The sequence below is a fragment of the Peromyscus californicus genome, unplaced genomic scaffold (assembly GCF_007827085.1).
Source record: "Peromyscus californicus insignis strain IS unplaced genomic scaffold, ASM782708v3 Scaffold_7__1_contigs__length_154581171, whole genome shotgun sequence".
Classification (NCBI taxonomy): Eukaryota; Metazoa; Chordata; class Mammalia; order Rodentia; family Cricetidae; genus Peromyscus; species Peromyscus californicus.
In genome coordinates this window covers 14,104,381-14,229,784 of record NW_026294595.1, presented here as the reverse complement: position 1 = coordinate 14,229,784, position 125,404 = coordinate 14,104,381, and the positions used below count along the sequence as shown (strand labels likewise).

Below are 125,404 nucleotides of genomic sequence, written 5' to 3'. Positions count from 1 at the left end.
GCACTGGGAGGGACAACTTTCCATCCTTAAGTGACCACATATGCCTCCTATACCCTGAGTGCCCTTAGAGAGCTCATGGGGCCACTGAAGCAAGTGTGTGGGCACTGCCAGTGCAGCCCAGCACTCAGTGGCCACAGCAGGCACCCGCCTGGTCCCTGGGAGACAGTCTCTAGCCTGGGCAGCAGAAGTGTGGCTGTCCAGTAAAACCGCGGTCTCACCTGTGAAATAAGAAACCGAGGCAAAGAAAGGGTAGGATTGTTTGCCGGGGTAGTCCCAGGGATTCATTCCTCCACCAACCCAGCCACCTTATCCTTCCAGCAAAACCAGAAATTTTGGTCAGCTGGTCCTGCCGAGTTGGCACTCCTGGCCTCAGATAGGATGGCCTAAGCCTAGTGGCCAAGCTGGCATCACCAGCCTCTGCTCCTTGGGGCAGGCCAGGACACATGAGCTGCATTCATGCTCCCTGCTGAGGAGGTGGCAAGGACTCAGTGTTCTCCTGGTGCCCAGCCAGACAGCATCCCTGTCCCTTCCCAACTCGGGTGTTGAGTCTCGGGAGCTGCTCATCTCCCAGAAACACACAGCTCACAGCCCAAGCCCCAGGGACACCCTTGACTTGGAAGAAGTTCATGTAGGTAGGGCACCTATAGGCTTGAAGGAGGAGATTGGGAGCCCCCAGTCTTAGCCCCCTGGCCTAAGCAATGAAAAATAGGAACATGAGCACCCTCCACCCCCACGGGTTGTCATAGAGACACTCAGCCCTGAGTTCTTGGCACTGAGCACAGCTGTGGGACTGTAACCAAGGGTTCTCTGGACGTGTCCCTTGGATGCCCTTTACTTCAAGTTCTGAGCCCCACAGAGCTGAGCCCCACCTTCCTTCTGAGGGGTCACCCTGGGAGGTACTGCCAAGTCGGTCCTCTTCCAGTCTCTTCCATCTGCCTCTCCCACTGCACCATCCTCTCCCGTTCTCCTACCTTACCCTGCCCTGGCCAGTCCTCCCCTGGTCCGTCTCTTGTGGTCCCTTTAATGGTCACTCCACTTAATGGGACCTTCCACAGAGACCCAGCCTCCACCATCACCTGGGGGAAACATGCCTAGAGTGTCCTTCAGGTCCAGGTCCACAGACTGAGGAAATGGGGCTAGAAGATGTGTGTGGACATTCCGCTCTTGAGGTGGAAGCTATGTTTTAGCTATGGGGCAGGGCTTGTCTGGGTCACCAGGCCCAGGACGGCAGGGTCAGAGCGGACACGTCTTGACAGCTGTCCACTGTGGAGTCAGCGGCCTTGCCTTCTCTTCGAGGACAGAGAACACACCCCAAAGTGGGCAGACTTTGTCATTCGAGAGGCAGACTAGGACTGGACAGAGGTCAAGGCCATGGGACCTCATGACTAACGGGATTCCAGAGGTCACAAAGCCTTGGCACCAGCACACACACACACACACACACACACACACATCATTTTGTCTTTGATGATGAGTTGACTCCATATCATGCCCCATTGAAGCCAGGAGATCCTTGAAACTTTTTTTAACTCCAGGCCCAGCCATGTGCCTGGGTACTGAGGACAGCCTGCCTCCCATTAGTCAGATACCCCACCCAAGAGCAGATACATCCAGACTCCCCAGGCAGCAATGACCCCAACAGCCAGGAGGAGGTAACCCCAGAGAGGTCTTCTCCTCAGAGCTGAGTGGTACCAACCAGCTTCCCTGGGGAGAGGGGGAGATGCTGCTGAAAGAGCCCCCGTGAGCCCCCGTGCCTAGAGCTGTGACCAGCTCTGAAATGGGTCTGTGGCCGAGGCTGGAAAGAGAAACTGTGCCCTCTAAGGATCCTAGCCCATTTCCTTCACTGCATGTCCCCACCAAGGGACAGGAAAACAAATGGGCAGGGTGAGGAGCCAGTCAGTTGGGACTACACCATATCCCTGCCCATCCTCAGCTGTCACTGACCCTCCCCTGACAAGACCAGAGCCACTGCTACAGTATGACCCTGGGCACAGCCCCCCAATACACCTAGGCCCTGCCCGGTGGCTGCTTCTCCCTGGGGTCCTGGGGGACCCCTTCTTCTCTAGCCTTGCTGGGGCAGGGCATTTCCCAAGCTGGCACCGAGTGGAACCAAGAGTAATTTCTAATTAAATAGAGAACAAGCCAGGGGACTGTGGAGTGATTTCCCAAACCAGTTGGATCTTGAAGAACAAACACCCCGTTACTGTCACTCCTGCCAAGGGTACACGTCTACGAAGCAGGGCAGACGGGGGCCAGTGATGAAGCTGGGCCTTTCCGGGCACTGTGCTTTGCCGAAGCCACTTTATGGAGCTCCTACCGGCAGGGGGAAATGACTGCTGCCAGCCTGATTTATTTGCCCCGACACTTTGCAGCACTTCAGATTAATAAAAATATTTAATAAAGAATCAAGATGGTTTATCTGTAATGCAAAGAGAATCACATTGCCTATATTTTTATTACTGAAAAATTGGAAGCAGGAAGAAATAATGATATAAGCTACTGTGTAAATGACAAAAATACCCATTCTAGCGGCGTGCATTGCGCAGCAGCCTCACTCTGCCCTGTAAACATAATGTATGGGTCGTCTCTTCCCATGGATTCCGCTGCCGGCTCGCTGTGGAGTTAATATCACCCCGCTCTCTGCGGCGCAGGGAAGTGATTAAATAAGAAATAAATTTGGCTGTCATTGCATTTAAAATCAAATCAAGGATCATTTGTTACCCCAAATGAAGCTGTTCTCCTTCCCTGCCCGTGAGTAGGCTGCTGTTTGCCGAACCATTTAGAAATGTGTGTACAGTAAACTGGCGCGTAATGGCTTGTACTATAACATGATCTTTATGGGGCTGCCACACCAGGCTGCAGCTGGAGCCCAGAACAGCACATGGCTTTTTTAATTTAAAGTTATAGGTGTGAGACCCGGCAGGCTCGTTTGGGATCCATCTGAGTCTTGTTGGCAGAGGTCCCAGGCAAGACGGCAAGAAGGCTACTGTCCCAGTACCCCTGCCCCTCCCCCTTTATCATCTAGCACTAATTGAGGTTCTAACTGGCCCTACAAGGTGGGAGGAAGGCTCACCTCCTGGGGCAAGAGCCAGGCCAATGGCAGGGGTAGCAAAGGGGTCTCGGGACTCAAGTGTCTACCTGGTGCCTGGTGGGGACTAGGCGGCACATCACTCCAGAGTTCGGGGTCCTAAGCAGGCTCCTCGGGAGCCAGGCCCCTCTAGGCTCTCACACAGTGGGCAGGGTAGTTCCCATCCTGCTTTCCTCAGTTTCCAGTGAGAATAGTTGGACTAGCTTTAGCATGAATACAAAAGGGTCAAGCCTGAGGAAATGTGCTGAGCCTGTACCTTGGGCTTGCCTGTCTCCAACTGATGGTGCTGGGTGAGGGCCAGAAGAAGCAGACTCTAAGACAGGTCCAAGTACCCAGAAAGTGCTTTATCTGGGTTGGGTTGTTGGGAATATAATTAGTTAGTTGAAATCCAGCCTCACTGAGTATAGAGGACCTTGACTCTGCTATGATCTCAGGGCACGGCCACACAGGGAAGCACTTCTCAGCAACAGAAGCACAGACAGAGGCCAAGAACACAGGGGTCCCCAGTACCACGGGGAGCTGGATGAGGAGGAATGGTCTCCTCTAGTGCCTTCTGTAGCTAGGGCTGCTCACAAAGGGACTTGAGACACCTGGATTTAAGGGAGGAGCTCTCAGCACTGGAGTTTGACCCAAGCCTCTGGAGACTAGATATCTCATGCCAAGACTGGCTCGGGCCTTGAGAAACACCACCCCTGAGGGAACAAGCGAGTGATGGATGTGTGAGCGAATGAGTGAGTGAATCTTCTTTTGCTAGCCCTCTGCCCTCATCTCTTGCATGAAGCCACCTCTTCCTGGCCAGCCATGTGGTATGTAGATAGATACAGTTTCCTGCCCAGGTCAGGCAACAGGGACAAGGGACAGGACTTAGCTGAGCTTGAAGCCAGCTCTGACACTCGGGGTCTGCTGGGTAGTACCTGGTAGGTGCCCTTGCTGTGGCCTCTGCTGCTTTCTTTAGAAGTAGGGCACCCCCTTCATGCCCAGGGAAACCTTAGGGTGAGCCCACCTTTGCTGAGCTCTGCCCCCATACGTCCAGCCACACAGTTTTCATCGCCACCCCAGAGTCACACAAATTGGAGGGGGGATGCTTTGCTAGGGTAGCCAGGCTAGAAAAGCTTCTTGGAGGTGACGGCCAGCCCATTCCCTAGCTGACAGCAGAAAGGATGCCACCACTGGCCCCTAGTCTGAGCCAGCCTCCCAGCCCCTCCCCTCTTTGCATCTCCCAGATCTCATGTCCTTACCTTTTCCAAAGTTGTCACCTTTGCTCAGCTGTGGGACACAGGCGTGGTCCGTCTCCACATCTCCATGCTCCACGTTCCTCCCTCTGCTTGAGGCCTGGCTGATGTCTGAGCTGGGACCTGAGGGGAGAAAGCCTCATACCAAGGAAAAGATACAGTCCTCATCTGGTTTCCTGGCTTGTTGCTCCCAAGGCAAGCCTTCCCCTGCCTGCTCCTGTACACCTTCCTGCCCGGCCTCTGCCACTTACTCCAGGGCCCAACCACAGTCCACACCTCCTTGCCAGCCACTCCCAGCTGCAATCTTGGTCAAGAGAACTGGCTAAAAGCCTATGAAGTCCAGATGGAGCAGAAGCAGGCTTGTCTCCTGCCCTGGCCAAGTCCCCAGCTAGCCTTACTGTTGTGTTCCCTGGGCTGGTGTGGATCCTCCAAGTAACCTGAATGGCCTGTGTGGTCTTGGCTACTCAAGCCAGTTCCCTGTTCAAGAGTCTGAGCTAATGTTTGTGCATCTTGTGCCCTGTCCAAAGATTCTCCCCACCCACACCCACCTTCCCCACTTCTCACCACCTGCCTTGTTGAGGAGATGACCCTAGGGCCTCCCACTCAAATCGAATAGTAGGCAAGTGCTCCACCCTGGAGCCACAGTCCCGCCTGGGATGCTTCTTTTAAAGATGAGCAGAACAGATTTCCTGTAGCCCTTCTCCCAGTTGTCCAGATCCCCAAGGAGGGTCTCTATTGTTGAAGAGCCTGCAGAGGGTACACTGTAGGTGAGGAGCAGCCAGTGGCAAGAGCAGGGGTGTGTGAGGAGGGCCTGGAGGAAGGGTGGGCTCACTGGCTCTGGAGTCACAGCAGGCAGGAATGCCAGCCCTACCTAGTACAGTGTTGATTAAAAAACGGATCCTGCCGGGCGGTGGTGGCGCACGCCTTTAATCCCAGCACTCGGGAGGCAGAGCCAGGCGGATCTCTGTGAGTTCAAGGCCAGCCTGGGCTACCAAGTGAGTTCCAGGAAAAGGCGCAAAGCTACACAAAGAAACCCTGTCTCGAAAAACCAAAAAAAAAAAAGGGGGGGGGGATCCTGCCTGAACTGGAACCTTTTCTGGAAGGTGGGAGCACCATGGTGTCCACTCTGAGGGGTTTGTGGGAGGAAATTCTCAAGCCATGAGGAGACATGTCTCTGCCCTTTGACCCTAGCTCCGGACTGAGCTCTGATCTCTGGTCCCATCCCACACAGAGTCTTGCGTCTCCCTGGACCCTCAGCATCCATCAAGGTATTTACCTTGTGGGAGAGCCCAAGCAGCCGCTTTCTCCCGAGGCCTGTCCCAGGACACTTTTGCCTTTTCCCTTGGGGTGGGCAGCGTCCACCACCATCAGTCTGGTGAACTTGGATAGTGGCCTTTCCACTGGCTGGGGAAGTGGGGTGAAGTCCCTCAGCCCTGGCTGGTTGGATGTCCTGGGTCTGTGCAGCTCAAGAGCCTGTCCAGCCAATGTCCACAGCTGTCTTTGCCAAGTACATTAAGGTTAATGTTGCCATCTTGTTAATGGCCTGCTGTGTTATAATGTGTAACATAAACTTAAAAATTAATTGCCTCACCTTCTGAAGTGACTCTAACTGCTCCTGAAAGGAAATATGGCTAATAACCGTAATTTTAACATCGATTCTTATTGGGAGGTTATGTTTGACCAAATATCCTTTGTTAATTCATGATTTTACATTTTCTCTTCCCTCAAGGTGGGGGTGGAGGTGAAATCTTTACTATGTACGTTTTAGCCCTAACTTGAAAAAAGCCCCAAGTAAAACAAATCAGTCTGTGTGTACTCATTGTGAATTATAGCTATGGGTGCCATGCATGGTTACAGCGTGCCTGAATCACCCTGAGAAGTGGGTGTCTCTAGTGTCCAACCAAATACTGACACTGGCCCCACAAGCGTAGGTAACAATAAGTTCCAGATGGGCAGGCATTGTCCTTAATCACAGGGAGAGCATGGGGTGCAGAAGGTGAACCCCTCTTTCCACTGTTGGTACCTGTCAGCTAGAGTAGAGTCTGTGGAGATGGGAAAGAGTGACCACCAGGTGACCTCCGTGGCCAGCAGCCCCATCTCAGCTTGTGGATCAGAGGCAGCTGCTAGTCTCTTCCCACCTTCCAGATCCGGGTGGAGCACAGGGTCATGAGTCGGGTGAGGTTCCTGGTGCAGGGCCTCAGCCACTGGGGTTGCTGCCAGTGATGTGTCTGACAAACCAGCATCCAAGATGGCAATGATACCTGCTTGCCATGACAGAACAGGGTCCAGACAGCTGGGGAGGGTTCGCTGGCCCACGTGCCTCAGGGCCCACTCAACAGAGGATGGGGAGGTACCAGAGACAGGCTGGGCATTGTAATTCCACCACCTCTCACTACAGCCCCACTTCTCAGAAGTGGGGAAGGATATGGATCTGTCCTGCTTTATGATGGCGGAGTCAGTGAAAAAGGAGAGAGAAGAGCTGAGAGAAGAATCCAAAGACTCAGTCCTGGAGAGAGACGAGAGAGACGTGTGTGTGCGTGTGTGTGTGTGTGCGTGTGTGTGTGTGTGTGTGTGTGTGTGTGTGTGTGTGTGTGTGTGTGGTGTGTGAATGTGTGTACAAGTGACACAACACCTCTGGGGTCATCCACATTGCTTTGTAGCATCTCTGATCCCTGACATTGTCCAGTGGGGTCTGCTAGACCATAAGCCCAGGGCCAGGCCATCTGCTGCCCTAGCTTCAGGCAGCTCCTAAGATCAGTAAGGAAGTCCCAGGGTTAACTTTAAGCCACAGGATGTTTGGAAAGCTAAAACAAAGGAGCAATGGTCCAAGAGGTGGGCACCCCATCCCTTGTCTCTAGCAGTCACCTGCAGACAGGGGTGCCAGCCTCCCTCAGTAATTCTAGCAGAGCTGCCTGCAGGCCCCTGCCTCAGCAGGTGGACTTTTATTGCCCAGAGAACAACAAATCATTCTGATGATAATGGGGATGAACAAGCACTTAATTATGAGGCCACGAGACAGCGCGATTATTAATCTTAAACGATGCAGCCCAGTCCTAAGGCCAGGCTTGGTGTTTCCTGGCCTCGGGGAACCCTGGACCGGTGGTATTGGCCTCGGTGAACCAGGCAAAATAGAGCTGGCTGAGCTCAGAGGTGAAATAGGGCGCATGATCATTGCAACTGGGGGGCTCTGAGAGTGCCAGACCTGGGAGGATGCTGGGGGCGCTAACATCTTTACCCCCCAGCAGGAGGCCTGGCAATATAGGTCTAGGCTGACAGGAAGCCAGTAGGGGCAGAGTTCTGGGATCTCAGGAGGCAGCATGCAACAGGGTTGACTGGGGTGTGACCCTAGCAACTCCTCATGTCCACAAGGTTGAACTTGGGTCAATGATTGGAGCTAATAGGAGCCCATCAACTGCCAATACTTCTCCCAATGATGATGGTCCACCAGCCCATTCATGCCTAAGACCAGGAAGTTCAGGCTGAGGAGAGTTAAGGTCTATGGCCACTCTTCTAGCCGGAATGAGTGTTGGTGTCCAGGGTCTGCAGGGTTAGGAAGGAGATATCTCAGGGCTGCTGAATGTACTTATAACTGATTGACCACCATCAGCTAATAAGGAGACTCAAAGCCAGCCCCAGGTGACCCACAGAGTCAATTCAGATGCCAGCTCTTGCCTAGACATAAGGTACAGCACAGGTGGCCCACGCCCAAGTCTCAGTGGCACTGTATATCCCTTACAGGGTCCTGAGGAATTCCAGGGTTACCATCTCCCCAGAGTTCCTTAGTCACTCCTGAGGTGTCACTGAACCCATGGAACCCCCCATTTCCTCCTGGGTCTAAGGGTGCTAGAGACGGCAGCAAAGGTGCCTGGAGACAAGCAGCTCTTGGCAGATGAGGACACTAAGGGATGACACCCTGGGGATGCTGCCAGCTCCTGGGGGTGGCCGGCTAGCAGCCTGGTGCCAGGCCGGGCAGCTTGTGTGAACCGCCTGCGAAGCAAGCTGGCGGCTGGCGGCGCTTGGCAGGCAGCATCGGGGGCTGTTTGCAGACTGCCTCTGACAGCTTCGCAGCTGAAATCGCCCTGAGTAAACACAGGAGTGGATCGTGCCCACAGAAACTAGGGGGCAGGGAACAGGAGATGAAGAGGGCTGTTCGAGGGTGGCTGGAGCCTTCTGGAGCCTCCTTAGCATCTGCTGGCCCTACCTGGACCTGGTTTGGGCTCTGAGTCCTGGGTCTAAGACTGACACCCAGAAACCCAGCTTCCCATCTCAAAGCTGAGGGCCCAGGAAGTCTGCTGGAGCTAAGGTGGCCTATCACCCTTCCCTTCCTCTGCATGTTAGGGCAATTGCTCTCCTGTCCATCACACAAAAGTCTAGGGTCTCTTGGAGGAGCTTCTGGCCTTATCACACTGACCAGTGGGAATCCACCACCCTGTCCCCCTCAAGGAAGGGACCTGAGTGCTTTGGTCTCATGTGTTTGAACTGATATGTTTGGACTCTTCTGGGGAACACACATTGAGTCGCGGTTTTGACATCCCATGTTCCACCCCCTAGGGCCCAGGTAGCCCATTTTAGGAGCTCTGCAAGAGAGGAGGTCAGGAGAAGGACAGAGGAAGCACAAAAGGAAAACCTGATGCAGACAGCAGGGAGAAGAAGGAATGGAGATGCCCTGGGCTTCGTCCAAGCCTTGGGGCCTCCTCGGCAGCCTACCTGTGATGCAGTCCACACTCCCATAGGGGCTGCCTGCAAGGTCTCAGCTCCAAAGATTGGGGTCCCCTGACCTGGCCCAACCCCTCAGGTTATGTAAGCAGAAGCAGGGTATGTTCCTGAAATGATAAAGTCATTATCATGGCAGTTATGATTTTCCTGCAGTGTTGGGAATCGAACCCAGGACCTCACACATGCCAGGCAACTGTTCTACCGCTGAGTATATTCCTCTGCCTAAATGCAGGAAAAGTGCAGTGAAGGATGTAAGGACCACACCTTGCACATATGAGCCTTGGCCTTCATAGCCTCTCCAAGTGGCAGTCCCCAGCCTTGGGGTCAGGCCGTCCATCCCATCACATCCTGCCCATCTGATCCCAGCAACCCAGGATGCTGCATTCAAATAGAGGCCTCACCTTAGCTTGTGAGGATGCCATCCAGGCCAGGGATGCATGTGGCTGCTTTGCTGGCCATGCACAGAGAGGCCACTAACTCTCGGGGCCACCAAGTACCACAGACCTATAGGGCCCAGCCACCTGCCAACCCCTGTGGAGGCCACTAAGTTCCCCAAAAAGAGGTGTTAAATGTCGGCCAGGTTGATTATTAATAGCACAAATGCCCATTACAGGAAGTGTGGTGGGAACACAACTGCCCTGTGGGGAGAGCTGATGTTTGTCCAATCTAATGACTGAGGCTCCTCCTTTTCCTGGAGGGACAGAATGATTAGATTTATTGCGGGCATAAGATCGCCCAAGCACTTAGCGGCCTCTTGGCCTGATGTGAGGGGAAGTGGAGGAGAGGCTGAGGTGGGCTGGCCAGTGGGGTAGTGGGGGCAGCTCCAGGAATCATCCCTCCCCCCACAGAGTGGACGCTTGTGGGAAGGAAGCGCACAGGAGGACAACACCAGAACACAGGAGGGGTGGAGACCCAGAAGCACTCCTGCACCCGGCTCAGGGAAGACTTTTAACCATCCTTAAGACCTGGTATCCAGGGAGACCTCAAGCTCCTCATCTGAGGCCAGATGCTCCCTGTCAGTAGGTCTTCCTCCCTTAGTGTGAGCTACTCAGACAGGCCCCACCCTGAGCCCTACCACTCTGGCCAAATGTTTTTTCTCTCAGCCTCCGTTTCCCTTCCTGCTAAGTAGACAAGGGAGAAAAGAGCAACTTCAGGAGGAGGCCATGATGTGTGCCAGACCAGCAGGACCCAACTGCGTGGGGCTACTGTGACTGGCCTCTGCCCCTGAGTGCAGGAGGGAGGGGAGAAGAAGAGAGAGGAGGGGAAAGGAGAAGGAGGAGGAGGCTTGGAAGACTGAAGGGCAGAGCAAGCTGGCCCCAGGGGCTGGGAGGAGGCTCTCTACCCATTTGGTATGTGCAGCACCTCTGGGTGGGTGGGTGTTGGGTGCTTGGTACAGCAAGCATCAGTTTGGAACTGTCCGACACCAATATTCACAAATAATGGATGAGTCTTTAATTTCCATACAATGGCTATCATATTAAATCTAAATTTAATGTTTGTCTGGAATCCTGAGTTTAAAGGGTCCCTGAATAAACTGAGTGGTGGTGGTGCACACCTTTAACCCCAGCACTTAGGAGGCCGAGACAGGTGGATCTCATGAGTTCAAGGCCAGCCTGGTCTATGGAGGGAGTTGCAGGGCAGCCAGGGCTACACAGAGAAACCCTGTCTTGGGAGGGAGGGGGAAGTGTTCCTGCATGGCTATCTGCTCAGTGGTTCTACTTTAAATACAAATGCAGTAGGCATGTCACTCAGAGTGACTCTGTCGCCTCAGCACTTGGATCTGGTACAGCTCCAGGATGGCTGGTTCTGTGGAGAGACATTGAAGGGCTTGACTGTGGAAATCACCAGGCTGGTAGGTGGAGCTAATGCCTGATATGATATCTGAGTGTCTCAGGGACCCTGGAGCTATAAGGCCATGCCCACAGCACCAAGGAGTGGGCCACCAGAGCTTCTAAAGTACAGTGGGGAAGGAGGTCACCACTCCAGAGTGCTATATGAGTCTCAGCTTGGGCCTCAACCCATTCATGCCTGCCTGGCTAGCTTGAATTGGTGCTCCTAGTGGGCTTGTTCATGAGGTGGCCACTGAGAACCTGGCCGTTTGTATAGGTACACTTGACACCACCCATTACCAGTGTGCTGTGCATTGCAGTGCCCGGTAATTACTGAAGGGGCCATGGGACTTCCAGAGTGCATCACACTCATCATGTAGCCACTGTGACTCTTCTACAAAGTCTCAGAGAGTCCCTACAACTCCAAAGGTCCCCAACCCAGATGATGGAGCTGGGGCTCCATCGCTGGCAGCTCTGGCTTCTGAGTGCAGGGCTGCAGTGCACGTGAGTGCATGTGGCTCACGGCACAAGGACACCTGGCTGAAGCAACAACAGGGGTAGTCTGTGGTCTCTATTATTATATTATCTACTATGTTATATTATATATCTGTTATTATATGAGCTAGCTAGGCTCAGAGACATCTCCTCGTGATCCCTATGGAGTGAGGAATGGGCTGGGGACACCACCGTGTGCCAGGTCAACCTCAGAGCTGTGAGGGGAGAGGACAAAGGGGAATGGAGGCCAGAGAGGGACCTGACGCCCTGACCCAGGTTTATGACAGAGAAGGCGCATAGATGGAGTGGTGTTAGCTCCCTTGGTGGACGGGGGTCCAGACTCAGTGCATTCTTGCTCTCCACAGAAGGGAAACAGACGAGGAGGCCGTGGGGACCCTACAACAGCATTGCTCCTTCCTTGACTACCCACGAGAGCTGTTATTGTTGTTTATAGAGGAAAAGATTGAGGGTCAAGGTGGTCAGAGTCATAAACCAAAGAACCTTCTCTTTCTGTTGCAGGCAGGTATTTGTGGCTGGACCCCGCTTTCCCTCGATTCTTGGTACAGAATCATCCTAAAATTCTTTTTATAATATTTATTTGTTTGTTCGTTTGCTTTATATGGATGAGAGCCTTGCCTGCTTGTGTATACTCTCTTTTTGTTTGTTGTTTTGTTTTTTTCGAGACAGGGTTTCTCTGTGTAGTTTTTTTGTCTTGGATCTCGCACTGTAGCCCAGGCTGGCCTCAAACTCACAGAGATCCACCTGGCTCTGCCTCCCGAGTGCTGGGATTAAAGGTGTGTGCCACCACTCCACGGCCCTGCTTGTGCATATATGCACTACCTGCATACCTGATATCCATGGAGGTCAGAAGAGGCCATCACATCTCTCTGGAACTGGAGTTACAGATGGTTGTGAGCCACCATGTGGGTGCTGAGAACCAAACCCAGGTCCTCTGCAAGATCAACAAGTATCAACAACTGCTGAGCCATCTCTCCAATTCTTTAGGGCCAGGTGGGTGGTGGGATCCTATGGAGCCCTGGTATTGGGTGGCTGACCTTTGGCCCAGTCTTCCTGCCAACACATTTACCAAGTACTTACTATTCACCAGGCACTGATGAGCACTTTGCAAAAATTGCCACTTAAGCCTCCAACACCCTCACAGTGGACATGGGTATTACCTCACCTAACTGGAAAAGCCAGAACCAAGAACTGAACCAGAGCCAAGTCCAAGTGGAAAAAAAGTGGCCGGGATACTTCCACACCTCTCAGCCTGGGCTAGGCTATGGACGCTCCCTGGGAGCCTTGGGTCTGGCACTCCTCCCCCAGGCAGGCCATTCCTTTGAAAGTTTTACACATTTTTTTTTTTTTTTTCAGAGCTGGTTCTCTGCCCGGATCACAGCCGTGGTCTCCACGGTAATTGACTGCTCTCTAATCAAATTGATTTTCATTCCAGAGAGTCCTGCTGTCCGCCTCCGTTCCAGGAATGGTATTTTGAGCAATCGGCACTCGGTACAGATGTATAATCCAACAGCAAGAAGCAGAGAGCATCATGGGCCTCTGCCAGTCGAGTGAAGCCTAAATGGCCTGAGCTTTCAGACCTAATAATTTATGTTTCCCACTCGGGAAGGGTCACTTGCCAGCCTATCTGCCGTGGGAAGAGACCGTTCTGTATTATCTATAGGGTGGCTCTGGAGCTCACTTACTTCCCAGCCTGGCTGCCAGGCATCCCTCTTCCCACCCCACCCTGAAAGGCCTCAAGGATGAGCCTTCCACACCCACAGTACCAGCTTCCCTTTGCAGTGGCCCAGCACAGATCTGAGCATGTCTTTAGGTCTGGAGCTCTCCTAGAATCCCAGCTTCATCCTGTCTTCTGATCCAGCTGACCCAAGGGCTAATGACCTCCCAGTCCTGAGGCCTGAGCACAGAGGGCACAGGTCCCCTCCACAGGACCTGGGGCCTCTTTAGTCGGGGTCAAGCCCAAGGTCTCTCAGGTACCCCAAGTTCTTCCTGTAGTGTTCTCTGTCTGGCCTACACCCAGTTCCTCGCCCCCAGGCCCACCAGAGCCACTGTCCACTACATTTCATTCTTTTCATGGCTCTAGGTAGAAACTAGAGGGACAGCCAGTCCTAGGCCCTGATACCCTGCCAACCCTCCCTGCACCCCTTGGCCCTGGATTCCTGTCCTGTGACACTTATAGACAAAGAGGCTGGACACCTGCCAACACCACACAGGGCTCCTCAGGCTTTGCTGGGAACAGAGCAAGGGCCTCCTGCTTACTCCTGTTGCCTCTTAGCTGGGTGAGAGCTGCCACTCTTTCCGGGCTTCAGTGGCAGGATCCATGTGGTGGGGCACCGGTGTGGCAACAGAAGAGACCTCATTGTAAGAGGTTGGGTCCAGGTGACTCGGGTGACCTCCTAGGACTACCCAGGTTCTCTTGGAATTGCCCTTATAAGCCGAATGATGGACTTCAGCCCTCTATTCCCTGAGCCTTCAGGGGGTCTCGGGGTTCATAAAATTTGACCCTTAAAGCTCCCACAGCCTGGGGCACCTGTCCTGCTCCCCTAGGAGCATGGGGCCTGGCACTCAGAGGAAATGAGGGGCTTGTCCAATACCTCTGGACCCACCACCAACTACACATCAGCCCCTGGTTCCATGCCCTTCTTCTCTCTAGCTCCAGAATCCTGGCTTTACCAGAGCAGAACAGCCACTGGTCTGACGAAGAAGAGATGTTGTGCCTGGGTGTAGGCCTAGTTACAGTTACCATTGCTGTGATGAAACACCATGACCAAAGAAACAAAGGGCTTGTTTGGCTTACACTTCCACATTGCTGTTCATCACCAAATGAATTCAGGACAGAAGTTCAAATGGGGCAGGAACCTGGAGACAGGAACTGATGCAGAGGCTATGTGAGGTACTGCTTTACTGGCTTCCTCAGCCTGCTTTCTTATAGAACTCAGGACTACCAGCTTGGAGATGGCACCACCCACAGTGGGCTGGCCCTCCCCCATTAATCACTAAGAAAATACCCTACAGCTGGATTTTATGGAGGCATTATCTCATTTGAGGTTCCCTCCTTTCAGACGATGTTAGCTTGTGTGTAGTTGACATAAAAATGGCCAGGACACCGGGCCCGCTGCTTTTATGTATCAGTGCACCTGGTGGCAGGCTATCTCGGGGTTACAGCTCACAGGTTAGATGAGAGCCCAGCCAGAAGCCAGGTCCTCCCAGGCCATTCTTGTTGAGCCTGGCTGTGGCTTGTCTGTGGTCAGAGCTTCAAGATCCTGATCCCAGAAACCCAGGCTAGAGGCATTGTGGTTGTAACTAGCCTGTCCTCAGAGCAGATGGTTTACCCTCCTATACTGGGGACTCACCTGCTGTGACATTAAAACAGGTTTGGAACAGCCCCCAGGACAAGCTGATCTCCCTGTTCCCCCTACTTTCTCACAGGCACTCTGAGTCTATTAGAAATTGTTTCAGGAGGCCAAGTATGGTGGTGCATACCTTTAATTCCAGCACTTCTGAGGCAGACACAGATGGATCTCTGTGAGTTTGAAGCCAGCCTGGTCTATGTAGTGGGTTCTAACCCAGCCAGGGCTACATAGTAAAACTCCGACTTGACTAATTAATTAAAATAAAAGAAAGAAAGAAGTGGTTTTTAAGGCACATAACTAAAGCATGAAAAACAGTAATGCTTCCAGCATCCTTCTCAGACTCCGGAGCAAACTGCTCTATGGTGAGAACTGGTCAGGGGAGACTCCAGGGCCCAGCATATCCTCCAGACCCAATCCCGGGCCAGGTGTGATCACATCAGAAACTTGGAGAAAAGTGCAGCCCATGTTCCCTAGATGGAAAAGGGCAACACTGGCCAGTGCCCACCCTACAGCAAAGCAAAAGTCACAAAATTGGGCTGGAGAGATGGCTCAGCGGTTAAGAGCACTGGCTGTTCTTCCAGAGGTCCTGAGTTCAATTCCCAGCAACCACATGGTGGCTCACAACCATCTGTAATGAGATCTGGTGCCCTCTTCTGGCCTGCAAGCATGCATGTAGGCAGAATACTGTATACAAAATAAATAAATAAACCTTTAAAAAAAAAAGTCACAAAACCACAGAGACCTGTGGGACAGGCCCACCCTATTAACAAGGGACTCTGTGAGTGTGTGAGAACAGAGATGAATGCCCAATTAGAAACCAGAGGTTAAAACCAGGGTGCTTACAAATGTAGAGTGGTAAATAGCCTGTGGACCTGCCGGTTGGCCAGTAAATGGAGAGCTTTTAGAAAACAAATGAGAGATAGAAGTGTAACTTAATAGAGACCTTGTCCAGCATGTATGAGGCCCTGGGACCCATCCCCAATACTATAGAAAAAGAAAGAAAAAAAAAAAAACATGTAAATCAGAGTGATTTGTGGGGGTGGGGAGAATGCTGAGGTGGAATCTATGCGATTTGGTGTTGTGTGTACGTGTGTGTGTGTGTGCGCGCGTGCGCGTGTGTGTGTGTGCGCGCGTGTGTGCGCGTGTGTGTGCGCGTGTGTGTGTGCGCGTGTGTGTGTGTGTGTGTGCGCGTACGTGTGTGTGTGTGTGTGCGCACGTGTGTGTGTGTGTGTGTGTGTGTGTGTGTGTGTGCGCGCGCGTGCGCTCACATGTGGAAGTCAGAGAACAATTTGTGGGAGTTAGTTCTCCCACTGTGTGAATCTGGAGTATCCCACTCAGGTCGGCAGTCAGCCTTAGTGGAAAGTGCCTTTACCTGCTGAACCATCTCCCGAGCCAGTGGCTGCGGATCTTTTCCCTGTCAATATAGATCAAGTGGAAGGACCCTAACCCCTCATGCTGGTGAGAGGACAGACAGGTGACCACAGAGGACTCCGGGGACAGTGAGAGCTTTCCTCCCAGGGCTCTTGTGAGTCCAGCGAAAGAGCTAAGCAGACGTGGGCTGTTTGTTCACTCCCGCTCCACGCCTGGGTTCAGTGAGCACATGATGGTACACAGTGGTGGATTCTGAAGAACGGCCGTGTGGGTTCACAAAGGTGGATGCAAGAGTGGCCGTGATCCCGGGGTTCTGCCTCCATACATGGTATCATCTATACCCTCAGCCCACCTACTCACCACACGCAGGACAAAGCCAAATCCACCAGAAAGCAGGGGCTACTCTCTCTATGCCAGGAGAATAATATGTGGTACGCAGCACGGCCCTGAACAAGCCTTTTCTGTCTCTAAGTCATCCCCTGAGTGCTGAGTCACCACCTGGCCCACACAGACCTACAGAGCCCAAACAACACTTTAACAAGCACAGGCAGAAAAAGTGACCTTGCCCACACAACCTGGGGAAACTGAGGCACAGAGGCACATAAGCTCATGAAGAGTTAGTGTGCCTCTACTGCACTCATTTCCCACCAAGAAGGGGTGGGGCTGCTTGGTAAGCAAAGCTTAGCAGAAAGAGAGGCAGAAGAAAGGCCCCACAGGGACAGGGACAGGGTCCTAAGGCCATCGGCCAAGCAGGGCAGGTGGAGGAAAATGACCAAGCAGGGTCTCCAGCATGTGGGGCTCACTGCCCTGGAGTGGAACAGGAGTTAGCTCTCCCCACTTGCCTCTAAGACATGCAAGGTTCTAGAAAGGGAAGGACCTGGAGTATCCACAGCTACTCTGTGTCTTGTCCTGTCTGTCTTCCTGACTGGTGTCTGAAGCAGGATGTCTTGGCCATCTGGACAGACACTGCCCACTCTAGTGTAGGGCTAGCTTCTCTGCTGTTCTACGGTGTCTTTGGGGCTGTCCCCAGGCCACTGGGATATGTAACTTTCTCCTGTTTGTGAAGACACCAAGTGACCTCAGCTGACACCTAGGAAAGTGTCTCCCTCTGCAGCCTAGGAGCATTGTTCACCTTGAGAGTAAGCTGAAGGGCTAGAAACTGGGGTGACCCCACCACCTGGGGTGCTGAGGTGACCAACAACTATGTGCTCAGTATGCACTGACCACCTAGTCCTCCCACCTGCAATGAGGGGGTTCCTTTCTCTCTCTTCCACTCTTGAAATACATGTGTGCAGCCATGAGTTGAGAACATCTTATCAATGATTGGCTACATCTGAGGCTCTGACTGGTGAGATCACGATGAGAGACTCTTGGCTTGTGTTCCCACCATGACACATTTTGTTCCCAATGATACATTTCTCAGAATTTACTCCATCATTAAACAATGCATATTTGATTTGTTTTTTGAAACCGGGTCTCTCCGTGTAGCCCTGGCTGTCCTGGAACTTGCTCTGTAGACCAGGCTGGTCTTGAACTCAGAGAGATCCACCTGCTTCTGCCTCCTGAGTGCTGGGATTAAAGATGTGCGCCACCACTGCCTGGCCCGCAATGCATGTTTAAATAGAATAGAATGGCATATGAATGTGGAGAGAGAGGTATGTGCCATAGTGTGTGCATGCATGCGTGTATGCATGCATGTGCAAGTGTACATGTGTAAGACAGAGGACAATCTCAGGTGTCAGTCCTTGTCTTCCACTTTTTTGAGACAGGGTCTCTTCTTTGTTGCTCAGTACACCAGGCTAGCAACCTATAAGCGTCTGAGAATTCTGTCTTTAACCTCCCGTCTTGCCATAGAAGCAGTGGGAGTAAGATGTGTGCTACTGTGTCCAGCTTGATATGGCTTCTGGAAACCCAGATTCTGGTCCACATGCTTACACTGCAAGCGCCTTACTGAGCCAGCTCCACAGCCCCATTTTCACCGCTTTTAAGTTCAGCGTATCATGCAGCCACACATCTGTGCAGCTGCCGCCACCATCCATCTAGAGAACTCTCATCTTCCCAAACAGACCCTAAGTCCCCACTCACACTGACTTCTCAGCCAACTCAGACCCTGATACCAACCTCCTGCCATCTGTCTCTATGGATCAGAGGACTCTGGGGACGTCATTTCAGTGAAGTCCCATAGGGCATGCCCTCCCATGACTGACTCACTTCCCAGCATTTTCAGGTTCCATCCCTGTGGTGGCAGGTGGCAGACTTCCTGACTAAGTGGGGTTCTATTGTATGGACTGACTCACAAGTTAGCCCTCAACATGGGTGGACACTGGGCCCTTCTTTGCTGTTGGAATGATGCCCTGAGAGTTCTCAAAAAACAGCTCTTCAGGTCCACACCCTTGCTGCTCCCTGGGAACTCCAATCCACCAAAGTTCCTTCTGCCTAGGTTTGTCTGAGGCCCAGCAAGAACTCGCATTGCCAACACCCAGCCTCCTCCTACATGGAGGCATTTCGAGGTTATCACGAGCCAGGCTACCTGACTCAGATCTGCCAATTCCAAGAAAGGGTCTTCTGAACATCTTACTCCTCTGATAGGTGTCCAAGGCTCAAAGTGATGTACTGGTTCTCATCACTGTCCACCTCCATGTCCTCTCCATCCCCAAGGAACGGGGCACATAACTTATTCTTTCTCTCCTTGGTGAAAGATTAGAGAAATTCCCTTGTGTTGGAGTTTGTGTGGCCTGTCCATGCTGGGATGGCCTGCAAGGGAATGCATAAGTGACCCTACAGAGGCAGGTGCCAGAGAAAGACACCAACCCCAGATTGGGAGCCCCAGTCCCCAAGCAAACTACATAGAAAGGCTTATATGGAAAGTCTGGATCCCCCAACACCTCCTAGTCCCCACATCAGAACCCCAGGTCCTGGAGTTCCTTTGTGAAAGTCACAGGGGAAGCCTTGGCCTTTTAAGAACTGATTGACAATCAAGGACTAGGAACCCCAACTTCAAAGAGCTGCAGATTGCTAGCCACCCAGGGGGCCAAAGTTAAGCTCTCAGCGAAGGTCCAAGTGACTGCCCTTCCCAGCTGGGGATCACAGATGCTTCCTTGGGAGAGATCTGTTCCCTATTTGCATCCCAGAGTAAGAGGCCAACAAGGCAAGGGTGAGGCCATAGCTGCCTCCTCCTCAGAGAGCACAGCCAGAAGCAGGAATGGCCTGTGTGTATGCCAGGACCCACCTAGGGCTTCTGTCAAGAGGGACAGATCCTGCCCCATCAAGAGCAGACAGATGGCCAAAGTGCTGAGGAAAAAAACCCAAAACAGTTGGATGCCCTAAACAGGACATCTATATCATCCCCTAGCCCCATACCCTGCAAGGCTCAGGAAACATCACCAAAGCAGAACCTAAAAGCTGAGTAACAGATGGAATATTGTGAAGCGCTGTCTTCTGGGTATGACATGGCTGTTGTATTCTCTGCTAACTCATAATACCTATGATTACCTGCATTAAGACCTGGATTGAGGGAAGGCCCTAAATCCCTGAAGGGTATTCCCACACACACACCTTTGTATATGTATGTGTGAGCATGCATGTGCTGTACACGTATGCACATGAGTATGAGGCCTGCCAATATTCTGTCATAGAGAATAATAGGGTTTTTTTGTATTTCTATAGTAGGTTTCTCTGCCAACACAATAAGCCAGATCAAGCCGAATTGAAAAGGTAAAATAACAGGTTTATTTTGAGCAAAGCAACTCCCAGGTGAGTTCTCCAGTCTTAGGGATTGAGGCAGAAGTCACATGTCCAAACTAAAGCAGGGAGTTTAAATACCCTGTAGGTGAGGGGTGATGACATGTCCTCCATAAGCTGGGTTTGTGCGCCAAGAATTCCGAACTGGGCTTTTGGACACTTTTTTCTTTAATGGATGCAAGGTGCGGGGGGGGTGGGGGAGTGGGAGGTGGTGGGAGGGAGGAGGGCATTCTCTTCAGTGGTGTGGCCACTCATAAGTTACCTATGCTCCTGTAAATAGGCCTTCACCCATGTCTCCATTGTTTGTTTTATTTTTTAACTTTTATTTTTATTTTGCATGTATGGATGCTTTGTTTGCATGCATGTTTGTGTACCACATGTGTGCAGTGCATGCAGAGGCCAGAAGAGGGCATTGGATCCTCTGGAAACTAAAGGGATGTGAGCTGACAATTGGGAGCTGGGAACCAAACGCAGGTCCTCTGGAAAAGCAGCCAGTGCTCTTAACTGCGGAGCCCTCTCTCCTGCCTCCTCACCTATGTCTTTGTTAGCAACCCCAGTGAAACTCAGTGGGTCACATACACACGAAAGGCATAGAGTAGAGGGCACTAGTTGTAAAGAGGAAGGGTATCTGTGGGAGTATGAAGAGAAGAGAGGGTGATGGGTGAATCAGAATACATTATGCACATGTAGGAAAAATGTCATGAAACTCATTCTTATATGTAATTCATATATGCTAATAAAAAAGACCAGAGGGTCATGGCTGGCTGCTTCTGGGGTGACTTCTACTCTTGGGGTGATACATTTTTTAATTACATTTCCTGGGAGAGAAAGAGAGAGAATGGTGTAGTGTATGGGGGGGGGGGAGAGTCAGAGGATAACCTGCAGGAGTCAGCTCTCTACTTCCACTGTGTGGGGTCCAGGAATCGAACTTATGGCATCAGGCTTGGCACCAGCACCGCTACCCACTGACTGGCCCTCCTGAGATAATTTCTGTTCCTGAGGCATCCCAGGATAGAACCAGACACCCACTGGAGTCACCCACATAGAAATCCTGCCTCCCTGCTCCTCACTCTGCTATGCCCCTACCCCACCTAGACGGCTGCCCTGGTCCCTGAGGAGGCAGGGTGCTTTGCTGGAATTCTGTCTTCCTCCTGTCCATCTATCATTTAAGGATCTGGGAAGACTGGCACCAGCTTCTTGGCTCAGGGATGCCAAGTCCAAGGGTGGGAGGGGGGTCTGGCTCAGTGACCCTGCTGGCTCTGACTGAATTCCCCAACCCCCAAGTCACCTGGTCACTTAGTCCCTCTGGGCCTGGTCTCTTTGATCCCCTCCTAGTTCTGGTCCCACCCTCACCCCCAGGAGAGGTGGTAAAGGTCCCAGGGCAATATGGCAGTTCTGTACTTCTGTAGGGCAAAGGCAGTCTCTCCATGCCTCCCTGCTGCCAGCTCTAGGTCCTTGAATCTACATCCTCCCCTTAGCCTTCCTACAAAAGCTTGCAGGGATCCAGGTGACCTTTCGGGGTTGAGAGCTAGATCCTCAGGGCAGAGTGGACAAGGCAGGCCTGCCCCTGCCGCTGCCGCGGGCTCTGCCCCAGCGCTGAAGCTCCTATGTCCTAACTGGATGAAAGGGAAAGGGGCCCTGCCCTTCAACCGCTGCACAGTCCTTTTTGCTTCCCTCTCCTTTGTGAGCGTCCCTTGACAAATGACCCATGACCCTCCACAGGCAGAGCTGGGATGGTCAAAACAGAACACTTCCACGTTGGTGGGGCCAGCTCTGTCCAAAACCACATTCAGGCCCCTCTTAAACTAGCAGGGAGGGTGCTGGTCCTCCTGTTAGCAAAGCAGGAGGAGTATGTGGCTTAAATGAGTCTACCATGTGCCCCCATGCCCACCCTCTGCAGGCCTCCCTGGGCCAGCAGCTACTTCCTGCTAGATCATAAAAGCTGGACAAAGGCAGGGGCCTGCTGATGCAGCATCTTCCTCCTCAATGCAGGACAAAGGGATGGAAGGGACTGTGCTCAAATGCAAGATGCTGACACAGATTTTCTGAGCGTAGCTAGACTTTGTCAGAGGCTTCAAGGTCACAGGGTCATGGCAGGGGCAGGTCGGAGGATGCATCCCTGGTGGCGACTTGACAGTTTTCTCAGAAAGCCAGGATGATTCTGGCACTTGGCACGCGCTGAGTGGCCAATTCCTAAGTTCCTGAGAAGACAAAACCAGGTTCACACCAATACTCCCCGACCCCCATGAGGTCATCTGGCCCTTATTTATCCTAGCTGCTAGAGAGGCCTTGGCATCGCTTCTGGGTGGGGGTCTTGGGGCCTTCTGGGTATGTAGCCAATAGCCCCTTCCAGTTCCTTGATAGCCAGGGTGAATGGCTAAGAATCCACCAGCCCTGGATGAAGGCTAGGTGGTAGTAGTGGAAACAGAGATGGGGATTTTGGAGCCAGAGGGGAAAGTGTCTCTGACAGTCCCCTCCTAGAAGGTGGGCTTGTACCCACTGACTCCAGTCCAAGCTGGGCCTGGCAGTAGGATGTGAAAGGGAGGCTCAGTGCTCATCTCTCATACCTGTGACCTTGTCCCTTAGGCATTTTGATAGGGACAGGGTGTGGTATTGTAGCTCTCACAGAAGATGGCTCTGGATGACTCTACCTCAGACCCTCTGGACCACTGTCCATCCTTTTTTTTGGGGGGGGGATGGTTTGAGACAGGGTTTCTCCGTGTTGCCCTGGCTGTCCTGGAACTCGTTCTGTAGACCAGGCTGGCCTCGAACTCACGGAGATCTGCCTGCCTCTGCCGCCTGAGTATGGGATTAAAGGTGTGTGCCACCACGCCTGGCTCTACTGTCCATCCTTAAGAAGAGAGTGATCATGCTGTATTGGACAGGGCTCGGGGACACCTTCTTCTGGGGACATACACGTGGCACAGTCCCATCAGCTCCTGATGAGACAAAAAACAGGTGAGCTAGAGAATCTACCCCAAACTCCACAGAGCAGGTGGCACTGAAGCATATGGCATGGAGCCAGAGGCTAGGATGGGCTCCTGTCAAGTGACCAGAAGTGGCCCTGGGGAAACCCTCACAGGACAGGCTGTAAAAGCGTGGAGTCTGACATGCAGGCCTGGGGTTTGGGGGTGGTCATCTTTTAGAGCGGGATGCACATAGCCAGGGTTCAAGGTAAGACCCCGGAGGGTGCTTCCAGGACCTTCTTCAGAGGTCACGTTAAAGCCAGATGCCTGCTCACCCCCTCAGAGCCCAGGCTGAGCCCAGCAAGTACTTGAAGATAAGGTAGTGAGGAATTGGGGGGGTGGGGGAACAGCAGCCAGGCCTAACCCCAGAACCCCAGCTCAGCCTGGATAAGCTCCACCCACATGTAGTTGCCCCTCTGCCCACTTGGGGGCAGGCCTGGCCAAGGGGAGGGGACAGAGGGAGCCACACATCCGAAGAGGACAGGTGGGCTAAGTGAAGAAGAAGAAGAAGAAGAAGAGACACTTTGTTGACAAAAAATTGAATAAAACCATGACTTCTCCCCAGTACCCTCACCCCAATCCCACTGGTCTAGAAAAGTCTCGGAAAGCTGGGTTTGAATTGACTTTATTATTCTGTAAATGTGAATTTTACAAAGCGCTTTACAATTAATGATGACATCCTTTTGTTTATCATGGACTTCCACCTCTGAAACAGCTCTGAGCACAGGCTCACAGCTCTCGGGTTTCCCTGGTCAGCTTGCCCACATTGCGGTGGTTTTAGTTATTGATACAATGTTGTCAGCCATGGCTACAAAGTAACAGTCTTGTCACTACGGGGTCACAGCACAGAAAGAGCGAGGAGGGTGCTGGAGAGACAAAATAAAGGCCTCCTCCTCCCCAAAACAAAAGAAAGCCAAGATGTGGCGTCTGCTCTAGCTCAGTGGTTCTGTGAAGCCCTCCTTAGAGGTAGGGAGCAACTGATTTGATTAACTTATTTTCTAACAGTCATGAGTTATGACACTACTTTAACCTCTAGACAGTGCCTTCAAAACAACCCTCTCTCTTGGGTCCTTTTCTCCAAACATCCCACCGAAGGGACGAATGTTCTCCTTGCACCCAGAGCCACCCAGAACGTTCAAGTCAAAAATATTTATACATTTTATACTTTCTCTTTTTGTCTGCTAAAAATAGTATTGCAAATTTTGGCTTCTTTTGACATAAAAAAATCACAATCGTGTGCAAAATGCTTGCAACGAGGCGACTGTTGGGACGCGAGCGGAGGCTACTCAATCAGAATGCTTTAGATCGCGCATCCTTTTCCTTTTCTAGAAAAACAAAACGAACAAAAGCAAACACCTTTGCCATTCTTGAAACACTCTGTAGCAAGCCCTTCTTCCGCAGCACAGGCGGGGCTGGCTGACATCATGCAGAACCACAGGGCAGCAGCACCATCCGAAGCAGTGGTTAAAGCTGAGATGTCACATGCTCACCCTTCCAATTCGGGATCCATAGCAAGCAGATTCTAACAGGGTCTCTCGAGTTTTCAGCTGGTTGGTGGGCCATCTGCTCTTCCCACTTCAGCTACAAATCACCACCTTTGGGGAACCCAAGCAGGGCACAATGGGGTGGGGCGGGCAGGGCAGGACAGGGGTAGCACTGGGCTTAGGAGGTTCCTGCTGTTGAATCAGGTAGCACCAGGCACCCCACAGTCCCCTGGAGGGGACAGGCCCTGCCAGCTTGCCAGTCCCTCAGAGGCCCTTCCTTCCACCTTCCTCTCGGTTCTAAACAAATGCCACAAAGCTAGCTTTCCTGGAGGCCCAGACCTGCAGTCACACCGTGCAGGACCCTCAGGGTCTCGCCTCGATTGCCTTTCACACACCGCTGCATCCACATTCAAGGGCAAAGTAAGACAGCAAATCAGACGCTAGCTGAAGCAACTGGTATAGAAAACAAGACAGAATTCAAGTACTGAGACGGCCAGGCAGGCAGGCAGGCAGCCCCTCCAAGCTCACAGTATCAGCCCTGTCTCTGGTCCCTTGCCCTGGACCTGCTGTACTCGTCCGTCCGTCCGTCCGGCTGCCTCAGGGACGGTCGTTTGCTCTAGGAGGGCCGAAGAGCAGTGGCTGGATCCAGCCCTGCCCCAGCAGCTCCAACACAATCCAGTCCCAACTGTCCTCATGGCAAAGATGCTGATGTACAAGAGTTTCTACAATAGACTCTACATAGTATATGTATATTGCTAGTAGTCGAGCTAGGAACAGGGGTGCAGACATCCAACGAATACTGAGAGGATCTCATCTATAGGGTCTGGACAAGTCAGGGTCACGTGGCAGGACGAGACAGCCCCGGTTCTGGAATTAGTCATCTTGTAAACAAAGGAGGGGGAGTCTGGTTTTTTAAATTGGTTTTCCTCGGAAAAAAAATAATCAAAAGATGCTAAGGCACTCTGGAAGGCCCCTCGGAGCCCAGGCCTACCACCCGCCTGCCTAGCAGTACATTCAGATGCAGAGGGAGTGCCCCCCACAGCAGGTACAGTCATTGGCCATGCATGTCTGCAAACGCTCCCCACCACGTCCACCATGGGACACATTAGTGCAAAACGCTCTGCCTGGCCCACCTGGGGCGCAGGGAGAGCTCAGAATCCATTCACATTTAATTAATATTATTGAAGTTTTACCTACAGCTCTTGCCTTCCTTACCCAGAACAAAACAGATGGCAATTATACACATTAAGGGACAGAGGTTGAGGACATTGTGCTAGCCCGAGCAGTGGTCAGGCATTCTGGGCGGCCACCGTCTCCTCCAGCGGCCAGCGGCACCCTCCCTATGCTGGCCCGGGGGGGGGGGGGGACCATGCCCATCTTGGAGTGGAGGCATGAGAGAGAGAGCCCTTTTGCCACCAGCCAAAACAGGTGGGTCTGTCTCCCAAAGGTCCCCAGGGATGGTCAAACTAAAGTGCAAATTGGGGTTGGGAAAGCAGATGAAGGAATATTCCGGAGGGGAAGGGTGCAGAGTCCCGCCCCCCAGTCCTGCTGTACCCTCCACAGTTCTATGGTCTTCTCCCAGCACCAGGAGGGTTTGGTCCAAGTCACTCAACGGCTGGCTGGGGCTGCCACCTACCTAAGATGGGAACGGGAGAGGTGAGAGATCCATCTCTGGGCGGCTAGTTCCAGAGCTGGACATCAGCTAGCCTCTGTACTTGCCCCAGGAATGCAGGCCTTGGGTCACCAAGGAGCAGGGAGAGGGGCTCGGGTCCGTTCCCACAGTGCCTGCCATGATGCCCCTTTCCCAAACCACAGGTCTTTCAGAAGAGGGGGAAGACACGTACTTAGCGTCACACAGTGTGAGGGCTACCTGTGAGGCCACTCCAAGGCAAGGAAGTGCCAGCAAAAAAAAAAAAAAAGTGGGGGGGGGGGTAGGGGACAACACAGAAGGAGTCTAAATTGCACCTCAGGCTCTCCCTCCTCCCATGGCCCTCCAGATGGGGAGAGACTACCCAGCCTGTGGGTACACGGGGGTGGGGGTGGAAGCATAGGGCAGCAAATTCAGGATGTATAGAGGGATAGGGAACATTAGACCTTTCAAGTTTGGAGTCATGGGTGTCCTTGGGCACTTCAGGAGCTGCTAGGCTTTGCAGGTGAGCAGGCAGTCCCTGGCTGGACAAGAGTCCAAGAAGAGACACTCGGGTAAGTGGCCTCAGGAGCATGTCCCACACTTAAAAATGATTAAACACCAGCTTAAAGCTGGCCAGCTGTCCTCAAAGGCCCTCCTTCAGGCCCCCCCTTCGTGATTCTCTAACTTTCTGGTCCCCAGTGAGACCTACACCTGCCTATTGCCCCAGCCCGGGCCTGTGCTTGCAGCCAACTACATGGGTATTCAGAGTGAGCGGTAAGCCCACGGTGCTGAGTCTCACTGTACACGGCTAGCTGTTCTTTCCTGGGCCCCCTCTGCCTCCAGTGGGAGGCCCACAGGGGGTCCATGGGCATGTATTCACCCAAATCTGTAGTAGGCTAGGGGCAGGGACATTCGTCCCTCACTGACTTTTTTGCCCTGTTGGGTCTGAAAGTTTCCAAACCACAAACGAAAACAGATCTGAACTAAACAAAAATCGCAAAAAAGCAAAATCCCAGAGTGGCTGGGGAGGCAGAGGGTAGTGAGGCCAGCCATGGCCAGGGGCGTGGAGACCCTGGGGGGGCGGTCAGCAGGCCAGCCGCTGGGGGTCTGGGTGGAGCAGAGTGAGGACATGGGTATGGGGGGAGAACACCTCATCCTTCCCCTACCCCGGGTGACCAGCCACAGCCACTGCTGAGGGTCATCACTGGTCTCTGTGCACACACATGCATATGCACACACACACTCTCGTTCTCTCTCCACACACACACACACACACACACACACACACACACACACACACACACACGGGTGGCTTCTTGGGAGGAAGGAATACAAGAGAAATCTGGCCTCCGGAGGCCCAGCACTGCCCCACTGGGGTCCTTATGGGTAAGAAATGGAGTGTGTCATATCTGCCCTTCCACCCACAGGCCACTACTACCCCAGCTTCCGCTTTCAGAGCAGGAGGAATAGGAAGGGTAGATGAGTCAGGGTCAGGGCCAGACACCAGGGACCTGGTGGCCTCTTCTACCTCCCCAAGAAGGGGGAGGGGAACACTACCATGGGAGACTGAGCTGAGGAATATCAAAAAGTTGCCCTGGGACCTTCCTCCCAGAGCGTGGCCAGTGGCCTAAATGTTTACAGTATAATGAATGCGTTTGTTTCCTTCATCCATTTTAAATACAGGCAGAATAAAAATCACATTTCTGTCAGGCAGCAGTAGCGGTTCAGTAGGTAAGTGGCTTGATCACATTTGTTTGTATTAGTAACGCATGCAAGCAGCTTTAGTACTTGGTCCCTTGTGAGGCGGCCTTGCTGGCCCCTTACAAGGTCCCTGCATAGGTGCCCTCTGGCCTTCTTGCTGCTGTGGCCACTGGTGTCTGAGGCCTGCTGGAGCTGGTGTTGCCCTGCTCAAAGGCCTGAGGGGGGCTCTGGCCATCAGCAGGCAGCGGCTCAGGGGCAGCCACCTCCTGGATAACCGAGCCTGCCCCATCCACCTCCTCACTAGCCTCAAAGGCAGGGTTGGCCGAGGTGCTCAGATCGACATTCACAGCATCAGTTCTCAGAGCCACGATGGTGGCCGCGTCACTTCGCCGCTCGGCGTAGATGCGCTGCTCGAACACCTGTGAGGCAGCAGGTGGGAACTCGGGGTCCAGGGGCAGGCTGGCGGCTGAGGCGCCCATGACGGTACGGTACATCTCCACACCCTCTGGCAGCATGGACTTGATCTTGGGTAGCCAGCGCTTGCGGACACGGCGAGCATTGGTACACATGTCTGCGGCGATCACGTTCATCTCACTCTCCTTGAAGCTGGGGGCGAAGTTCTGACAGTACACTGCAGTGAGAGGTAGAAGGAGGAGGTGTGAGAATAGCCTCTCCCACACTGCTTGGTCCACCGCTGCCCAAGTGTGCACAGAAGCAAGGTGCCCAGGGCTGCACTGTCTGCAATCTTGGTTCCCACCGAGATCCCTTGATTTGAGCTATCAGTCCAGAAGTCGATTTCTCTTTCCTCGGCCCAGGTCACCCATGGGACTCTTTCGGATGGTGTCTATGACAGTACGGTCAGTCAGCTTGGGTACCCACCAGGTTTGGACCTGTGTCTAACTTCTCTGGCCTTCCCACCTCCACCTGCAAATTGGGACAGGTCCTCCCCACATGAGGAGTTGGCTTGCCAACACCCTCCCTGGTTTCAGACACAGCAAACCAAAAGGAGGGTGGGTGTCCTCATCAACGAAACAAAACAAAAACCTTCTTCTCTTCCTGCCAGGAGCTGGAGACCAAGGTCAGGCCCAGGTCCCCACAGAGCAAAAACAGGTAGGTCCCTCAGAGCCCAGCTTCACTACCTTCCAGCATCTCTGGGTTCTACTGCCGCTCCACTCCGGAGGACTGTAATTACCTACTGCTAAGACCCTCTTCTATAAAACAGAATTAGTATCACAAAGGGAATTTCTAAGCAAGACAATAAGATGTTTCTTCCACAGGCGTCTGCTCTGGGCCAGTCTGTGTGTGTGTTGGGTGGTATAGCTTCTTCTGCATCTGAGGGTACAGGGCTGGGTGGTGGCTTGCCACAGAGATGGACTGGGCTCCGCCCCACCACGCAGGAGCGGGAGGCAGAAGCCGGCCGAACAGATGGCAAAGGCTCAAAATAACCTCAACATGTAAATAAGGGGTTTTGTTCAAAAAGGAAAATTAGATCTATTTCACATATTAAAATAGTTTCGCAGCTGAATTCATCACACTTGGAAACCTACCAAGGACGTTAACACCTCGAGACGAGTTTTGCTTGCTGCTCTTTTTTCCCTCCTGGTCCCAGCGCTGCAGGCCAAAGCAAGCACTCAGGACAGGAGCCCATGGCCCAGAATAACCCTGGGGCCCAACTTAGCCTGCCTCAGGTTGGGATCTCAATTCCAGATGGGATTCCTACAGTTTCCCAGACCAGGTGACCCTGCACCACCCACTCACATTTCACAGCGTTCAGGACTCGGCTGTCCAGTGGCTTTCGGCTTGGGTCACTGGTAGACGAGCGTATGCCAGTGCCACAGCTATTGGCCAGTGTGTTCCTGGAAGAGGGATGAGGAAAGGAGGCAGGGTTGGTCCAGAGGTGACCTAAGGAACGGGACTCCCCACCCCCACACAGGTGAAAGAGCCCAAACCACCACACCCACCCTGTGTCTCCCCTGAACAAGGATGCACATCTTCTGAGTCATGTCCAAGGCAGGGAGAAGGCCCAGTCTTTCTCCGAGATAGCACTCCTGGTTGAGAGGGCAACCTGAGTGACTAGCCCAGGCACTGTCCATGGGAAACCCTGAGCCGCCTGGCGGGGGGGGGGGGGGAGGGTTGCTTTTCCTTGGGGAAGGGGCTCTGTTGACCCATGCACATGGTAGTACACATGTGGCTTTTCACTTCCTTTGGGGAGGGGGACAGAGCCAGTCTTTCTCTAGACTGAGCCCTGGCATAAGAGGATGTGCCATCTTTCTGGAGCCTTTTCAGGGCATCTGCAGGCCAAATGCCCACATTAGTGTTAGGAAAAAGTGGAGGGCTGTAAACATTCAAACCTCTGATGAGCGGACAGCTTACAGCTAGAGGAAACTCTAGCGTCTTCTGCCACCCCCTACCCACCTACCTGTCAAAGAAGGTGGCCAGGAGCCTCCGCAGCAGGACCTTGTGCTTCACCCCTGCACACAGGTGGCAGTTCATGAGCTGGCCACGTGTGATGTAGACCCCGGAGCCTAAAGCCAGCAAATAGCAATGTATGAGGTCTTTGGCCTTATAAACCAAACCTGGGCTCGTGCCCTCTAAGGGGGTGCCAGGGTCACAAGAGACTGCAGGGGAGCCTGGAGAGGGGTGGAAGGTGAAGAGGGACCTCTAGGACTGAAGGATGCTTTCATACTCCATCCCCAACGGAAACCCAGTCAGGCTGGGGGATGCCATGACAAACCCCATACCTTCAATGTCTCCTAAACTCCAGCTTCCTCTCTTTCCTCTTCCCCCTCCCCCCGCCCAGGGTTTCTCTGTGTAACAGCTCTGGCTGTCCTGGATCTCACTCTGTAGACCAGGCTGGCCTGGAACTCACAGAGATCTGCCTGGCTCTGCCTCCCGAGTGCTGGGACTAAGGGTGTGCGCCACCATGTGTGGCTGCTTATCTTATTTCTGATGAAGCATGAGTTAAACCTTTTTATTTCAAGACAAGCTCTTACTTTATAGTCTAGACTTGTCTACAATTCTCAATGCCCCTGCCTCAGCCTCCCAAGCACTTGGCTACAGGTGTGCACACTACACCTAGTTCCTAGATCTTCCCATCAGCCTTATCTATTAGGTCTTAGCAGAAAGAAGGGCCTAGACGAGGTCAGAAACTTGCTCTTGCTTAAGGAAGAATTCTACCCTCTTAAAGGGCATCACGGCCGTCTGAGAGACTATCTCTAGCTCCCAGAGATTCTATCCTGTCCCAGGACTTGGCTGGAGCAGCCCCACCCATACCACCCTGGAAGCTATACCTCTGCTGCCTACCAGAGAACCAGTAATGAAGTCTCTGAGGCAGCGGCTTCCAGGAGAGGGGGATGATTGGACAGAATCTGGAGTTCCTGCTCTGTTGAGAGAGTAGACCTCCCGATGCTGCCAGGAATATGGCAGGAGGGGGTGGCTCCGGGAGGCAGGGCTTAGATGTGGGCTGAGGAACCAATCCACCTTGCGTGGGGCTTCCCAAACAAACAAAAAGAGCAATCAAAGACCAGACATGGTGGCTCACACCTTTAATCCCATCGCTCAGGAGACAGAGGCAAGGATCTCTATGGGTTGAAGCCAGCCTGGTCTTCATAGAGAGACTTGTTGTCTCAAACAAACAAACAAAAAGGCAATTAAAGCAAACAGTGTGGGGGCCCATGGGGTGCCACCCACTTGGATCTTGTTGAATATTGCCTTACAGCATGCAAGGACCCCAACACTAAAGGGATGATGTTTCTGAAAAAGCTGGCCTTGAGGGCTTCTGGATTCCTCTCTGGACTGTGAGCTATCATTCAGACACTACAACTGGACGGTGCGGCAGGGGGGACACTGGTAAACTATGTGACTTGGTTCTATCTGTGACCTAAATTAAAATGCATCATGGATATAGCCCCTGACAATCAGGAGCCTGGCCAGCTCAGGGGACTCAATTAAAATGCTAAATTAATTCAATTGAATAACTCCTCTTAATGACACATTCTTCTAAAAGGAAATTTAAGATGTTCTTTTTTTCTTTCTTTTTGACTGATTGGTGATGAATGCATTGTTCATAGCTCTGAAAAATAATGGATAGGGCATTTGCATACAGTGATGATGATGGGTGGGGCCGCCTCACCTGCTACAAGCTCCAGTTTCTCTCCAGGATCGCCCTCCGAGTAGAGCTTTGGGTGGCAGCGGTACCCAATCTGGCTGATGAGGCTGGCAGGCAGTGCCACCAGGTCTCGACGGATGAGGACACAGGAGCGGCTCTCCAGGGGCACCGGCTCTGGCTTCTCTTGCACTAAGGCAAAGAACTAACCCAATTAGGTAGGAATCTGTGGGTGAACCTGGGCTGCTCTGCGCCTGCCTACCACATTCCCCAAGGCCCAGGTTAGAAACATTCCACATCAGTCTGGGGCTAACCTGAACCCCTGGCAGGCAGCCCTCCACACTGTACAGGCAGTGTGTCCACCTCCACATCCAGCCCTGTCCTGCAAAGATGCCTGATAGCATGGGAAGACAGCCAGCAAGGAACGCCTACCCAGGCCTGGCAACAGGCTGCCCAGGGTGAGAGGTGGTTCCCAGAAGTGTCCACCCAATGGGTTGTGGGTTAGGTGGGAAGGAGGGCTGATGGGCAGGCCGGGGGGCATGTGCTGGAAGCAGCCTGGCCTGAGGCCTGAGAGGTGCAGACGGAGTTTGAACTCAGCAGCCTGCACCTTCCAGAGTGTGAAAGCTGCCAGCTCTGCTGTCAGGAAAACTCACGGAAGACAGGCAGGGCAACAAAACAGGGAGGGGCCCAGGCTCTCCTCCAAGTGGCTTCCTGTAAGAGGTATCCAGATACGACTAGTCCTACTCGGCAGGCGAGGGGATGGGTATCTCAGCACATTCAGGGATACGGCCCCTTGGACTGTTTTGGCCTGGCACAAGGAAGTGCCAGCAGCAAAGTCAGGCAGTCCGGCATCCCTGTTGTCTGGGAATGTTCTGGCAAACCACTTCTGGAACAGGCAGTTGGGCCCAAGAGCTCCTCTGTACCTGCAGCTCTGAGGCTGCACCCATGACGCCAGTCCATGGAGGCGGCCCACGGATATGAGTGTGCTCCACAGAGTGCAGGACACCAGTTAGCCAACATCAGCATCCAAAGGATGGAAGAACAGTCTCTTACGAGGCACAGAGTGCTTGGCCCAAGGCTTCTTCCCCCGAACCCAAGACAGAGTTTCTCTGTGTAGCTTTGCGCCTTTCCTGGAACTCACTCTGTAGCCCAGGCTGGCCTCGAACTCAACAGAGATCCGCCTGCCTCTGCCTCCCGAGTGCTGGGAGGACCGCCCGGCTGGCCCAAGGCTTCTTAATAAGGACTACCTGCTGAGCACTCTATGCACACTACAAGACATCGGAGGACCTGTGGTCCTAACCCCAATCCTGCACAGTCTTGTCTCAGTCCCTCCGTTCCCCCACTGCCCCTCCAGCCCCTTTTCCCAGGAGGCCTTGCACTTGGGCTAGCCTTTTAGCTAATCCTTGGTGCATGCTCCCATAGGCCTCAGAGACTGGCAGTAACACACACAGCCACCCTGCTCGGACAGAGGCCACAGCCTCCGTGTTTCCAGCACACAGGTAGGTCCTGAGAAGGCCACCTGTTCCCAGCCAGCTGTCCCCTGCTGTGTGTGTGTCTGTGTGCGTTTATGCATGTGTACTTGTGTATCTGTTTGAGTGTCGGTATGTGTTCATGTCTGTCTGTATCTGTGTCTGTGTGGGGCAGGTAGGACTTGGCCCTAAGACAGCTAGAGCCAGCCCTTGGCCCCACAGGCTTAGAGCCTGGCAGGCTCAACGCAGGTGGTGCAGACTTAGATCTTGCCCTGAGGCAGCTCCAAGATCAGACACAGGTGCACTTGCTGCTCCAGATGGGCTAGCTTCCTGTCCCTCCTCACAATAGGGATCACACAGTAGGGATTCTCAGCAGGGGCTACTGTGTGTGTGTGTGTGTGTGTGTGTGTGTGTGTGTGTGTGTGTGTGTGTGTGTGTGTGGAGTGGGGGGCGCGTGAGGGCAAATGGCAAGGGAGGGTCCTGCACAGGAAGGATGTGCAAGTCATTTGAGGCCCTGCTCCTGAGGGAGATGTAGGGCCACCCATCCCCAAGGGCCAACATCTGGGTTCTGAAGTGACCACCCACATCCTAAGGAACAGTGAGTGAATCACTACAAGAGAATGCAGGAGGGGTTCTAGCCCAGCAGACAGGATGGGAAGCCTATCCGTAGCTCAGCCCTGTCCCCAGTGCCTGGAGTTGCAGAGCAGGGTCTCCAGGCTGCTTCAGGCCCACTACTTTTTGCTGCAGCTCAGGACAGCACAACCCCACCTGCGTCTGAGGAAGTCTCAGAGTCGGCAGACAGTCCACGAGGACAGGAGACAGAAACAAATGGAAGCGGCTGAGATGCAGACCCCTGCCTGGTACCAACTGGTGGTCAGGCAGGCTGGCCAGGTGGCGTTTCCCAACCAAGGGAGAATCGATCGTTACAGCCCGGAATTACCCAGAGACTGAGGGAACACATCAAACAATCCGGATGGTATTTTAAAACATAATTATCCGCCCCCCCGCCCCCCTGGCCCCGCCTGCTGTGATTACACATGCAAACGAGCAGCGCCAACGCTGTGCGCTGTGCGTGGCATTTACATAAAGAGTGTTCACCAACAGAAATAATTCTCCATCCGCAGCCAGCGCTCTCTTGAGATGTTTTTCTCAACAGCAGAAGTTGTTTGCGCTCCACATGCACACCCCTCCCCAGCCTGGCTCCCCAAGAGCCAGAGACTGTCAGCCCAGAGCCCCAAAAAACCTCTTCTATTTCTGCCCTGCCAAGTGCTGGATGCTGCCATCTCTAAAAATACCCTAAACTGAGCCTTAGCTCATCAGCAAAGGTACTCTGAACTCCTTTGGGTGCCTCCACCCCTTCCCCAGGTCCCCGTGGGGTGGCTTCGGTCACCACTCTGATTACAGTCTTAAGATGCAGCTAGGTGTTAAGGGAAACTCCAGAGACTCACTACCAGAGGAGATTGGACATTCATTCCCAGTAGACCTCAATGGGCCCTGAGTCAGGGCTGGTACTTGTTCCAGGTGTGCTGGGAGTCCATTGTCCCTGTGCCCCCTTCCTGCCACCCCCACCCCCAGAGAGGACTGTGAGCTGAGGACAGATCCTGTGATCACATGAAGTTCCCCGCATACTGGTCTCAGGTACCAGGAGACTCTCCTATCATCCAGGACTGGTCCCAGTGGTATCAATGTCACTTTCACATTCCCCAGACCAGGTGACAAGGCTCTGGTTTCTAGGGCTGAGCATCCAAGGAGAGAATGTGCGGTGTAGTGAGCTACCTTGATGAAGAGCTGTAACCACCCGTCGACGTGCGTGACTTCCTGGTCATAGCAGAAAGATCTGTTATAGTGGTGCCCTGGACACTCGGGCACTGCTCCTCTCCAGGGTCAGGAACCCATCCCCTTTAGGTGACACCATGGAAGCAAACTGGATACCGGGAGTCACATGATACGTGGGTTACATTCCAGGGTTCTTAACATGATCACCTAGGAAGTCAGTTAAGCCTCTGAGCCCCAGTAGATGCACAGCGACCCAATTCTCTAAGAAGGGCTCAGGCTGAGTGGGATGAGCCAAGCACAGAAGGTCAAACCTGTAGGATTTCACTTACGTGAGGTTCCCAGGTGTCAAGCCATATGGAACCAAGAGGCAAAATGTGAATATTTTGAGTGGGGAATCTGTGTCAGTTTGGGAAGATCTCGGGGAGTTCTATGGACAGGATGTTAGTGATGGCTGAACAATGCGAATACGCCTAATGTCACCGAAAAGCACACTGAAGATGACTGCAGATCATTACCTTATCCTATAGGTACAAGCACATCTAAAAGAAGGAAGGGGAGGAGGAGGAGGAGGCTGGGCATGGTAGCTCATACCTGTCATCCTAGCACTTGGTAAAGACAGGAAGATCAAGGGTTCAAGGCTATCCTCAGCTACATAGCAAATTTGAGGTCAGCCTCATGAGACCCTGTCTTAAAAACAAAACAAACAAACAAAATACCAACAAAAACAAAGAAAATAAGCATTTTGGGTGTAGCTTAGTGGTAGAGCATGTTTAGCTGGGATGAGGCCTGCGAAAGAAGGCAGGGGGGAGCAGGAAAGAGGGAGTGGCAGATCCCACAGCCTGTTTCTCTCCCATGGGATCTGCCCCCAGGAGACTGCCCAGTAGGAGCTCCCCTCTCTCTCCCCAGCCTCTCCTACCCTGTTCCCCACTGCTGGGAATCCCCTCAAGAAATCCCAAGCAGATACAAACAGCTGCCTGTGGATGAGTGGCCACTCAGGTCAGACCAGAGGCCTGGGGAAGGGGATTCCCATCTACTTCACAGACTAGATGTACACAACACCCCCTCAAAACACACAATCAGAAAATGAACCCTAGTTCTTAACTGTGTGTGAGTAGAAAAAAATGAGCCCATGATGAGAGAAAAATGCCAACTCACACCGGAAGAGTCCCTGTAATGCTGCAGTCATCAAGACCACATGGTACAGACAGACAGACAAGCTCGTCCCAGAGCTGCCACAGATGATCTGCGCAAGCGCACACTCGGCTGACTTACACTGGTGTGAGCCAGTCAGCAGAGCTGCCACAGATGATCTGCGCAAGCGCACACTCGGCTGACTTACACTGGTGTGAGCCAGTCAGCAGAGCTGCCACAGATGATCTGCGCAAGCGCACACTCGGCTGACTTACACTGGTGTGAGCCAGTCAGCAGAGCTGCCACAGATGATCTGCGCAAGCGCACACTCCGCTGACTTACACTGGTGTGAGCCAGTCAGCAGAGCTGGCTGGCTTTCAGGCCCTTTTCCTGTCGCCCCAAACCAAGGCCAGGGCCACTCTCATTGGGGCCCTCGTCCCTCATGCAGAAGTGACTCAGGAGACTTCGGGAAGCAAACAGTAGGAAAGACCTGTTCTGGGGTTTGGATAAGAGTTCTGACATGATCCCCACAGCACAAATCCTTAAAACAACCAGAACTGTCAGTTCTTCAAAATGAAAAACAAAACAAAAAACAAACAAACAAACAAAAACTTCTGTGAAGGAGTAACAAAACAGGGTGGCTACAGATGGGAAGGAAAAAGAAAATGCCGTCAAAGCTCAACTTTTAAAAACGACAACAAAACGATGGAGAGATGGCTCAGCGTTAAGAGCACCGGCTGCTCTTCTAGAGGTCCCGAGTTCAATTCCCAGCACCCACATGGAGGATCACAACTGGCTGTAACTGCAGTCCCGTGAATTCCAATGCCCCCTTCTGGTGTGCAGATGTACACGCAGACGAAAGTATCCATCTGCATAAACAGAAAACCTTTAAGAACAAAACAAAACAACTGAGCCTCACTTTCAGAACTGGGCAGACATGTAGAAGGATTTACAGATGAGAATCTGCACTGGTAATGTGCTTGCTCAACATTTAGTCAAGAAATGAAACCGAAACCACAATAGACTACCAGCCCGTTCTCTGAAGTCAGGACCTAGAACCAGACTCGAGGCCGCGGCTAGTGAAGTGGAACATGGCGGCCTTGCGTTGTCAGTGAGAGTGTGAAATGAGGGCTACCAGAGACGACATAGGCAGTGAGGGTGCACACTCAACAGCACCCACAAGGAGCCCAAGTCAGACCCAGCGACCAGGCTCCTGGGCTCTGTTTTCAGGACCCTTGTGGCTCCCATGAGTGACCTGCTCACCACCCCCATGTTTCTTGGCTGGGCAGCCTAACATGGCTAGTGTAGCCTTCATACCCACGGTCCCGGCCAGTGTTCCTCCCAAAAGCCAAGCTTCCAGTCCTAATGGGTGAGGTGTTTTATCCCCAAGAGTCTCTGGCACCTGAGTCCGGCTGGATGCTTCCCCCCACCCCCACCCTCTCTCTGGCTACCCGGGTAGATGTCCTCACTGCGACTCTGGCCAAGCCTCCTTCTTTCTCTCTCTCCTTCCATGAATGTTTCCACTTTGTCCAATGACATCCCAGAGACACACAATGCCACCCTCACACAAGACAGGATGTGGCTTCCTTGACAAGTGGCACAGAGAGAAGAACAGGTCATGGTCACAAAAAGGGCACAGACCAAAGATTTCTGTGTGTGCGGAGGTAACCCCAGGACACTCAATGAGTCAAAGCCAGGGACAGGGCTTAGCTAATATCTCACACTTACGCACATATACACACATACACCTTGGGCTTGGAAAAACACCTAGAATGTGGTACCTATGGGTGCCCCAGGGAACAGAGCAGCAAGCAAGAAATCCACCCCAGAGACCTTGCTTCAGCTACAGTCACCAAGGTAAGAAGAACGTCTATGTGGAGAACAACAGCAAGAATTGTGTTTTTAAAAAAAGGGGGAGGGGGTCTTCAGTGGCCAGGATCAGCAGGATTAGGGACTGAGACCCCAAAGAGAGGAAGGACAGAGAATGGTGGGGGCACTTGGGACGGGGCAGGGAGACATGGGGAGGCACAGGACTCAGGGATGGCATTCTGAGCACCGTTCTACACTATCCCTGGGTGTCTCTGTAGAATACTAAATAGCAAGTATGCAGAACAAGGCTCCAAAAAACAACAGCCAAGACACAGCGTGGTGGTTTCTTTCCTGGGAGGCAGACTAGGTCTCAGAGCCTTGCCAGGGCAGTCCTGGCTTCCAGCTGCAACCCAGAACAGCCCTGGCTGAGCCTGGGGCTCAGAACACAGCCTGTGCTGGCCCACCCGGGCCTCACCGCAGCCTGGGAGGACCAGTGCCCAGGCCCTCCTTGGAATAACTGTTCAGACTTCTACAATGTTTTGAAGTAACGCCCAGCTATTGAGAAAACAATACCAGGAAGAACAGAAAACAGAAGCAAAAGTATTAGACACAGACCAAATGATTAAAAAAACCAAATCAATTTACAAAAAGACATTAGATCTGACAATTTAGCAGAGGTAGACTTTAAGATATCTGCTGTGGCCGGGCGGTGGTGGCGCATGCCTTTAATCCCAGCACTTGGGAGGCAGAGGCAGGAGGATCTCTGTGAGTTCGAGGCCAGCCTGGTCTACAAAGTGAGTTCCAGGAAAGGCGCAAAGCTACACAGAGAAACCCTGTCTCGAAAAAACAAAAAACAAACAAACAAAAAAAAAATCTGCTGTGAACGTGAACGTGGAAGGGAGCGAGGAATAGAACTGGGAACCTCAAAGAAAACCAGAATCGCTAAGGAATTAAAGAGGGCAGTAACTAAAATCACAAATCCAGAAGGATGATTTGGGGAAGAATTTTACAGAGCAGTTAAGATTTGTGGACTAGAAAATAATTCAATACAAAATACCCAGATGTAGGACGGAAAAGAAGAAACAAAAGTGTGACAGAGAATGGGGGCTGGAGAGATGGATGGCTCAGTGGTCAAGAGCACTGGCTGCTCACCCAGAGGACAATTCAATTCTACACCCACATAGCAGCCCACAACCCTCTGCAACTCCAGTTCCAGGGGATCCCTCTTCTGGCCCCCATGGGCACTGCATACACACGGTACATAGACACACATGCAGGCAAAACACTCATACACATACAATAAACAACTTTTAATCCTTAAAAGAAAAAGACAGAAAACAGACTAGGAGACATATGGAGGACCTGGAGTGCGGCAGCAGCCTGGCACTGGTGGCAATGATGCTCCGGCGGAAGAAGGAAACAAGGCTGCTGTGCTCAAGACCAGTGCCAGGGAGCCAACAGTGGTTGGAACACAGCCCCCTGGGAGGAAAGTGGCCCCGGGCGGGTCTGAGAGGCAGTGCAGGGGAATGGAGAGTACTATAAAGATAAATGCACAGGGAGACACAAGAAAGCAACTTTTAAAACAAGCTGACTGGAGTTTAAAATGCTCACAGAATTGAAACAAGCCATGGCAGCAACAGAGCAACAGGTGTGGGAGGCTCCTGGGCAGAAACGCTTTGTGATGCAAGGTGGGTGGTAAATGCCCCAAGTCTGTAAACTCCTAATGCAAGGCTGCTGAGATCATCTGCTCTTAGAAGGACAGCATAAAAACTTACAGGCCTTATTCACAGAAAACAGGAAACTTGATTAATGCAAAAGAGGAGGAGAGGAAAAAAAAAAAAAAAGGAAGGCCCAGGAGGGGTCAGGGTCAGTATGAATTAAACTCTAACAAGAAGGTTGTTACAGGAAATCAGTGAGCCATGTACTCCAATGACTCAAACCTAGGAGCTGGGGTACTGACTGGCATTCTGGGTTCCAGCGACCCAGGAGAGGGAGGGGAAAGGATGGCATTGTGCAACACAGTGAGACCCTGTCACAAGATAAAGGCAGGTTGAAAGCAAGAGGCAGAAAAGACAGTTCGGGGACAGAGTACATAGAAGACAGGCAGGTACTAAGCAAACGTCAGACCAGGAGGCACTAATGTAAAGAAACACTGCCCGTCTTAACAGGTCTATTTCACAGCAGGAAAAGAAGCCTGGGACTAACATGAACCCAGGACAGCCAGCAAGGCAGCAGCAGGAACTCAAGAGTCACACACTGCCTCGGTGCCTGCCCAAGACCAGGCCAACCTGGAAGAACTCCCAGCTCTGCCTTGAGCCTGGGTGCAGCTTATAAGGCAGCCCATGCAACCTCCTCTCAGCACATTTGGGACTAAGTAGGGCAGCAAGCAAGTCCCCACAAACTCCAGAAAGAGGAGGAGGTCTGAGTGCACTCCAGGACCACACAGGATTCAGTTCACTAAGATGAGCCTAATTCTGAACTTGCTTGGAAATCAAGCAATGCCATAAACCCAAGGGCCCTGGAAGGGGGGTGAGGTGGGGTCATACATCAGAAAAGATATTTATGGGGATTATAATAAAGACCATAGGGCACAGCAAAACATGTTGTGGTAAGGACCTGGCACCATGTGGAGCCCCATCTGGCATACAGGGTAGTGTGGGAGCACCAGGCTCCATCCCAAAGCAACATGGCTCACAGGCCTAACAGTATGGAGCTAGTTTTATTTTATTATTTATTTTGGGGTTTAAAATCTTTTAATTGTTTTATGTGTATGGGTATTTTGCCTACATCTATGACAGTGCACCATGTGTATGCCTGTACCCTTGGAATTACGGATGACTGTGAGCCATCATGTGGGTTCTGGGAATTGAACCTGGTTCCTCTAGAAGAGCAGACATGTGCTTAGCCATTGAGCCATCTCTCTAGGCCCTAATTTTTGGTTTTGTAAACTGATATTAAAACACATGTAATATATAGCAAGCAAGGCATAGAAGTGCATGCCTTTAATCTCAACAGGCAAATGGGTCTTTGTGAGTTTCAGGCCAGCCTGATTAACATAGTGAACTTCAGATAAGTTAAAGCTATACAGTGAGATCCATCCTATCTTAAACACAAATAAACAAACAAACCCATGTAGGGCCCATGAGATGGCTCAGTGGGTAAAGGTGCCTGTTGCTAAGCTGGATGCCCAAGTTTGATCCCCAGGAGAGAACCAACTTCTACAAACTGTTTTCTCATCCCTATACATGAGCCATGTCACATGCACAACCCCCACACACATACACTCTAAAATATATATATATGTATTTAGAAGGGACACTAATACAAAAAACTTAGGCTAAAAGCAGATGCTGTGCAGGAGAGAGATAGAAGAGCTGAATAGCATAAAATCTGAGCTAATGGCCACCCATGGTCTTTGCACAGTATGTCAACAGGCTATGGGACAGACACAGTAACGGGCCTGCCAGACATTAAGCTCTTGAGAGCATGTGGAACTTCATTCCAGTAAAAGTAACCATAGATGTAGCTGGAAAATCTATTAAAAGATGTAACTTATGATGGGCGGTAGTGGTCTGCGGCTTTAAACCCAACACTTGGGAGGCAGAAGCAGGCAGATCTCTGTGAGTTCAAGGCCAGCATGGTCTATATAGACAGCTAGTTCTAGGACAGCCAGCACTACACAAAGAAACCTGGTCTCGAAGAAACAAAAAAAGAAAAAGAAAAAGCAACTTACCAAAACTGACACAAGAGGTAGAAATTGAGCTGTCCTTTTGCAAAGAAAATGAATCTTTGCAAACCATGCAGGTGACTTTCCACAAGCTCGTCTGGATTTTTAATCAAAAACATTAAAGAAAAAATGATTTCCTGGGCTGGAGAGATGACTCAGTGGTTAAGAGCATCTGGCTGCTCTTCCAGAGGTCCTGAGTTCAATTCCCAGCAACCACATGGTGGCTCACAACCATCTGTAACAAGATCTGGCGCCCTCTTCTGGTCTGCAGGCGTACATGCAGACAGAACACTGTATACATGATAAATAAATTAAATTGTAAAAAAAAAGAAAAGAAAAAACGATTTCCTTTATGAGTTCAGATACCAAACCTTGATACCAACACAGAGTGGAGCCTTACAGGAAAGCAAGAGAGGGGCAGTCTCGCTCCCGTAAAACAGTCACAAAGGTCTCGGAAAGTGTTAGCAGCTGGGTGATGACTCACAGAGTCTCAGCACCTGGCAGGCTGAGGCCGGAGGTCTGCCTCAAACTCAAGGCCAACCTGAGCTACAGAGTGATGCTTGCTCACAAAAACAAGGGACTAGAAAGACGGCTCTGCAATTAAGGACACTCACCGCCCTTCCAGAGGACCCAGGTTTGGTTTCAAGTACACACACAGTAGGGTTCACAATCATCTGTGACTCCAGTTCCAGGGGACCCAACACCCTCTGCCATCAGGTGTGTACACAGTGCACATACATACATACATACATACATACATACATACATACATACATACAGGCAAGCACTCATACACATAATTTTTTTAATCTAAAAACAAAAAAAACCCTAAATAAATTATTTTTTAAAAGCCAATAAACTAGGTGTGGTGGTGCACACCTTTAATCCTATCACCTGGAATGAAGAAGCAGGTGGATCTCTGTGACTTCAAGGCCAGCCTGGTCTACATAGTAAACTCAGGCCAACTAGGGCTAAACAGTGAGACCCTGTCTCAGAGAAATAAAAACCGTAACGACGATGACGACGGAGTATTAACAAACAGAAAGGTGGCACTTTGCCCACACAGATCACTCTGTGTTAGTTACATTTAGGTTGTGATAAAACAACTTATGTGACTTTTAAGGGAGGAATCAGGATCAGTCCATCATGGAGGGAAGGGGCATTTCACATCATGGCAGACAGGACACAGAAAGGAGGGACTGGGGATTCTTTTTAAAAATTAATTTATGTGTACCAGTGTTTTGCCTGCATGTGTATCTATATACCATGCTGTGCAGTATCCATAAAGGACAGAAGGGAGCAATGGGTCCTTCTGAACTAGAGTTACAGACACCTGTGAACCACTATGTGGTTAATAAGAATGGAACCCAGGCCTCTGGAAGGATAGCCAGTGCTTTTAAATGCTAAGTCATCTCTCCAGCTCCATGAGACTTACTTTCCCTAGCCAGGCCCTCCTTGATCACATTTCTACAACTTCTCTTCAATAGCTGGGGGGAAAAAACATTGAAAACATGGCCTGGGGAACATTTCTCATTCAAACCATGACCCCAGGCTCCAGGCCTTGCTTTTGGATCTCTACTTTCTGGGATCCCGAGGAGCCATGGGCTATGGGCGTGTCTCATTCAGGTCCACAGCTGGACACAGCTGAAGGCAGGGACATCTTTAACACATCTTTGGGGCTGTGGGCTCAGATCTGACTATGGCTTCCTTGCTCCAGCAGCTGCTGGCCATTAGCATCCCACTGAGCTCTCATGCCTGAGGCCCTGTTACTGAATATTTGTTTACACTGTAAAGATGTGTTTCTGCCTAAGGCGCCTTCTGATTGGTGTAATAGAGAGTGAAACGGCCAATAAGTAGGCAGAAGAGAATAGGCGGGATTTCCAGGGAGAGAAAGGAAAAGGAAGAGGAATCTAGGAACATAGGGGATGCCAGGAAATGCAGAACAAGCAGGACGTGCAGGAAGAGAGGTAACAGGCGCGAGCCACATGGAAGAACATAGATTAATAGAAATGGGTTAATTTAAGTTATAAGAGCTAGTCGGAAACAAGCCTAAACTAAGGTCAAGCTCTCATAATTAATAACAAGTCTCCATGTCATAATGTGGGAACTGGCTGGTGGGACAGAGAAAGACCCGTTAAAAGGTCCTTTCTGAAAGATGAAACTTGCAAGTCAGATCCTGAAGAGGTGGAAGGATGCTACCCCACAGCTAGGGTGACTTCATCCCAGGAATATAAAGTTCTTCTAAAATTAACAGCACAAGGCAAGGTATAGTATTACATGTCTTTAATCCCAGCACTTGGGGGCAGAAGCAGGGAGACCCCTGTGAGTTCGAGGCCAGCCTGGTCTACACAGCAAGTTCCAGGACACCCAGGATCTATATAATAAAACCTTGTCTCAAAAACAACAACAACAACAAGAAGTAAAAAAAAAATTAACAAAACACAAGCTGAGGAGATGGATCAGTAGTTAAGAGCTCTGGCTGCTCTTCTAGAGGACCCAGGTCCAATTCCCAGCACCCACATGACAGCCCACAACTGTCTGTAACTCCAGTTCCAGAGATCTGACACCCATACACAGACACACATGCAGGCAAAACACCAATGCACATAAAATAAAAATAAAGTATATATTTTAAAAAAATTAACAAAGCACAAGAGGAAACTCATACATAGGTGTGTTCTGTGTAAAGATGCCTCGTCCATGGAAGCGGCACACAGGACAGCGGTCCCTTAAGATCACACTACTCAGAGACATAGTCCCAACCTTCAGTTCGCTGCGTGCCCTCTAGGGCGTTCACACATGGTGAGGATGCCCACTGCACCCCAGCATTAAGCAGTGTGATGGTCTGAATGAGAATGTTCCCCGTGACTCAAGTGTTCCGACACTGCAGTCTTCAGTTGGTGGTACTGTTTGGTGAATGTTACAAAGGCGGTCTGCCTGGAGGGAGCACATCACGGGGCAGGCTTCAAGGGTTTACGGGCTTGCCACACTTCCAGTTTGCTCTTTTGGCTTCTTCATGCTTGTGGTTGAGGATGCGAACGCTCCATTTCCTGTCCCAGGGCCACCTGCTGCCATCCCTCACCCCCAACCCCTGCTATAATGGAGTCTCCCTCTGGAACTCTAAGTCCAATCAAACCCTCCCATCTATAAGCTACCTTGGTCTTGGTGTCTTATCACAGCAACAGAAAAGTGACTAGAACAAGTGGCATGTGGCTATGGTTAGGGAAAAAAACAAAAAGTCTTTGTCAAATTTCAACTTATTTGTGGGGAAAAAAAAAATCTCAGTCAAGGGGAAAAAAGAGAAATATCCTTAATTTGATAAAAACAAAACCACATCACAGCAAGCCTAGAGTGGCCTGCACAGTAAGTCTGAGGTAGCCAGAGCTTTTCCTGAATTAGGGAACAAGAATACAACAAATCCCAGATAATGCCACGAGGCAAGAAAAGGAACACAGAGGTTAACATCAGACATAAACTCATGGGCTGGAGCTGGGGCTCAGTTGGTAGAGAGCTTGCTCAGCGTGCAAAGAGCCCTGAGATGAATCTCTATCACCACATCAATCAGGTGTGATGGTGCATGCCTGAAATGCAGGCACTTAGGTGGAGGAGAAGCAGAAGTTCAAGGTCAACCTCAGCTCCATTGTGAGTTCAAGGTTATACTGTTAAAAAGAAAGAAAAAGGCCAAGAGCAAGCTAAATGTGGTACCATATACCTGTAATTACCATATTTGGGAGGCTGAGGCAGAAGGATCACAAGTTCAAGGCTAGCCAGGGACACATACTGAGTACTTGTCTAAATATATAAACAAATAAATTTGTGAGTGGCTCACTGACAGAGACCTCCCTGACATTCCTGATGGGTTAGAAGGAGAGGAAGGAAGAGGGAGGGGAAGAGGGAGGGAAAGGGGGAGGGAAAAGGGGGAGGGAAAGAGTCAGGGTTAGTGGAGGACATGATTATACACAGACAACCCAAAAGAAATGGCAGGTAATCCAGTCGGGCAAATCAGAAAATGTGTCATCCAATTTGTTTCGATATATTATCAAGAGCGACACACAACTACAGAGAAACTTCAACATCACGTAATTAAGACAAGAAATGGATTTCCAGGAATCAATGCAATGGAGGATCGCAGAGCATTATGAGAAAACCCGGGACATCAGATGGCCATAGCTGGACAGAAGGTATCCATGAAACCTCAGCATCCAGGATGCTCTTGTGAGAGGCAGTTGGCATCCGGATACTCAACAGTACCTGAAAATGAGGCCAAGGTCATGCCAAGGTCAAGGGTGAAGGGAACAAAAAGCCTGAACAATTTAGCAGGCAGAGAAATGAAGCCACACACAGGCCTCGGGATAAACAAATCAATGGGGCAGTAAAGCTTGAACTAAGTTCTTACAGTTTACAGATACCTCACTAGGTACTAACAAAGGGGCCACTCGTATGAGGTGGTGTGTAAAATGTCCCTCTCAATAACAAGTGACCAAGTGTCAGGGAAAGTATGAACCCAGAACCCAGGGCCAGGCCACACTCAGACAGGAGTGTACCTTTAAGAGGTAACTTGGAGCTGAGCAGTGGTGGTGTACGCCTTTGATCCCAGCACTTGGGGACAGAGACAGGCGGATCTCTGTGAGTTCCAGGCCAGCCTGGTCTACAGAGCGAGATCCAGGACAGGCACTAAAACTACACAGAGAAACCCTGTCTCGAGAAAAAAAAAAAAAAAAAGGTAACTTGGAGACCAAGCTTAGTGGCCTTTAAATCCCAGCACTCAGGAGGCAGAGGCAGATGGATTTCTGTACATTTGAGGTCAGCCTGGTCTACACAGTGAGTTCCAGGAAAGAGAGTAAATCCTATCATTAGAGGAAGATGTGACAGACAGACAACCAGACAGAGAGACAGAAGGCTTTAGAGACAACAGCTCCAATTCCTGAGTTCTCTGTTCATCTCTCACCCCTCCCCCAGGGTCCCTATATTCCCAGGCTGGTCTGATTGCTAAAAAGAGAGACAGACAGACAGACAGACAGACAGACGACAGGCAGACAAAGAGAACACTGTTGAGCAAGCTCAAACAGAAATGAATAAACCCAGCCCCAAGATCATCATTCCTACACACCCCTGGAACATGGCTCAGTGGCACACCATTTAAGAGTTACAAGAAGAGCCAGGAGGTGGTGATGCACGCCTTTAATCCCATCACTCAGCAGGCAGAGCCAGGCGGATCTCTGTGAGTTCGAGGCCAGCCTGGTCTACAGAGCGAGATCCCGAACAGGCACCAAAACTACACAGAGAAACCCTGTAAAAGAGTTACAAGAAAAGAAGGGAGGAAGGGAAGGGGAGAGGAGACAGGAAGAGAGTAGGGGAAGAAAGGAAAAGGGAAGAAGGGAGAGAGGAAGAGAGAGAGGAAGAGAGAAAGGGAAAGAGGGAGGAAGGGAAGCGGGGAAGAAAGGGAACTCAGTCTCCACTGAAAGTTACAAACAACTAATTCTGGAGTTGCCATCAGGAGGGGTCACAGGAACCTGGAATGTTCTTGCTGAATAAGGCAGTAAGAAAATGCTTTTTTAAAAAAAAATATGGTAAATAGCCTGGCGTGGCGGTGCGCACCTTTAGTCCCAGCACTCACTCAGAAGGCAGAGACAGGCTGATCTCCAGGCCAGCCTGGTCTATAGAGCTTCCAGGACAGCCAGGGCTACACAGAGAAACCCTGTCTCAAAAAAACCTCCCCCCCCAAAAAAAAATTAGGTATGCATATGTTAAATAAATCACAGCCACAGTGAAGGAAGAGAATAAACCAGCAGAGGCAATGTCAGTGAGAAACTACGATACAGGCTGCTAGCTGTAAGCGTAGGAGCTGTGGTGCTGGCGGTCACTCCTGCAACAAGGAAAAGCAACCCGTCCCCACCACCACAAGGGAGGCCGCCTATACACGGGGCAGCCGCTGTGCCCTCAAGGGGGGACAGTGGCTTCACATGGACAGATGTGAAGGCACAGAGTGCAGGGCTCTGTGGAACAGCAGAGAGGCCCTGGCCCCGTCCCGGAGGATGGCTTCCAAAGGAACTGAGCTCCTCTCCAAGGCTAACAGTGCCTGGTAGACAGACTGTGAAGCCAGCCTGGACTGAAGTGAGTGAATGACTCGGTGATGCTCATGCCTGGGGGCTGCAAATACCTCGACCAGATCACAGAGAGGAGGACAGAAGACCCGATGAACAGGGAGACTGTGTAAGAATGTCCTGCCAAGGCAATGGTGTCTGCAGCGAGAAGAACGAAGGGACCCACGGGGCAAACGGTGGCTGCAGCTGTTCAAAGGGCAGAAGGACGCAGCTTTGAGCTTGTCTTACAACTTTTAGGTGAGTTTGAAACAACTTCAAATTAAAGTGCTTTTATTCTTTACAAACATGACAGGACATCATATTAACCTTAAGATGGGAAACAGTTCTTCAAATAGTACATAAAAGCACGAAATTCTAACTAACTTTCTATCAAAATTACATTTTGTGGGTGCAGCTCAATTGCAACGTGCTTGCTTAGCATGTGTGAGACCCTGGGTTCCTAATACTGGAAACAAAGAAGAAAAGAGAGGGAGAAAGGGGAGCGGAGGGAAGGGAAGGACAGAGGGACAGAGGGAGGGAGGGGAGAAGTCGAAGACAGAGGTTTATAACATAACATACATGTCTGAAGAGCTGGGCATGGTGGCCTATGCCTGAAATCCCAAGAACTTAGGAGGTGAAGGGGTGGGGGGAACAGGAGCTCAAGGGCATCCTTGCCTGTATAGGAAGTTTGAGGCCAGCCTGAGCTACAAGAGACCCCCATCAAAAAACAACCAACCAATCAACAAACAAGAAACAAGAAACGTCTGATAAAAGACACTAGGTTAGCAAAGCATGGTGGTGCATGCCTTCCGTCCCAGTAAAGGCAGGCAGATCTCTGTGAGTTAGAGGCTAGCCTGGTCTACAAAGCAAGTTCCAGGCCAGTCAAGGCTACATGGTGAACAAGCTGGGCACAGTGGCTCATGCCTACTACATAGCACTTGAAAGGCTGGAAGGCCTAAGCTATATAAGTGAGTTCTAGGACAACCTGGAGTAAAACTCTATCTCAACAACAAAAACAAAAAAATGGGGCAAAATATTTAAATATTCAGACAGAATATTTAAAGGGAGGTCTGAAACTGTGTTTGACTATTAAAAATGCAACACCACTAAAGAGACTCAGCATATTGCAGATGTTCAACCTCTACAATGTCTAGCATCTACTTAAAAATTAAAAGATGTAGCCAGCAGCAGTGGTGCATGCCTCTATTAATCCCAGCACTTGGGAGGCAGAGGTAGGTGGATCTATGTGAGTTCGAGGCCAGCCTGGTCTACAGAGTGAGTTCCAGGACAGTCAGGGCTACACAGAGAAACCCTGTCTCAAACAAACAAACAGACAAACAAATTAAAAGATGTGGAGAAGGGTTGGGGATTTAGCTCAGTGGTAGAGCGCTTGCCTAGCAGGCGCAAGGCCCTGGGTTCGGTCTTCAGCTCTGGAAAAAAAAGATGTGGAGAATCACAGAAAGGAGAAAAATCAACCAATGAGAGCTGAGCCAGGAGTGGCAAGATGCTGACATTCGCAGACACAGGTTTAACTGCTTAGGTTAAGCATGACCGGAGCGCTATAAACAAAAGAGCTATTCCAGAGGACAAGACGGAGCTGCAGAAAGGAAGATCCATGGGTAGGAGTAACTTATCTTACCCACAGTCTAGAGAAGGGAAAAGAGCTAAATAGTTAATAAACAAACAGGGCCTGTGATATAGCACCACAGCTGTCACTGGAGTGCAGGGGAGATGCAGAAAGTACCCTAGAAAGCCAGGCAAGCAGAATGGATACAAACTACCACATTTCCGTACAAGACACAGCCATGTTTGACCAACCTAGGATATCACCTCCAGCAAAAGCAGCCTTTGAAACAAGGGCTACAACAAACTGCACAGAAAACACATGTAAAGATTGTGTAAATTCACACCTCAGTGAGGTACGGTTTTCATTTTATTTGAGACAGGGTCTCTCTACATACCCTGGCTATTCTGGAACTCGCTATGTAGATAGATCAGGCTGGCCTCAAACGCACAGAGATCCTCCTACCAAGGATTACAAGTGGGGGTCACCATGCAAGGTAATCTAGAGATAATTTCTAATTTCTTATAATTCATCACTGGCTGAAGGCTGAGAGCCATTGAGAGCAATCCTCCAGTAGAAAGAAAGGAATGCCAGATGGAAACTCTAATCTTTCTCAAGGATGAGGACGAGAAGGAGAACCTAGGCAAAAACAAAGCTATGTCCACTCACCTCTCCCAGACTGACTCGTAATCACTAAAATCCTAACGTCACTTAAGGGGCAGTGTACACACGAACTGAGGACTCACTGCAATGTGAGGAGACTTGCTTAGCCGTAGAAAGAACAAACCTTTAACATACACCATGTGACAAACCTCAAAGAGACAGGACTCTAAGGGCACAAGCTGAATCACTAATACACCCCACTTGACTGAACCTCAGCCATGTAACGCTCTAAAGGTACAGGATGCTTAGGGTTCCCACTTATGTGACACAAAACAGGCTGTGGTTGCCAAGAGACGAAAGGAAAGAGATGCCTTTGAGGGGCCAAGAGAGCTGGATGAGAAGGGATATTGGCCTGCATCTCCACCGTGAGACTCCGCTGTGGAGCAGCTCCCAGGACTCCTGGTATCAATCTGCTGAGCCTCAGAGAACTCTATTCCAGAGAGTAGCTTTTACTCATATAAATGCCGTAAGTTACCAAAGAGAGGAAGGATAAATCATAACCAGCCATTTAAAGTGAAAATAATAACCTATTTCGAGACTTGCTGCGCAGGGAAAGGCTGTGAGACCACAGTGGCCAACAGGAGGATGCAGGGAGGAGGTGAGCTGGGCAGGAGGGCAGAGTGTGCGGCAAGACACAGGTGCCAGTTCAGAGCTGCAGCAACAGCCAACAGCGGACAGGAAAGGAATGCCAGGGGATGTCCAGCGGGGAGACAGGCGGGGAGCACTGGAAGAAACAAGAGCAGGCAGCCACAGCATGATGGTGGGCTGAACCCAACACCTTCCACGACACAAGGCACGGTGTCAGACGGAACTAACTAAAAATGTACACCCGGCCCATCCACCATCTACAAGAAGTGTGCTTCGACCGGGGGAGTTAAAAGTGGGAGACGAACCAACAGTGTGCTAGTAACTAAGACAGCCGGAGCTACAGGTGTGTCGTCCAGGGGTGGAGTGCGCGCTTAGGATGAGTGAGGCCTTGGGTTCCGTTCCTAGGGGAAGAGGGAGGAGGGAGGAGAGATGAGAGCGGGAAGGAGGCTGGAGTGGATGTGTTAACACCAAATTAGACTTTGGAGATGGATAAATTCCATGAAATACACAAATTAGCATGACAGGAACAAGATGAAAGGGGAAAAATTTGAATGGTTCTATATCCAAAGTAATATTGGTAATTAAAGGAAATTGTAATTGGTAATACACTGGCAATTAAAATAAATTGGGAATTTAAAGCCTTCCCACAATTAAGAGCAACAAACGCCAGGCTCGAGTGGGCTCACCAGTGACACAATCCTACCCACACGGTAAGCAGGAAGAAGGGCCATCAAACTTACATGAGCTCTCTCAAAAAAATAAAGGAGGGGGCTGGAGAGATGGCTCAGAGGACCTGGGTTCAAGTCCCAGCAACCACATGGCAGCTCACAACTGTCTGTAACTCAAGATCTGACATCCACACACAGTCTATATACATGCAGCAAAACACCAATGCAAACAAAATAAAAATAAATAAATTATATTTTTTAAAAAAAAAGAGTGCTTATTTCTCTTTTAGAATACCTGAGTCTAGTTCCCAGCACCCACATCACTTACAGGATCACAGCTACCTCTAACTCCAACTCCAGGGGATATAACACCTCCACCCACCAAAGTACATTCAAGTACACACAATCACACATACAACTTGAAAATAAAGTAAATTGCCGGGCAGTGGTGGTGCAGACCTTTAATCCCAGCATTTGGGAGGCAGAGGCAGATGGATCTCTGTGAGTTTGAGGCCAGCCTGGTTGGTCTACAATGAGAGTTCCAGGACAGCCAGGGCTGTTACACAGAGAAACCCTGTCTCAAAAAAGAAATAAATATAAATAAATGAATAAATAAATAAGTAAATCTTAGAAAAAAAGTCTTGGGAAGCAGAGGCAGGGGAGCTCTGTGAGTTCAAGGTCAACCTGGTCTATATAGGGAGTTCCAGGACAGCCAGAGCTACAATGTGAGATCCTGTCTCAAAGAATAAAAAATAAGTAAAGAAACGAAATTAAAAAACAACGGAGAAAAGAAGTGTAAGGCCAGCATCTCCCAGCTTCTGAGTGAGGCCAGGCGACAGATGACTTAAGTCCCAGCTCTTTGTGAGTACGAGGCCAGCGTGGTCTACACAGTGAGTTGCAGGTCAGGTAGAGAGCTAAGAGACCTTGTCTCAGACAATCAAACAGACAAACAGACAAAAACACAAAAGAGGGATTGGGGATTTAGCTCGGTGGTAGAGCACTTGCCTAGCAAGCACAAGGCCCTGGGTTCGGTCCACAGCTCCGACAAAACTACACACACACACACACACACACACACACACACACACACACACACAAAAGAAACAGATCAGCAGCTTTCGTGAACACATGTGAACTTTCTCCAGAAAAGCTAGCAAACCGAACCTTAGGACTGTGTAGTCACTGTATCATGTTACAATAAGGCAGTTAATGCCAAAAACTCAAGGATGGGTCAACATGGGAACAGCCACTAACAGAAATCATCACCGGAGGAAACTCCATCAGGGAAGGAGGCAAGGCCGCCTTACGTACCCTCGGCTAACCCTGCTGGGGGCAAAGGTGAAGGTTTTGTCCTCAGGACCTATGTATACTCTCACCACCCCATCTAGCCTGGAGACCCAGAATGAAAAGATCCTTAAGGCTGGAAAAGAGGCAGCGAAATGCTGTCCCAACACAGCTGGCAGGGGTATGTGACATTCCGGAGAACCTCTGGACGGCCTGGGACTTGGAGCACAGGGTGGTAGGTGCAAGGCCAACATACAAGACTGGCTTTGTTTCTAGAAAGACTGGAAGGGTACTCACAAAAGCCGCGAATTAAACCACACTTCAGGTCTGTAGCCCAACACAGGAGAACACAGCCTCCTGGGGCTGCTGCATACACTTCCTGCTCACAGCTTCTGTGAACTAACAGTAAACATCCATGAACTCATTCTCAACCTTCAGGAAAAGCACGGTACATCCTTAGAGTGGAATCTGAATCCTCGAGAAAAAAAATGAAGTATCTCTCTGTCCTTTAGTACTAACGACTCTTGATGTCAAAGGTAGGAAGCTGGCGTCACTAAAGTCTTGACACTAGAAGGCTTTGGGTCTGAAATAAAATAAGGTGACTGTTAGATGGTATAGAGTTTTCTAAGGAGAACCATCTTCTAAAATTGTTTGCGGTGATGGCTGCACGATTGGGAATGACCCAAAACCACTGAGCTGCAATCATTTCAGGAGTGATGGCCACGACCCACAGGCTCTACCTCAGCAAAACTGCTATGTGTCTGAACTGACTGGGAACCAGAAGCCACAGTGGGGAGGAGCCACAGGGTGCAGGAGGCAATGGGATCAGAAGCTCCCTGTCACAGAGTGGGGTCCTGCCCATTCTGCCCTACAGCTGAGCCCTGCAGACACCAGTAAAGGCTAGGATAGCAAAACAGTTTTGAAACTATTTTGGAAAAATAGGAAAACACAAAGGGCTTTACACCCGACGTGGGGACTTACTTAAAATTACGGTTACTCTCCAGCGGGGAATTTGGCAGAAACAGAACTCCAGGACGAGCCCTCTCAAAGGTGTGAATTCAGTACAATTCCAAACATCCATATGGAAAAAAACAAACTCTCTGCTTACCTTACATCTCACACAAAAGGGAACCAGGGATCTGAATGTGCAGAGTAAATACATACCAAGCTCTGGGCTAGGCAGACAAAATCTTAACAAGCCAGACTCAGGCTTAAAATCCTAGCGTGTGAGAAGCTGAACCAAGACCGCAGCAAACCCAAGGCCAGCCTTGGATACACTTAGAGACCATCTCAAAAAATCACATCAAATCAAACAAAATAAAATCTGAGGGGCCTGATGGTGCACATCGTTAGTCCCAGGACCCAGGAAGCAGAGGCAGGCAGATCTCTGTGGGTTCAAGGCCAACCTCATCTTCATGGTGAGTGAGTTCCAAGCCAGTCAGGGATGTATATTGTAAGACCTTGTCTCAAAACACTAAATAAAATCTTCAGTTGGCCATAAAAATATGAATAAACTGATCTTATTGGACATAATAGCTTACACTTTTAATCCAAGCACTCAGAGAGCAGAGGCAGGCAGAACTCTGTGAGTTTGAAGAGATCCTGTCTCAAAAATAAATAAATAAACACTAGTCTCCAAAAAAACTTTACACCTCTGGTCTCTCTAATATACATCATAATAAAGACACACTGGGCTACACAAAACCTTTTTATACATATATTTGACAAAGAATTCATTTGCAAATTAGAGCAGAAACTCTAAAACACCCTTTAAAAAAAAGGGAAAAAAAAGGCCCTGATAAAGGGCTGGAGAAATGGTTCCTTGGTTAAGAGCACTGGCTGCTCTTGCAGAAGACCCAGGTTCAACACCCAGCACCCACATGGTGGCTCACAACCATCCTTAACTCTACTTCTAGGGCATCCAATACCCTCTTCTGATTTCTGTGGGGACCAGGCATGCACTGGTATGCATACATACACACAAGCAAAACACTCATACACACAAAATAAATCTAAACATCAAAAAGAAGGCGGAAAGAGCAACAGGGACACAAGGCAAACACTGGCACCACACTGATGAGAGCCCAGCCCAGCCCAGACCACCCACATGGAGAATAACAACTTATCAGGACAGCCAAGAGTACACCCAGGGACACAGGCAGAGGGACGAGATTCCAGGGGACAGAGCTGTGCTCCAGGGAAGCAGTGTGCCACCACTGAATTCAAATGCATGTGTGAAAGCCGCACACAAAACTGGCTCAACTGCCTGGAGAGACGCTCAGAGGCTAAGAGTGTGTAATTCCCAACACCCACTTCAGGCCATTCACAACTGCCTGTAACTCCAGCTCCATGGTGACTGGATGCCTCTGGCTTCTTCGTGCTAATGTGCACATACCCACACAGAGAGACACATAATTTTAAAAAATAAAAATAGAGCCAGGCGGTGGTGACACACGCCTTTAATCCCAGCACTTGGGAGGCAGAGGCAGGCAGATCTCTGAGAGTTCAAGGCCAGCCTGGCCTACAGAGCGAGGTCCAGGAAAGGCGCAAAGCTACACAGAGAAACCCTGTCTCGGAAAACCTAAAAAAAAAATAAAATAAAATAAAAATAGAGGCTAAGCCGGGCGGTGGTGGCACACACCTTTAATCCCAGCACTCGGGAGGCAGAGGCAGGTGGATCTCTGTGAGTTCGAGGACAGCCTGGTCTACAAAGCAAGATCCAGGAAAGGCATCAAAGCTACACAGAGAAACTCTGTCTCAGAAAAAAAAAATGCCTCAGTGGTTAAGAGGACTGACTGATCATCCAGAGAACCTAGGTTCAATTCCCAGCACCTACATGGCAGTTCACAACTTTCTGCAACTCCAGTTCCAGGGGATCCAACACCCTCACACAGACATACATGCAGGCAAAACACCAATGTACATAAAATAAATAAATAAATAAGTTATTAAGAAAAAAATAAAGATAAATCTTGAAAAAAAAAAGCTGACTTAAGGTGGTGGACATGATAGTTTATATCTACAATCCCAATACTTGGGAGGCTGAAGCCGGAGGCACAGGCCAGCCAGGGCTACATAGTGAGACCTTGTCTCAACAAAACCAGACAACTGCCTAAAGCAGAAAGCTCAGTGTTCAAGGATTCAATCAAGGAAGCTGTTGGGAAGAGCCTGCCAGAGCCAGGGCTAGGACAACCGAGGAGGCCACCAAGGTGGGTGTCCGAGGAACCTCAGGGCAGCCATCTTGCTGGGCCAGCACTGCCTTCACTTAGCCCCAGCTGTAAGGTATTGATTGCCCTTTAAAGGGGAAGGAGAGCCTCCTGCAGCAACCAGCAGCGCCCCTACCTACACTGATTTTTCTTCTTTGTCTCCACCCTGCCCAAACCAAGGATAAAAGCATCCCTGTTGGGTCCCTCAATGGACCAAGCTGGGCTCGGACTACATGTCCCTGTCCAGGCCAAGAGTGATCAGTGGGGCGTCTGCAGTCTTAATACCCTAATCCAGCCCCTCTCCCTTCTCTTGGGGAGCTGTGGCCAGGACACTCTCTAAGAGGAACTATGCCAGCTAGTCGTACAGGAGAGTCTTTCCGTAAACTGTATCATGCTAGGAAAACTGGGAGACAGTAAGCAAGACTACCCAGACAGGAGTCCTCCTCACCACACTGGCTCTGTGCAGGCCCAGGCAGCCTCAGGTACGGGATGGTTGAAGCCCCAAATGACCACATGGGTCTCACTGTGTTCCACACAGGTCTATGGTAGCAATCTGCCACTGCTCCCCTTTCAAACACCAAGCACCACCTTGTGGGTCTCTTTCAGTGGGCAGAGTCAGGATAATCATGCCACTGTGTGCTGAGACAACTCCCAATTTTGTCCACCCATGTCAAGGAGTGGGCACAGTGGAGATGGTGGGTGAGGGCTCTGTGAGCAGCCCCAACTTCCCCTCAACTTAGGCGCCCTCACATGGCGGCCCTCAGAGATGGATACCAATTCGCCTGTCTCAAAGAACAGAGTCAGGAGAATGGGCAGAACCCAGGAGTGGGTGCCCTCTGAAGGGAGATGGCATAAACACACCAGGCGGGGCTTTGTCTCAGACTTCTAGAGAGCAGCGGCTGGCAGCAACAACTAAGCATTTTCCAGGGCAGAGAGGAGCTGGCCTTGCCACCAACGCCTACTGAAGGGTTAGGCGAAGGCAGAGCATGGGCAGCTCGGTGGCCTGGGTCAGGAATTCCCATGAGACAGGACAAGGAGGCCTGCTGGTCCTAGTCACTGCCATGCTCTCTCGTCTAGCTACCCTAACCCTCATCCTGCCCTATCACTCTCCTTAGGTCTGCATGACCTTGACCCCACCACAGCTCAGTAACTACTTGTGGTCCCCAGAAAGTGAAGCAGCAGCATGCCTACCTCTAAAGGAGTCGGGGGAGTCAGATCTGCCCCCTGGAAGCCCTGAACAGAAGGCCTTGGGAGTAGAACCTGATCCCACACTGCCCCACTGGGCCTGCTGCTGTGACTAAGGCAGCCCCTCGCTCTGGGGCTCACTGTCTGTGTGTAGACAATACGACCCAGCCTGGAGCCCTGAGAGCTCGGATAAGCTTCCTGTGCCAGCGAAGGATAGGGTCGGGGGAGGGAGGAGGAGGGAAGCGGCTTGGGCTGTGGCTCTGTCTGTATCCTTGGCTATGTGGGATCCAGGACTGGTGCATCAGTCTCCTGCTCTTGAAGCGCTGGCCACTGACACACTGAGGCAGACAGCTGACAATCTCTCTAGCATGGGGAGCTCCAGAGTGTACACGTGTGTGTGCTTTACTTCTGGAGAGGGCTTACCAGCAGCCCCAGAGGAGTGACATTGGACATCTTCTGCCTGTCCTCTCTTGTTCTCCCTCTGTGACAGCACGAATGTCCCAAGTGCCCACTGCCAGCACAGCAGGGCCGGGAGCAGGTTCCTGTACCCGCTGTCCTGCTACAGAAGTCTTGGGCGCTAGAAGGGCCGCCCTGTGTAGGTTGAGATAAGTGGGGTGGGCAGGAAGCAGAGATGGGTATCCTGCTGTGTGAACTGAGACAGTAAGCCTCAGAGGGTGGAGCTGTCCTGCCACAGAGCTTCTCAGTGGCCTCACTTCTTACAGCAATGGCCGACAACTAAGATCAGAGCAGGAGTCAGAGGGAGGGGACAAAAATGGCTCAAGGCACAGCAGGGCTGGGTTACGAGGGTGCCGCATTATTTAGGGAGGAAGTTAAGACAGGGTTCTAATGTGTCCCAGGCTGGCCTCAAACTCCCTACGCAGCCAATAACCTTGAAGTTCTGAACCTCCTGCCTCCACCTCCTAGCACTAGAATTACAGGGTGGATCATCATGCCTGGTTTTAGAGAGGGTACTGTTTTGAGCAGTACAGCAAGGCACACTGGGAACAGGTCCTAAAGAACAGGGCGGCAAGGGGGTCCCAGCAGCCATTTTACACACAGGGCACACAGTGGACAGCACCATTACAGTATAGGGCACACAGTGGACAGCAGACTGCGGGTCCCGGAGTAGCACTGGCCAGCCCCTCTCTTGGGAAACTGAAGTCATAAAGACTCTTTGTAGGAGCACCTGAGAACAGTCTAGAGTCCAGCAGCTCAGATTCAGGCATCTTACCTAAACAAGGAGCAATGGGCAACCAGCCCCAGGTGTGGACATGAGGCTATCCCCAGACAAAGCCAGACCCAGGGAGCCTGCAGCTCCATGATCAGGGTCAGGCCTTCCCTACCTGCTCATCCCATGGCTCCCTTCCCAAGCACGTCCAGGGTAGCAACGTCACCACCAATAACCTAGATTTTAACCAAGAAATTACACACCCCCTTCTCTGCCCCACTTACGGGCCTGCTAAAGAGAAAAAGACACAAGGAAACCTAGACCGTGCACAGGGGCCGACGGAGCAGGGCCAACTCCACAGCCTGTCTGTCTTCCAGTACACCCCATTACCACAAAATGGGTCATGCGTGATTCCCTCCTGACACCCAAGGCCCCACAAAACAGCCTGGGTGAGGTCCCTGCCCCACAGCCCTTAAAACTGGGAACTCTCTGTGAACTAAGAGAGCTGAAGAGTTCGAGTGGGCTGACGAAGGGTGGCTGAGAGCTGCCCAGCCTCCTTTCCCACCCTACACTTGCCAGCTCTGCAAAACCTTCCAAGGCCACTGTCCAACTGGCTCCTCAGAAAACCTGTTGAAGCACCTGGGCTGTGCCTGTGCAAGGTTAAGGAGTCTGTCTGGCCAAGCGTCAAACAGCAGGTTCAACACATAGGATACCGGATACACTGTGCTCTGTTCCACTCTCCCAACAATCCATAGCCAAGGTCACCCTAGAGAGGCAGGGGCTGTGCAAGGATGATCCTGAGGGATAAGTAGAGATTGGATCCTTACTGGCTCCATGGAATCCCAGTGAGCATCCCCTGCCCTCAGCCCACACAGATTCTGCCTAGACCCCACTGCAGAGTTGTGTCCAGCCATCAATACAGCATCTAAAGGAGTAACAGCCCCTGCACTACAGAAACCTCCAAGCCTTGGGGTCCGGGGAACAAAGGGTCTTTGGTCCTTCCCTGGCCTCCTAACCGACGGTCAGAGAGGTGGAAGACCCCACAGATTGGTGGATTTCCTGCACATTGGTGGGTTCCCTGCAGTGGGCCTGCCTACCCTGACCAATTCAGTGGCTAGCATGTATCTTGCTATCAGGAGAAAACCAGCTACCAGTCCTCCCCATGAAAAGGAAACAGAAGCTATCTACACAGACCCAGGAGGGCCAGAGCCCCATTCTGAAGTGCTTATACAAGAGTGTAGGACTCATTAAACCTAAGGGGACTCCTGGGCCAGAGGCCTTCAGCTCTTTCATAACTCTGCACACTACGCTACAACTGGCAGACCAGTGTCTATCATCTAATGCAAAGGGTCCGAGCCGCTGCCTAACTTTTCCGGCCTACACACTCTGCCTGCAGCATAGTGACCTTCTACACCAGGCTGCAATCGTCATACAGGCCCTCTATACAACATGCCCTCTGTAGGCTGTTTGCAGGGATGGCATAGTGCCAGGCCCTGCCACGTGTTACCTGCATAGTTTCCTGTGGCCTTAATGTACATCTGGCCATACTGCTCCTCCACCATGGTATCATAGGCCTCGTCATCTTCCTCATCCTCCTCGTTGTGGTAGGAGGTGGGGCTGTCAGTGGTGGGCAGGCTGCTGGCCCCAGGACTGGTCCGCTCCCCCTGGGGATAGGGTACCTGCTGGATGCTGGGGATGAGAGTGGCCAGGCTCGGCACTCCGTAGTAGGAGACTCGAGGCAGCTTCAGAGGGGCTGTGCCAGGTGTCCCTGCAGTACCTGTAGCTACTGCCACACCATCTCGAGGGCCCGTCTCCAGGGGGCGCTTAGAAGCCAGGCCCGGGCCAGTGGCAGGTGGCATCTCCATAGCTTCATGCTTTACCCGGGTCAGAAGTGGGATGGGCACAGAAGGGGATGCGACATAGGCAGCAGTGGCCGGTTGCAGCTGGTTGCACGGACTCTGGGGCTCTGAGCTGGCATCCTCGATCATGGCGGTCTGCGAGTCACAGTGGGGTGAGCTCACCTTGAACATGAGGTCTGTGCCCCGCTCAACGATGTGCTGGATCTGCAGGAAGCCTGCTGTGTACATGACCACGAGCTGCTCGCTGGCCGCCATGGTGAGCTTGCCTGTGTAGCAGAAGGACAGAATCTGCTGGAAGCAGGCAGGCGGCACAGTGCCCGGCAGCTCGAATGCACTCTTGCTATTACCGCTGAAGAGGTCTCGGAAATAGAGGCTGCTGGCGGCCAGGACTGCACGGTGGGCCTTGAAGGCCTGGCCCTTGACCACAATGGACACATCACAGTAGAGGCCCAGCAGGCGCTGCTCATTCAGACAGCCAAGCACTGTGTTCCCGAAGTTGGGGATCTCGATGTGCAGCATCTGAGACATGGCGGGTGCCGTGGTGGGTGGGCTTCAGACTTAGCGTGGGACAGACTGGATGAGGCACATCTGTTGGGGGGAACACACTGTGGTTAATTAACTGCCAGATGTCCCCACCCCATCTAGTAACCCCAGCTCCCAATTTGCTCTCTGACAAGGCAAAGGATAGAGCCCTGCTCAGGCACTCTCCCTAGCTAGAACACCCACCCCCCAAGAAGGTATTTGGGGGTGGGGTGCTCAGAATCCAGATCCTGGCTTGGAAGCAGAACACAATGATCCTGAGCCCCTACACAGGCAAGAAGACCTCTGTCACCTACCCCATCCACAGCACCCATGAACTGCTCCCAACAGTCCCCTGAGGGCAGGGCTTCATTCCCCCATCTCTGCAGAGGACACTGGACAGAGGCCTGAAGCCTCCAGAGAACAAGACAGGAGTCAACTGGACAGACAAGTCACCCACTGGGTGGGATGTGAGAGGGATAAGGACGGAGCCCACGAGCGATCTCAGGGACTCCTCTCTAGAGGGAAAAAGTTCCCTGAGCCAAGAAGCCCCTCACTCTGCAGCCTTCCCTGGGAAGGACGTCCCAGGGCAGGGAGGGCTTTAGTTCAGGTTTGTTTTCTCTCGTTGCGGGCAGAGCAGCCTGCGGAGGGCACTCCGAGAACTGCAGAGCAGCTCTCCCCCTCCCATACCCCTTGCTCAGCTTCAAGCTTCCTCTGACGGACAAGACAAGGAGGGACGAGGAGCATTAGGAAGGTGGACTAAGGCCGGGAGAACTCTCTGGGCTCCTTCTTCCACTCTTCCCTTGGGGACAGACCTCTTTCTGCCGGGTGGAAGGGCTATGGGTGCACTCTGTGCTTCCTGGCAGCTCCCAAACCCGGACCCGGGTCCTGAGCGCCCTCAGAGATGCAAAAGGAGTTGGCGCTTGTCGCAGGGCTGCCTCGCGCCTGTGCGCCCTCCCTCCGCCCCACTTCCAAAACTGGCCAATCCCTGCTGGCTTGGTCCCAGCCCAGGTAACTAGAAGGGTCTCAGGACTAAACCCGCCAGGGGGCAGGGGTGGGGGCAGGCTGCCACTGTTTATCAGCACAGGACTCTGCCGGTGGCGGGTGGGGGTGGCCGGAGAAGGCGCAGGCCCTGGCCCAACTCTGCAGAGCCGCACAAAGGGCCGCTGTGTCCCGCTGGAGGAAAGTGCGGGCGGCCGCAGAGGCGCCGGGTGGCTGGAGAGGAGGGCGGAGCCACCCTGCGCCAGGAGTTGGGCAGGTGGGCGCAGCGCCGGGGCGTCCCGCAGTGCCCCCGCTGCAGAGAAGTTGCTGGGCTGGCCCGCAGGCACTAACCGGAAAGGAAAGACCTACCTTTAGCGGCTGTGGCCGGCGGCAGACACTGCCCGCTCAGCCTGGCAGCAGGCTCCCGCACGCCGGCCCGCCAGCTGCTCGGGGAATGCAGCAAGGAACCCTGAGGTGGGGAGGGTGTGAGGAGCCCTGCAGGAGGGGTGGGGGTGGCAGAGAGCTGGGCGCTGGGCTCGGCGGCCGCAGCTCAGCTGCACCCAGGCCGGCTCTCCCGGGCAGCGCGCAGCATCTCAATGAAGCAGCCGGATGCAGACGAACATCCAGGCAGCTCTCGGGAATGAATAGCCGCCTTTGATTTGGGAGCTGAAGTAAATGCCAGCTCCCAGCCCCAGCTTTAAAAACAGTGGCGCGTTGGTGCCAGAGGAATGCACGGCTCCGGGTGTTGGTGCAAGACAGACTTTTGATGACTCACTGCAATGCAAACAAAGATGGCAGAAATACTGTACTGTACGTGGAGAAATGCTTCGTGGTGCCACGGCAACTGAGACAGCTTGGAAATTTATAGTGCAGTTTTGCATATGAATTACCCAGTAAACTGCCTCTCTGCCATCCTGTACAGACCCAGTGTCAAAGCATTTAAACTATTCCAAACAGTCTGCAGAGCTGGCAGAGCGTCTAGCTTAACTCTTCCTGGGTAGCAGAGGCTGGGCAGGAGGCAGGGCAAGGCGGCTAGGGAGAGGAAGGATGGCAGCACCAGGGTGGGGAAGGGGTTCAAGCACAGCCAGGAGAGCGGGGAGCAGGAAAGAGGACGCCAGAGGGTCCTAAAGAGGCAGAGACCGGGAAGGGGCAGAACCCCAGAGCTATCTCCCCTACTTCTCCTCAGGGCCTCAGAGCCAAGTACCTGGGTACCCTGATGGGCCACAGGCTCCACAACAGCAGGCCCTGTAGGTCCAGAACCCTGCCCCCAGCCCACCCCCATCTTATCCCTGACTGATTCTTTAAGAAAGGCGCAACTCTGTGGCCAGGCAGACCCCTGCAGAGGTGAAGGGTGCCTGCTCTTTTGGTCCCCCTGAAACACTTCTTGGAAATGAGGACTAGCTATGGGGGCCTGTCTGAGGTGTCTCCCACGCTCTTTATGAGGTCTTTTTCTAGGAAGGAGCAGCCATGCTCTGCTTGTGCAAAGGATAGGCATCTCCTTCCAGACTTACACCATTTGCTTAATTGCAAGGGCCTTAGGGAGAGCTATTAGACAGCCTACATCAGTTTCCCTCGCCTGTCACTAACTGTGCTTCCAAATATATATATATATATATATATATATATATATATATATATATATACACACACACACATACACACATATATTCTACCTGCAAGGCTGGACAGGGTCAAGGCTGGCAATGGTGATGTCTACTGAGCAGCAGTACTATCAAGGTGACACAGGCTGGAAGGAGGTGGTAACATTAATGGTCCCTCATTCCCGGTGTACCCTCCGAGGCACCAAGAGAACAAAAAAAGAGCCATCTGGCGCCTCCCTATTTACACACTGTGGGCTCCAGACAAAAAGCCGCTGAACAGGGACGGGAGGAAATCCAGGTGTGGAGGCTGCCAGCAAGCCTAGCCTGCAAAGCCCTCCAAGCCTTTGTCCTAATCTTCTTTGCCTCCTAAAGGAGGTAATGAGGACCCGCGGGATGGCCATGAGGCTCACTGGGACTTGGGGGCTATAAACTAGTGCTCAGGGCTGCTGAAGGGCTATTCTCCAAGGCCAGGAGACCCAGGGCTTTGCAGGATCACCTCTGGGCTGTACCTTATCCAGAACAAACCCTCCACTTTCCTACTTAGCGGCTGCTTTCTTGCAGAAATCTAACAGGTAGGCCTCACTAGCCCATCTTGGGCAGGACTAGGTAGGTTCTAGGCTGAACAGGCCACTGGCTGACTGTTGGGCCTGGCTAGAGAGGGACTGTGCTACTCAGAGACACACAGCACATAAGAGACCAAAATGCCCCATTTCCAGATCTACAGCACCCACCATAGAGAAGCTTTCCTCTCAGAAAGCCACAGCTTCTGCCACAGGCAACCCCAACCAACCAGAGGCTCTCCTGAAGCCTGGCCAGGGGGAACGAAGCCAGCAAAGCTGCAGTATGACCCAGCTCCGGTAGGGTCCCAATACCCAGGGCTAAGCTGATCAGTAACCAGGTACAAAGAATCAGAGGGCCAAGTAAAGCTCCTGGGACCAGCCCCTTCCAGCAGAGTGGGCCCCAGCTTGTGGGCCAAGTTGAAATTCTATGTCCTGCCAGCATCAGCCATTTCCTATGACCTGCAGTCTCGGGTGTCAGTTGTGTGCCGGGGGTCAGGGTGGACTCTGGGGATGTTACAGAGCACAGAATGAGACAGAATCTGTCGTGCCTGCAGTTTGGGCCTGCTACTGCGTAGACTGATGATGTCTATGATTTGCTCTGACCTGAGCAGGTGAGGCATTTGTGTCCATCCCTCAGGGGCTGGTGCCCAGGACCTGGGCCAGTCCAGTTCAGACAGAAAGGGGGCCATTATTCTCCCAGAAGGTGACGAGGCCGGCTTGGTCCCCTGGGACTGAGGACAACTGGTTCATTTGCTCCCTTGTCCTCAGGCCACCTGTGCTGGCAAGGCTGATGCCGCACCCAGCCTGCAAGAACTGGACCGGAGCTGGTTTTAGGTTGCTTTCTTAGAAGCCTTGGCTGGGGCAAAAACAAAGCTGAACTTTAGGAGAAAGGAATCAAGTAAAGGCTTGGCTTACTCTCCAGGACCGTGAAAGTAAGACTGGCCAGGGCTGACCCTGGAGCTGCAGCCAGGTGAGGGAGCCGCCCCTAAGTGGGCCAAAGGCGGACCGGTGGGTAGGACAGAGTCTGACAGAGCACCAAGGCCTCCTCACAGCTCTCTACACTAACCCTATGGAGTGGTGTCCAGCTGTGCTCTGCAACCTCTGTAACTCGATTTCCCTGTTTCCCTCCTTGCCCAGCAGGGCTCCTCTCCAAGGTGAGCTCTGCTATATTCGTTTGCTTATGGAAATTTCTAGAGTCAAGTAGTAAATTGGCAGTATCGGCCTTTGCTTACCCCTGTCCATCCTCACAGCGTCTGCACTGAGAAAACGGTCTCTTGATAACCACCTTCAGGATGGACCCTACTTTGGGAAACCCATGAAAACATCCCAAAGCCAAGTACAATTCCTACTGCTATTCTCACCTTTGGTTCCCTTGCCCCACACAGCAGAGGCTCCTGGGAGTTCCCAGACATCTCCAGAATAGGAGATGGGTGAGGTCTTTGTAGACAGTTCCCCAAGGGAGGCTAGGGTCCTAACAGTCCCTTGAAAGCACCACAGCCAACAGACAGATGTGGAATGCAAAATGATGAGGGGGGATATTGGGGACAGAGGTGACGGTTCTAGAGCCACATCCAGATACACTTGCACATAGGGGCCAGGCAGTGTCTCACCAGAGTTCAGTTTCCAAGCAGAAGGGATTCACTTCCCAGGAAGGGTTCAAATGAGAACATAGATCTCAGCCACACAGCACTCTAGGTCTACCCAGGTCTTAGAACCACACCTCTGGGAAGCAAAGGCACAAGACATCTGGCAGGCACAAAACCACTCCAAGGGTATCTCCAAGGACAGGACAAGCTCACCCATAAGCAGAGGCCAACCTTCCCAACACCCCCAAACCTGTGGGTCCTGTCTGGAATCTGGCAGAAACTCTTCATCCCACCAAGGACTCTAGGAACTTGCTAGACAGTGGCACAGCACTGGAAAGATGGTGCTTGGTGTCTGCACGATGACTACCAGCAAGCAAAGGAAGGAGAGAGAAATTCAATTATTTTGCAGATTTAGTTCTGTCAATTTAATAAGACGCTCTGGCCCTCCACAAACACACAGGTACCACCACACAGTTGCCAAGGAAGAAGGCAAGGGAGCCCCTCCCCAAGCAGCCTCACCATCCCGTCAGGCCAGAAGAACCGGGAGGTTTGTACAAGGCATCATCAACCCCAGGAGGGACTGCAGACGGAGGCTGCCGGAGGACAGGGGCAGGAGCGTGTGGGGTTCCAGGAACACAGCCCGGCAGGAGCTCGGGGAAGACGGCAAAGGAACCCCTTCCTGTCACAGTGCAGGCTAGGGATCCGCTTCCTTCCCAACAGCTGACTAGGCATGCCATCACCAGAAAACAGCGGGGGACGGGGTGGTGCCCCAGAGCCCCGCGTTAACCCTCCCAGGGTCCTGGCTGCTGGCTCAGGAGTGCTCAGGTCTCCAAGAGCTGGGTGAGGCACCAGGTTGGCCCTGAGGTTTGCATTAAACTTTTAAAATGCCATCAGGCAGAGCTGGGCCGCCCCAGGCCTTGCTGCTAATGGAATCTTCGGCATCTCACGGAAGGCAAGCAGAAGCAGGAGCTGCCAACGCCCCTTCCCACCGTGCTCCCCTTCCCACGGTGCTCATGGTAACTGCAATGCTGCTTGTTTGCCCATCTGAACCGCTCTAGATGGTACAAATGAGAAGGCCGGGATCACAGACCCGGGAGCTGCAGACCCAGGGTCTGAGTCCTGCGAACCTAAGTATCAAATCCCCTGGCTTCCTACTTTTGCCATCCAGGGTCAGAGCAATCTTTGGTCATCAAATGACAAGAGTAAGAAGGTGAGGTCTGGACCTGCTTAACTGACTCCTCTTGGGTACCAGAACTAGCACTGCATAAGGTTTCCTAGGGTTCTGCTACAAGAAGAGAATATATCGCAGCCTCCATACTTGGAGAAAGAGAGGAGGCACAGGGACCTCCCCAGCTCTAGTCTAGGTCACAGAAGAAGAGGCAGTTCCCCAATATGATAGGTTCCCTTGGAGAAGCAGGGAGGAACCACATTAGCCCCTTTAGATGAGGCTCTTCCCTTCCACAAGCCATGAGCAGCCTCCACCCCAGACCACAAGCCTGGGCCAGCATCAGTCATAAAAGCCTGTTTTAACTGCACACCCCAATGTTTGCCTGGAAGCTTTTTTCTTTTCACTTCTTTTTTTTTCCCCAGAAGGATAAGGGAGGCTAGCCAATTCAAAAATTGGCTTGTCAATCTTTTCCCCCTTGCTGCTCTTTAACCGTCCTTAGAGAGAGGACAAAACCAGTGTGAGTGTGTGTGTGAGTGTGTGTGTGTGTGTGTGTGAGTGTGTGTGTGTGTGTGTGTGTGTGTGTGTGTGTGTGAGTGTGTGTGTGTGTGTGTGTGTGTGTGTGTGTGTGTGTGTGTGTGTGTGTGGTCCATGCAGCATAAGCACCCACGCCCAGGGATCACAATGACAGGTTGTGCTTCTCCTCCTCCTGACGGCCAGTCTTGCATCTGACAGCACTGGCCCTTGAGGGTTAGTGTGGCCCAATAGAACCTTATGTCCACAGGAACAGCACAATCATGCAACACCTTTTCCCATCTACAGCTCACCTACGGTATAACCACCTGCCCCAATCAGTCTGTGTCCTTCTAAGCCAGTGGTTCTCAACCTGTGGGTCGCAACCCCTTTGGGGCCGCCTAGCAGATATCCTGTGTATCAGATATTTACATTATGATTCATAACAACAGCAGAATTACAGACATGAAGTAGCAACGAGAAAACTCTATGGTTGGGGGTCAGCACAGCATGAGGAACTGTATTAAGGGGTCGTGCATGGCATTAAGAAGGTTGAGAACCACTCTGCTAAGCACCAGGGCTTTTATATGAGAGCGGCTGGGGCAAACAAAACACTGCATATCTTGCAGAACAGGTAAGTCACTCAGAGATGGGGGTGCAGTGCACCAGGAATGCCCCCCCACAAGCCCAACACCCTCCCTGTTGCACCTGACCCCTGGCTTCCCAGCCCTGCAGACCAACTGCAAAACTCTCGTGAGCCACAGGCTGGTTCCAGAAGGTTTCCAAAGACTTAAGCAGTGTTTTGAGAAGAGCCGACAATCTTCCCTACTTGTAATTTAAATAACGTAAGCTCGAGGAGTGTCTCCCTCGGGCATAGTTTAATAACTTAAAAAGCCAGTGCCAGCTCCGCCTGCCCCTGCCCCCTCGGCCCTCCCTGAAAAGCAGACTCCCTGCCCCTGCCCTCCAGGGGTACGCCACAGCCCACAGCAGAGGCAGCTGTCTCTGCTGCCCTTTTCACTTGTGGGCCTGCCAGAGGTCCCCCGTAGCAGCCTGTGACCTTGACTCTCCCCCACCAGGGCACCAGGGGAGGGTCACCTGGATCTCAGGAACTGTGAGGGAGCTGGGCAGGGGGTGGCATAGATGCATGCTGGGCTGTGGGTCACCCAATCAGTACAGACAGCCACTTCCCAGCACACCCCATTTTTAATATTCATAGATCTCCTCATCTGCATATCATGCCATAAATAGTCAGAGGCGAGGTAAGACACAAAGATCCCCTGCATTTCTAATTATGCTTAAAAAGCTAATGTAAATCAGAGACACACAGAAGCACTAAATCAGTTGGGAGGACACAGCCTAGGAGCCCCCCATCTCCATGTAGCTGCTAGTGACAGAGGCCCAAAGGACTCAAGTATAACCCTGGGGGAGTCAACCTCACCTGGGTGTGTCCCCAAAATAGGACCACAGGCATCTTTCCACTTCCTCCCTTATCAGGTCCAACACAGTTCCTACCCACAACAGATGCCCAGCCCCCACTTCTCGTTGAGAGCAGCAGGCAACAGGCAGAAGAAAGGCTCCTGGGGGATGCCATTGGCCTTGAACACCACATTTAAGTGGCTGGACACACCCGTCAGAGCTTCCTACAGTCCTGTCTGGGAGTTGATCTCTGGGGACAATCAGATGCACCCTTCCTGACTGAAGGACCAGGAAAGGTAACAGATGTGCTAGGCAGAGTACTAAGCCAATGAAGAGTCCCAGGGCTTGTACCCATCCCCACCCCAAATGACAGCACTGTCCCTTGAAAGTTCCAGCCTTGCACAGGTAGATGAGGTACAACTCCCCTACCTTTAGGGAAAAAGAGTATGGAGACCTACAGGAAAAAAAGTTCTGGGCCAGAGACCAGTGAACATGGGCCAACCTGGGAATCCATACTACTGCATGTGGCACTAACCTGAGTGACACTGAAACAGATCCCAGATCTCTAAGGGCAGTGGTACTGCTGGGACCCTGTCAAGGGTACCCCAGTGGGCCCTGGACCAAGACAGTTTGCAGTGCTTAGCCATTCCAGGATGATCAGGATGGACCAAGGCCCCAGACAAGGGCCAGCTCCCTGTGCTTAGGGCACTTCTGGCCACCAGGCTCCAGCCACACAGGGGCCAGAAGTGCTGAGTGAGAGGCCAGGGGCTAGATGAGGGGTAACAGCCACCCTCAGTCCTAGACACCAGTCCAGGCAGGCCTGTCTCGAGCAGCACATGCCAAGTCCGTGCCACAGAAGACTGGGGAACACGGGCCTGGACAAAAGCCTTGTATCTCGACAAAACTAAGAGTAGAGAGGAGTGTCCTGCAGATATCAGGCTTGGGAGCTAGGCTCGAGCACACAGCTCAGGTGCCCCCTGACCTCACTTGTCATTTGGGTGTAGCTCAGAGATACTAGTGCAGAGGTTTGCTGGAACCATGTCTTTCAGCAAAGCACCAGGCGTCAGCAGTCCCAGCCACCAACCCAATCAGACAGAACCGGTTCTCAGCCAGCAGAATGAGCCTCTGTGCAGGGGGTCCAGAGTATGCAGAGGGTCCAGGGTGTGTGTGTGTGTGTGTGTGTGTGTGTGTGTGTGTGTGTGTGTGTGTGTGTATTTCACACTTCCCCAGTCAGACTTAGGGCCCTTAGTTGAGACTCAACCTGACTTCCTACCCAGGAATGGGATGCTGCACCCTTCCCTTCTACAAGTGCCCTGGGAAGGCCAACTTGGAGGGCCTGCTGGAGGCACAGGCCCAAAAGACACAAGGGTTACCCCGCTCACTGTTGGTGAAATGACTGCCGCCCGCATCTGCCCTGGCAGTAGGCCCAGAACTATTTTTAAGCCCATTTACTAGAAATCCCACAAATTAAAGGAAATATGGATAATGCAGCAAGAATCCTGGGGGGCAAATTAAGGATGCACAGAGCCGTGCTCATGTTCCACAACGGAGTCCTAACCAGGAAAGCCGTCTGCCGAACTCATGCATAGCACCCATTGAGTCCCATAAGGAGGGCTGGGGACTTGCACTGGGCTCGGGGACAACAGAAGACATCCAAGTGCCCAGGCTGCTATATACCAGGCCATAAAAGGTAATTGCTGATATGAAAAACCTAAATGCACAGCTCACAGAAGTTCCCAGACAGGGAATTCCAACAGCAAACAGCAGCAGCAGCCACTCTTTCTAGAAAGTGAGGTATCTCTCTCCACTCCACGAGGCTCAAGGTCCCAAGACCTGTCCAGCCCTGCTAATGAGATTCAGGGACCCCCCCACCCCCCACCCAACCCCGCCGCCCCAGTCACATCCTACTCCAGTAAACAACAAAAGCCCTTTGGGAAGGCGGTGGATGATGCCCTTATTGGCCACTCCATGTGGCTCTCATGAGGCAGAGGATCACCCTCCAGGCTCTACAGAAACTGGGGTACAGAAAGTTGACTGCCTAACCTGAGTGGGTGGGACCTGACACCAGGAACGGCCTAGTCTACCAGGACAAACATCTGCTGGGTTGTGAAAAGCCCTGGGTTATGTGGTCCCAAGGTGGGTGTGGTGGTGCACATCTTTAATCAAAGCACTCGGGAGGCAGAAGCAGGTGGATCTTTGTGAGTTCCAGGCCAGCCAGGGCTATGTACCAAACAAACAAAACAAGAACTAGGCCCAAGTCTGAGATGGGGGACTGGGTCACCAAAGCTGGATACCTGCCAGGGACCCCGTTCTGCCACCAAATGCTCAGCCCTACCAGGTCTAACAGGTGCAAATTAGGGCACAGAAAGGACAACATGGGCGTTATACTCTTACCCACACAAGAGGTAAGGCTAGCCAGCCCTTCTCACTCACTGCAGCCAGAGGGGTACTTCCTGGCTTGAGGCAGAGAGGCAAGCACACATTCTCCTAGACAGGAGAAGGGGAGGGAGAGACAGGTCTGGGCTGGTGGGTGGTGATCACAGGAAGCCACACCACACCTGCATCCTGGGTCCAGGCAGTCTCCTCTGATGAGAAGACGGGTCTGCGGGGCTTAGGACAAGCAAGAATGCAACAATGGAACCTGGACCATGCAGCATCAATCCCAGGTGTTAACGCTACGAAAAACTACCGAAAACATTGGGGCTGGCCAGGCCCCATGCACCAATAACCTCGGATCACCAGGAGGGAAAAGGGAGATTACAAATTCAAAGCAAACCTGGCTACTTAATGAGACTCTGTCACAAAACAAAAACCCTAGGGACCATCCAGGGAAGAGCCTTGTCCAGGGAAAGTCTCTCTGGCTTGCTGTTTACCTGCACAGCTATTTCCAGAATTTCTTCCTTGGGGAGACATTAACCACCTACCCCCCACCATAGAGCCCCAAACTCCATTGCTGAACCTGCAGCTCTCTCAGACCCTAACTTAAAAAGCATGACTTTCTCCTCTCTCTCACTTCTTCAGGCAGCTGCTAAGAACACAGCTTGCCTGCCGCATTGTTTGTCTCTCAAAAGTGTCCTCCAGCTTCCTTCTTAGTCCATTTTAATTTGTTTGTTTGTTTGCTTGTTTTTGGAGACAGGGTTTCTCTGTATAGCCCTGGCTGTCCTGGAACTCACTCTGTAGCCCAGGCTGGCCTCGAATTCACAGATCCACCTGCCTCTGCCTCCCGAGTGCTGGGATTAAAGGCGTGTGCCACCGCCACTGCCCGGCTTTTAAACTTCTTTTATTACCAAGACTAAGAACTTCAAAAAGTCAGGCATGATGTGTACACACTTTTAAACCTAGCACTTGGGAGGCAGAGGCAGGTGAGTCAGAGTTCAAAGTCATCCTCAGCCACAAGAGGCCAGTATGGACTGCAGGAGACTGCCTCAAAACAAAACAGACGGGCAGGCCCTCACTGGCTGACAGACTGAACTAACTGTTTTTGATATCTCCTATCTAATGTCTGGGCATGGTAGCGCACGCCTTTAGTCCCAGCACTTGGGAAGCAGAGGGAGGTGGGTTGGAGATCAGCCTGGTCTACACAGTGAGTTCCAGGACAGCCAGAGATGTACAGTGAGACCCTGTCTAACACAAACAACACATACTCCTACTCTACACTACAGTAGTTAGACTGTGTGGTACCGACAAAAGACAGGTGGGGATCAATGGAAGACAAGAGTCTTTAAATGACTTCATATGTGGAAAGCCAATGATTTCATAAAGATGCCAAGACCTTTCAATGGAGAAAGAACTTTCTCTTCAAAATACGGCTCTGGAACACGGGGTAACACACATTCGAGGATGACCGTTACCTCACCCCACAGACCAACATTAACTCAGTGCGTCAAAGATCTAAGCAAGGGCTGGGGAGACAGCTCTGGGGCTGAAGTGCTGGCTGCATTAGCATGAGGATCTATGTGGATCATAAAAACCAGGCCACTGTGGCATGTGCCTGTAACCTAGCACTTGGAGGCATGGAGACAAGTGGATCCCAGGGGCTTTCCGGCCAGCCAGTCTAGCCAAAACAGAGCCCTAGGTTCAGCGAGAGACAGTCTCAAAAAATGTATGCTAGTGACTGAAGAAGACACTAGATATAGACCTCTAGCCTTCACAGACACACACCTGTACACACAGGTGAACGCACTACCCACCCACCCACCCACCCCCAAACACATAGTAGGGAGAAATCTATTCAGGAATATCTGCTACTCACATCTTTAATGTGGCTCATACCTAGAATATATAAAATATGCAAACCATCTAAAGAGATTTTCCACCAAAGAATAGGCACAAATGTTCAATATGCACATAAAACTCAGTATCATTAGCTAGCCAGGCAATCGAAGTGAAAACCACAGTGAGGAGCTGCAGAGGTAGCTGGGGTGGAATGTGTGTTTAACTTCTTTTTTTTTTTGGTTTTTCGAGACAGGGTTTCTCTGTGTAGCTTTGCGCCTTTCCTGGAACTCACTTGGTAGCCCAGGCTGGCCTCGAACTCACAGAGATCCGCCTGGCTCTGCCTCCCGAGTGCTGGGATTAAAGGCGTGCGCCACCACTGCCCAGCGTGTGTTTAACTTCTAACCAGGCCCCCGGCTTCCATCCCCAACACCAAAAACAAAAGAGAAAGATGCAGGGGACAGCCGGTGGTGGGAATATGGTGGGATGTGAAATCTGCAACCACTTTGGAAAACAAACTGCAAACTCTCCCAAAAGTTAAACTGTATTTCTGCATGACCTAGAAATTCCACTTCTATGAGTGTAGGCAAGAGAAAACACACTATCTACACAAAAGTTTGCAAAGCACAGACTCTTAGAAACATTGGTTACAACAGCCAAGAGGTGGAAACAGCCCAAGTATCTATCAACCAATGAAAGGTAAATGACCTTTGGAAAATCAGATGGTAGAATATGATTTACAATACAGGGTAAGGAGTCAGTACCATGTCATAGATGACTCTTAAATATCAGTAAGAGAGAAAAAGCCAGTCACTCCAGGCCACACTGTCTGTCTGTGCAAAATGTCTAGAACAGGTAACTGATAGACAAGGGCTGGGGCTGGGGAGTGCCGCTAAAGAGTTTGGTTGTTTTTGGTTTTTCCGTGTAACAGCTCTGGCTGTCCTGGAACTTGCTTTGTAGACCAGGCTGGTCTTGAACTCACATCACAGAGATCCGCCTGCTTCTGACTCCTAAGCAGTGTTCAGCACCACGCCCCACCTGGTTGTCTGTTTTTGAGTGATAAAAATGTTCTGAATCAATTTCCATGAAGGTTACACAACTCTGATCGTACCATTACCTGGTTCATAAAGGATGACCATACGGGCAAACTTGGCAGTACACGAACAGAAAGGTTTCAAACGGGAAAAACGCTGAGTGTGGTGGGCTTCATGGTGAAACCCTGTGTGTGGGGGTGGGGGTGGGGAGGAAGTAAAGAAAAGAGAAGAGATACTGAGAGGTGGAGGTGTGAAGATCATGAGTTCAAGGTAAGCCTGAGTTCCGAGGTGAGTTCAACGCCAATTTGGGCTACTGAAGAAGATCCTGGGCTGACAGAATTGTTAAGTGGGTAAAGGTGTTTCCCACCAAGCCTGATGACCTGTGTTTCATCCTTGAGACCCAAATGGTAAAAGGAGAAACCGACTCCTACAAGCTGTCCTCTAACCTCCATAAGAGTACCGTGGCTTGTGCGCCCTCAATCCCCACAAACGCACAAATAAATAAATGTAACTAATTCATTTTAAAAAGGTATGGCCCAGATCCACATCATGCATAAGAACTCCTCACACATAAAGAGATGGCTCAGCAGTTAAGAGCATGCACTGCTCTTGCAGAGGACCTGAGTTGGGTTCCCGGCACCATGTGGAGCAGCCCACAATTGTTCGTAACTTCAGCTCAATGGGATCTGATGCCCCTGGCCTCCACGGCACCTCACTCACAGGCACATACCCACCTCACAGACACTCATATACAAATTAAAAATTGTTTAAATCTTCAAATATAATATAGGCAGTATAAAAAGAAATGGATAGGAAAAGATAAATCATCCGAACACAATCAAAAGAAGGCAGGGGCCACTTCATAATTAAAACAAAAAAAGCAAATGATAAGACACATTGGAGAAGGACCGAGGGTCTGCCTATGAAGAATACTCAGCTATGCTCCATGTGGATACTAGACAGTAGCATCTCTAAGCACGAAGCAGAAAGTGGCAGAGTCAGAGGCCTTCAGGAATCCTCTCCAGCCCTCTGACAACTGGTATAAAAACTGAACAGAAAATCAGCAACAAGACAGAGAACTAAACACCACCAACTATCGGGATCTCATCCACACTTTCAGACCACGCCACCCCGCTGCAGCTTCACTGCCCCAGAGCCTTTGGAGCACACCACAGGAGAGAAAGCATCTCAACCCAAAACACCAAGAAACTGAAGACTTGAAATTGAGCTGAGGCTGTAGCCTAGTGGCAGAGCCTTACAGTGTTGCAAGACCCTGGGATCGATGGAAGCATGGTGGTTTACCCCTGGAATTCCCGCGCTTGGGAGGCAGAAGCAGGAAGGACAGGAGTTCAAGGTCAAATCAAGATGTGTAACAAGTTTGAGACCAGCCTGGCAACATAAAACTCTGCCTCAAAATAGCTGTAGTAGTAGTGAGATGTGCCCGGAGGCAGCAGTGCAGACAGAAACAAAGGAAGGAGTGCAGAGCTGGCACCAAGCTGGGATGCGGCCGGGTACCCTAGGTGAGCGCAGGCATGGAGCTGGGGGCCTGATCCCAGCTGGCTGCTCCCACGTGTCTCCACCCCAGCCTTTGGCATGGGCCCCCAGCTCTGCTCTTACAGTTTGCCACTTCACCATTCATTGGTGAGGAAAGGACCACAGCATTCTCCCTGGCCCACTACTGAGAACCATAGCCTGCCCAGTCTTGGCAAGCTAGAGCCAGCCAATCAGAAAAGGGCAGATCCTGCAAACTGCCCCCTTTTCTTTTCTGATACATCTCTGGGTGTGCTCTGACACGTCCAAAGACGCCACAGCCAATCAAGTTTAAGCTAATGTAACCGTTGTTTGCTTAGCCAATCATGTTTGCTGGAGATGACCTAACTGTCCCTGGAATTCTCCTAGCTGGGCTTAAAAGGAGCCTGAGAGCTTCTCTTGAGGTCATTGCCATTTTGTTGAGTGGCTGATCCTTGCATGCAGGAATTTTCTCGTCAGAAATAAATGCTCTTGCTTTTGCATACGTGAGTGGTGGGTGGTTTTTTTGTGGGGTGATTTGTGGACCCTAACATTTGGGGGCTCATCAAGGATCCTCCTCCTACCCCCAACACCTTGAGTGTTTAAGGAACCTGGCCGGTAAGTGAGTGCTCTCTGTCTGTGTTAGTCTCTGTTATACGTGACTCTAAGGCTCGAGCCAATCCTGGAGGCCCGAGTGAGCCAGGCAGATAGCTATTGGCACCCATGCCAGGTGGGTCCAGAGATGTCTCGGACCCACCAAAGGGGGACTGAGTCCCATCGAAAATTGAAGTGGGACACAGCAAGTCACTCCTGCCAGATGGAGCTCACTTATATCGGGGCTCACTTATATTGAGAGAGGCCATCATCCTGATTTTGGTTACAGCAAGAGAGGCCGCTATCCCAATTTTGGTTTCTTTTTCTTGCACTGTACTGGTATATTTTATGGTGTGTTGTCTTTCTGTGTCTTTGTTTTGTAATCACTCTTTTTCTTCTAGAAGAGATGGTGCAGACAACCTTGACGTTGTCGCCCCCCCCCTTCCCCCGGCCTCCCCATCAAGTCTTTTGCTGAACCATTTTAAGGACTTCCAGACCCAAGCAACTGACCTGGGACTTGTCCAGAAAAGAAAGCTTTCTACCTTCTGCAGGAATGAATGGCCCGAGCTGGATGTGGGATGGCCTGAGGAGGGAACCTTCAACCTCCTAACTATTTATCAGGTTAAAGACATAGTCAGTGAGTCATCAGAACACCCCAATCAGGTGTCCTACATCACCACTTGGCAGATGATGGTAGAAAAACCCCCTAAACGATTAAAACCCTTCCTTTCACCCTCCCAGGCGACTGCTGAGGTGGCAACAGAAAAGAATCTGCCGCCAAAGAAGAAAGGGGAACTGACACCTTCAGCACCCCCCCTTACTCCATCCTTCCCCCTTTGAGGGACCCGGAGGAAGAGTTCTTCTCAGCCTTGCCACTCTATCCACAGGCGGCACAGGGGTGAGGGAAACAGAGGATGCAGAGGGAGGGGAGTGGTGTGGAGAAAAAACTGAGGAGCCCTACACACACACACACACACACACACACACACACACACACTTGTGCCCACTCACAGAGAGAGGAGCTGCAGCTATAGCCGACTCCATGGTCCTTCCTCTGCATGCTGTGGGCCCTCCTGATGCTGGAAGTAGACAGCAGCTGGCCCATTGGCCTTTCACCACTAGCAACCTCTATAATTGGAAACTGCAAAATCCTAAGTTTTCTGAGAAACCCACTAAGCTCATCGACCTGTTAGATTCTGTCCTCTTTACTCATCAGCCAACCTGGGATGAATGTTATCAGCTGCTCCAGGTCCTCTTCACCATGGAAGCGGGAGCAAATTCTGGCAGAGGCTCGGAAATTGGTTCCTGGCGCAGACAGGAGGCCCACCACAAATCTAGGCCTCATCAATGCAGCGGGGAGGGGGTTCCCCTGACCAGACCCAACTGCGACTTCAACATGGAGGAAGGTAAGGAGGCTGAAGGTCTACTGTCGGACTCTAATGGGGGTCTGCTGACCAAAATGGGGGCCCACATTCACTCTGACCAGGCTGGGATCATAGTGACTGACCAAAAAAGGGAATCCCTATATGTCCTCACTATGGCCCTCTTAGATGAATACAAGCTGTTTACAGATCTCCCCAAGTGGGAAGGAGATGGGGAGGCAGGGAGCCTGCTACAATGGCTCCAGGAAATTCCCCAAGTCTGGGCAAAGATTGGAGGGTCAACACTAGCCAAACACTGGCCCCCTGTGGTGGTACAACTGAAGGCCCATGCTACTACACCAACCCGCATCAGACAGTACCCAATGCCCAGAGAAGCTAAACAAAGGATTCAAAGGACAACTAAACTGGACACAGCTACCCTAGGGATTCAAGAACTCCCCCACCATCTTAGATGAAGCCTTCCATGAAGATTTGGGTGAGTACAGACAAACCCACCCAAACACCAGTCTGTTAGAGTACGTAGATGACCTCCTGATTGTGGCCAGCACTCCGGAAGTATACAGGATGGCTACCAAGGATTTGCTTTGAACTTTGGGGAACTTAGGGTACCGTGTGTCTGCAAAGAGGGCTCTGCCAATACCGAGGTAACCTATTAGGGTACATACTCAAGGGGGGAAGAAGATGGCTGTCAGAGGCAAGGAAAGAGACTATTCTAAGGATCCCCCGGCCCAGGCCCAACAGTCGCGAGGGGTGGGGGTTGTAAGAGATGGGGGGAACTTCACTAGAATCGACTGAACAAATGGAAGGGGCCTCCTGATGGCAGAAGGAAGGACTATTAAGAATAAGCAGTAGATCCTGAATCTCCTGCAAGCCATATGGCTGCCCCGAAAAGTGGCTATTATACACTGCCTGGGACATCAAAAAGGAGAGGACGCTATCTCTAAGTGAAACAAAGGGTAAATGCAGCAGCTCAAGAAGCGGCCCTCCAGGTGGCAGCCACCCTGAGAGTCAACCTGCCTAGACTTGCAGCCCCAACCTTGCCCGAAAACCCCGCCTATTCCAAGAAGGAATTTCGGAGGATTTGAACTTACACCAATGCCTACAAAGAGGTCTCCTGATGGGCAGATTATCCTCCCTTCAGACTTTGCCAGCCAAGTAGTCTGGCAGATACGTCAAAGTACCCATTTGGGGGAAAGAAAAATACAAGACTTACTAAGAGCACACCTCAAAGTGTTCTACCTGAAACCAAAAATGGAGGAACATGTAGCCCAACGTGTTGCCTGGTGAATGCCAAATTGGGCACAGGACCATCAACAGGAGGGACCATCAAGAGGAACACAGCCTGGAGCCAATTAGGAAATTGACTTTACAGCGGTAAAACCAGGCCTGTATGGCTATAAATATGTTAGTCTTTATAAATACTTTTCAGAATGGACTAAAGCTTTCCCAACTAAACACAAGACGGCTGTGATAATGGTCAAGAAACTACTAGAAGAAATCATCCCAAGGTATGGCCTCCCAGTGTTCTTGGGCTCAGATAACAGGCCTGCGTATTCATCTCTCAGGTAATACAGAAACTAATTAAGGCTATGGGGACTAATTGGAAACCTCATTGTGCATATCATCCCCAAAGTTCAGGCCAGACAGGAAGAATGAATCTGACCCTAAAGGAGACCTTAACCAAATTAACCCTCGAGACTGGTGGAGACTGAGTATCTCGCCATCCCTTTGCTCTTTTTTCGGGTTTGCAATTCTCCTTACACCCTGAGCTTAACCCCCTTTGAGATTATGTAAGCCAGATCCCCACCCTTATCGCCCAACCTTAGGGCAGAACTGTTAGTTGAATTTGATGAACAAAGGTTCCTTTCCTCTTTGCAAGTCTTGTTCCAGGTGCAGAAACAGCTTTGGCCTCAGATGCATGCAGTCTATGAAAAGGTGCCACCTCCCATGCCTCACAGATTCTGGCCAGGGGACTTGGTGATCACCAAAAGACACCAAAAAGAAACCTTGGAACCTGGTTGGAAGGGACCCTACACTGTCATCCTGATGACACCCACAACTATCAAAGTTGACAGGGTCTCCAGCTGGATATACCACTCCCATGTATGGGTCCCTGTGGACCGACATCCTGACCCTGAGGACCACACTGCAGAGGAAGTCAACCTTGGACTTTGGAGGGCCATTACACATCCACAAGACCCTCTCAAATTGAGACGCCAGAAAGCCACTGACCCAGCTAAGTAATGGGCTTGCTCCTATGCTTCCTCAGTTTCCTTAGTTCATGTCTGCTGGGGTTTTCCAACCAGGCCACCACAGGGCGCCAAAACCTCCATCAGCCCTTTAACCTCACTTGGAAGGTCATCAACACAGACTCGGGGGAGGTCCTAAACCAGACCTCCCATTCTGCCCCTTAGGGACCTGGTTTCCTGACCTGTACTTTGACTTGGGGGCACTTTTCACCGAAACAGCTTACCAGGCGCATCTATACTGATTCTTTTATTCAAGAACATTACATCCATTTTTATGTTTGTTTATGTTTTTATGGTAGAACTAAGGCCCAGAAAAAGACCTGTCGGGGAGCAAGTGACTATTTCTGTGCCTCACAGAGTTGTGTCTCCACAGGTCACACCTGGTGGAAAACCCCAAAGACCAGGGACTTCATCAGAGTAAAAAGGGCATATGAACCGGCCTGTCGCCCTGGGTATGGTGGAAAGGGGGCATGCAACCCAGCATTGATTCGATTCACTGATGCTGGCAAAAGGGCCTCTAGTTGGATGTCAGGAAAAACCTGGGGTTTAAGGCTATACAAGGACAGAATGGCACCCGCAGATCTGCAAGCATCATTCACCCTACAATTAGACGTTCAGCTCCTACAACCATGGAAGCCCCTGGGCCCCAATAAGGTAATGAGTCCAACCAGACCCATGACTGCCCCCACCCAGAGGCCCACGGAAACTAAAACATTTTGACACATAAAACTGCCCCCATGGACCTACTCCCCAATCTAGGACCTTTAAACCTTTTAAAACCTACCTATTTGGTCTTAAATGCCTCAAAGCCCAGTCTCACTAAAACTTTCTGGCTTTGCCTAGATGCAAACCCCCCTATTCTGAAGAGACTGCAATAATGGGAAACTGTACCAACTCCTCTGACACCCAGTCACACCCATGACAACAGTCAGGCAGAGGGAGGCTCGCCCTGCAGCCTGTGACAGGGAAGGGCCTCTGCATCGGCCAGCCCCCGCCAAATTATGTCAGTCTGCAGTGAGGCTCAGAGTCCACCAGGGACATGATACTTAATTCCCCCAGACGGCGCCTGGTGGGCTTGCACTACAGGTTTAACCCCTTGCGTACATGCTCAAGTTTTAATTAACACTCAGGGGTTCTGTGTTTTAGTACAACTGGTCCCTAAAATAGCCTATTACCCTGAAAAAGAAATTCTCCGCCGGCTGGAACCACTATGGTGAGGCAAACGGGATGTTTTACAGCCGTCCTCCCCTCTCCTAGGCCTAGGTTTAGCCGGGGACATAGGTACCAAGACTTCAGCCCTTGTTCTCCAAGAGCAGAATGATAGGACTCTGCGCATGGCCACAGATGCAGCCATAGCCACCCTAGAAAAACCTCTCATCTATTTAGAAGAATCCCTCTCCTCCTTAGCTGAAGTGGTCCTCCAGAACGAAAGAGGGCTGGACTTACTATTCTTTCAACAAGGAGGTCTACGCTTGGCCTTAGGGGAACAGTGTCGTTATTATGCCAACCACTCGGGAGTCATTAGAGATTCCAGGACCCTGCTCAGAAAGGGGTTGCATGACAGGAAACTGGAGAGGCCACAAAACGAGGGATGCTATGAGTCCCTGGTTAACTGGTCTCCCGGGTTGACCACTCTCTTGTCTGCTCTGGCTGGCCCCTAGTCCTCCTATTGTTGGCCTTAACGTGTGGGCCTTGCACAGTCAATGCTTTAGTCAGGCTTGTCAGGGAGAGGATCTCCACCGTTCAACTGATGGTTCTCACACAGCAATACAAGCCTGCAGACCTGGAAGAGTCATCTCCAAGACCTGAGAGGACCCATTATTCAAGGAGGGAATGAGACGGCGACCCATGACATTGAGAACGACAGCAAGGAAGCTACACGGAGCTGGGGCCAAGCCGTGGTGAGGCAGGGACCCTGGGTGACTGCAGGCACGGAGCTGGGGCCAAGCCGTGGTGAGGCAGGGACCCTGGGTGACTGCAGGCACGGAGCTGGGGCCAAGCTGTGGTGAGGCAGGGACCCTGGGTGACTGCAGGCACGGAGCTGGGGCCAAGTCGTGGTGAGGCAGGGACCCTGGGTGACTGCAGGCACGGAGCTGGGGTCCCTACCCCGGCTGGCTCTTCCCATTGCCTTGGCCTCAGCCTTTGGCACAGCCCCCAGGTCCACACTTACAGTTTGCTACTTTGGCATTCACCAGTGAGGCCAGGACTGCAGCCCCCACCCCCTAGAGCCAGCCAATCAGAAAAGGGCAGATCCTGCAACACCTACCCCCTTCTCTTCTTTTTTGATACATCTCTGGGTGTGCTCTGACACGTCCAAAGATGCCACAGCCAATCAAGTTTAAACTGAGGGAACTGTTGCTTGCTCAGCCAATCATGTTTGCTGGAGATGACCTAACTGTCCCTGGAATTCCCCTAGCTGGGCTTAAAAGGAGCCTGAGAGCTTCTCTCCAGGTGTCACCATTTTGTTGTGTGGCTAACCCCTGCGTGCAGGAATTTTCTCGTCAGAAATGAATGCTCTTGCTTTTGCATATGTGAGTGGTGGTCTTTTGTGGGGTGATCTCAGCACTCAAGAAGCAGCAGAAGCAGGCAGATCTCTGTGCGTTCCAGGCCACCCTGGTCTATGAGTCAAATCCCAGGACAGCCAGGATCGTTACACAGAGAAACTCTGTCAAAAAACAAACAAACAAACAAAAAACCCATAAGTAAATAAGTAATAGAACACTGATACACACAAAAATCATCAATTCGATGGGCGTGGTGGGTCACACTTATAACCTCAACACTCAGGAGGCTGAAGCAGAGGATGTAATCAGGAGTTCGATGCCAGCCCAGGCAACACAGTGATCTAGGCTCAGTCTAGGCCACAGAGTAAGGTCATATCTCGAATGAATGCATGAATAAACACCCTGGGATCCATCCTTAGCACAGGAGCAGCAGAAGGAGAGGGAAGAGCAGGAGAGGGAAGAAGGAAGAGGAATTATAGTCATACTTTCTGACCGCAACCACAAGGAATCCAGCTGGAACTCAACAAAGAATTCTCCCAACACTTAGAACTAAGCAGCAGACTGCTGAGAAATTGACTCACGTGTCAAACAGAAAAGGACAACACACAAAATGTGTGGGGCACCACTTCATGGGGTGGAAGACGCACAGCAGCCTTAAGACACACACTGGGCAAAAGTCTGAAATCTGAAACCTAAGCTCCTGGCCCAAGATCCTAGGAAAAGTAAGTCCATTCCAGGCCAGGAGAGCCATGAAGAAGCCAGCAGGCCTCCATGACAGGACAGCCATGAAGAAGCCAGCAGGCCTCCATGACAGGACAGCCATGAAGAAGCCAGCAGGCCTCCATGACACTAAAGGGAAAAAGAGTGAGTGTGGGGCCAGTGAAATAAAACACACTCTTTCTGTTGTTGTTGTTTTGTTTTTGTTTTTTTATTTTTTTATTTTTTATTTTTTTTTTTGGTTTTTCGAGACAGGGTTTTTCTGTGTAGCTTTGCGCCTCTCCTGAAACTCACTTGGTAGCCCAGGCTGGCCTCGAACTCACAGAGATCCACCTGGCTCTGCCTTCCGAGTGCTGGGATTAAAGGCGTGAGCCACCACCGCCCGGCGGTTTTGTTTTTTTAAATCAGTAAAACCGAAAGCCCTCTAGCAGGGTTAACAAAGAAAAAAAAAGAGACATTTTCAAAAGAGAAAGCATAAATGGACTACCAGTCTCAGCCGGGCGGTGGTGGCGCATGCCTTTAATCCCCAGCACTTGGGAGGCAGAGGCAGGTCGATCTCTGTGAGTTCGAGGCCAGCCTGGTCTACAAAGTGAGTTCCAGGACAGCCAGGACTGTTACACAGAGAAACCTTGTCTTGAAAAACAAAACAAACAAACAACAAAAAAAATGACTACCAGTCTCAAAAACAAAACAAAGGATGTTACCACAGACCTTCGAAACCAGAGCCTAATGGGAAGGTAACACACAGAACACCACCCACACTTGACAACCCATGTTAGATGAACCAGTCCTTCAACAAAAAACACCCTACTATGTATGATCCACGCAAAGTGAAAAAGCATGTTCAAACAAAAATAAGAAAACTGAAATTTTTAACTTGGAAATTCTCAGAAAGAAACCTTGAAGTTCAAAGAAAACGCTTCCCTGGAGAACCCTATGAACTGCTTAAGTGCTGACAGACAAGTCTACACATGATCCCTCACAGAACACAGGGTGTTTCCCAGTTTGCTATTTATTTTTTCATGGTATTGGGGATGTAACCCAGGGCCTGGGACACTCCAGGCATGGACTCTACCACTGAGCTACACATCAGCCCCCAACTTATTTTAATAAAATTAATATTATCCTGATGAAAGTTGGTATTAAAATGAAAATTAGTTCTAGCAAGATGGCTTAGTGGGTAAACTGAGTTCAGTCCCCAGAACCCATGTGAAGGCAGAAGGTGAGAACTAACTACACAAAGCCATCCTCTGACTTCCACATCCTGTGCACCACCCCCAAACACACAATGATAAATATTTTTAGATTATAAATAAAATTTTAAATTTTTAAATAGTGAAAAGTAGAGTTCCTCCTGAATGCAGACACCAAAAAAGCCTTTCACAAATATTAACAAATAGAAGTCAGTAACATTTGCACACTCACACACAAACAATACCCTCTCTTTCTCACACACATACACACTTTTTAATTTTTTTTCTTGAGACAGGGTCTTACCATGTAACCTGGTACTTGCTATATAGACCAGTGTGGCCCCAAACTTAGAGAAATCTGTCTTCCTCTTGAGGGCTGGGATTACAGACTTGCACCACCACACCTGGCCTCACACCTTTTCGCTCTAATACTGGGGTTGAACCCAGAATCCCATGCTGGCTCCCATCCTTGGCAACAAAAAACAGTGATGATGGGAGGCGGGTACCAGGCATCCACTGAGGCACTTGCCCGCACGGACCAGGAGCTGCCCCGTATCTTGCAATATATCCTGTGCCCAGACTGTCACCCTACATTCCTGAGACTCCAGAATTCCAAATGCCAGGCTCTCCACACCCGGTACCCAGAGCCCGTGAAGGGGACAGCACATGCAGGCAGAGCCTGAATGACGCTAGTCCATCCAGGTGACGTAAAGGCCAAAGCACCTTAACAACTTAGAAATGCACAAGAGAGATGCAGCAGCCCTATCTCTTTGAGGGGAAATTGAGGCTGGGCCATGCTCTCAGCCCCAGATAGGACCCCAGGATAAAGAGCTCCTGGACTAGAGTGAGCTGAAGTTGCCAGAGTGCAAGACATGCAAGACTCATGGGAAGGGCAGGGAGGTGGGAACTTGGTTACTTTTTAATTGCTATACTAAGACATCATGACCAAGACAACTTATAAAACTAAGTGTCTAATTGGGGGCTGACGGTTTCGGAGGGTGAGTCCATTACCATCATGGAAGGAAGCCTGGCAGCTGTCAGGCAGGCATGGCACGGGAGCAGTACTTGAGAGCTTACACGCTCCATACGGAGGAGGCAGAGAGGGCTAAGTGGGAAAGGCATGGACTTTTTGAAACCTCAAAGCCCACCCTTAGTGACACACCTCTTCCAACAAGGCCATGCCTCCTAATTCCTCCTAAACAGCTCTACCAACTGGGGACCAACCATTCACATACATGAGCCAATGGGGGCCGTTCTCATTCAAACTACCACACTGAATCGGGCCCTACTGGGGCAGACATACAAGGCAAGGCCAAGGCTTGAGCAGGCAAGCCAAGTGACCCTGGGAGGCACTAGCACAGTGGGCTGGTGGGTAGGGGGAGCAGTGTCAGCAATCACCTCCTAGCCCCAGCCAGGACCATGTGTACACAAGAGACTAGTCCTCACCTCATCCAGGAAACCCTACAAGCAGCCAGGAAGCCATGGGGAGGCTCAGGCACCGGTCCCCTGAGAGCTGACATCCATGTCACTGTCACAAGTGCGATACAGCCGCCGCACCTCTCAGATTCTCTAACGGTTCCCACGGGAGCACTGAAGGTAAATATGTTAATTTGACTTCAATCATGACTTAGAAAAAAAAGCACACACTATATTAGTTTAAGGCACGGATCCTAAAAACCACTCAGACATGTGTGTGCACTGCACGTACTCAGCGAGTGGAAGCTTGTGCTCCTGTTTCAGGGCCCAGAAGGCAGGATGTTCCCCCAGAGTGGGCAATGAGGCCTCTGGGGTGGATGAGGAGACCAGGAAGAAGCAGGGTGCCTACCCAGAGTGCCATGGTATGCCAGGATAAGGCAGGATTCTTTCTTAGCCTGGCTGGCACATAACCACTCATGCTGGTGAGAGCAGTGAGTGCTGTCCTTTGGATTCTAAGCAAGGGACACTTTCTCTAAGCACAAGGCTTCACCACTGAACCCACTGTGCCAGTTCTGGGAGCCATCCAGGCCAAGCCAATAATCCAGGGTTCCTGGAAGTCCTCTGCAGGGACTGAAGGACAGTCAGACACCTAGCTCTCAACTGGATGACAGGGACAGTATCACAGTATAGGCTAAAGGCAGGACTCATGGCCAGCCCCCCTTACTTCCAGCTGAGGGGATCCTATGGCCCAGTAGGAAGGACATGGAGGTGCAAATCCACTCAAAAGGGAGTGGAAAAGTCACCTAGCCCTCGGGGTAGGAAGGTGGGGCCAGGCCTGAAGGCGCTTGGAGCTGGGGACCCTCTATCTCCTTCTGCTGGTCTCAGGAGCCCCAAACACAGCCCATGCTAGATATTGACGTGTTCATTCAAGTCTGGAAATGACTGCACCAGCAGAGAGGAGTGGGTCTGAGGCCTCCCCCAACTGCCTAGTCTGTGCTTAAGAACAGGACATTTCTAAAATCCAGATAAAAATCCAGGGAAGTCTCTAAAACTCAGCGAAATCCCTAATATTCCCACTGTGGATTGAGCAGCCAGCTACTTACTGTAGTCAGCTGTGGAGATGGGAGCCCCGCTAGACAGCTACAAACAACCATTCCCTGCTATGGGGGCTCCCAAGCCGGGAAAACCCTCTGAGTCTGAGCTGATACCATAAGACAGGCTGCCAAGATCAGCCACACCCACCCTGGCACAGAACCACGTACCACCCCGGAAGGACCTCTGTATTCTGTTGAGACCCAATAACTGGACCATGAGCCCGTCTCCCCCTGCCCCATGCAGCCTCTCTACACCCACTCTTCTTTGAGCCTGGGCCCTCTCGCGCCCTCACCTGGGGTGCCCTCCTCTAGAGGCATCCAGAATGCAATCTAGGTTCTAAGAAACACAAAAGGAAGTGTACTGCCAAGTAGGGTCACAGGAACTTCTCTGCATCCCAGAGCACCAATGCCCAGCTCTGCACACAGAAGAATTTCGCCCAGAACACAACTGTGGAGTTCTCCGATTTGGGAGTAGTGTCATGTGGGCCAGGAAGGGACCTGAGTCTCAACAGAGACACCACAGAGGGGCAGAGGGAAGAAACAGAACCACCTCAGAGCTGGCCAGCTGGACCTGGCAAAACCACTCGTGTGCAGGAGGTGACAGGGCACAGCCCTGGGACCCATCCAGGACAGCAGCCCCTCCTGTACCCTCTAACACAAGGGCACAGGGAACTTTCCCATGAACACCTGGGCTTGTGACCAAGAAGGCAAACAGCCCTGGGGAAAAGAAACAGGGTGTTCCTATATCCCAGAACCAAAAAAGACACAGGAAACAATCTAGAGGAGAGATCCCCGGCCAAACGGGGCCCTTGAGGCCAGTCAGGACTCTCCACCCCTCAGGCTGTTGGAAACTCAAGCAACCACTGGCTCTCTAGGGCTGGGAGGCAATGGTGTTGGGGCTGCTTGCCGGCACACGGTGGCAGAGCTAATGGACCAATTGATACACTCCACTCCCCGAGTAGAGCTAAGGCAGACCCAGGGACGGGCCACAGGCTGTGTTTCTGTCCCTCTGCACATCTGGGGGCTCAGAACAATCAGTAGCACTCGGCCTCAGTCAGGACCACAAGTGAGGGGCACCTGAAGACTTAGGGAAACCCTGGACCCACAGGAGGATGAGGGCTGCCGCGGGCGGGCCACTGCTGCCCACTCCTCAAGCCAGGACACAGACCCCCTGCCCTGCCATATTTACCCTTCCTGGATCACCTGATCCAGCATCAAAGAGGAAACTAAGCTCCATCTACCCAAAAGGCACCTGACTCGGGTAACGAGCGACGGCAGAGCACGGAAGGGCAGGAGGACTCAGAGGTGGTCAGCAGCCACACTGATGATCCTGGGCTCCTGTTGTTGTCTTTATACCACCAGATCCAGATAGGGGCCCCACAGCAACTAGACTCCAAGACGTCTTCAGAACCCTAAGAAAATGCCAGGACACAGCCATTACTCCTCTGCGACAGCTCTGCTGTCTTACTTCACCTCCTACGTTCCCTTCTGTGAGACAGGGTCAGGGGCAGCAGCTCCTCCCCAAAGATACTCCGTCCTAAAGTACCAAGCGCCTCATCCCTAAAGCAGAACCACAATCACGCAGAACTCCCCACAGTGTGTGAACAGGACTCAAGTCAGTCTCTCTGCCCTGAGGGTGGAAGACCCTGGGCCCCCAAGCCCAAGTGGCATCTCTACCCATCTGCTTGGTCCCCTTGAGCCAGCGGCTTGGTCTCAGGAGGCTTGGGTTTACCTGTGTCCTCCCTGCAAGGGAGCGGGAGCGTGGGTATGCACTGGGCAGGCCGACGGGTGTGCCTAGGAGGGCTGTGGGCCATAGCACTGGGCCAGCTGAGTCCTACCCAACACAAGGGAAAAGAGCTAGGCCCACTGCTCCCCTACCAGCGTCTCTCCCCAAATCCACCTGTGGCCCCTGGATCCCTGTGGGGGCATTATTCAGATATCTGAGTACCAGGGACACCTCCCCCAAAGCAGTACGGGCACCATCACCTCACTGCACCATCAACACAGTTCCTGGGGCTCTTCTCCCCTCAGGAAAAGTCAGACACTGTCTTCTGTAAGCAACTGATTTTTTTTTTTTTTTCTCATTTCCCATCACACACAGCCTACCTCAAACCGAGATGGTCCGTCGTCCTTCTCAGGCCCATCTAATTACAGAGCTCAAGGGAACAGGTGTCTCCCAGTTGTTCCACCAGAGCAGACATGTGCTAAGGACAAGATATGATCAATTTTCTACTAGTAGGACTGTGAAGTTGGTAAAGAGCTTTGCTCACCCTGTGCTGGTCCTCAATTCCAGAAACCTCACTACCTCTGGACTGAAGGCCAAAATGTCCTCCACCGCCAACACCTCAGGTCCCAAGGAGGAACAAGTGGCCAAGCATACAGGGCTGGAGGGGCAGGGACCACTGGGAACTGGTCTTGGAGGGTCAGGACTGGGTTTCTGTTGTGACGATTTTTGTTTTTAAAGGCAGGGTCTCATTCTGTAGCCCCAGGTTGGCCTGGAACTCTTGGCAAACTTCCTGTCTTAGCCTCTCAAGTGCTAGGATTATAGACATGAGCTACCATGTCCCCATTTCATTTGTTTTATTTGTGATTTCTGAGATGAAGTCTCATTATATTACCCTGGCTGGTCTCAAACTCCTAGACCCAAGCAATGCCCTGCCTCAGTCTCCCAAGCAGTTGGTACCACAGATACACAACACTTAACCTGCTTGGTAAAGAATTCAGGGTCAACTGGGCATGGTGACACATGCCTTTAATCCCAGCACTTAAGAGACAGAGACAGGTGGGTCTCGGAGTTCAAGGCCAGCCTGGTCTACAGTGCAAGTTCTAGGACAGCCAGGGCTACACAGAGAAACCCTGTCTCAAAAAAACAAAATTTAGATCCAGGACGAATCCTAATCCAGGGGGCAGTGCGGTGAGGTGGGCCCTGGAAGGGGCTTGAATCATTGGTTAGAGCTTCAAGAATGGATTTCCCACAGCTGGAGAAATGGCTCAGCAGTTAAGAACACGTACTGTTTTTGAAAAGGACCAAATGGCAGCTCACAACTGTCTCTAACTCCAGCTGCAGGTTTCTGATGCCTTCTCTGGCATCCCTGGGCACTGTACTGATGTAGTGCACATAACATATGTGGGCACACACTCAAACACAACATAAAAATGAATTAACCTTAAAAAAAAAAAAAAAAAAAAGAGTCGCTTCCCATCCCATTGTGTGAGCTCCCAGTCTGGGTCAGGTTAGCTATGGGAGGGATCACAAAGCAACCTGAGGTACAGGGTCCACTCATCCTTCTACTTCCCATGTGAGCTGGGGGTGGTGTTAGCCCCTCGGACCCAGAAGCTATGAAGAACAGGTACCAGTGCCATGCTCTTAACTTCCCAACCTGCAAACCTGTGAACCCAAATGACCCTCTGCTCTTCATAACCACCCAGTCTCGGGTACCCTGTTATAACAACAGAACACAGACTGAGACGAAGACTGAGTGACGATGGGAGCCAAAACCAGACTGACATGAACCTGAGCCAAAGAAGACCAGGGGCTGCTGGTACTCCCGTAGGCTGGCTGGGGCAAGAGAAACTCTCCCCACAGCCTGAGCAGAAAGAGTGCAACTTTGTAAAACCTCAACTATACACCCTGACCTTGAGAAGTGTTACGTTTCTAGCTCCCAGTCCTCCACAATGGTGGTCCCGTCCTGACCACACTGTCTGCCACAGCTCTAAAGGGACCCTGCTGGTGTCAATCAAGAAGACCCAAGAGCTCTGGGATCAGGAGAGAATCAGGACTTGCAGCTGGCCACCATCAGGCGTGGGGATGCCAGGCTTGGGCACACCACCCCATCTTCCCCCCACAGTCCCACAATCTAAGGAAGAACAGGGAACACACCACCCACCCATAAGCTCCAAGTACCCTAGAGGGACATGCTACTCACAGGATTAGCCCCACCTCTTAGTAGAGCTCTGTGAGTTCAAGGCCAGCCTGTTCTACACATGGAGTTCCAGGTTTGACATAGTGAGACTGTGTCTCAAAAAGAAGGAAGGGGAGGGGGAGGAACCTGCCTCTCCAGAAACAGCTGTTGGTCGGGACATGTCTCCTCACCACTCTGTGGTTCTACAGCTCCCTGCTTCTACCAAAGACTCAAGTCCTTCACACACGCTCAAAATCATGTGTCTGACCCTTCCTCCACCGTGGCCAGCCTTAGAGACTCTGGCAACAAGCCAAGTATGGCAACTCTCGCCTATAATCCCAGAACACAGGAGGCTGAAGCAGGAGGATTGGCACGACTTCGAAGCTGGGCTACGTGGTGAGATTTAGGACATTTTGGGCTATAGTGAGAGACTGTCTCAAAACCAGAGAGAGAGAAAAGGCTCAAACAACAGACAGACAAGTCCCCCAAGTGACTAGACGCTCAGCTCTGTGAGTGCCACCACCTCCGGCTGTAGAGGTGACACCAGAGGACACAGTGGTGCATGTGTGATGTTCCTGCCCAAGACATGACAAGTATGAGCCAGGGAAACCACAGGCAGACCCAAACTGGGAGCATTCTTCCAACTGGCCTGGCCTCTGGAACACTCCAGGTTCTCTGGAACAAATACTTGCTAACTCCATTCACAGCAGCATCCCATTTACCAGGCACACCGGGTCCTCCAGCCGTTGGTGGGATGTGCACACAATAAGGTGTAACTCAGCACTTGCCAGCACCTGCCACGAGGCAGATGAACTTGGAAGCCATCTACAGAAGCACAATCTCGGGCTGGGATCCCCTCATCTGAAAACTCAAAGCTTTCTGAACACCATTCTGACACCGGGAGCAGAAAACCCCACAGCTGAGCCCAAGAGATGGGTCAAGGTCATACCACAAAGTCATACCACAAGGTCATACCACAAGGGAGCCTAGCTCGGTAGCACACACCTGTAACCCTAGGACTGGACAAGCAGGAGAATCAAGAGTTGGAGGCCAGCCTGGGCTACCCAGAGGGGCCTGGTCTTCAGAAAACAAAAACAAACAAAACCCTCCATACAAACAGGGCTGGTGAGATGGCTCAGTGCGGTGGAGGAGATTGTCACCAAGCCTGACCACCTAAGTGTGTGATGCCTGGAAGCCACCCGGTGGGAGGAGGGAACAAACTCTTCCATAAGTTGTCCTTTGACCTCCACACTCCATAGCACACACAAATCAATGTTAAAAACGATTAAAAGCAAGCAGGGCAGCCGGGCGGTGGTGGCGCACGCCTTTAATCCCAGCACTCGGGAGGCAGAGCCAGGCGGATCTCTGTGAGTTCAAGGCCAGCCTGGACTGCCGAGTGAGTTCCAGGAAAAGGCGCAAAGCTACACAGAGAAACCCTGTCTCGAAAAACCAAAAAAAAAAAAAAAAAAAAATTAAAAGCAAGCAGGGCAGTGGTGGCACACGCCTTTAATCTCAGCACTTAGGAGGCAGAGACAGGTGGATCTCTGAGTTTGAGGCCAGCCTGGTCTATAGAGCAAGTTCCAGGACAGCCAGGTCTGCACAGAGAAACCCTGTCTCAGAAAACAAAACAAAACAAAACTTCAAAATATAGGAAGCAGAATTCTAGTTACTTCCTAACCATTGCTACTATTGCAGTGTAGTCAATAAACTACTCTTCAAAATACATAAATAGGCCGGGCGGTGGTGGCGCACGCCTTTAATCCCAGCACTCGGGAGGCAGAGCCAGGCGGATCTCTGTGAGTTCGAGGCCAGCCTGGGCTACCAAGTGAGTTCCAGGAAAGGCACAAAGCTACACAGAGAAACCCTGTCTTGAAAAACCAAAAAAAAAAAAAAAAAAATACATAAATAAGTGGGGCGGTGGTAGTGCACACCTTTAATCCCAGCACTCCGGAGGCAGAGGCAGGCAGACCTCTATGAGTTCGAAGCCAGCCTGGTCTACAGAGTGAGTTCCAGGACAGCCAGGACTGCTTCACAGAGAATCCATCTCGGAAAAAAAAATTAAATAAATAAATAAATAAACAAACAAACAAATAAATGAATAAATAAATAAATAAACAGAGGTGATTCCCTCAGATTCACTGAAAACATAAAATTACCTTCAGGTCACACAAAAATTTAAGATGCAACAAATAACCAGAACATGGCCTCTGTACCAGATGTCTCACTACGAAAGATGTCCCTGGTGATAGCTGGTGAGTGACTTCTTGCAGCATGCAGGGCTGCCAAGGTCATGGCATGTGCTGGCACAGGTAGGTGGCAGGCGGCCCTTGGCTCTTGTCTGAACAAGATATGCCGGGTAACTTACTCTGAAGAGGTTTGGGGAAGAGTTCTTTACACAGCACAGGTAATTCCTAAATTTGATTATCTTTACACTTATCCTCAAACTTCTGGCCCATAGTCTCGCCCACCAACACTGGGTAGCCTGTTTATCAATGGAGGCGGGGGTGAGCGGGGGCAAGAACAGAAGCCAGTCTCACTTCAGTGCTTACAAAGGGAGGGGTACCCTCCACAACTCTTGGCCTCAGACTGGAGGAGACCACGTCACCCCATCAGACCCCAAAGAAGGGTATCATGTCTGGGTCATGGGCCACATGTTCTGTCACCCCTCAGAAGCAGCACACAGAATACAGTCAAGGTCTTACAAGCAGCAAAGGCAGCCGTCAGTCCTTCCAGAGACCCCTGCCAGTTGGCAGAGATGAGGCAGAGGGGCAATTCCAAACTCTGAGGTGTCCTATACAGTATGGGAGGGTGGAAAATTCTCAAGGACGTTTTGGGGGCTTCCCATCTTCCTGTGTCATGAGGAACCTGGTAAGAGGTCCAGAGCTAAACCCAGGGTAGCCTCCAGTGACCTCGGGGCCCACAGGCTCTATCTTCCCTACAGCTGGTCACCTGAAAAGAGGAGACACCTGGGAGCCTGCTGTGCACCAGGAGAGAAGCCAAGGCTGTCACTGCGAACAAGCCCACCCCACTGACACCAATGTTAGACTGACAAGACTACTGCTGGTCCAGACACCGGCCTGGCACTCAGGTCCTGATGGAGGGAAGAGGCCGGCCAAAGAGGCATTGGTGCAGGCAAGGTCAAGTACTTCCCTGCAGTACGGGTCGGTTTGGACCCCAAGGATATCTCATCCTCTCGGCCTCCCTACAGCTGCGCTGCTGTACACCCTCCACTGTCTGCCCTGTGCCAGCCATGTCACCCCAGGACGTCACTGTGACCCACGCGCTTCAGTTTCCAGGCCACTTCATGTGACACAGACTCACGGCTAAACTGGGTTACAATAATTAACACAATGCCTGTCTCTCCTATCCCAAAGCTTATGTAAGCCTCGGCCCCATTTCCCTCCTTCGGCCCTCTGCTTTGCTCTTTCAAACATCTCTCGCCGGGCTGCTGCTACTCAGACATCCTCCATGAAGCTCTGAGAAGCACTGGGCGCAGTGTCTGAGGCCCACCCTGCTGGCAAGTACTACAAGAGCCACCAAGCACAAAGGTTTTCTGTCCTGGACCAGAACTTCATTACCCCCCCTCCCCAAAACCTCCAACAGGGCCTTATTCACAAACAGGGCATTGACTGGTTAAGGAGCCGAGCTGAGCTCATCCAGAGTTAGAGGGAAGAGGCTGGGACAAGGAGGCAGCAGCCAGAATGGTGCAGACAAGGTCAAGTGTGTCTAGAACTGTAGAGCCATGAGAAGGTGAGAGGGGCCGGGGAGGGTGGCAGCATGCAGATTACCTGTATTCCCAAATTCAGCCTGGATGTCTGCTGTTGTTGTTTTCAAGATTTACTTTGGGCAGGGGCAGGAGAGATTGCTTAGTAGCTAAGAGCACTTGCTGCTCTTCCAGAAGACCCAAGTTCCATTCCCAGCACCCAGATGGCAGCTCACAGTTATCTGTAATTTCGGTTTTCAGGAGATCCAATGCTCTCTTCTGGCCTTCATAGACACCACGTACACCATGGTGCACAGACATACATACACATAAAATAATTCTTTTAATTTCAAAATTTTTGTTTTGTTTTGTTTTGTTTTTTCGAGACAGGGTTTCTCTGTGTAGTTTTGGTGCCTGTCCTGGATATCGCTCTGTAGGCCAGGCTGGCCTTGAACTCACAGAGATCCTCCTGGCTCTCTCTCCCTAGAGTGCTGGGATTAAAGGCATGCACCACCGCCACCCGACTCTTTTTAAAGATTTATTTATGTGTATGAGTGTTTTGTCTGCATTTACGTATAGGCATGGAGGCCAGAAGAGGGTGTTGGACCACCTAGAACTGGAGATACAGAGGGTTGGAGCCACCATGTAGGTGCTGGGACCCGAACCCACGTCCTTTGCAAGAGCAGCCAGTGCTTGTAAGGCTGAGCCATCTCTCTAGTCCTGAATTTCTACAGTTTTTTGGGTTTTATTTACACCTGTCTGCCTCTAGTACTTCTTAGGTCAGCCCAAGGCTATGATCCTTTCAAACAATGCCCCCTCCTGCAGACCATATACACAGGCATCGTAAGTGGGAGGGGTAGCAGCAGGAAAGAGGTAGCTGGCTTTGTTATTAGGAAGACGGTTCTTGGGGACACCCTAGGATATGACACAAGGCGGCCTCCCCAGAGATGACTCTGGGACTGACTAGAGCGGGGTGCTGCGTGCTATTCAGAGCTCACGATCAGCTTCCCTCACTTCACACACAGAGAAACTGAGGCCCCGGATCAGGACCCAAGCGCAGTGGGAGGCAGGACCCACACCTCAAGAGGATGCTGGGTATGAAGACCTGGCACTGTGGGCAACAGCCACTAGGAACAAGCATCAGTATGATCCTTCAGAGTGCCTCCATCTACTCCTGGCCTCAGCACGGCCTGCTGCAGGGAGACCATACCTCTCTACCAGATGCCAGAGGCTGTACCCCACCCCCATCCTCCCCTGCACCCTCACCCCCTGCCCTGGGAAAGCTAAGGGTCTCCCCAGGAAGGTCCCTACTTCTCAGTCCTTGGCTCTACATTAGTAGGTTTGGGGTACAGCAAGGAGATTTGGTAACACCCGGCAGGCTTCAGTTTTACCACACTAGAGAGGGGCATCTTTGGGGGACCAACTACTGGGCTTTCACTGGTGCCAGGTGGACACTGTTTCTAGGAACCCCCAAAACAGGCCTTTCCACTGTTTAGGGTCAGGGACATAGCTCTATGGGGCTTCGTTACGGTGGTGGAACAGAGTGTTTGAAAGAAATGTTCTCCTAGCCAGACTGCACCACCCCCATCAGGATGAACCGGGAGGGTAGATATGGGAGAACACCTCCTCCTTGTAAGGGTATAGCTGCCAGCCGGGCAGCAGTGGCACACGCCTTTAATCCCAGCACTCAGGAGACAGAGCCAGGCAGATCTCTGTGAGTTCCAGGACAGCCTGGTCTACAGTGGGAGATCCAGGACAGGCACCAAAACTACACAGAGAAACCCTGTCTCGGAAACAAACAAACAAACAAGAGTGTAGCTGCCATCAGCCCCAAAGACCAGCACAGCAGGACAGACCCATGCCAGAGCACACCCTTTCCGAGGTGCTACCCCTGTCCCTCTGGAAACATCCCAAAACCAGTAGGACCACCGCCTCCCCCTGGCCATGTCCATTCCTAGGGGCTGCTGAGTCACAGAAGCTGAGTGCCCATGTCAAGGTCCAGCCACAGTCACCATCACAGCACCATCACCCCAAACAGATGCTACTGCACACCACAGCAAGCCTGCCAAGAGGCTTCCCATCTCCTATCGCTGTAACAAAGCGGAGTGAAGGATGTGGGTGGGGCTCCAGAGACTAAGGCTCTGGGCTGCTGCTAGGACACGGGACCATGAGGGCAGAGGCCTGGGTATACAGGGTGAGGAGAAAGGAAGAAAAAGTCTCAGCCCCAAGGACAAGGTCCCAAGCTCCAGGGAAGCCAGACTGGCCCCCGCCTGCCAGGATTCCCAAGCCGCAGGCAATTTGCATAATATTCTTTGCAAGTTAATATCAGACTGATAATGATCTCCCTCACAGCAGAGCGGGTGAGGCGCTGTTACAACACTAAGTAATCATATTTTAAATTATGTTTCCCTTTATAGAAAGGTGTTGCAGAAACACAGACATGAAATCTGTCTGTTACAGTCCACTGCCAACCACCTGACCAGCTCCAGCACTACCAGGTGCCCACAGAGCTATCACGGGAGGGGAGCCAGTCCCAGGGACAGAGAGGGACTGGTGGCCATGGGCCACATGAGCACATGAGCTCATATATACATAAATATGCATATGTGTACCTGTGCACACACACGGGACCTGCCTGCCCAGAAGCCACCCTCTGCCGCCCTGAACCCTCAGCTGCCCTGGGAAGAAGACCTGGGGATTCCCCGCTTCCCATTGCCCAAAACCCTAGCCAGAAACATCAGTGTCTCCTCAAGCAGTCACAGGCAAAGGGAGTGACAGGATGGAGGGAGGAGGGCCTCTAACCCACCACCCCCCACCATCACCACCACCACCACCACCACCACCACCCCACCCCCCACCCCACCCCCACCCCCGCCCAGCACCTTAGCTCTCCCTTGGGAGGTAAGAATACCCCTCACCCCAACCTGGCCCTCAAGCCACACCCTCATTCTTCTGGACTCTGCCTCCAGCAAAGCCACACTCCAAATGCACATCTTACATCCAAGCAGGGGATGGGTCCTGAGCCTGCCCCCAGTGAGGGAGCCAAGCTTTCCCATTTTCTCCTCTCTTCATTTCGGAACCAAGACTGGCCACTCAACCTCTATTTTCTTAAAAGCTTTTTCCCCCCTTTTTTTATTAAAAAAAAAAAAATCCAATTATAGCACAAATCTCTCAGCAGGGGTCAGTGTGGAATAAGAATAGCCAAAGTTAATGGACATGACACAGGCAAGATAAATGCCTGAAGGGTTTCAAAAGTTGTATGATGCGGATTTCATTAACATTTTAATTGTAATGTATCTTTTTAATCTTCTCTCACCCTAATGGCTTTATATCCAAAAAAAAAAGAAAGAAAAAACTGCTGACAAAAACAGAAAGTATCAATATACAAAATTCAACAAAGACGTTTAGCAGCGCAATAGTAACTAGATTAAATGAGCAAAAACTGTGTTAACATTGTGATTTTTTAAGAGCAGAGTCAAAAGTGGAGAGGGCAGAGGAGGAGAGGAGGGAGGCCAAGGACAGGCAGGCCCCAGGGCCCCAGGAGGGAGGGGGATGGCCCCGAACCGGGGTGCCTCTGAAGTCAGCAGCAAGACAGGACAGCAGGCCGTCTCCTCCCCCCACCCCCCAGTAACACAGGGGATGGAGAGGAGAGATTCCAGAACAGCAGAGGATGGAGCAGGAGCCTCCCCTTTATGCTCCTCTCTGCCCTTGGGGTTGGGGCGAGAAGGGACACTCAGCTGCCCTCATAAAAGGGGCTCCATCATTTCTTATTGGAAAGACTGTCCCATCAGCAGGCACCAGACCCTACTCTCCAGTCAGGGACCTCAGCCCGCTCTTGACTATGGACATACTATTACCTCTAACTTTTAAAAAATGGTGGTTTTCAAAGTATTCTTGGCTCTGACTACAGAGGAATTGGGAAATTTTTATTTTCAATCAACAAACATTCCCTGGGGGCTGGCTTTGCTGGACCCCATGTACTCTACCCCAGATCCTCCCGCCTTTCAGACTGCCATCCCTCCCCACTGGAATGCCAGGGGGCATTTGGCCACCCCAGAGCCAGACAGCTCAAAGGCGTGACTCCCTGCTCACCCCCAGTGACTATATATGGGCACTTTCAGGCCCGTTGATCCCGCCCCCAGCCCCGCCCCACCCCTGCCTGCTTCCCAGACACCAGTGAGGGGCGGGCCTGGAGCTGGAGGCCCATCTGTGGCCGGATGCCCTCCTGGATGCCAGGCTTGATGCAGGGAGGAGGGGCAAGATTCCTAAGAGCCCCAGCCAGCTCTTCCCCAGGGACCTGGAAACAACTCCAGAGAAAAAGCCTCCTTCTCCCTGGGACTGAACCAGCCTCCCCTTAAAGGGCCAGCAACATTCCCACCAAGGGTCTCACCATCCCAATGGCAGCAGGCCAGGCAGAGCCAGCTTGGAGACCTGGAGTGGGGTCCAAACAGGGAGGATCATGCAGCCTGGGGAGGGGGCAAAATCTCCAGTAATCTGACCTCAGGTTCCTAATGAAGCAGCTTCCCAGAACCCAGGCCCAAGCACTGCAGAGACTCCTGGGCAGGCAGGGCCCTGGGTCAGAGTCCATTCTCTGCTCTGCTCAGAGGACTCCCAGACTCCTGTATGAGCTTCCAATTGAGGACGCAGAGACTCCTCCATGTTCATGGGCCTGTCGTCTGGGAGAACCAGACACATGGGTCTCTGCTTCTAAACCCCAAACTTCCAACCTCGAAGACACCTGCAGCAGAGGCAACCCCAGCTCTAGGAAAGCGAGCCCTGCAGGTGATGCCAACAGGAGGCAGGCCTGGGGAAGAGAGAATTTGCTAAACCAGCAGAAGAGGTTGCCAGGATCCTTGCACTGGAGAGCAAGCCAGAGCAGCCACCTCAGGCCAGATCACAGGCTGCTTCTCCAGCAGTGGGGGCCCAGACAGGGGTGGGGGTGGGGCAGTATAAGACTGAAAGGAAAAAGAAACCCAGAAGGAGGCAGTGGCGGGGAAGGCTGTGGGCAGGGCTACCCACATCTGAGAAACCAGGTAGAGACGATGCTAGCTAGGCTTCTCCCACCCCCCACCCCCCACACCTTGTGGTAACTCAGGGTCAAGCTGCTCACACTGCCTTAGAGATGAAGTATGAGGTACAGGAAGCCCAGGGATAGCCCAGAATCTCCAGGCAGGAGCTTTGGGGTGAGGGGAGCAGCAAGCCAGTCCTAAACAGGTTCTAGCATCCCTTCATCACCTGACCACAGCCAAGCAGGGCAGACTCTACTCCCCCCCCCCCCCCCCCCCCCCCCCGGGGTCAGGTATAGACAACCTACACCTGCCAGGAGCAGCTAAAGCCAGTGTCCCAAGGGCTGGCGGTACCTGTCCCTTGCATTGAGGAGGTGTCCTTTGCATCACCACAGTGCTCTGCTCCCTTCTCCAAAAGGTCAGGCCTGGAGCAGGGTGTAAGGACACATACCTGTTATCCCAGGTTTAGGAGGCCGGAGGACTGGGGCTTCAAGGTCATCCTCAGCTACATAATGAGTTCAAGGCCAGTCTGAACTACATATAAGACTCTGTCTCAAAAAAAAAATCAAAGCAGCTGGGCGGTGGTGGTGCACGCCTTTAATTCCAGCCCTCGGGAGGCAGAGCCAGGCGGATCTCTGTGAGTTTGAGGCCAGCTTGGGCTACAGAGTGAGTTCCAGGAAAGGCGCAAAGCTATACAGAGAAACTCTTGTCTCGAAAAAATAAAAATAAAAAACAAAAAAAAAATCAAAGCAAAAACAGGTCTCAAAGTCCATGCAGGTTTCCTCAGCCCAGGGTGACCCCTAGGAACATAGCCATGGGTACCAGCATCCAACCTCATTTCAACTAGCCAATACTCCTCAGAGCTGGAAGGCAGCCTTTGCCATCCTGAGAACCTAGGTCCAGTAGGAGGCCAGCATGAGCCAGACACACATAAGCAGCTGTCAAGGCAAGGGTGGGTACCAGCAGGGAAAGCAGCACACCCTGGGGGGGTGGGAGGGGGAAGATGCACATCAAAGTCACTTTCTCAAATATGCTCCTTACACTGGAAGGTTATGGCTTTGTGGCAGGTGAAGGCAAAAGGGACTGCGGTCTGACAGTCGGTTCATGGTCACTGGACCCACAAACAGCACACCTTCAGCAGCTTGGGAGGTATTTATCCCACCCTATACCCAAGCTGACTTCAACCCACTGAAAGCTCTCCAGAGAATTCCCTGGAAGCCACCAGGCTGGAGGAGCAGAGTCCACAAGATAGATAGGGGATAGGGTGACTTCATGGGCTAAGACATGCAGAAAACGAGGTCTAGGGCAGGGACTGGAGAACACATGGACAGCCAGAGCTGGCAGCTACTGGGTGGCATGTGCATTCAAGGATCCAGGATGTCTGAGGCACAGACCTCAGAGCCAGGGACTCAGCTCTTATTGAGGCAACCACGGCTCTTAGTTTCTGCCCCATCAGTGCTGGACCCCCATGCCAAAACCAGACAAGACCCTAAAGATAATGATGCCCCCATGCAAATCTGGGAGGAAGGACCTCTGTGGCAAAGAGGGCCTCTGCACACCAGCTCACTACCTGGTACCACTATTCTGAGAGGACAATGCAGGCTCAAGAACTAGTCTGAAAAAAGGCTTGGTGAGGTTGTCAATGTCATGTACAAGCCCCTCTCCCAGGAAGAGGTACTCTGGACACACCAAACATAACGCCAGCAGTCCATAATGCAGACTGATGGTAGATGAACAGCTCAGGAGCAGCCTGGTGCCGGACTCTTGCAGCACAAGCGTTTCTCTCCGATAGTGTTTCCCAGCACTCTAAATGGCTGCGAGCTCCCGGAATCAGCAAGGTTCAGATGCCAGGGTGCCCAGCCTTCACCGAGCACCATCCTGCCATGGGCATGACCGCCGAGAAAAGACCCCTGGCCATTGAGAAGTGACAACTGACACCTTGTCCTGCTTGTGCTAATTCCGACCAGCTGGCCCAAAGAACAGGGAACAGCTGCCCTGGGTCTCACCTCTTTTCTTTCCTTCATCTGGGTTTCAGCCGAGGTGCCACCCAATAAGGAAGAGCCCACGGAGCATCCTTGAAGGAATGAAGAGTGAAAGACACTGGCGGACAGAGTGGGGGGCTCCATGTGCCTGGGTAAGATTGTTGGATGTCGGGACTAGAGTGCTGAATGTCCATCCCCTAGCTGATCAAGCCTTGTCCCCTCAACTGTGGAATGAAAAGCCACAGCCAACTCTCCCAGCACATCATGAGGTTTAAAGACCATACAGAGTGCAGAGCCCCATGGGACATCCTGCCCTCATCCTTGGTCAAAATGGAAAACAGGAGGGAATAGCAGGCAAGAACTTGTAGGAGGAGGAGGACAGAAAAGGGAACCAGAGGCAGGGGAGCAGAGCCAGAGCACTGCACCAGGGAGGACAGGGACATGAACGCGTACATGAATTGCTCAGAGGCAGGACTTTACTGGACCAGGAGCCCAGGCCACCAAGGATCATGACCCAGCCCTCTCCACCCCTATATAGGATCAGCTGCAACATTTCCCAGAGCTACACCTGAAGGCTAGTATAGAGGGCCCAAAAAACATCTCCATCCGGAAGCTCCAATAAGAGGGAGTAGGGGACAGTGGGAGCTGCCGGTGAGGTCAGCTCCAGGGAGCAGAATGGGGGAGCCCACAAACCCCAGGGTTCAAACAGCACCAGAGGGAGGGTATCAGCAGTCAACAGCGCTGAACGTATCTGCCCAGGAAACGGACCCAGAGAAGGGCTGACGTGACCCAGCAGACTCCCACAACATAAGCACAGGAGAAGCAGGTACCGAGTCTGGTAAGAAGCCATTGAAACGCCCGACCGACCTCACCTCCCCTAAGCCCCAAACACCCCTAAGTTTTCTTGGAGAAGAGTCCGGAGACCTTAACAACTTTGCGGAGATGCAGAAACAGGGACAAGCCAAAAGCCCCTTCCCACTGTGGCGAACCCCAGTGTCTCCCAAGGTTGGAGTTGTCACCAGAGAGAAAGGGAGACCGTGACGACCCCTGCCCACCAACCGGCCCACCTAGCTAGGGAGGGCGGGCGCGGGCCGAGTCTGATGCGCAGACGCGCTGCCTCTGACCTGGCCGGCCAGGAGGGGTGTGTCCCCTGTGCCCTGGCCAGGGGCCAGTGTCATCAGGGCTTCCCCTCCCGTCCGGGGTGTATCCGGGGTCTCCCGTGGCCAGAGGACCCCGGCGGGAAAGGAAGGCGCTATCGCTCCCGGAGCCCCAGCTTTGGGGGGACCGGGGCCAGGCTCTGGGCCGGGACACCTCGGCGAGCCGGCCTCTCCGCCCCGGGGCCCGCGCGCAGCTCCAGAGCGGCCCGCACCCCACTCGGCCGCGCCCCGGGCGCGCGGCGGGCACTGCGGCAGGCGGCGGGTGCGCAAGTTGGGCGGCCGCGCCGCGGAGTTTGCGGGAAGTGCGGGCGGGACGACTGGCCCGCGGCGGAAACGGCGCGACGCGCGCCAAGTTGGCCGTACCTGCGGGCACCCGGCCCGGTCCGGCCTGGGCAGCTGCGGCGCCGCCCGCGGCAGGAAGTGCTCCAGCGTCCCCGAGCTCCGGCGCCCGCGGACTTTCTCCGACCTCGCCCAGCACCGGCGGCCGCACCGCGGCGGGGGCGGGGCGCGGGGGAGGCGCCCGCGGGCTGTTTAAAGGGACAGAGCGCCGATCGCGCGCGCGCGCGCACTCGTCGCCAGGTGGGCGCGGGAGAGGGAAGCCCAGGGGGGTCTGGTGGGAGATCCCGACACGGAGAGTTGCTGCACTGGCCCTCCCTAGCGCTTAGCGTCCGAGACTGCGCGAGGCACCGGAGGGGCTGGGATCAGCGGCCGGACAGGCGAAGGACCTGGGGCGCCCGGCCTCAACCTCTTAATTCCCCGCGGCCCCGCTTACACCCACCAGCCTTGGATAGGAAATCGTGTGACCGAGCAACCTTGGAGCAAGTACCTTCGGGCACTGGTGCCTCCTGTCCATCGCCTACAGCAGTCTGAAGGAGAGTCTTGTATTCAAGCCCGGTGGGATCCAGGAGTGTAACAGTCCCTAGTCTCGGTCGGCTATACTCTCGTGGACTGAGATCTGATTTAAGTCAAGTGTCTGGAAATAAAACCGGCCACACTCCTGAAAGGACCCAGGAGTCCCCTTGTTTGCCCCTCCCAACCTGAGTCCCTTTGTGTGCTCAGGCACCGGTGCCTTTTGAGGGTCACAACAATCCTTGACCCCATGCCTACACAAGGATCCTTGCAGGAAAATAAGAATAGTTCCAGGAAAGAGGTCATGAACAAGGTCACTGGGAGGAAGGGCATTAAATGAACAAAAGTTGGCCCTTTGCTTCCCAAGACCTCGGCTGCTGCCTAAGGTCATCTCTAGGCACTAGCTTGCTGGAGCATCTTGGACCCTGGCTTCAAGCTTAGTCCCTACCTTGGCCATAACTGACCCTTAGTTCTGCTTCTAGAAAAGACCTCCATCCCCAACACACACACACACACACACACACACACACACACACACACACACACACACACACACACAATCTCATACGGAAGATGGCTCTGGAACTTCAGTCCTGGGCTTTCCCCAAAACCCCACTTAGATCTATCTAAATTTGGCCCCGTGTCCAAAGCCCAGCCCCACATGTCAGCCTATTGAGGGTGGTTTGATCTATTCAGGGAAGCTGGGCAGAAGGGGCAAGAGTCTGCATGCTGGAGACTTCTCAACCACACCTGACTGAGCTGGAGGTAACTTAGGCATGTGGACCTGACCCATGAGTATGGCACTTATGCAGGGGGGTGCCCGGGGAGCAAGGCTCTGAGCAAGTCTGAGGCCCAGGCAGGAAATGGCAACCACAGAGAATTCCTTCAGGCTCCCAACCTTAAATATCAGCTCCAGTGCCTTTAAGCCCAGCACTTGGGAGGCAGAGGTAGGTGAATCTCTGTGAGTTCAAGGCCAGCCTAGTCTACACAGGGAGCTCCAGGACAGCCAGAGCTACATAGAGAGACCCTGTCTCAAAAACAAAACAATAACAAACAAACAAAAAAAGCCGGGTGGTGGTGGCGGCGGCGGCGGCGGCGGCGGCGGCGGCGGCGGCGGCAGCAGCGGCGGTGCCGACACCTTTAATCCCAGCACTCGGGAGGCAGAGGCAGGTGGATCTTTGTGAGTTCGAGGCCAGCCTGGTCTACAGAGTGCATTCCAGGACAGGCTCCAAAGCTACACAGGGAAACCTTGTCTCGAAAAAAACAAAACAAAACAAAAAAACCCACCTTTAATCCCAGCACTCCAGAGGCAGAGGCAGGTGGATCTCTGTGAGTTCGAGGTCAGCCTGGTCTACAAAACAAAACAAAATAACAACAATGGGGAAAAAAAAAAAACACCTCAGCTCCACTACACCAAGCAATCCACTAGGCACTCAAGTCTTCTAGTCACCAGGCTTGGGTCACTGTGTACAGAAAGGACCCATAGATGGAGATGGTGCCAGCCACCTTTCCACACTCTGCTAGTGAGAGCCATTCAGCTAGCACCGTGCAGTGTGCATGTTTGTTTTATCCTTTTAATTTGTAAATGTTATTACTAATATTAATATTTGGCAAAGCTAGAGATGAAATCTAAGACCCAGGGCTTCCTTGTGTACTTGTACTGGATAGGAGCACGGCTCCCAGCCCCAAAACATTTTCTTTCCTTTATTTTTTATGTGCATTGGTGTTTTGCCGGCATGTATGCCTGTGTAAGAATGTTGGATCCTGGAACTGGAGTTACCAACAGCTGTGAGCTGCCGTGTGGGTGCTGGGAATTGAACCCAGGTCCTTTGAAAGAGCAGCCAGTGCCATCTCTCCAGCCCCCAAAGCATTTCCTTTAATGATCTATTAGGAAAACACAGGAGATGTCTTAGTGGATAAAGCACATGCTATGCAGGCACGAGGACCAAAGTTCAGACACCCTGGACTCACATAAAAGCCAAGCAGGCATGACTGGGGAGCTCTGGGTTGAGGTGAAACCTGAACTCAGGGCCTCAGGCCTGCTCAGAGCCTTGCTCCCCCTCTAGGAACCCAAGCCATCCACACACAGCTGTGTGGAGCAGGTGGCAGGAGCAGGTTTATTTATTTATTCAGTAAATAAAGTGAAGAGCAATCCAGAAAGACACCTAACATCGTCCTCCGGCTTCTACATGTATGTGCAACATGTGCACATGCAACCTGCACACATGTGTGCCTACACACATGCGAGCACACATACATGTGAAAAAAATGACAACAGGTAGCAGTTATTTTTCATGCATACACGAGCATTTGCTTGCCTCCTTGCACATTTCAGTGCAAGCATGGAATATTTACAAATCCTGGCCTGGCCTGTGCCTGTGCTCAGAACATGAGCACATTGCCTAATTCAATGTTGACAACAAACCTATGAAGTCAGCTCTCTTAATTCCTGTTTTATACATGAGAAGAATTCAGTTTAAGAGGAAGATGCCGGCTAGCTCAGGCTCACTTAGTTGATGTTCTGGAGTAGAGACTCTGCAGAATGAGGATTTAGCAGAGTGTGGCCTCTGCAGTGCATCCCCTGAACTTGGTCAGTGTGGAGTAAGACCCCCAGATGAGGCGGTGGGATACAGCTTGGTGGCAGAATGTTTGCCTGAATTGCATGAGGCATTTGTAGTCCATATGCCTTGCAAACAACAACCACTATGAAGGGCAGGTCCACCTCTAGCAGAGCCCTCAGGGTCTTCCCCCTTTTATCTGGAAAACAAAAGACTGGGGTACGTCATAAATATCTCCCTAGTAGGGTGTGGTGGCCCACGCCTTTAATCCCAGCACTCAGGAAGCAGAGGCAGGTGGATCTCTGTGAGTTCAAGGCCAGTCTGGTCTACAGAGCGAGATCCAGGAAAGGCACAAAGCTACACAAGAGAAACCCTGTCTCGAAACAAACAAATAAACAAACAAAAAACCCAAACAAACAACAACAAATCTCCAAAGCAGCTGGGCAGTGGTGGCGCACGCCTTTAATCCCAGCATTCAGGAGGCAAAGCCAGGCAGATCTCTGTGAGTTCGAGGCCAGCCTGGTTTACAGAGCAAGATGTAGGATAGGCACCAAAACCACACTGTGAAACTCTGTCTCGAAAACACCACAAAAACAAACAAACAAACAAACAAACAAACATACAAAAACAAAAAAACTCCAAAGCACTCTTGAATTATCACCTGTTTTTATGTTCAGGCTATCTGTGTATTATTTCTCCTGCAGTTGTACATAAAATGTTTTTACATTCAATAAAAAGGACAAATACTATAGAATTTTATTACATGAAATATATAGAATATACAAATTCATAGAGACAGCAAGATCAGAGGTTATCTCAAGATGGAGAAGAAAGGAATAGAGAGCAATGATTTCCTAGGTACAGAGTTTCTGTTTTGTGTGATGGAAAAGTCACACAAATGGACAGTAGTATCAGGACATAATATCATGAATATAATAAATCAATACAATTAATGTAATTAATGAATATAATAAATATAGTTATTGAATGAATACTGTGAATGTAATCAATGAATACCACAAATATAATTAATATCATGAGTATAATTAATGAATATCATGAGTATAATTAATATCTTGAATGTAATTCATGCCACTAAATTGTGAATTTAAAAATGGTTAAAATTGCAAACACTTTGTTCATTTAAAAAACTAAGGTGGGCCGGGCGGTGGTGGCGCACGCCTTTAATCCCAGCACTTGGGAGGCAGAGCCAGGTGGATCTCTGTGAGTTCAAGGCCAGCCTGGGCTACCAAGTGAGTTCCAGGAAAAGGCGCAAAGCTACACAGAGAAACCCTGTCTCGAAAAACAAAAACAAACAAACAAAAAAAACTAAGGTGGAATGTAATCACCATACATTATATGTGTGTATGAAATTGAAGACAGCAGTGTTCTAAAATAGAAAGTGGTAATGGTGTCATGGGTCTGTGAGGATGCTGGACTAAAGTCTATCAAATTGTGCAAACAGGCAAATTGTATACTATGTGAATTATTTGTCAATAAAGATTTTATAAAAAGTAAAAAGAAAACTCTCCAAAGCCACAGGGGTGGGGCCCTAAGCAGCCACATGATGGAAACCATATCACACAAAACTCTTGTTTTCCCAGGGACTTCTGAGAGTTTAGGAGATCCTACCATAAGGACTGGAATCCCCAGAGGCCTGTGTGGGGGCTCCAGGAGTATATGCAGAGGGAGGTGTGGGTCTGAATGCCCAGGCCTGGGTGAGACCTGCTTCCTTCCATCCAAGACTTACGTTATGGCTGCTTCCTCCACTCATGATGTTACTCGATGGAGACCCACATCCACACCCCCCACCCCCAGCGGCTCTTCCCACCTTCTGCACTATAGCTACTGTTCTATATAGACTTCTGTCACCCATCTCACAATCTAGGAGCAAGCAGCCCACCGCGGTGCTCTGTGTCACTATTCAGTCATGAGTCTGGTCATCTTACAGCCCTCCACCTCCACTTTTGAGCCCAGCATAACCCACTCTCCTCTGCATAAGAGCAGGCCTTCCACCCTCCCAGATCCTCTCTCTCCAAATCCTATCTCAAAGGTCCTGTCTGTTAATATTCTGATCCCGCCCCTTGGCGCCACCCTGTGTCCTGACGTAAAAGTCTCTTTTTAAGGAAAAACTCCACCCATCTCTCTCTCTCTGCCTCTTTATCTCTGTTATAATAAACTCTCCACAAGGATGTAACGTCTAGGCTGTGAATGTCTATCCAGCGCCCTGCTGCCATGCCCTGCATGGAGTGGGTCGCCCGCCAGCCCGCCACTGCATCCGCCCAGCATGCCAGCATGGTTCCCTGCACACGAGGGACACCCTTAGGTGCCCCCCCCCCCCCCCCCGCCTAATAAATCATAACCCTTTCTGCTGGGACCAAATAGCTGACAAGAACATCTTAGAGAGCTGGACATAGTGGTGTGCGCCTTAAATCCCAGAGGCAGAGGCAGGGGAATCTCTGTGAATCTGAGGCTAGCCTGGACTACAGAGTGAGTTCCAGGATAGCCAGAGCTACATAGCAAAGACCCTGTCTCTCAAAAACCAGAAACCTCTGAGGGGAGGAAAAATGTCTTTTCTTTCCCTTACAGGTCAGGGATACCGTCCATCGCGGCAGGGAAGGAAGGCACAGTGGCAGGCAGGAGCCACTTGCTCTCTGCTGGTCAGGAAGCAAACAGGAATGTTGTCCCCTCCTCCGCTCCAACTCCATGCTTGCCCAGCCCCACCCGCCTTGGGAGCTCTAGCCACACTGGGTTTTAGAAGGAATGTTTTCCACCAGTGCCGAGACTGCTCAGGTGCCCCCATGCCTTTGTGCCTGCTGTCCCAAGATCAACTCTGCCTAGCTACCCATCGCCCAATACAACAAAGAGACAAGTAGCTGGGCATGGTCACAAGCATGCCTATAATCTTGGCACTCCGCATGTAGAATCAGGAGAAGCAGAAATTCAAGGTCGTCTTCGGCTACATAGTGAATCCAGGCAAGCCTGGGCTACACTGACCAGTACTCCACCAACTGAGTCGTATCCTTAGCCCTCAAAGTGGCTTACAGATGCCTGTTCCCCCTCTACACGAACCAGTCCTGAGGGCGCCTGGCACTCCCTGTCCCTGCTTGATTTACACATACAGGTACAGGCCCCTTTTGTCCACTGCCTCAGCTCTGGCCGCAGCAGCCCATGGATGTCTGCAACCTGAGAGCCTGAGGCTGTCTGTCTGTCTCCCTGTCCTAGGAACAGCCTGGGGACGTGGGGGGAAGTTCACAGGCTGCTGAGGAATAGATCCCTTTGCCCCTGCCTGAGTTCTGGCACCTCTCACTGCACTAGGTGCCCAGAGTGCCTTGTTAGTAAGGCTAGTCCTTTCCACAGGCCTTTGCCTGAGCGGCTCGGCTGAGAAGGCTGTGGTCCCCAACAGTAACCCCGCCGCCGGAGTTCCCTCAAACTGGCTGCCTTGTAACTCCCAGGCGTGCAAGTGGACAAAAGCTGTTCTCAGCAAGACTGGTCCAGAACATAAAGAGGGGTCTTACTCCACCACCTAGCTGGGGACCCCAGTGGCTCCCTTGCCAGAACACAATCCTGTTGGTCAACTTTGGACACTAGCCCACTTTTATCTTCACTCTGGGCCCAAAACCTGGGTATCCAGCTCACCTGGCATGGTATACAGACTCCTGGTGGCCAAAGGAAGATGCCCTAAGGCCTGAAGTGTGTGGGTGGAGCTTCTCCTACAGAGCCTCCCACAAAGGCTCTTGACCTTTTTTGTTTGTTTTTTAGAGAGAGGGTTTCACTGTCCTGGAACTAGCTCTGTAGCCCAGGCTGGCCTCGAACTCACAGAGATCTGCCTGCGTCTGCCTCCCGAGAGTAGGGATTAAAGGCATGCACCACCACTGCCCTGCCTCTCTTACCCTTTTATCCCTTCCCCTGCCTTGAATCTAGCCTCTTGGCAGTTATCCAGTGAATGGATATAGACCCTGCCCAGGATCCACCCCACACCGAGAGTCACCCTGAGCCTCAGGGCACCTCCATTGGCTGAGATATTGGGGCTTCCAGTACCTTTGAACGTCATTTCTGGGCTCACTACTGAATCCAGTAAGTCAGCCCTGGCTCTGAGGCCAGATACCTATCACTTCTAGGAGGCTTGTGTCCACACCAGGCATTCACCTCTGTGAGAAACAGGAACCGGCTGGCTCAGGAGGCAGGAAGCTGTCGACAGGCCCCAGAGTTCCAGCCCCAGTACTCAAGGGCCCTGTGAATGAGGCAGATCTGCTGGACCCATGTGGGAAGGGCTTCAGGTTCCTATGTTTCTGACTGTCCTGCAGACACAGGTGCTGGGGAAGAGGGTGGCATGTGACTGCTGAGGGGTGTGTATGTGTGTTCCGACTCTGTCTCTCCTGCGTCTGGTGACTTTCTGTCTGGCCTCCACCCACCCCCTAGCCTGGCACCTGCTAACGACATTGTCCTTAGCAGCTACAGGACCTTTGCACCTGTGACTCCTCTGAGGTGGAACATGCTGTCTCCCCACTCTGACTCCTGAACTCTAGTCATCATCTTTCAGACCTGGGGGTGACAGATTGTTGTGTGGCAGTTTCCTTGAGATGGAAACATTCCATCCTTGAGGGGAAACTCCTTAAGCCAGAAGGTGAACAACTCGAAACAGTTTGAGGGAGTCCCGGAGACTGATCAAATTCACTAGGCCCTCTTCCCACCAAGAGCAACCAATAAACACTGCTGAGAGTCACTTGTAGAGAAGCCAGGCTGCAAAGAAGGCTCAAGCCAGACTAGATGCCTGGAAAGGCAGAAACCAGTCAAGCTGCCAGGAAGAGGTTTAGAACAACCAAGTCATTTGGAAGGGACATTCTCGTACTTGCAGGCTGTACAGTGTTCTCCAGGTTCCCAGCTTTTGTGAACTGTCACCCATGCTAGGGTGGGCTTTGGTGCTGTGGCTGTCTTTAGTCATTTCTACTCCTGTAAGTAACCCCAATAAAACTCATGGGTTCACCACGCTAGACTTTGGTGGTATCTGTACTTTGGTCTGTCATGGGCTCCTTATCTGGGGTGAGATGTGTGTGTTGTGTCTCCCCAAGGAAAAATCTTGTCACACAACACAGATCCTCAGGGAAAGTGTCCTCAGTACCCCAGCCAATGCTCAGCAGCAGCAGTCTCCTTCTTGGGACTAAAGGGCCTAGAGCTGCCACTTACTAAAGGAACAAAATCTACTCAAGTTCCTTGACTGTGGGACTTAGATTCTGAGTCCAGAATAAAGATGATGGCCTGGATTTCTGCAGACCAGGGCCTTCCTTGCCATTGGGAAGAGATGATGGGCACCACAGAATGAAGCTATAAAAAAACACCGGGCAGTGGTGGTGCAAGCCTTTAATCTCAGCACTCGGGAGGCAGAGCCAGGCGGATCTCTGTGAGTTTGAGACCAGCCTGGTCTACAGAGTGAGATCCAGGACAGGCACCAAAACTACACAGAGAAACCCTGTATCGGAAAAAAAAAAAAAAAAAAAAAAAAAAACCAGGACTTCTGTGAGGAACTGTTTCTAGTCTTCTGTCCCAGGAGGGAAGATAGACCCATGAATGGAGTATATCAGGGGTTGAGGGTACAGTGTTCACATTGGTATAGTGCTTGCCGAACATACACAAACCTCTGGATTCTATCCTCAGTACCGCATAAACCAGGTATGGCACACACCTGCAATACCACCACTTGGGAGGTGGAGACACTAGGACCAGGAGTTCAATGTCATCCTCAGCTTCATAGTGAGTTCAAGGCCAACCTGGGCCACATGAAACAGGTGTCATGCCATACACAGGGTGACACTTCATCTCACTCTCATTGCAGCAGCTAAAATGGAAAAAAGGCAGCAACCGAGAAGTCAGGGCTGATAAGATGTGGAGAATTTAGACGCCTGTGGGTAGCTGGGGAAACGTGGCCAGGCAGGCTTGAGAAATCACATGGCTGGAGAGATGGCTCAATGGTTAAGAACAATTGCCATTCTCTCGAGAGACTTGGATTTAGTTCCCAGCACCCACGTGGTAACTCACAACCATCCTTAATGCCAGCTGTGGCTCTAATACTCTCTTCTGGCCTCTGTGAGCACTGTGTGCACATGATGCACACACATACACACTGGGGAATCACTTGTACACATAAAGTAAAAATGAAAAGAAAAGCAAAGCTGGGTGGTGGTGGTGCACACCTTTTATCCCAGCACTCAGGAGGCAGAGACAGTTGAGTCTCTGTAAATTCCAGGCCAACCTAGTCTACAGAGTGAGTTCCAGGACAGCCAGAGCTGTTAACCCAGAGAAACCCTGTCTTGAAAAACCAAAAAAAAGAAAAGAAAAGGAAGTTCCCTGGCGGACTCTCCCCACCTGGGCACAGAGGATGACCCTGTAACACAGCAGCCCTTCCTCTGAGTGAGGATGGATAGCAGTGGCAGAGAGCTTACCTACCATGTGTAAGGCCCCGGAGTCTATCTCCAGCACCACAAATATAAATAACTAGATAAGACAATTTAAAATGAATAAATGAAGGCAGGTGCCAATGAGATTACTTGCACACTCGTGTATATGTATCGGCACACCACCAACAGTGGAAACAGCAGCAGTGAGAGGCAGTGGGTAAGCGCCAAGGGGTCCCTCCACATGACAGCCTCAGCCAGGAGGAGGAGGGCTGCCACTTGCCACCACAGGGATTGACTCTGAGGACTGCATGCTGAGAAGTGAGCCAGTCACAAAAGGTTAGAGCCTGTGCGCCTCCACTCCTGGGAGGTCCCCAGAGTCCTCAGATCCATGGAGACAAAAGGAAGAGGCTGGTGTGAGGGGAGGAGAGGGCAGCCAGGGTTTGAATGGAGACAGTTTCCACAGGAGTGGGATCTGGTGACAGCTGGCCAGCAATGGAACTTAGCTTAACACATTGCCCACTCAGAAACCATTGAGATGGTGCCATCTCTGTTGGATTTCACCATCCCCCCAAAAGTGCCCTGCAGACACCTAGAGGGGCAGGAGGGGAGCACTTCCAGCTCCCACTGCAAAGGTGGACCTGGGAGAGAGCACTGATAGGTGCCCTGTGTTGTGGCCTCCCCCAACAAGACAAGCCCTTCCTGCAATGTATGAGCAAGGGTGTTGGAGAGGGCTACTCATGGCAACTGTCCCCTTGTCCCCAGGGCAGAGGTTTCTCCTTGTATCTCTATTTATTTATTTTACTTCTTTTTTTTTTTTTTTTTTTTTTGACAAGGTCTCTGTATGTAACCCTGGCTATTTTGGAACTTGTTTGTAGTTTAGGCTGCCTCAAACCTCAAACTCACGGAGATCCACCAACCTCTGCCTCCCAAGTGCTGGATTAAAGATGTGTGGCATGTCCAGCTTGGTATCTCTTGAATACAGGTTGAAGGATGAACAGGCAGCAGGCAGTCTACCACAAAAGCCACGCACATCCAGCTTTCCTGGATAGCACACACTTCTTTTATCCTGTTAATTCAGCTCTCAGACCAGGGCAGAGTGTTCTTACCTCAGTTCCCTGTCATTGCCTCAGAGAACCAGAGATCTCAGAGTCCCGGAGAAGGTCCTGTCAGAGTCAGCTGGCTTGCGGTTCACCCCAGCCCTGTCCGGGTCCTGTTTCATCTCATTCACTTGGCATCATTCCATGTACCCCTCAGTCCCCGGAAGGCTGAGCCAGGGTAAGCATGACAGGCCTGGTCCCCCGTACTTGCAAGCCTGGAGGCCAAGGGGCCCCTGGCTGCCTAGGAGCCGGCTGCTTGGTGGAGCAGGTGAGTAGCGGAGTCTGTCTACTGCTCACTCTCTTGCTTCTAGAACAACCCTGCTCTGTGGTGGTTTGAATAAGAACGGTCCCCATAGGCTCATATATTTGAATGCTTAGTCATCAGGGAGTGACACTACTTAGAAGGATTAGGAGGTGTGGCCTTGTTGGGGCAGATGTAGCCTGTAGGAGGAAGTGTGTCACTGGGGATAGGCTTTGAGGTGTCAGAAGCTCAAGCCAGGCCCAGTGGCTCTCTTCCCGCTGCCTGCTCATCCAGATGTAGAACTCTCAGTTATTTCTCCAGCAGCATATCTACCTGCATGCCACCATGCTCTCTGCCATGATGACAGCAGAGTAAACCTCTGAAACTGTAAGCAAACCTCAATTTTAAACGCTTTCCTTTATAAGAGTTCTGTGGTCATGGTGTCTCTTCACATCAATAGAACTCTAAGACAGGCTCCGTCCATATACTACGCGTGTGCTTGGCCACCCCCACCCCCGGGCCTGTCATGGAGATGCTCACAGAGTCCCTGTTGAACAAAGAGCAGGACCCGCAGCCTAGCCCAGGTCCTGAAAAGGTGTGACCAGGAGACACAGGTGGGCTCTCATCATCATCGTCCTCGGGGTGTGGATCTTTCTTTGGGCCCGGGATATGTGTGGGCTTCTAGCCAAGAGAGCTTGGATCCCTTCTGCAGGAGAAAACTGGGTGAGTATTTTGGTTTCTTGTCATTGCTGCAGAGCCCGTGACTCCCTCTGCTCAGGAATTAGGGCAGGACGGTTTTGGTTTCTGAATGCTTCCCCTCCATTTAAATTGGATGCTCTAATCTCCTTCCTCTTTTGTCCTAAATTTCCCTCCACTGCTCAATGCAGCTGCTTCACAGCTGTTGCCTCCTGCTCTGGAGAAGCTGAGGGTCGAGCTGGTTGCAGGCACTCATCTCCCAGGAAGGACAACAGAGCCCCAGATATATCCTACCCGGGGAGTATGGCCCTTTAGGGGTCAACTGTACCCTTTGCTGGCCATAGTGGGTAAGAGCTGGACATGTGGTTTGCAGAAAGAAGTCCAGACTGGGTCAGCAGTTAGGCCTAACACAGTCATTCAGAAAGTGAGCACTGAAGGCCTGTCCTGTGCCAGGCCTGGGGACACGAGACAACAATCCATTCATTTGCTTGCTCACTCATTCATTCAACAATTGGCCACTGAGTTCAAGGCCAGTGCTCAGAGCAGGTCTGGCACTCTCTGCAGGGTTACTCCTAGAAGCTCTGGCCCACAGGATTCAGCCTAAGGGTAAGACTCAGGAATGTGTATGTGCCACACAGTTCCTCTGATCCTTCCAGCCTAGCATGGTGCCCTGAGGACTACCAAGAAAAGGTGGGGCCAGCAGGGTGGATCTGAGATCCTATCCAGGCCTCCACAGAGTGGGCTGTAGGCTCTGGGAGAGCCTTTTGCTCACTTAGGATGCTCCAACACTGTTTCTCTTCAGCTGAGCCTGAGAGGAGACGCCGCATAGGGCTGCAGCCCGCAGCCTTGGTCCTGCCTCCTGCTCCCTCTCCTTACTCCACTGGTCCTGGAGCAGACAGTGGCTAAGTGTGGGATAGCATGGGAAGAATACCCGTCTGCCATCTATTTACTGTAGGCCTTGTCTCTGGCAGGACTGTGGGAGCGGGGCAGCCCTCTGGGCTTCTTCTAGCCATCAAAACATCTAGAAGGAGTAGATGTTTGGCAAAACCAAATGAGAAGCAGGATGGTGGGAATGTGCCTGCACACTCACCACTCACACTGAGGCACACCTTTGCAGACACTTGACAGGCACACCCCTGGCTGCTGGTGGGGATGGGAGTGGGGTTGAGGGGTCAGCCTACATTCAGCTGGTACTCCCAGAGATGATGGTGGTCATGGGGTGCCTTGTGTATTACAGAGTCGGGAAAACAGACAGGGTTATCACAGTGCAATTCGAAAAACACACAAATAATTCATGTTATTATGATGTCATAGTGCTGTAAATAATGAATTTTCACTAATGCTGGGCTTCCTCACTCCCAAGGCAGGCAGCGAGGGCAGAGCAAAGCCTGCAACAGCTGGGACTGGGAAAGACACACATAGAGCTTCCATACTAGTCTCTTCTAAGAAACAACCATGTTCCCCACAGAGGCAAGGAGGGAGAGGCCAAGCTGGCTGTGCCCACTGGACAGACCTGGAAGCCCACATCAGCAGGCTGGCCACGGAGAAGAAGGTTCAGGCCCCAACATGCCGCCTGAAGTTACTCGGACTGTCTGGAAGACTAGTTAAGCTGCCTAGCACATCAGGCTGCTTGCTCAGGAATTCTGATGCCGGTCTTCCTGGGGGCGGGGGGCGGGCTCCATCCTTGGCTGCAAACCCCAGTGTGTGAGCACACCAAGTTCACCACTCAACCATAGCACCCACCCCAAAACCTGAGACTGCTTCAACCTGGTCCCCAGGCTGAGGGTGGCCACAGGGCAGGATCCTATCTGCTTGTCCAGAGGGCCAAGGGACCTGCAGGAGTGACAGGGTGCACAGCCACACCCCTGATGGTGCTCTCTCTCTACATCACTACCTACCTGGTAGGTCCCACCTCTTGGTCCCACCACTGGTGCCACTATCAGAAGCCTGGACTTGATTGATCTCTGCATGAATATTCATGCAGCGGCTGGCAGGACTGTCATTAATATTCCAAGAAAGGGGAAAGAATACCTGTCCTCATTTAATGAGTGAGGAGTGAGGTCAGTCTGCAGCGTATGACTACTGTGTCCACCTATGGGCTTCCAAGCTAGACAGGGTGTCCATCCTGCCCCCATTCCCACCCCCACCTCACCCTCTGACAGGTGACCCCTTACAGTTCCTGCCTGCCCTACTGGCCATGCCCTCCTGACCAATCCAGCTCTCTTTCAGCTCCTAACCAGCCTCACCTGACCCTTCTTCCCTCCTCTGTAGCTCCAGTCCAAAGCCCTGGCTCTTTCCCACCCTGCTTGAAATGCTCACCTACACCCATAGCCCCACCGTAATAGGATACCAAAGGCTATGTATCAATTCATCAAGCTTGTCTACAGGCCCCATTTTCTCAAGGAGCTGGCACAGCCCTGCCCCTAGACCTGGTCAGTGATTTCCACAGACTCCCCTGTCCTGCCCAGGGTCCACAGTTAGATATAATTCCAGGTTGCAATAAGACCAGCTACAATCTAGACCTCCAGAGAGGAGGGTATCTGCTCCATCCCAGGAACATTCATCTGTTCCTGCTGATATGGGAGCCCCTGGGGCCCCATTCTCTGTCTTGTGCTGGCTAGTCCTAGCTCAGGATGGGATGCCACCCCCATCCTGGGAGATGGTCACAGTCGGCCCCACCAGAGATGGACAAGAACTCTACCCGAGACCTTGGCTTCTGAGAGACTGGTTGTGTCTTGGGGGTGTGGTGGGGGAGTAGGGGCTGTTTCTTTGGGATGGGATGAGATTTCCCAGGGCTGACAGCACCAGAGGCCTCAAAGCACAGCTCAGCAGCACCACAACCCCATGCCTCCCCGCACTGAGCCCATGGCAACTTCCTAGGGCTGCTCTTCTGCAGGAGACTGGAAAAGCACTGCGGGGGTGGGGGTGGGAAAGCTGGCCAGGCAGGGAGGGGTCACCTGGCAGTCTGTGCCCTTCAGTCCGCCACCCACCCACCCCCAGGCGCAGTGCGGGCCACACAACTCTGCCTGAAGCCCCATGTGACACAGCTGCCAGCCGGCCCGGGCAAGCTGCCTGGCGGGGCGGGGGAGGGGCCCTGGGCCCTGGATCGCTGAATCAGCTGCGCTGGACCATCCCTGCCTGGGCAAGGCTGCTGCTGGGGGGCAGCTCCCTCTTTTGGGAACTGTTGGGGAGGCATGCCAGAATGCTGGGATTTCCGGAAAATCGCTCCTGCTTGCTTCAGTCTGGAACTGTAGCTTCCTGGGAGCTAGTACCTCTAGGGGAGGGAAGGTTTCCTAGGAGGGCCGGGCAGATGGGGACCCTTCTTTCCAAACAAGACCAAAAACGGAGAAGAGAAAGACACCCTGGCTGCTGTGGATCTAGCACGTTTCCGTCCCCACGAATCGCTGACTCAGCATGTGAAGGCGCCGCCGCTGGCTCCCTCCCCCTCACTCGCTGGCAGGGACAGGGCCTTCCCAAGGTCAGGGGACATCAATAACTGTGCAGCTGAGTCTGTGACGGTCCAGGGTTGTACTCTGGGTTGCCCCTGCCATCCTTGCTGAGAAGGGACCATCTGGCTCCCTTCCTCACACCACCCTGGGAAGGTCACAGGTACTGTGTTTGTTTGGGTCTCTGCCCGGGACTGCAGAAACTGCTACTTGGTACAGGAGCAGTGAATGGGAGCCACTAGTCCATCCCAAACCTGGGGCCCTGCAGCACCTGGCTTCTTATTTCTAGAAATTCCCCAGCCGCAGTACCCTTCTTGTCGTCACTCGCCCTCTGCTGGCTCCTTGGCTCTGATCCCCAGGATTGTAGGTAACACACAGTGACCCCCTTCCCTGCACCTCACATGGGCTAGAAAGAACCTGAGTCATGGGTAGACAGAATTAGCTTCAGCCTTTTCCTCTGTACCCCTCATACCTGGCTGAGCTTTCCTGCTCACCTCCACTCCTTCTTCCTTGGCCCTGGCTCCCAACCATCCTGCCCAGGGACCAGCCCCCAGGTCTTCATGGGCACAGTCTCCTCTGCCTTGGATGCCCCTTTCTTGTTGGTGTGGTCCAATCAGGTATTCCCACCCTCCAGAAGACCCAGAACCCAGCTCTTGGCTCTCAGATTAACATCTGACCATCTGTCACTGCTGCCCAAGTACTCTCACTGGGTCCCCTGAGCCAGCTCTAGGCTGGGCAGCTCTGCCAACCTCGGGACAGTTCTAGCAGGTGGCTGGATTCCTGTTCTTCACTCCTCTCCCACCACCCACTGGGTAGCAGGTATCCCTTGCCCACCCTTCCTCACAAGGCCAGCCTGAAAGCTGTCCCCATTGACTTTTCGACCTCGTGCAGCATGGGCCCAGGGTGGCAGCAGCTAACCAGATGGGTGACTTTATCAGTGTTGATCCTGTTTGATATCCAGCCACTGAGGACTTCTGTGGGCAGGTACATCCTATCTGGGGCCAGGTCTGGCCCCCTCATCACTTCCCCTGTCCTTGACTCCTCCTGCCCCGTCCTCCAGCAGGCAGGTCATTCCCATGTTTATACTCTGATGTGCTGCCTTAATAAACAAACTAGTCTGCTGAAACACAGGCATTTTAGCAGAATGCGCAGGCCTGGGGAGTAGTCCTAAGTGTGCACTTTGCAGAGGCACAGTTACTACTAGTTTCTTGGGCTATGCCCAATGGATGGCTTCAAAATGCTGCCTTGTCCAGGACCTGGCTTACATGTCTGTCACTAAGAGCAATCACCAGTCTTCCTCAGACAGGCTGCAGCCCCAGATATAGCTCAAAATGTCACCTAGGGCCTCAAGGCCAACACACTCAAAAACAGTGCTAATGTCCAGGTAATGTGGCCCACAGGCCCAGTCCTGCTGATCAGGGAAGCCAGGAGTTATTTCATAACCCCCAAGTCCCAGAAAGGCTCTCGGCTATTAAGAGGGGCTGGCTCAACCAGGCTTTTCCAAGGCCTTGTGGCACCCTAGGAAGCCATGGCTTCCAGAGCCTGGAGCAGGTCAATATCCTTATTGCCCCAAGCACTGGCCCTCAGCTCCTGGGTCTGAGTGGCTGTTCTCGGTAGCTGTGTTCCCTGTGCTCAGTGGCCTCAGCCTAGTGGCCCCACAGGACAGCAAGGGCAGCATCTACTCAAACAAGGCATTTCAACTTCTTGTTCTTCCCAGCAAAGAGACAAGGAGGAACACTCCAGGGCTTTAGGTGAGACTAAGTGGAAGCCACTTGCCATTACATGTTCAGCTCTGGGTTCCATCCCCAGCCCTGTAAAACTAACCAGTCAGCCAACCACTCCAGATCCACAGAAAACAAAGCAGGCCCAGGGAAGTTCCTGGAAAATGTGTGTTGTCCCCTCTGGTGCGATGAGTAGCTTGGAAGGGTGCTGTCACTGCACAACTACCTTTACCATGCCTATCTGCTACTGAGCCCAGCTTTGGATTCTTGGATAAGTGTGCCAGGGCAGCCATCCCAGAACTATCCCTCAGCATGGCTTTACCTGGGCCAGAAGCCCCATCCATACTAAGCCCCAGCCCTGGCCTGTGAAGCTAATCTCCCCCTCCTCAGGTCCTGAGCTGTCCGGGACAAAGGATTTGCAATTTACTCATATCAAAAAACTAAAACTTGCCAGGTGTGGTGGCACGTGTCCTTAATCCCAGCTCTTGGGAGGTAGAGGCAGGTGGATCTCTGAGTTGGGAGTGAGTTCCAGGACAGCCAGGGCTGTTTCACAGAGAAACCTTGTCTTGAAGAAACACACACACACACACACACACACACACACACACACACACACACACACACACACTTGGGTGGGGCTTGCTGTCCTACTCCTTTAATCCCAGCACTCAGGAGGCAGAGGCAGGTGGATCTCTATGAATCCGAGGCCAGCCTGGGCTACACAACCCAGGCACATAGTGAGACAATCCTTCCTCCCTTTTTGGTTTTTGAGACAGGGATTCTCTGTGTAACAGCCCTTGCTGTTCTGGTACTCACTTTGCAGACCAATTCACAGACATCTGCCTGCCTCTGCCTCCCAAGTGCTGGAATTAAAGGTGTGTGCCACCACTGCCTTGAGACCCTATCTCAAAAACAAAACAAAACAAGTCCTCCAAACAAATTTAAGTCTGGAGGGATGGCCATTAATTAAGAGTACTGACTTCTTCTAGAGGTGCTGGGTTTGTTCCCAGCACCACATGGTGGTTCACAACCAATCAGTTCCAGAGTGATCTATTGCCCTCTTCAGGCTTCTGCTGGCACCAGGTAACACATGGTACACATACATGCACGCAGGAAGAACATCTATAGATACAAAACAAAAATAAACAATCTTTTAAAAAAACACACACACAAACCAACCCAACATGCCTCAAGCTGGATATGGTGACTCATGCCTATAATCACAGTACTTGGGAGTTTGGGGCCAGCCTGTATAAGTTAGTGAGACCTTACCCCCTACTTCAAATTCCCTAGTAACGGCTAGAGAGGTGGTTCAACAGTTAAGAGCACTGGCTGCTCTTCCAGAGTACCCCATTTTGATCTCCAGAACTTATATGGTGGCTCACAACCGTCTAACCCCAGTCCCACAGACTCCAATACTTTCTTCTGGCCTCCATGAGTACCAGGCATGCAAGTGGCACACAGACATACATGCAAGCCATATAACATACATGCCTTTAATCCCAGCACTCGGGAAGCAAAGGCAGGTGGATCTCTGGGAGTTTGAGGCCAGCCTGGTCTACAGAGTGAGATCCAGGAAAGGCACAAAGCTACACAGAGAAACCCAGTCTCAAAAAAAAAAAAAGAAAGAAAGAAAGAAAGAAAGAAAGAAAATCCCCAATAACACATCTCACAACCACAGCTAAAAGAGAAAACTTGGTTTCCTGCTCCTCCCAGCATCTAGACATTGCACCTCCAAGTGTGCATGGTATCCACAGGCTTTCCTGTCCTTTCTGAAAAGCACCAGAAATCCAGCCCTCACTTTTATTGACCAACTCAACTCTAGGCTCTCAGCAGGCCACCTGACACTGTTTTGAAAATTCCACACTTAACACTAAAATCAGACACTTTCAAAACTCAATCCTGCAGGGAATGGTTTCTATGACATCCTAGACTACATCCTTTGACAAGGCAAAGATTTCTGGCTTAACAGCGATCGCAGTGCTGGCTCGGAGCACTTGTCTAACACGCATGAGGCCCCAGCACAGCAAAACTTAATCACTCCATCAACACATTAAAAAAATAGGTTTAATGCAGGTGATTCATCTCATAAAGAATTTAACAGGCACTCAGAACACTGGGCAGCTGGGTGTGCAGTGGGTGACAAGGTCCTGTCATCTTCTCCCACCACCAGCCCTCCGACACACCCACCACCACCCAGCAAATGGGGCTTCAGGCCGCTCTGAGGAACATGAGCTAATTAACAAAGAACAAAGCTGCTTTGGGGGAAGAGTGTCATTTAGTGCAAACAATTCTCTGCAGCAAGCAAGCAGCGGGGTCCACTGGGAAGGTACCTCACCTGCTGTCCTGGGAGGTGGACAGACTTCCTCCGTGAGCTTTCCCGATAGACCAATGGGCACAGCTGGCTAAAAAGTTAATAAGCTGGGACAGTCCTGCAGCTTTGCTTTCCCTGTTTGGGTTTCTTCAGGTTTCTCTTCAGTGGAACACAACTGGCTTTCCTGGCAAGGTGGGGTCAAAGGGGCCACTCCCATGCCCAGGGTGTGGGGTGACAGTTGGGGTGAAGCATGTGTTGGCAGATCTGCTCAGTGTCCTGCCCCTGCGGTTACTACTCAAAGCACTTCACTTAGCACCCAGGCCCTTGACACCAGTGAGAGCCACCACCCACTCCTGACAGAGGCCAAAGGTGGTCGGGTACTCCATTTTTTATCTCACAAACCAGGTCTAACAGCCATGTGGGTAAGGTGCAGCTAGCCCACCCAGGCTGCCCACTGGGGCTGGTAAATACCACTGAGGAGGTACAATCTGTTTGCTCCTGCTCTCCACAGGATTAGCCAAGACTTTGGGAGGCTGCTGGAGGCTTCCATCCCTCAGAGAGTCAAGGCTCCTCCCAGTGCTAAGTGGAAGTGGCTTCCTAGGTTCCTTAAGTTTGCAGAGCTCCAGCATGGCCTGAAACACAGACCTGCCCAGAGGATGGACCAGGCCCTGCTCTGGAGTCCAAACCTTGGTGTCTGTGCTCCCTTGCATCAGGACCAGCCAGTGCCATATATGTGTCCTGCTAGACCGCACCTATGCAAACCAAGGTGACCCTGAGGCCTGACTTGGGTTCAAGATGGACACGGTCGCTTGGTGACAGCAGTGAGTGGCCCATGGGCTTAGGATTCAAGCAGCTCAGAAGGGGTGCAACTAGTGGCAGTGGGGTGTCTGCCTGTATAGCCAGATTGGGTCCCTGAGGCTAGAGCCAGGAACAGGGCACATAAAGGGGCCGTGCAGCCCAGAGGCACCCCTTGTGTGTCCCACTGGTTGGGCCTGACGTTGGTGAGAACGTCACGCAGAAGGTCTCAAGGTGCAGAAAGGACAGATGGGCCACCCACTGGACGACCTGAAAATGTACAGGCAACCAGAGGCAAGAGGCTAAGAGGGAATGTCACATCTGGGGAGGTGCACAGGAAGGACAGCGCAGAAGCCAACAGGGAGACTGGTGTCCCCATCACAGAGCAGTCTCAGCCCTCTTCTCTCCTCAGTGGGAGTGTGTGCTTCAGGCCTTACCTTTGGGATGGGGCAAAAAAGGCCCCTACCAAGCCCCACCCTTCAAGGCAAGAAACTTGATACAGCACAATCAAGAACCCCATGGAGGTTGGGTCCTCACATGTCCACAAAGACCATGAAGCACCAGCCCAGACCCCCAACTAGCAGCATGGTCACATGGATGCCGTAGATGAGCAGCTCGTTCATGAGACGGAAGTCCACGCGCCTGCGCCCCAGCAGCAGCAGCAGCACCGACAGCTTGAGCTGGAAGCGCAGCAGCACACGCACACCCAGGTACTGCAGGCAGAAGAGCGCGGCCAGGGCGCCCCAAAGGGCCGCGGTGAAGAGGCTGCAGCTGAAGTAGAGCAGGAAGCGGATAAAGCCGTAGAGCCAGCGGGTCTTGACATACACATCGAAGTTGTTGTACTTGGTGCGAGCCAGGTGAGAGGTTCTCACCGGCCCACAGGCTGCATGCAGGCAGGTGGTGTGCGGGCCGTGGAAGGAGCGCACCCGCCGCGGGATGGGCATGACCGGCATTGGGCCCAGGCGGCAGTGCTATTTTGCAGTGGTAGTGCAGCGTCCAGATGGCTAGCATAGGTGTCATCAGCACCTAGGAGCCCTCAGCTGAGCCTTGGGGGAGGTGTTGGCCTGCAGGGAGAAGTACAAGGAGAGTGCCAAGTCAGACTTCAGCAAGGGTATGTCTGGAAATCAGTTGCCCCCTGAGATTGTCCCCATAATCTCTTCACAAACCCACGACCTGTACAAAGCAAAAGTACCATTCTGTCTCTCAGTGCTGGGGAAGGGGAGCGACAGTAATTATGCCCCTCTCTTAGCAGCTGCCAAGGGAGGGCCCCCTCTAAGGGCCATCCATGATAGAATGGGACAGTAGTCTAGCCAAGCCCACTCCTTATAGCTTCTTGAAGACTCCATGCACTACACTACTGGTTGCATTCCTCGGGCCCATTTCTCTCTAGTACTTCTATGGTGACTGATCTAGTAACAAGTTCCTTCAAGGACACGCCATACAGAACCACAGCAGGACTGAGATGATGATAGGGTGTCCACATTGCCAGACCCTCAGGTCACCTGCTGGACCTGAACTCTGGCATTATTTTGGCAGGTTACTACACCTCCCACTGCTTTTGCTCTGTAAATGGAGGCAACAAGACCTCTTTCCCGGGGTCTGCCTGTACACGGAAGCATTGCTGGCTTGTCTAGGCTGGGCATAGCGCCAGAGTACTCCAAACTGGTCCACAAAGAGAGGGGAAATGGCATGTGGTTCCTTGTTTCACCGAGCAAATGTCATTGGCAGCTGCCTATGTTAATTTGTGGGTGGAAAAAAAAATAAAGTTCAGACTATACGACATTAGAGATTAAATGTTGGTAACAGGACAGGGAAACATCGCCAACAGGCTTTTGCGAGTTCGACTCCAGGCCAGCTTCCTTCACCGCCGCACGTCCTGAGCAAATGGCCGCCAGTGCAGCTGTGGCCGAGGCTCAGTGGGAAGAAACCTGTCCCGAGCCCGGGAGCTTTAGCTATGTTTTACCCAGTTAGACAGGGAAATGGCCCTCATTCGGCTGTGTCACTGGACACCTCGCAGTACGGGTTTGCATTCTGCAGCAGGTGTACTCGGGTGGAGGTGCGTGCACTCCAGCGCCCCATAGCCCGCCCTTCAGGCGGCCCGGCACCAAGGCACGCATCTCCGCACACGGGACCCCAGAGCAAGAGGCTCCACTCGAGGACCCGCCAACCCGGCGCTGGAGACGCGGCCGTTACAAGCCTTAGGCTACGCGCGACCCCGGCCCTCTGCCCGCGTCCTCTGCAGGCGCCACTTCCGGTGTCGGGGCGCTGTTGCCGTGGAGACGGCCTTTGGGTCCACGGCCGGTCCCCGCCCGTCCTCGGCCGCTCACCCGGTGCCCTCTCCGCGGCGGTGCCGGTGTCCGGAACCATGCGGCAGGCCGACGGCGCTGGGGACCGGGCCCGCGGGCAAGCCTGTGCCCCGGGGTTGCGATGCCGGGGCGGGTTCATGCCGCCGAAGATGGGGTCGCTTCGCGCGGCCCTTCAATTGCCCCCGGCTGGCGCCGGCCCGGAGGGGAGGGCGCGCCCGGGCCGGGCCGGAGGCGTTTGTCCCAGCGTGGGAGCCGTAGCGTCGTCCCTCGGCGGCCACCGTAGCGCGATCCTCACCCCCCTCCGCCTGCGCCGACACCGTGGAGCCTCGCAGCGCCCGCCTCGAGCCCGCGCTGAGCGTCCGGGAACTCGACGTTGTCCGAGGGTGCGCGCCCGCGTGTGCGCGCCGCGAGTCGTCCATGACGTCATGGCCCACGGCCGCAGCCGGAGGCAGGACCTGTCCTGCGCAGGCGCAGATGGGTATAGAAGGGAGCGCTGGTCGACTCGGTGTTAGTGCGCATGCGCAACAGTGGGCGGGGCTTCCTCGCCCTGGTGTGAGCTAGGTGTCTCCTATCGCGTGATGCTGCGGAGCTTAGTTCTCCTGTGTGCCAACGGGAGCTGCTAGGCATCCCGAGAGCAGAGACGGTTGCAGATGAGGCAGGCGATCGTGGGTTTTAGGGATCCCCTCTGTGGAGCAGAGGGGTCCTGGAAGCTCCAGAAAAAAGAGTGAGGCTGGTGTACCACCGGCCTAAATGACCTTGCCTGGTTCCTACAAGTAGGTGTCAAGAGTCTGAGCTAAAAGTCGATGTGGTGTGCTCTTGGTGTTAGGGTGTGAAGGGAAGCATCATCCCATGGAGACCAAAAAGTGGCTGGTCCTTCAGGGTTGTCCCGCGTTGACCCTCCTGCTTACCAGATGTAGGCTCCCCGGGGATGGAAAATGAACCTAAGTCAGGCGGTTCTTGGGTGCAGCGCAGGCCCTTTACAGGAAGGGGAACGACAGCTAAGAATCGGCTTGGGGCGGGTCACAAGACAGATTTGCACTGCACAGGGGACACTTGGGGGCCCCAGCCCACTCGGGACAAGA

At 51.9% G+C, this 125,404-nt stretch overlaps 2 protein-coding genes and 1 long non-coding RNA gene across 9 annotated transcripts; 1 reads left to right on the top strand and 2 right to left on the bottom strand.

Moving 5' to 3' along the window:
* Nucleotides 1-23,418: 23,418 nt before the first annotated feature.
* Nucleotides 23,419-102,400, bottom strand: Nacc2 (NACC family member 2). 4 transcript variants are annotated; one of them, XM_052723319.1, is made up of 6 exons: nucleotides 102,268-102,400; nucleotides 59,558-60,497; nucleotides 31,757-31,921; nucleotides 30,044-30,149; nucleotides 29,383-29,480; nucleotides 23,419-28,255 (listed from the first exon to the last, which is right to left on the bottom strand). In XM_052723319.1, exons 2-6 carry the CDS (start codon nucleotides 60,435-60,437, stop codon nucleotides 27,744-27,746), a joined length of 1,761 nt encoding a protein of 586 aa, XP_052579279.1. In that variant the 5' UTR covers nucleotides 60,438-60,497; nucleotides 102,268-102,400; the 3' UTR covers nucleotides 23,419-27,743. The 4 variants fall into 4 exon arrangements, with proteins under 4 accessions (XP_052579279.1, XP_052579280.1, XP_052579278.1 ...); XM_052723320.1 differs by lacking the exon at nucleotides 102,268-102,400 and adding an exon at nucleotides 87,407-87,525; XM_052723318.1 differs by lacking the exon at nucleotides 102,268-102,400 and adding an exon at nucleotides 61,779-62,154.
* On the top strand, nucleotides 72,481-82,685 carry LOC128100738 (uncharacterized). 2 transcript variants are annotated; one of them, XR_008214901.1, is made up of 4 exons: nucleotides 72,481-75,623; nucleotides 76,001-76,497; nucleotides 76,816-77,005; nucleotides 78,861-82,685. It is a non-coding gene; the product is annotated as an uncharacterized LOC128100738 (long non-coding RNA). The 2 variants fall into 2 exon arrangements; XR_008214900.1 differs by having other exon boundaries at nucleotides 76,001-77,005.
* An 18,556-nt stretch (nucleotides 102,401-120,956) lies between the features above and the next one.
* Tmem250 (transmembrane protein 250) lies at nucleotides 120,957-124,756 on the bottom strand. 3 transcript variants are annotated; one of them, XM_052725328.1, is made up of 2 exons: nucleotides 124,344-124,708; nucleotides 120,957-123,080 (listed from the first exon to the last, which is right to left on the bottom strand). In XM_052725328.1, exon 2 carries the CDS (start codon nucleotides 122,967-122,969, stop codon nucleotides 122,550-122,552), a length of 420 nt encoding a protein of 139 aa, XP_052581288.1. In that variant the 5' UTR covers nucleotides 122,970-123,080; nucleotides 124,344-124,708; the 3' UTR covers nucleotides 120,957-122,549. The 3 variants fall into 3 exon arrangements, with proteins under 3 accessions (XP_052581288.1, XP_052581289.1, XP_052581287.1); XM_052725329.1 differs by lacking the exon at nucleotides 124,344-124,708 and adding an exon at nucleotides 123,980-124,316; XM_052725327.1 differs by having other exon boundaries at nucleotides 122,965-123,080; nucleotides 124,344-124,756.
* Nucleotides 124,757-125,404: the final 648 nt, after the last annotated feature.

What these genes read in the sequence shown, in the direction of transcription:
- Tmem250 (XM_052725327.1), bottom strand. Translation starts at nt 124,741, where the DNA reads ATGGACGACTCGCGGCGCGCACACGCGGGCGCGCACCCTCGGACAACG. An exon ending in CGCCGCGGAGAGGGCACCGG is followed by an intron (nt 123,081 to 124,343) that starts GTGAGCGGCCGA and finishes TTCTCCCTGCAG; the next exon opens with GCCAACACCTCCCCCAAGGC.
- Nacc2 (XM_052723319.1), bottom strand. Translation starts at nt 60,437, where the DNA reads ATGTCTCAGATGCTGCACATCGAGATCCCCAACTTCGGGAACACAGTG. An exon ending in GGCCACAGGAAACTATGCAG is followed by an intron (nt 31,922 to 59,557) that starts GTAACACGTGGC and finishes TCTTTGCCTTAG; the next exon opens with TGCAAGAGAAGCCAGAGCCG. An exon ending in AGTCCTGAACGCTGTGAAAT is followed by an intron (nt 28,256 to 29,382) that starts GTGAGTGGGTGG and finishes CTCTCACTGCAG; the next exon opens with TGTACTGTCAGAACTTCGCC.